The following is a 144,179-nucleotide window of genomic DNA, read 5'->3' as shown; positions in this document are numbered from 1 at the left end:
GCCATTTTGCAGTGCTACGACTCAACACTGTCAGTCACTTCTCAGCAGTGAATATGATATTCATAATTGAGTGTGCCTGATAGAGCACACTATATACTATTCACCGTGCTTATTATTATTGTTACGCATCTTTTTTTTTAACACAAAAAAGGTATCAAAATGTGCAGCTCGGCCGGGAATTGACTGCTATGACTTTTCTAAGAGTTTCGCCAAACAGTTTGCCTAAAAATCACCAAAAACCACAGCAAAACAATGAATGGGTGTGTATTGGAAGAATGTCCATGAGCTAGAGTGCGTGACATCATAGCTAGAGTGGAGAGGGAGAGAAAAATTCATTGAAAAATACATTTGTAAACTGTGCTTGAGGCCGTAAATGTCACTCACAGAAACAATTTATAGCTAGAAATGTAGGAAAATTCGTCTTCTCACTCATATTCGTCTGCTGAAGCTGTCAGCTTTAAAGTTTAGGCGTAAGACACAAAGATGTGCCATCAACACCCATCCACAGCCCCATAGACGGCCTTGTTAAAAAGACAAGAAAATTTCTGGAGGAAAGCAGAAGTAATGTTTCTTTGAATCGCTGTAACAGGTGACATTTCTTCATTTTACACACAAAATACCTATGCAGATGTTCAGGAAGAGCTCAGGATGCTAAAAGTGAAGCCAGTTCAATGATTGGAAATACGGTTTGGCCAGAAATCCTTCCTGTTCAAGGGGTACTTTCAGCGTTTTTTCTCTCTCTCTTAGCTGTGTCAAATGTCACAGGAGCAGCTGCAGTTGATTGCTCTGCTCTGATTGGTGGGCTCCACCCTCTCAAAGACACACACACACACATAGACAAGACAAAAGTCCCTTCAAAATAGGAGCCCAATAAAAAGGCAATGATGACACAGCTTGTTGTATTAATACTGAATTTGCTTAGCAGTGTCAATAATAATGTATGTGCACTCAAAATTTCTTTAGAAATTTTTCTAGTTATTATAGTCTACCCTGCTTAAAGGTTTTTGGTGGTGTGCAGGTGAGTTGAACTGTAAAATTAACAATTGTATTATCCATTATTTGCATAGAAAAGCTGAGTGCGTGCAGATAGGTCACATGAAGTAATAATAATAGTCTTCCTGTATGAGATTTGCTGATATTGTGAAACAGGAATGAAGAGAATTTATTGTTGGCAAGTTTTTCCCTCATGTTGTTAGTCATTATCTTGTTGATAACATGCAAGACTGCAAGTGACAGTCATACATGCCACTTTATTTTCCATCACCCACTTGTCAGGTAGTCATAAATTTTATGTTGCAACTGAAAACAAAACAAAACCATAGAGATGACCTTAAAACACAACGATCGAGCATGTAGAAATCCATGTACTATTTACAACAGGTCAAATTTTTAAAAGTATTTGTGTAAGGTAATCATGTTCAAAATCTTTCTAGCCCTACGGTGCCTCAGTCAAAGCAATTAGTGGCTTCCACCAAAGCAAAAGACCTGCATGCAACCTACTGTATATTAAAGTCAAGCATGGCTGTGATCATTTTACCCTGTCGTTTTAATGATACTTCCCTATAGTCTGAGCCAAGTCACTAATGATCAAACTGGAACTGTAGCTAAACGCATAAAACCACTCAACACTGCACTTAATAACTAGTTGAGTTGCTTTGGAAGCTTTATGAAACCACCCTAAACAGATACTGTCTCCATTTCGCACGTAACAACAGGACGCTAATTATTTCAGCATTGTGCTATGAAGACGGCTGCTGCATGGGTGTTCACAGTATGAGAGTTCCTTTGATGTCCCAAATATGTCCACTCTTCAGCCTCACACTCCAGACTGCTAATGATTATTTGGCTCTGGGTGGCTTCGTCATTCGTCAGTGCGCTTATAAGATAAGGCAACCACAAGACAAACACGTTTGACATAGACACCTGCCCACAACAGTGCTGCATTGCGTGTACACTCTTTGATCAATCTTTCCATAGTTAATGTTTGGATTTTTATTTTTTCTCATATGGTGATGATAATATATAATGTGAAACTGGTATCTGGGGTCAGATACATCTTACAGTGCAAATAGCACAAGCACAGTGTACAACATGTTGCAAGTTTAATCTTACAAAGTGTGGGGTGTTTCCACCTGGAAAACCAGCAGTAACACAAGGTCTCCCCTGCGCTGTGCTCTGCAATATGCTTTGTAAAGTGACACTTAAAGGATGTCTGTGAGCCTCCCTTCCTGTCAGAGCCAGCAGTCCACTTGAGACTCAAGTACCAACACACATTTTACACAACTACCCAAAATAACCTTAGCAGGCTGCTGCAGTGCATCCCTACAGTGACCAAGCAAGGAGCTGCCATTTACAGGCAAGTACACAAGATAGCAGAGGCATTACCACACTTATGAAACAAAGTTTCTTGCATGTGGTTTATTTAAATGTGTTATTTTCCCATTAGCTGCTAAAGCTTGTAATTTAAAACTTAAATTAAACTTTGTGTTTTCTCTCCGTCTAAGAGAAATTAAAGCATATTATTCTAAACTAGCTGCTGAGAATTGGTCTACTGTTGGATGACAGTGTTTTGAAGTGCTACTACAAATACATAATTACCGCTGTCAGCCTATAGAATGACTCTGTAGCACATTAGCCACTGGCAGTAATGTTGTAAAGAAATCCCTGCTTTTCAAGGGTTATTCTGAGGTTTTGTACTGTACTAGCTTCAGGCAAGTGGACTGCCGCCTTCTCAGTTTCCTGTCAGCCTCTCAATTGAATTACTCTAATGTTTTATCCCTCACTGTTCCCCGCTTGTAATGAAATTAATGCCACTTTAATTTGCATCACCCGCTTGTTACGTCTCAGGCTGCAGAATGAATGTGGCATTGTGTGACTCCAGGACACGCCGGAGAAAAACAACACTCTCGGAGAACCACAGAGTGTGTGCGTTAACTGACTTGTAAATGGATCTTATGATTTGTTTTTAGGAATGTTGAAATTGCTTTAAAAGTGTGGTCAGCCAGTTCTTTCTTGTACTTCATCTTAGCACCCATGGTTTCATCATATGTCCATTAGTTTCTAAGATGTTACCATAAACCCTCTGGAGGATTGGAAGTTCGGTTGTGCATGCTTCACTGAAGGTGTATGATATTCTCCAACTCAGTGTCAGGTGATCCAATGAATCATTCAATGCAAGAATCAATGTTACATGCTCGGTGTATTCATCCTCACAAAGGCAGCGGCTCATTGATCACTCTGCTCCTTCTCATCACTGCATCAGTCTCTCAAAGCAGAAGGGGGGGAAATATGTATTTCCAATGCAAAATGAGCAGAGCTATTACTCCACATTCTGACAACCAATCAATTCCACTACAGTGTTTTCTGTCTTCAGTTGGAGGAGGATGCCCGATAAAATGAGCAAGATAAACCAGGTATGTGAATCCGGCTGTCAAAGCTCTCCTATGGATGGACATTTTACAAACAGGAGTGAAAGTGTGTATGTGTGACAGCTGTGTATGTACACCATATGTAACTCCTGAGGCAAAACAATAATTGTGGTCTCACATGAAAAGTATGTATATATGTCAACTGTATAGCTGAACATCAATCAATGTGCCCCAATGAGCTCTAATCCCAGAATAACAGGAAACAAATCTTTGAAGTCTGCTTTGAGCATCACATCAAAAATTAATTTCTCTCCTCAAAATCAATAATTGTGTTTTTTTTTCCAACTGTATTAGTCTGTAGCACATGCACAGGAAATAACAGTCATGTTAAAAAAGGCACTGAACTGTGCAGTAAAGGTAAATGGCCAAAGCAGTTGGAGATTTGGAGTCTTCCACCTGCTACTTGTCAAATAATTCAACTGGTCAAAATTGGGGTAGTCAGGCCCCACTGATTCACACAGAGCACACACAGCACCATCTGCTTCTCTTTGTCACTCGTTCCCACAATTCCCCTGTCCACCCAGTCGTATTTCAACAGCATGGCTCTGATGACACATGTCTGTCAAAATAAATACAAATATTAAAATCCACAACTTTGATCCACATATAAGTCCACTGATCATTTAGTTAAGTTCAGTTCCGTTAATTGTGATTCTGTTGAGTCGTCTTTCTCTACACTTTTTTTTTTTTTACGTCTTATTTGCTTAAAGCCATAAAACCTAATACATATTATGCCTCGGCCTGGTACACTTTATTATTGCTGTCTGTTCAGACATTAATTTCAGTTTTCACTGATGTGCAGCTGAACTAAATTAATTGCAAAGCATGGGGGGAAACTCCTACACATTGTCTTTCTTAATGTCTAATTATGGCAGTAAAAGCCTTGCATTTCAAGTGAAATATTCACAAGATAGACAAAAGGTGTGCTTTTTATAGGATTTGGTTTACCAAGTCTTCTCTAATCCATTTCTAACCAGCAACACATAAAACCCTGCATCCAAAACTGTTCAACACCAAAAAAGAAAACACACATGATATCATATCAGAGCCTGAAAACATTTCAGTAAACAAGTGAAGCTTGTGCACTTCCATAGGTAGATAGTAGTTATAGAGGGTTACATACATGAGTCTGCACCATGCATCCTTTTAAAACATGTCACACTGCTTGATGAATGCTTCATCTATTTTAATGAATGGACAAAACTAAGGTTTGAGCCGTGTTCTCGAAGGGGAGCTTTCGGTGGCATTTGTTTGCTTAATTAAATCATGAGAGCCATCTCGAGTGTGACAGGTGAGCAAAACAGACGGTCGAGGGTTTCTTCCCCTAATCCCATGGAGACACTTGCATCCAGAAGCCTGGCACTAATGATTTCATTAACATGGCTAACAGGGCATCAGTACACCTGTTCACAGGCGTTCCAGCAGATACCTCGGTAACCTTGAGACAACGGTTCGAGGCCCCTGCCAACACTCTTTTTGTTTTATGACTGCTGTCTCAGCTCTTGTGTAGTTTTATTAAAAGCTACAGCGTATGCCTTTGAAACGCTGCTCCCACATATGTGCTGTTCTGAGTCGTAATATCTCCTTGTGTTTTGTGCCACAGTGGTCTCAGATGTATCACTGTAGGCTACACTGAGAAGGCGTCAGTGTAATGTTTGTTTAACAACTGCAAAATGTTAAATCTATCATATGCATCTTTCCTGCTGGGTCTGGATGGAAGAATAACACATAATTCTTAGTTTTTCTATTAACCTCCTAGGAATAGCAGATATGTGGTGTTTTACACACGAAAGAGAGAAATGACTTCCAAAAACCTTTGACAGCTACAGCAAAGTATTGCTCATTGAGTTAGATCTGTTTCAGAAAACACCCATCTGGCCCTCCAAGAAGACCTCAAACAAATCATTTGCATATGAAGTCTGACCCTTGTTGACTTTCTTTTTTAGTATAGTTGAAGCTCTGAATGAACCAGCTGGAGTTTCTCTGATCCTCCTGTTTTTCGCAGTGATGTCTCACATTGCTCTCCGTGACTCTGACTGTGTCTCTCTCTGGACCCCTTTTCTCACATTATCTGCATGCTTTAATGGTCTGTAACTTGTCAAGAAGGCCTATCTGTCTCCTAGCCCACTCATCTGACAGCCTCACTGGTGTTTCCCCCCCCTTTCCTGCCTCAGAATGTGATCGATAGCCCCTGAGCACCCCACCCCACTGTCTTCACAGGTGGATATCATTAAGAGACGAAAAATCAAACCAGGCAATCGTCTGCCCTCTGTATAAACTGAGTTCAAATCTGCTTTCATGAATACACACATTCACATAAAAATACAAATGTAAATTGTACAGATGTAGCTGTACGCACACACAACACTCTGAATGCTAATGTGCAATCTGGTTTTAAAAGAATAGACTAACAAGTTTGGGAAAGATACATTTTCTTTCTTGCAAACAGTTACATTAGAAAAGCAATACCACTCTCATATCTGTATTATAAATATGAAGCAATGGCCAGCAGTCAGTTAGCTAAGTACAAATAGTGGAAACAATTGAAACTAGAGAGGCCTAGTTTTACCTCAAAGTGGACAAGGTGGACAAATGTATCTGTTGTTTTTTTTCTTTTTAAAATCTAACGTTATCCAAGTCTTTAGCTCACAGTCAAAACCTCATGGAAGCTGTAGTCGTTAAATACAAAGAAAACCAACATTAGAAATTAGTATAAGTTACCGCCCCCAGTTTCAGAATGCAATAACACTGTGGTAAATATGGACACATATGTTTTTGTTATGATTATATCCCTTAGAATCAAAATCTAGTGACTTAACAGCATTGCTAACAGCCAAACATCAAGCAAGTGCAACAACACAAGCCATAGCCGCCAGCTAATATAACTTACTAGTCCAACAGCAAGAAGCCCAGGTCGGCATCAGTCTCTTCACCATTAGCTATGTCAATTAAAGCTGCTAAGCCTGGTTAAGTAACCTGCTTGCCCTGCTCCGGTTCTGGCATGACACTGGTGCTATTTCCTGTCAGCATTACCTCCACACCCGGATGGTAAAAACACTAACAGTCCCTTTGTGCACTAAGTTCACAGTCTGGGCAGCCTAGCTAACAAACTGAGCTAACATTAGCTAGCAGCAACTATAGTTCACAACAGTTTACTTTACTGTCCATCAGGAAACACTGTAAATCACGGAGAGATTAAGTGCAGCAGCCAGAGGACAACAAAGGGAAAACCAAAAAAATATGATCCACTTTCACCAAGTGAAAAATTTCGTGGTATTCGACTTAGCGTTGTTAAGTGTTACATACTTCTTGTGGGTGTCAGTGTAGCGTCAAAATGTTGTAAAATCTGCTTTAAAATGACAATATTCACAATATTACCCCCCACTAAATGAATTAATACCATCTAGGAAGAAGAAAAGTAAAACCCAGTAACATGTTTCAACAGTTCAGGAACACACTGAGTTAGCAAGGGAAGGCACATGGGGCTAGCTAAGAGAAGTGGCCACTTTTGCTTCTTTCTACTCACAGGTGAACCTGACTGAGAGTGTAAGTAAGCCAACTAGCCACAGAACAAGCGAGTAAAGGATGTCTAATTTCAACACAACCAAGAAGAATATTGGCAGCATGCCAGGAAGGACGTTCCCATGAGCTTCAGACAGGGAGCACAAAACCCAGACGTTGTGCCCTACTTTGTCCAGGTCTTATGCATAGCCCCACTGCTTGTAAAAAGAAGCTGCACTTCAGCACCAACAAACTTGTTCTGAAGATTGGTAACTGCATTATTTTTCACTGACCTTTAGATGACTGACTGAAAAAAACAGTATCATTCTCTTGGTTCTTGGTTTTCATGAAGGTTGCCATATACATGTGACCATCCTGTATGCATTTCCTTAAGATTCTCTTTTTGTTGTCTACATTTGCTGTTAAGGATTTTTTAATTTAGGTCAAGGCTGATACACAGCAGAACATCATCCTTATACCGTATGAAAACAAGTTAAATATAATCTTTAGCTCTGTAAAGTACAGTGAAATTCTCACATGTTTAAAAACTCACTGAACATCCTGGGGGAACAGTGGAACGGCAGAGGTGATATTATCAGCTCCAGGTACTGTATAACCCAGGCCTTGGTATGACTATCATGGTTTTCACAGCAGGCTCACAGAGAGACCAAACTCAACCTGGAGAGTGGATCAGATCCAAGCTGCTGTGTTTTGTGAATCCAGCTGTGTCTAAAGAGAAAGGTAAGTCAAACTCCTCAGAACAAGCACTATATTCAAGAGTGGCATGGGTCTTATGCTAGATCCTTGCTGATATGCAGTGATAACAGGTTCTCTAAATCACACACACACACACACATGCACAGACATACAGTCGCCCATGTATACACATGTACTCCCTATGCACACACACATGAGCTATCTTTCTACAGAAACACCCACATACACACTGTCAGCTGTGCGAGATCCCATAACAGAACAAACATTGTCCGGCAGACTACTTTAGAGGACAGAGAAGATATTTGCTGCCCCTAGTGAAAGCCCTATTATTTTAACGGGTTCTTGTGTTTTCTCAAACGCTAAGGTTGCAGTACAATAACGAAAGCTACAGCACTGAAGATAAGAAAAAGAGAAAGTAGATTACAAGGAGAGCTCAATGTACGTTTGTATAACCTGTGTACGGACAACTGTTACTGATGTAAGTGAGATTAACATGTTTAAATATTATGGTAAGTGTTTGCAGGGCGTGTTATGCCTTGCTACTTCACTACACTGCACGAGAAAACACATTAGCTTCCAAAGAAATTCTGTATTATGCATGTCTGTATTTTTCTAAGGCTGTAGCAAGTTTGTTACTTTGCTTAGAGCCTAAAATCTCTCATTGATTTTGATTAACTGACCCTTGTTCAAACATGGGGCCACAGAGCACTGTTGCCAATTTTAGCACAAATTTAGACCACAGAATAAGCCAGAGATATGGCTTTGACTCTGACACAGGGGGAGGTTAGGATGTCAGTATTGTCTGGAGTTATCTGGAACTGCAGGACCCTCCCCAGGCCCTCTGAGTCCAACTACATGAGCGATATATCAGGCAGGGAGGGAAGGGAGGAATGATGCAGGGAGGAGTGGTGGGGGTGTCTGCCAAGGTCCAGGTTCACTACCTCTTCTGTTTAACTTGGCCCATTGACGAGAACATCATTATCATCATGAAAACTGCAGAATGTTTTATTACTGACCATTATCACTATCTCTACTATTCCTCATTACAACGTTATCTAAAAATATGCTGTTTTGGTCAGACGTGCTGTTTTGTATCATGAACAGAATAGAGGCGGGCTTAAAGTCTTTTTCTTTGCTTCTCCCCCACATTTATTCCACATCCTGTGCCACATATTTAACACAACACGTGTGTTTTCTTCATGCAGGAGCCTTGTCATCACAATATCCATTCGTGTCCAAATCATTAAATCTCTTGTGATGTATCCCTTGATCTTTCACACTTTTTAATTTTGACCGCTCTGCCTCTTGGTTCTTGCATTCCCTTCTAATCACAGAACCCCAGTGGAAATCAGAAGAAAATTAAGCTACTAAGCACAATACATTTGAATGGTTCAGCTAAATTAGACGAAGTCCTCACTGGCCAACAGACCTTATTGATTGATAGTGAACCCTAAACCCGCCTACGAGACGCTTCATTCAAATCAAGCAATTATTTGCTGCCAGAGAGGCCGCCCCTGTAGTGTGTACATTGTAGTTAGTGGGGTCTACATTTGAGGTTGCTCATTTAGAAAACAGTGACCCCTGTCGAGTTTTACTCTCCCAGTTGGAAAGTAAATCTAGGTGGTGTCTTTCAGGATGCTAATTTATGTGTCCCCGCTGGCAGCTTAAGCCCTGCTCCCTTTTGAATTGGCAACACCACCAGCTGGTGTTTCCTCACTCTTGCTAAAAGCAACATTGTCTGAGTAGCATTGAAAGTGTTTTGCGTTTAAAAAACCTGTCCCTGAGTGTGAGCAGAATGGGTCCAGATTAAGCACTTTTCTATTCCCATGTCTTTAGAAACATAGACAGTCTATGTCACATGCAGTGTTTCAGTAGAGGGTTTACCAAACAAGGCCTTTATACTCTTGTTGCTTATCACTGAGCCATCCATCCAACTTTATTCCAGGAAGGAAAACAGAGTTCACCCAAGTGTGGAAGTACATGCATAATTTTCTTTAAGATATTTTGTGATTATGTTCCACTTTGGTGAGAAACAGGTTTGTGTGTTAATGGTTGAGCAACCCACCTTTATTTATCTGATAGTTGGGAAATACACCCTTAATGCGTATGGTAAGAGATGCCTTTTCAAGAGACATGCTCATTGGGCAATTTTTTTACTCTTTATCTGGCCATCATTTTGGTTGTGTTAGTGCATATGGCACATTTTTTTGTAACAAAGTATCTTTCTTGACAAATTTTGGAATTCAGATTTTAGTTTCTCTAATAGATCAATAGAACACTGTGAAAAATTTCCACTCTTAAATCACTGAAGACAAAAATTTCCACTTCCAAAAAACTGCTATAAAATACAAATTAATATATTTTTTTCTGCATAAATCCCTTAAACAACTCCAGACCTGCTCAAAACTAAAACAAACATTCAATTATTTTAGAATTTTAACCCTTTAAATGCCAGTTTGATTACTACAAATGGCATCTGTTGACTGTGTTGTAATAATAATAATTAGAATAATAATATATCATAACGCAGGATCATTAGAATTTTTTTACTGGTCCATGACCTTGTTTTAAGGGCTGTTGCTTTGAGTATTTTTTTCTGTAACACAGAAAAATACATTCATGATATATTTCAAACCTATGCCATTATTAGTGTTATTTATCTGAAATATATCAAATAACAATCAATAGGTCACTCTGAACTACATTTGTATATCAATGTGTCCCTGAGTTTATAAAACACCATTACCATATTACCAGATGCTATGTGATTCCTACTGTTGTCTTCACATCATGCGTACTATATCTGTAGATATAAAAAATAAATAGCTTATGACAGGTGTTGTTGAATATGAGTGTGTCAGAAATCATTGTGTTGATGCCTGCATAGTCAGACAGTCTGCATGTGCTTTGCTGTAATGCCGTTCAGTGAGCTGTGGGTACAACTTTAGACCGACTGCCACCTTTCTTCTGAGAAACACAGATAGAGATCTTGCACAGAGTCTCTTGGATTAAGCGTTACACCCAGGGACAATTTGCTTATTTTGTTTGGCGACAGTCATTTTGGAATGCTGCCACGGGGCCAATTTAAATACCAAGCAGATTCATTACTTATATAATACCCGAATAATTACATGGTCAGGTACAGGAGCACTTGAATATGCCCAAAACCTCCCTGGGGCATTGTACACAAAAGGTTTTAAATAGAAAGGTGAACAAACTTCAAAAACTTGTTCAAAAACACCAACTCAAATTTAAAGGTGTATATTAGACTGAAGTAAAAGAACAACCAAAAAAACAAAAACAGATCCAGATTACTCAGGTATGTGCACGCTGAAGTCCCATGTGTATTTACACCCTGAATGCAGCTATTACTCTCAATTTTAAAAGTAATTATGCTCTCTAACTCACGCTCTCAGAAAAGAAAATACACCAGCGTGTAAGAGCAGGATTTTTCCACCCTGAGTCATGGTTCTGAAAAGTACCAGTTACTTGTTAGAGGAAAAAAAAGACTGGCTGGAAATGCATTTAGGTCACTGAAGAAAAAAAGTTCCAACATTCCTTACCTGAGATGACCTGAGAGCCTTAACGAAAAGCTTAAAGAGGGGTAACAGTGAGTGTGCTGTTAGAAAAGTTTATTCAGTTTTCTAAAGACAGAAAGAAAGGAAATCACTTCAGGGAGGGCTCAACTGCACATGAGACCACTCACTTTTGACTTTATCTTTTTTATATGTCCTCATCTATATCTTTGTCTTGGTGATGGATACAAACAGAGACCACCATGTTAACATTACACCAAAAAAGGACATTGATCATCTTCCCCCCTTTGACATTTGTCATAACAGACCTTTATTCAGTAGTGATTATCTGATGCACCATGTGAGTGCAAAGGATAGACATTAAAGCTTCCGCAGTCTGACTTGAAATGTCGTCTCGTACTGTGTTTTGTAAACAGCTACAGTATCTAAGGGGAAATGCCATCAACCAACCAGATAACATCTTTTCTATATTGTATTATAAGTGATGATATTACACACAAAGGTATGTAACTTTTTTCAATATGAAGTAAGTAATGTCGCACCAAATTATATTACTTCAACATCAGCATCAGTTTCAAGAGGCAGACACTGAACAGAAAGCGAAATCTTAACATTCAACAAGACTCAACAGTCCAAATGTAACATGTCTGGGACATATCTGAGCTGAAAATCGTATGGAAGTGAATAGGGCAATGATCACACGACACAGTTAAAGTGCAGATACAAAGGTTGATCCAGCAGGATGTTATCAAACTGACATATGAAGATAACAACAATGAGGGAGCAAGAGAGAGCGTCAAACACTGAGGCATTGTCAAGATCCTTCTGCGTCTGGAGTATAGGGCATTTAAGTACAGAGACATCTGCATGTCTGAACAGGTACGATTCTATCTAACGTTATGCACTGTGCACTGCTATATGTCTTCACAGTCTGTAGCACACTGAGGATAAACAGATAAAACAGAGGGGATTATTTTCGTACGAGGAGTAAGGTTAAGGATTTTTCTCTCACATTTGTAGTAATTCAAGAGACTTTGTGTGTATAAAGACTTTGTTGTGAGGCAATTTATAGCTGTGATTAAAGGATTTACAGTACAAATGTTTAGGATGTCTCACTGCGTTTGGCAAATTAAAAATAAAGCAGCAGTCACCACATCCTCCACAAACACAAATATTTCCAGTCCTTTACACTGTATATACAAACTACCCACATTACACAAGGCTTTGCAGCACAGAGGTAGCAGAGGTGGACTTCACCCAAGAATATCCTTACCTTGAACCTCTGAGCTCCTGATCTTGATGGATACATGCCATGAGAGGACAGCACAGCAAAGGCGGTAGAACGTTACGCCTCAGCTGTATCAGATAAAACAAGAACACAGCACTTTGTGAACATGCCAGAGTTCTGGAACAGCAAAAACAACAACAGGCAGAGGAAAGGTAAATGCAACAACAAAGTACGCATAACCACAAAAAACCTGCTGTGACTCAACTCATGGCCAAGATAAAGAAATTACAGTACGCCATTATCAGCTTTGTGTGAGCACAGCATCTGGGAATGAGCAATTGATATAAAGTATGAACAAAATGGAATATGATTTGTTTAAGTCTGACTACTGAATGCTGTGATAAATAATATCCTAAATCATAAAGTTTAAAAATAGGATAGAATATTGTGGATGGACTGTTATCATTGCGTAGGATATTTCTGTACAACATATGAGAGGACTTAATATGAATATGTTCACTGTGTTTGTGCCAACAAAACATAAGAGTAAAAATGTCGTATCATAAAATATGACTAAAGGGTGTGTTGTTTACACTATCGACATGATACATGAGTCTATTTTCTTCCACTGAAGCTTCACTTCTGCCAGAAAACAAAAAGAACATTTTAGGAATGCTCTGTAAGACAGAAACAAAAACAAGACTCATGGTGACTCAGGTCAAAATTCATGATTTTTGGCCATGCTAGCAGTATGGCTGTATTGAGAAAATGTCAGTGGTCAGTCCATCATAGTTTGGTCCAGACTAAAATATCTTAAAATCCCCTTAATGGATTGGCCAACAATTTGGTACATTCATGGTTCCCAGACAAAAGAATGTACTGACTATATTGATTATATATCTCTTGATTGTTCTGCTTGTATCACAACTATTGGACTAATTATTGGATGAATTGCAATGCAATTTGTTATACACATTTATAATACACCAAGAATGATACCTACTGACTTTCATGATCCCCTAACTTACCCTTCTACCACATATCCAATGAAATGTTAAATATATATAATTTTTTATTTTTTTTTCCACTTTGTAATAGTTTGTAATACTGCTCAGGACCTCCATTCACTTTGTAAACTGAAGCTTTATTGGTGATTATTTGACTGCTAACATACAGGTTCTGAAAACATAGAACAAAGTCACAATTTCTGCCTTGTTTCCAGGTCTCTTATCTGGGCCACAAACTAGCCTTAGTCAGCCTTGTTTTACATATTGAAACTGTTTGCCTGTTATCAAAGGAGAAATGCTACAGTACATACAGGTTTCTAGATCCCTATCAACCGTTTTATCATGTCCTGCCCTACCCTTTTCTTTCCCAGATGCATCTCTTCATGACCCGCATCAGTCTGTAAATCTCTCACCACTGTGCAGTACAGTAGCTACCTAAAAGAATGAGGTAGGGCGGGGATGAGAGCAAGCGGAAGAATAGTTGGAAAGGGAGCTCAAAGGTCTACCAGAGTGATGACGGCTGTCCACACCTATCTAGGACAACAGCCATCATGTTTACAGGAAACCAGTTAGACTTGCTGTTCAAACTTCTGTTTTCCAAACACCTCTTCTTAACGGTCTGAAAAGGCCTGATTTCACACAGTAGATTTTTTTGAGGATGTCTCATCCTGGTATTTCTGTCCATCCATCATGCATGAACATCAAGCTTACAAAACAAACTAATGTCAAACAAAAATCACCCCCATCCCACCTGCCCTCACCTAGAATTACTGCCATACATGTTCTAACAAACAACACTGTAGCAATTTGTTAGACCAAAAAGGAATAGACTAATTTAGAAAAATACATTTATTTAATAAACACGTTAGATCATATACTCTCACAAAACATGAAATATTTATTAGATTGAAGTTTTAAGTTAACTTTTCCCACATTGCATAGGTTGAAAGCCACCACGTTAACAACTATGCTTAGCTTGCTGCACACAAATTGATTTAAAAACTACCAACAATGGTGCTCTGTATTGTTCAATGTCACAAAAAAACAAGTGAAAGGCATTTGGAAACTCAACAATAGTCGAAACCTTTTTTTCTGGTGCTAAGTGCATTGAAACCAACATACTGGTGACAAGACAACCTACTCTCTCCAAAAAAAGGAAGAGAAAAAGAGAAAGATCTAATCATTTGCACATTTTTCAGTACCCCCCATCTCTGGAATAGTGACTGTTTCTTGGAGAGAGGCTGAAGTATGAGTTCATTTCATCTAATATATATATAATATTTATAAACTGGATACAGTAGTTAAAATATTTGACTAATGTTGATTGAAACATTAAATTAATTAAAACTTTTAAATGAATTTAAACTTTTTGGAACACCAAATTTTGAACATCAAATGTTTCACTTAGTCAAACTCAAACTTCCTTATTGCACAATGTATTAAACTGAAGTTCATATTTTAAGTAAAATATTGATAATACTGTCAATTTATCTTTTTATACAGCTTTCCCTTTATCCACTACTATTTGTTATTGAGCATGTCTCTCTCAGCTTGTCATTTCTAGCAATGACTTATTAAATGATGATTTATTCTACCACTGCTCTCACTGAACGTTTAGATAAGAGCATCGGCCGAATGTCTTAAACGCAAGTTAAAAATGTAAGATGAATGCTGTTTTGTTGTCTTGTGCAGCTGAGAGCACTGCACTGACTGTTATGAGGTTAACGTGTCTTATCTGAAGGCAACATTTGCCATTTCTATTTAAAGGCTTGATTGGATCCATTTAAGCGGTTGGATTTCTGTATGAGAATGTCATGCTGAATGGTAAACAGTGGAAAAACAAATGTACCAAATGTTATGTACCGGTGCGGGTTCTACAGAAATGTTTTGAAAAAATGTGCGTGTGTGTGTATTGGCGTGTTTGCAGAGGATCCTACAGTATAGAGGGTTGAAGGCTGCAAGTGTCAACAAACAACATATTTGAAATTCCCAGGGTTAGTGAAGAATCTAACCAACCAATCCCAAACAACTGTTACGATAAAGTTCTGTGTCATATATTTTAAAATTAAGATCACATTTTTGGCTATAATTTCTATTTGTAATATGATCTACAGACTGCAACATTTCTTAAAAGAAAGATGATTGACCTAGAAACACAGGCAGTGGATTTGGAAGAGAAAACAATGACAATCTGTCACAGATTTAAGACTTATTGGTTCAGCTCACTGTATTTACTGTAGGAATTATTAGGAATTATTATCAACATTCTGTGCCAACTCAGTTAATACCCCATCAGCCTTTGTTTTAACAATGTCACTGTATTCAGACATCTTAGCAATTAATACAGTTGAACACAATGTTGCTGAAATTATGGCCAAAGCTAAAAAAAAAAAAAAAGGCTCAGTTGTATCAAACCTGAGTTAAGGTCAGTCTTTCTGGTATCAGCTATTCCCATCAAGTGCAAAAATGACAGCCACAGACTTGGAGAAATAGTGAAGATGGAGAGTAAGAAAGAGATAGAGAGTATAACACATAGTCTCTTGTACTGCCTTAAGCAATACATCTCCCTGGAGAGGTTACCGCTGACAACAAGACATAAAGGTAGAGAGAGACAGAGCAAGAGACAAGGAGAGAGGGAAGTGTGAGAAAGGCAATCACCTGCTACAGGCATCAGGCGTATGGAGATGAGAGCGTGCATGCTTAGACGTTAGACATCACTCAAATAGTCATCTTCACATAAGTGAAAAATCACTAACATCAGCTGCATACAGAATGACTGGTGCAACACCTTGTTCCAGGCGGTCACTCATGGTTATTCATAACGAGCTCTCAATGGGAAAATGAATAGAAACTTTTTCAATTTCACAGTGGAGAAAATGTTGCCTTCACATCTGTTAGAAGCAGCTGCTCATAGATTTTAGGTTCCAGAGAAATAAGTTATGGGTTAGGGGAGTGAAAAGGTTTGCTTTTTTGGGGGGCAGTTGGTTTCTTTCTGTTCATATGGCATAATTTCATGTAAATCAAAGACTATAAACATGCTAACACAGTGCACACTCTGGGGAAGCTGTCATCACCAAAAAAAACCCATCAATTTTCACTCACTGTAATTTTAGTTTAACGGTATGAACGTGTCTGTTTGCTCTGCTTTGTTTTATCTTCTGTGCTGTGTAAGAACAAATATTTTAGATTTAGTCAAACTCATTGCTATGCCAGGATTTCAAAACATAAAGAACTCATGGCAATCCCATCCCTGTTCCTTAGAAATAACATTTGTGTGTTATTAAATTGCTTTCATACATATGTTGTGGTGATAACATGACTCATGGATTGTGTTCACAGACAATGTTTATGTAACATGTTAGAGTTGAAAGGAAAGTATTGGAGAGGATGGCCTAACTCTGATTCGTAGATCGTACTTTGGTTAAGGTTAGGGAAGAATAAGGGTTTTCGTTATATGTTAATGCTGTAGTCAGTACTATCTACTAAGAAGATGAAGTGAAGTAAGAAGTGTATTGCAAGATTGCCTATTTTGGCAAAAAATAAAAATGTTGCTCTTGAACATTTTACTGTTTAGTATCAACATTTTTCCAACCTGCCTGGTATGTTAATGTGTTTATAGAAACATCATTTGGTTGACATCATGCTTCCTGAAATCACATTTGCTGTTGCAAATTTGTTGCGTCATTTCTAGGAAACAAGGCTGCCTATCTGTGTAAATATGTCTTGGTATTTATACTTGTATTCAGTATATATTTGGTTTGGATTTCAAAACCATTTGCAACACAGGGCAGTTCAGTTCACAAACGACAGACACATGTTCAAGTCTTTCATTTAAGTTACATTATACATGTACTGCCATCCAAATAGTGGTGCCATAATGCTCACCTGTTAAGCAAGGTTGTACACAAGCCAGTTTAACAAAATGATCTAATCGACTTTATTTGGAAGTAAATAATAAAACGTTGTCATACCCACATTGTTGGTAAATGTACGCCAAATACAGTAGGTCAAAGTTGAAGGTCAGTCTGTAAATGGTAATAGATGTTTGACTAGTTTTCTCTTCCAAATTGTTCTAGTAGTATTGCTTGTCCTGTCATTCTGCTGTGTAACCAGATCTCAGCACTTAATTTACCAACTGACAAATCTCTAGATCCCAAATCTACAAAAATAACATCCAAATTGTAGTAAACCACATCCATCTCAGTCTTTCTCACTAGATGGTATCTGTTTAAGCGCATGGCTATTAATCAAAATGTTTCAGTTGACTAATATGTCAAACCAGCACTACTTGTCAGCTATTCATGTAGAATACGATAAGGAAGGGTTTGCTTTTGAATGTGTCCTCATGGGTTTTGAGGTAACAGCAGCATCTAAGAAATTCCAGCAGCTGAATTGGTTTTCTTTGCACATTGTGAGTGACACTTGCAGATTGACACTGACTGACTGACTGCGCCTGTGGGAGACTACCAAAGGGTGTGAACCAGTGAGTGTAGGCGTGTGTGACTGTATCTGTCTGAGCATGCGTCTCTGTGGTGACAAAAGCACAGATGTGTGTCAGATAGAAAATGCATTCTTGTCCATCAAGGCTCTTGATTATCAATCTCTAGAAGCCTGTCACCGCCGCTGATTTTATCATATTTGATTGACATATGTGGTTTAAATGGTGCTGGATCAGAATCATTCGGAATTCATAAAATACACAGCAACATAGATAAGCAGTGGAGGGTTTGTGCAGTGTATTTTTAGTTGTTAATAGCAAAATCTGATTCTGTTCAAATCTTTCAACACATGACTCTCTCTGAAACCTTAAAATATAATTAGAAAGCGATCATCACCACTTTCTCCAATCCAACACAGTGTTCCCTCAATGGCATCAGTCTTTTTCGTTGAACTGTCATCCAGGCTCCAGCTTTTTTTGCTTCAAGCAGCTCAAGAGACAAGTACAAACATTTCAGATTGCTGAGATACACCCAGGTCTTTATTGTGGTTTGAGTTGTGATTAAAAATTTCTAGCACCTTGACATGTTTGTCCCCACAGAAGACCACAGCAGGCAAGCTCAGCTTTGTTCCCCTGCCAAATCAGTCAGGTAACTATGCGTTGGCTCACAGACATAAACAGATCCTGAACGATGCAGACAAAGATACAAACACAGACACAAGACAATCGGGCGACGCAGACACGCATTAGAGGCAAAGCGGCTCAGGCTGGTTGAGCTCGAACTCATCAATTCAGAGAATAAGAGAACAAGTTTATTAATTGACATGTTTAACAAGACAGAACTGTGGTTAAAATATGCTAAATGTATTTCAGTCACAGACACTTGGCAATCACATGCACGTGGAATTTGCGATTTAAAGCAAGTGGTTATAAAGGTCTCAAAGGAAGCAGCAATGAGGATATAACTAATCCTCCCTTAACAAACACTTGTGAACGTTAAATCTTAGTCAACAATCCCAAAAGATATAGTGTATATAAAGTGTATAGTGGCACTGCATCCATAAATAGCATTGGCAGCATGTATCGGCAGAGTAATGTGAGACCTGTCAGGTTATAATGGCCACCCTGGAACCCTGGACACCTGTATGAAAGGTGTCCTTTGAAGTATTTGACCTACAGTAGTGCTAAGGAGCTGTAAAACAAGCAGAGCGAGTTAACATGATTTGGAACGATGCAGGTTTCAAAATTATTTTCAAATGTTTCATGATAAAGAAAATGTGCTCGACATGTTTGTAAGGTCTTAAAGATACACATAATTAGTGAGTAATGCTAAATGTAATCGTAATTCATGTTTGTTCTCAAGGAAACTCCAGAGGGCCCCTTTAATGTACTTAAACTGAACAGAGCCATTACTAGTGTTATTGTGCTCTTCCTACTGTGAGAAGTAAAAATATCAAAAAAAGGCTTATAAAATGGATTTGTTTTATGCTTATATATGTTTTTTGTATGGTGTATGATATGAATTGAAATGTACAGCAAAACATGAAGTGGCCATAATTTAAATAAATAAATACATATGAAATTAAATTAAAAATATCCAATGCAAAGCCTGGTTAAATACAATGTTTTATTTTTTTTTCTTGCAGCAGCTTGTAACCTCGCAAGGTCGTCTTTGAATCGGTGCCCACAGGCACACCCACCCACACGATAACACTTGGATGGACACACACATTCACACAAAGTTACGCGTGGACACACACACCTTGCCCACAGCCAGTGCGGTCCAATTATAGGAAGAGCCCAAAGTCCAACTACATCAAAATGAGGAGGAGAGGATTAAGACCCGGGAAGGAGGGCGGGCAGGAGTGAACTGGCAAGTAAGTGGCTGACAGGCCCTTCAAGCATCATCCTGCACTGCCTGCCTGGACATGTACTGGTGCAACCTGTCGTGTGTGTGTGTGTGTGTGTGTGTGTGTGTGTGTGCGGTTGTGGCTGCCACTTGTCATAATCTGCTTCCTGTACTCTCTGCTGCCAGACCTACATATATTTGGGCTTTCTGGGTCACAAAGGTTCAGGAACGTGGCAGCTGGATGGAACCTGTCACTGTGTCAGCCACTGTAAAGACAGTCACCACTGAGCCTTGTAGATGAATGATGAGAATGTACTTATCTGGATTAAGCACTGCTACTTTGTTGCTATCAGTGTGAGCTATTTATACAATACAATACACATTTATTTGACAGGGTTTATTTTGACAGAGTTTATTTATGTGAATTGATTTATAGTGTCTGAAGTTCTAGACAGAAGGAATCTTGATTAAAAACTGGGTCCACACCCTCATGTCTGAGTTCAACCAAACCAATTTCTCAGAGAGCAAACCACATTATGTTTGCTGCATTTTAAACATGCTCACATGCATGCATGAGGAGCAAAGGCTATCGCTTTTTCCCCTTCCTCAGTCACATAATCACAAACACACACACACATGCACACTATAATTTATTTATTTATTTTTCTTACAAGCTGTGCCTGGAACAGATGGCCAGTTTCACGGGCATGTTTGTGAACTCCTGGGTTGGGTCAATCAAACCGTTTTATGAGGGGGAAAAAAAAAAAGGAGGGAGAGATGGAGGGATGAAGTGAGAGGGAGGAAGCACATAAAGGTAGAGGACAAACACAAGCAGATCAGACTGTGCTGTACTGCTGTGCACTCTTACTCTCCAAATGAGCTGTCCCTTATCAAAATCTACTAAAAAGCTAACCTAACATTTTTACAAACACTATTGCTGTGTGCAGAGTCAGACTTCAGCAACACTCTGCTTAACAAGTACACTGATTAGTTAGCCAACTCATTGTTGAATGATTATTTTAAAGCACAGTGTAGATATCTGGCAGCACTTCCAACTCAGAGGAAGATAGCCTACAGGTGAAGGTGAAACAGTGTGGCAGCAAGAAAGCGAGCAGAGTTCTTATGACTCTCTGCCATAACCAGAGAGATGAGTTGGACACATACTGCAGTGGGAAGAGTAAGCCTTGTGACTCTGGCTGACTCAAGTTGTCTCCCCACATTCCAAACACATTTCCACACATTCATAATTAAAAGCAGTAACCATTCCTCTACTGCCTTCCTCTTTAAGCAGTTAGAGGACATTTGCTTTGCTCAAACACCCTTTGGCTAGGATAACTGAAGAAGAGTTTTACCGTATAACAGAAGAACTGAATCTGAAACTTCAGGTGACAATGGCATTTGTCTGTCTTATCTATCTTATCTAAAGGCTAACACCTTTACAATGCATGAATGAGCAACTCCGTACAGAAAATAGACAAAGAGCATCATGAAAATATATATTTTTTCCTCTTTTTATTGCCTTCTACCGTGATTGTCACTTATAGTTTCCTTTCTGGTTTCTGGATATCTACCCTGCAGAATAACAATTTACCACCAAATGTTGATAAAACAGCATTTTCAAGGAAAAGATTTTGTGTGTGAGGGGGTTGTACTTTTTTTTTATTAGTTTTCTTTTTTCTTCTTCTTCTTTCTGGCAGTCAGGGAGACCGTTTAGATTAGAGTAAAACCTCAGGCAAGGATCGAACAGTGTATTCCAACATGATGGTCGACTTGTTTTATGGCAGCCCAGTGTAGATTTCACACTCCCTAATGAGAGTCCACCTTAGATTTGGCCTCTCTGATCTGGGAGACAATAGCTCGTTAGACCTAACGCTGCACACTTCACCTTGCTTCACCTTTCCCTACACTTTTAAACTTTTGAAACAGGAAGTACAATTATTGTGTTTTGTTCCATTGGACCAAGAGTCATAGGTCTTGTTTTAGACTTCAGGTGGCATGTGGGGATGAGAGAGTTGAGTGGGAGGGGTCAGGGTTGCTCTGTGTTTCTGCCCCATACCTAATATTAATGTATTGGCAGAGATTATGTGACAAAGAGTTCCCATAAAGCTGTACCTAATCATTTAATGTTAGTTATTAGTAAACACATTTGCATCCCCCCTTCTTCAAGTTTAAAGAGTGCACAAGGATAACTTACACCTGAATCAATCATATATACATACAACTCAATAATAACAATTTATAAATATAGGTGGTCTCAATATGTCTCAACCAGAGTTTACACTGTTTACACTGTGGGAGTTTCATTGTCTCAGGACAGCTGTTTGGTGAGGAATCCTTTCCAAATCTTGTCATAAACTAGTTTTCAGTGTGTCAGCACACTGTGTTTGGAAGCAGACTGAAAACGGGATGATGAGAAACAACATGTTAATTACCTCCAAGTCAGTTAGGGATAATTGCCTCTTACAGCATACATTTGTTGACCAATTAGTGGGCCAATGATTTTGCCAGCTGAATTTTTTCCATGCAGGAAAATATAAAATTCCACTTCTGTGTAAGTTGTTTTATGAATTTTATAAAGGTTGTAGTGTTCTACCACTAAATATGCTGTAGTATGTTGGCAAAATAAATACAAATAGAGTATTTACATCTATATTCAAATTGATGTTATAATGAATACAGATCAGATTTAGCCAAAAGCAATTGTGTATAAAAAAAAAAAAAAGACTGAAATCGGTATTTCAAGGTCAAATGAAGGTTTGTAGTGAAAACTGAATAAAACAATTACATTGTATGTGTACGTGCAGCAGCACATCCCTGGGATGTACTCAATACTACTTGTGTAACCTGTCAACCACTGTCCACTGGAGCATGCTGAGGAACTGCTGGTTACTAAAACAGTCCTAGAACTGAAATATTGTAAAAAACTTGCAACACCCAGTTTGTATATCTATGAGCTACCGTGAACCCTACTGAAATGAACAAAAAACTCTGGGAGTTGGCATTTGTGCATCATGGCATCTGCCAATGCGCAGTGTCAATGTTAAAAATGTGTGTATGGATATACACTCAATATTCTTCTAGGTAAAAAAAACAAAGTTAAAAACTGTACAAAAAACTATTTTGACCCCTCAGATTGTCAGTGTGAGTAGAGCTTAACCAGCAACTTAAGTACCACCTCAGTTCGCCTCTGACAATTGAAGCTCTAGGAAGCTGCCACATGGCTTGAATTACACTATTTTCTCAACTTAGCTGCATTGTCTAGGCAGTTCTCTGTAGTGTTTGGCTGTGGGTTGCCACTGTCAGTATCAGCTTGAGTGTACTGTAGACTTTCGAGCACATTGTACCTCCCAAGGTTTAGCCTATAGGGAAAACACTTGGAGAAGACAATACCCCTGAGACTGCCATGCACACAAACACTTGGCAGTGTTACAACTGTCTTGCTCCAAGGAATGAACTCTGGTAGTTCATGTGCAAGAGAAGAAAGATGGCAAAGGATCTGCAATCAGAACACTTATGAGAAACTTTGTAAGACTTTGGAGCAAACACAAAGGGAAAGAATTGACCATAACGAGGACAGGTCATGGTGATGAACACAGATCGAAATCCACAGAAAAACAAACGCTGGGAAGGTTGTAAATGGCCCTGAGGTTTTATGATCCCGGAGGGCTAAATTTGCTAAATGGAAGTTCTTGCAGCAGTACACATTGTCTGTGAAATTGCTTCCCTTGAGACGTGATGCCTGTAAATGTCACTGTCCTCGCGGGGCTCACATCTTCATGCAGCGGGAAGGACCTGCTGTTGGTTCGGGGTCAGACCTCGGAGGAGGTGACCTGTCTCTGTCCTGCATGTTCATGCCTTCCCTCTTCGACTGTGTCTCTCTTTGTCCGGTTTCTCTATCTCATATTCCTCTCCCTCTCGACTACTCTGCCTCTTACGCTGGCTCTCCCCTCCTGCTTCTCTCTTGCGCACTCTTCTCTTTTATACTTACTTCTCACTCTGCCCTTCTTTGTCCTTGTTACCATGGCTACTGCCTTCTTCGAATGAGATGGGGAGGCAGGAGGACTGATGGAAGATACAGGGGCCTATGATACTCTTGCCATTCATCATTGTCCTTCTCCCTCTCCCTCTTAAATCTTTATCTCTTTCAAGTCTTCAATTAACTGCTGCCAGAGGAAAGTCATGCTGAACAAATGCCAGATACATGCCTTCTTGCTGTCCTGTTTGTCCAGTAATTGTTTATCTCAGATCAAAGACTTAGAAGAAGTCACTGGTTTGATAATGTTGATAATTCAAGACAAACTTTTCTGGTGTCACAGACTATTTGAGAATTATTTCAAACTCTAATTGGGTTTTAAGCCTTTGTTTTCAAGATATAATGAGCATCATAACACCAGATGATCTTCTTCTGGCTAATATAGGAATATGGCAATGGGTTAATATGAGGAAACATAAGGAAGTAAGCAATGGAAGAAACCCAGAGGAACAAAGGTATAGGCTCATAAGATGCATGGGAGAGGAAGACAGGGGAACAGCAAAGGAGGAACAAGAAAGAAAAAAAGGATGTGCAAGCCTGTGATGCTGATCAAAGTCTAGGTGATACCCAGGGAGGGAAGGAAAGAAAGAAAGGAGGAGAAAACACACACACACACACACACACACACAGACAGTGTTTGTGTGTGCATAGCCACAGAAGGAGTGAGGCCTGTAAAAAGAAAGGCCAGTGATCAAAGAGGAGATGAGGCTATGGAGGAAGCAAGGGAGGAGTGGGAGGTACAATCAGAGCCACAAGGCCTTTGTGCACATTGAAACTTTATTGTTTTGTGCACTATCTTTATGTTTGTTTGTTTTTGTTTTTTTCTTTCATGATCTCTACCTCCTGTTTTGCCTGGCAGATTCACACACCCACCCCCACACACACACATAAACAAACTGTCACCACCTTTCATACCAGCTCTGCATCTGCCAGGCAGGGGAAGCACCACAGCCATAAAAGATGTGGTCACACTGCGCCTCACAGCTACACATTGTTATCATGATCATAGAAAAGCCACATTCAAAAAGCTGTCATCTGATGCCACGGGGCCTTCCTGCATTACCTCATTTGCCAGGCTCGCCTAACTAATGAACGGGCACCAGTGGAGGCCGAAACGAGGAAAGTTTAAATACACGTGGCTCCTGCACAGCAGCAGAGGAAGTTATTTACATAATGCCTCCCTGATTATCATCCCACTGCCTGCTTGCACTTTTATGTGTTGGTCTTGTGGATGAAGAGAGAAAGAAAGGAAAAAGTAACACAAGCAAGATTTCCTGTGTAGCAGTGCGATGGCTAATGAGATATTAATTTGCAACCTTGACTTTCATGGCCTTGGGATGCAGATCAAAGGAAGATGATTTGTTTTCTTGATGCGGGACGTGTGGAATGAATCTTATTTCCTTCCATTTTGGCTTAGTCTAATTTTTTCTTCCATAGGTGTATATTGTCAAAATTTGTATGGAGATCAGAGGTGTTGGCTTAAATGAATCACAGCAGTAAAGAGTATCTCCTATGCATTTGTGTTGAGCACATGCACAGAGCAGTTATGATCATATTTGACTTTAACCTTTGATATCCTACAATTTTATTTACATATTCCCATGAATAAAACAGTTCCAAATATCCCTGACTGTCTGTAATGTCTTGCCAACAAGCTAAAATAGTTCAAAGTCCAAAAAAATAGATGACATATTTCCTATCACGTTTGCTTGAAAAGTCAGCTACTTCTAATGGAGAGGGGAAAGAACTGCTTATCCAAACATAAACACACTGCTTACTGTCTTTGTACTTCTCCCCCCAACATCAAAATGTACAACATCAGCTGTTAAAGCTTCACTTTAAAATAAAATCATACATTATTTGCATTCAAGTTACAAGTGTACAGTCAACTTCCATTTCATAAAACATTTTCTGAATTTGCTGTGCAAGCATCTCTCAGGTGCTAGTGAGTGTGTGTCTTGTATACAAATGCATGCATTACACTGCATGAGTCAGAGGTTGACCTGATTGGATTTTTTTTTTTAAAAAAGGGATTGGATTGAATTGTTTACATGTCTCCATAACTTTTTTTTTAAAGAGACAGACACTATAAAAGTTCCCAATAAACATTAAAAAATATATTCTGGCACAAATAGTTCAGTAGAGTTTGGCTTGTGCCACACAAAACTGCAAAATGTTATTTCTGAAAAGCTCAGCAGAAATGTTATGGCAGGGTCTCTCAAAACAATCTCGACCTTGTTGTGAGTGATTTCATTTAGAAGTATTTTTTTTGCCAAGGTGGCCTCACCAAAGTCTGAGGAGAAAATGCATGTGATGACAATGAATTGCATGTAAAAACATAACTATGTAGACATTTGCGGAGATTTTTATATTCAGTAGCTAAACAATACTGCTATGGTAGTTCAGCAAGTAGCACTGCATTACAGCTCAGCTGTATACATTGTTTACAACCACTTTCATGTTGACAACAGCACCCCTGTTATCCATGAGCACAGTTTCCTTGTGCATTTCGAAAAATTTAGCTGGCGCGCGTAGCTTTATTGTGTTTTGTTTGAGCTGACCGTTTAACCACATTTCTAATAATTACACCATGGACTTAACCGGGTTGCAGACAAGTAATGACATGGTACACACAACGCTCTAGGTTACTTGAGTAACTGAGTTTAGAAGGGGATTCTCAGTGGATATAATTAGAGAAGGTGTTAAAATAGACACAGTAATTCACATTATCTACGTCACATGAGACGATCCATCGCCTCAAACCCCTGGTCCAAACTTGAGTCACCCAGATGACACTTCTACCCGGCAACTGAACACCTTATCACATTTGCAGACAGGCCGTAGAGAACATAACTCACAAAGGGCACTGGGGGGCCAGCCTTGGCCTAGAGGTTAGCTGGCCCCAGAATTGCTGAGCTTCTCCTTACACTCCTTATGAATGATGCATGTCTGGCTGGAGTTTGGTACAGCGTGGGGAGGGAAAGGGAGTGAGTGACAGCAGCCATAGAAGCAAATGAGCATTGATCAAGGGCACTGCAATTACACTGACCTCAGCTAGTTTCTTCTAGTGGATGCCCCCAGGAGTGGAGGAAACGGCCTCAGCCGGATGAAAAGGTCTTGAGGTGCATGTATGTTTGTGTGTTAAGCAAGGGGGGGGGATCCTGTAACTGTAAATAATTCTTCCTTTCTTAAATTAAAGTTACAGAGCGAGATTGATAGATGTTTCACTCTTAAATCATGAAAAGTCCAAAGTACAGAGAGAAGCAGAAAAGAAAGAGCCATTCTTTCTTTTATTCGTGAAAAACATACTCAGCACACATGCATGCTTTTTGTCCAATGGCGGCAACATGGTACGGTAATGCCTAAAATGGGACTGTGAGTAGGTGACAGGGATGAAGTAGGATAAGGGGGGGGGGGGGTTGGGGGGAGGGGTGAGATAAAAGGGAAGGATGGGAGGAATGCAAGAGGGAAGAGGAAAGGTGATACGGTGGGCTGGGGAGTCGACAGATTGATGGATGGCTTTGCTGCAGATGGATACTGAGCAGAAACAGAGCTGCAAAAACACACTTTAGCGCGCGCACACACACACACACGCAGGCACCTAAATGCACTCACAGGAACACACACATTAAGGGTACCATTATAAAAAGAGTCACAAATTGGTGTGTTCATACACATGTGAAAACAATCATACTGGCACATAAACAGTCAGACACTTTAATCCGAACGTGGCATTCAGGTGCAGACATTTAACCCATAACACTTCATCTCTTTCATTTCTTGACGCACACACGCACATTATTAATGTGTGTCATGCAAGTATGGGGTGGTGCACTGACTAATAACTGTAAACAAGTATCACCATGGGGCCTATCACACATCCCAGTAATGGTTATTACCATCATCGCTCTTCCTATGATTATCTAGGCCCGTCGTTACAACATCGTTCCAAGTCAAATGTAGCACTGGCATTGCAGAAATTACACAAGACCTCTCCCCATTTTGCTCATTTACATCTCAAGCACATCTGCTCACAAGGTGTCACCACTGTGTATTAAAGGTTTCAAGCTGATCTGTCAAAGACAAAAAGATTACACTTGGCTCAATGTATCTGTAACAAGCAGCAATTCACTCGACGAGACTGGTATGTTCCCATCTGTTGATGTGTTGTAGCGCACGTGGTGGCAACTGTGCAAGCTGAGTGTACAATAACCACATGGGGAGGAAGGGTTTGTGGGTTTCAAATGCCAGATAAGTCTATACTAACAAAACAAAAAGCAACTGTGAAACTCTGCATGTAGCCTAATCTATCTAATTTTGAGACTGAACAAGCATTGTCTCTGATGAAGTGACACAGTCCTTGTTTGCTTGGTGTTTGTGTGTATCTGTGTTTGGGTTAACATTTAGGATTAGAGCTCCTTTTAAATGTTACAAAAAACAATCTTTTTTAGGCCTTCAATGAATGTGTCAGTGGCTTTTCACTTTGTACTCCTTCAAATGGGAACGCTGTAGGTCAACGGGAGGAGGAAAACATGATTTATCTGTTTCCTTCTCATCCTGGCAATCAGAGACATTCTATCAGTGCTTCTTTTCAGTTTATTTTGTCCTTGGACTTGGAGGGTGCACTTTATTCCTTTTATTACTTAGAGCAATAATGCTCCTGCACAACCTGCCCCGATCAATACTTATGCTGTTTGATGATGTGCTAAGCGTAACGTGTTAGAATACACAAGCACACTGGTGAATGATCAACGTCTTACCGTTGTGTTGTAAAACATGTTCATAATTGCAACATACATCATTATAACACAGGTATAAAGCGTGGAGTTATTGACATGCTATTGAGTTCATTAATGGTAAACAATATAGAAACTGTATCTCTGCCGAGGGGTTGTTTATTTATTTTTAAGATTTAAAAATATGTATATGTTTGTTGAAGGTTGTTCTTGCCAAATTATGTGTTTGGTTGTGAATGCTTAAAGTTTGTGTAAAGTAAGAATAAAAATGTGTTCTGAGTTTGTCAGACCAAAGAAGAACGTGTCATTAACCACCCAGCAAAATTCAAATATTTAAAAATACTGACAAGTTTATGAAATTAGGTGTCATAATCGGGTAAAAATGAGCAGAATACTTCAGGACTGTGGGGTGTATAATTTCCACTGAATGTGCTGAAGCCACACCCACTCGTGGGAGCGGTCAAGCAGCAATTTTGAAGCGTCACGTGTCAGATGAGTTCAGAAAATGACATAACTGACGTTGAAACACTCAGAGCGAGATGAATTAATCTCTGTCTCTCTGCTCGGGGTGCAGGGGTATGCTCAGGGTGACCTCAGTGTGTCATCGAGCCACCCTTTAGGACCACTCAAAAAATCCTGGACTAAAAACTGGTGAAAAACTTTTTTAACCTCTAACTCTACATTTCAGTAATATGCAAACTATTTTCCAACATATATAATGTATTTTGAAAGAATTGCCTTTACACAGACTTAAAGGTATAGGGGTAAAATGTTGTTTTTAGGTTTAGATTTAGGTTACCTTACTGTTCATGAAGGCACTCAACACACACTATCTGGGTGTATAAATCCTTAAAGTATTATGTTTTAAAAAAAAAAAAAAAAAAACTCATAGAAAAATAGAGACAGACATAAACTGAGAAGTCTGCAGTTTTTTCTTTCATAAACAGTCAATATGAAGCCTGAAGCTGTCGTCATAGTTTGTTAAAAACATTTTGCTAAAACATCTTATTCTTCGTTGCAGCTTGAGACAATGTTTTTCTTTCTCAGTTACTGTTTGTTTGGTCACAGAGGCACAGATAATAAACTCATTCACTGTAAATTAATTAACAAACATAACAGTAGACTATTAGAGTGAATTATGAAAATTGCAGTGTGCAATAGCCTGTATATGGTGTGCTAATGCTGCATATATTAGTGTGATGTTCAATGTCATCCTTTGAGACATACAAACCATCAGTACAAAGCAGGGCTTTTATGTAACTGATATGCCTTAGCTTTATTAGAGTTTGTTGATACTTTCTTTTGTTGATTTAGCTTTGTTGAGATCAGCTGCAGAAATGTTATTGTGCTGAGAGGGATTCTTGCTCACGGACACTTCAGCAGAGGCCAATGCCTGCAAAAATTTGGGCTTTAACAAGGTTGTGTTTCCTCCAAGGAAGTTAGTGGAAAGCAACAGGAGACATGGAAACACAACAACAATAAGATCGACTTAATTTCATAACTATGTAAACCTACACTATTAACTCTTACTCACTGAATCACCATGCCTTTGTTCTGCCACAGAATTTAATGCAAGTCATTTGTATTTTCCTGAATACCTCTTATTTCTTGTTCCCTTCAAGGAACAGTGGACAGACGACTGCACATGGCTGATTACACTTTAGAAATTTCCACAGAGTAAACATGATGAAGGCCAGGACATGTTTAACGTTCAATAATCACTACTTCCAATACTGTGGCAAAAGACACAGTATTTGGAGATGGCACTCTTATGTTGTGTCCACACGTAAAACATGTTGGCCAACTCAGTGACTGTTTTTACTTTTCTGTTACCAGATGTTGATTTGTTGAACTGATATGGTATGTTCAGTAAAGGATGGTTATCCAAAAGTGCTGTGCTATGAAACTTTTTCACCAAGTACCCTTAGCCTTGTTGTCTCAATAAATTAAAAGCTGCCTGAAATCTGGATGTGGTGTTCTACTTCTACACATTACACTCCCCCTCCCACCATCAAACTACCCTTACTTTCCCTCCTAGAAGAAACTAAGCTTGAAACACCTGATGAAATTCTCATCTGCACTTTCTCCCTGTGCCACTACTGTATGTACACAGCCATTACGGGTTTCCCTTCTCTTTGCTTTCATCTCCTCTACAGTCATAGCAGTCTCACTTTGTAATGGATTAAAACAGCAAGTGAACCAGAAGCTACACTTACTCAAGATGATTAATAACAATGCTTTCTACTTGACATAAATACACAAGATAAAATTAATTGCTTATATGAACAAGCCCTCAAGAGGCAGAAAAACACCAAAAACCCATTACTGGACCACAGTGGCAACATGAAACACGTGGTTGATTTGTTTCTGCTTAGTGTTCGAGATGTATAAGCACATATGCATGTCTTGTGTTCGCATGTTCACGTGTACACAGATGCATAACGTACATGCAGACATAATTACTGAAGATGCATGCACCACAATGTCCAAAATGATACTTTATTAATGCTCGGCTGTTGGTTTTCCTGCATTTTTTATCTTGTTTATCCAAGGATCTATACTGTGTACTACAACTAATTCACTGTGTGACTCACCCATATATGAACATTTGATTTTAATCAAGGTTCAACCCATAAGGAAGACACTGGAGTGGCAGAGCTTTGGCAGGAGTGTATCAGCAGAGTGATAAGGTTACAAAAGCCACCCTGTGCACCTCTTTGAATATCAGCTATGTGAATATCAGCTGTCAGTCAGCTGGTAGTAAGATCAGACGCATGAGCCACTGATGATAAAACAGCGGTTGGCTGATGTAACTCCACTGTCCTACCTGAACCTAGACAATGCTCCATGTGTTTTCTATATCCATACTAAAAAGTAATAAACACTTAAAGTCATGATAAGAAACATCTGTTGGATTAACCAAAAACTCTCCCTGGATGATAAATAAGAACTCCCTTTCCATTAGGGAGGTCGACCTAAAGTATGTTCATTCTCCCCCTGCCAACTCAAGTCGTAAAACGCAGACAGAGAGACACAGAATCTTTTCTCACGACAAAGCAACTTCTGGGTTATGCAAAACTCAGTGTTTTAACATAAAATCTAATGCTTAAAACACGAATAGGACCAAAAACACCAGATATGCCCTTAATAATGAGACTGTCCTGGTTTCTGCATCTTTCAACCCAAATGCTCAACTGTTTTGACCTACTTGCTGTTAGTAAAACAGAAGTCTGACAAGGCTGGAACCTCAATAGGCCAAAGAGTACCTTTTTGGCAACCTCTACCAACCGCCTCTCACTGTACACTGTTATATCTATCCATCATATTATGCAAACGGGGATTTGAAAGCTCCTGGGCCCACCTCTTTGCCCAACAGAATATATAAGCAGGCAGTGTTCTGTCAGTCATGGCTTCAGTCACTGATCACACTGTTTATAAAGAAGAGTGTTAATAATGAACATTTTTTATGACATCTTGTTCTGACTGAAATTCCAAAGAACAGGATTAGTGATTAGTTTTTGTCTGGAAATAGATTTCCATTCCCAGTTTGCTACAGTACTTTATCTTTGTGCAAACATATGTGATTAGTGACTCCCTCTTAGTAATGCTAGCCTATCAAAACAATTCGACAGGCAGTACCTGCACAGACCAAATGATATCTGCAGACTTTTACATAGCAGCTGTTGCCTTTCACACCACCTGCAACCATTCAGAAAAGAGAAACACATGAAGTCTTTAGTCACAGTGCGTACGAGCTGCACAGAAACTCTGACTGATTTTGTAAAAGTGTGTATTTGTGCACATACATTCCATGTATGATACTGCGGTGTGAACACATGTGTGTGTGCACACTTCTTTATCTGTTTGTTTGATTGATTATCCAGCAGCATTTCAACACCTTTATACTTTACTATCTATCACTCTCTTTTCTCTACACACAAACTGTATGTACACAAGCCATATAGGGGGTGAAGGAGGCCCAGCTAGCGGCATATTAGCCACCTGTGGGCAAGCCAAGTGCTGTGTAAATACCCAGGGGAGAGAGAGGATGAGCCATGGCGCCCTGTCAGGCCTAATCTAGGAAGACACCTAATCTCCACAATCCCCTACGGAGCCTTCTCCATCACTCCCAAATGGATAGGAAAAGAACCTGAAGGAACGCCATATCACTGTAGAGAATACCAAAAAATATTCTAGGCCACAACAGACCTCAAAGGCCAGATTTAAGGATTAATTAAGAACTGCTGTCAGTGTGTGTTCCTTGGATTACATTGTGATGAGTCTCATCTTTTGAAGAGCGACATTAATCAGCCATGCTGAAGGTCTACACATTTGGCTGCAGAGAAATTTCTTTTCTTGTTCCATGAAATGATGAAATAATCGTTCGCTGTTATCACATTCTAGTGACTAAGATCAAACACTTCATACAATTCAATTCAAATTACCAGCTTCACTGACTGTACTGCGGTGAAGAGGAAATTCTATTGTATTAATAGCATATTACAATATTTCCATTATTAGTGCTCTGTACTCATTTTGGCAGCCAGATGATGATGATATAGTTTATTCTCCTGCTTATGAATGATTTTTCATGGTTAACCTTGAGGGACCTCTGATGTCATGGGTGTAATTGTATGAGAAGATAGGGAAACATGTCAGCCACATGAATTTCATAGAAATCATTTGTCACAACCAATTACTGTAAGTCTGCAACAGTGTGTCTGCAACAATATGAGTCTATGCGAGTAATATCTTATTTTTAACACAACTCATCTGAATAGTTTAAAATGGAAAATAGAGTCTGGGCATGCAGGTACTTAAAGGATCTTATCTAAATTATTTCGTTTTTTTTATTAATGAAGCCAAATGGAAAGGAGTCAGTTTTATAGTTTTAATGTTATAATGATGTTATACTATATCTGTGTGAGGTCTAATGCAGCTAGGAATGTCCTAATAACTCATTTAGAAACATTTTTGGTCGCTCTTAAGTTATGTCCATTGTACAAAAATATGTTTTATGCATTTATTATTTATTATTTATACATGTATTATTTATGTATTATTATTTATTTATTTATTTATTATTAATATTTTTATGTATTTTTTTTATTTTATGCAATAAACTAGGAACCTTTATGTTTATGCTCATGTAGCAAGCATCTCCGTTAATCACTGGACAATATTGAGCTCATATTTGCATCCACATCATAATTACACCATGATTATTAACTTCGAATTAATCAATGACATCATTTTGTATTTTAATCTAAACACTTTGTATTATTTTTATTGCAGAGATTCAGTGGGCTATATTTACAGAATATGAGATGGCTAAGATTTCCCCTGAAAATAAGAAACCTTATGTATTTTTGCTTTTTATATCTACAGATTCCACAGGTCCTACATCCACAGAGTCCGCCATGTTCTACAGTAGCCCAGACCAGATAAAGTAAACACTGGCTCTACATAAGGCTTTTTGTCTGTTCTGTATGTTTGGTGGACACCATAGTTTATCCTTATCGTTAGGAAGGAAAGATTGAGGTGAGGGGTTTGCAGTCAGCTCCAGCACTGCTAGATGGCACTAAAATCCTACACACAACTTTAAATAATGGCTCACATCTTTTTTTTCTCAATATACCTTTTCAGTCACAAGGTCATAATTTGCTTTACGTAATGTGGATGAATAGTATCCCATTAAGAACACACTGTCATTGGTGAAACGGTTTCCAGTCAATGTCTCCCCCAAAGATTAAAAATTTTGTCCTTGACTCGACTTGATATCCAAGTATTTCAGTGAGGGTCTGAGTTGGAGAAGCAGTAGGTGGTAATGTTAGAGACAATAAATAATACATTCCTCTGAATCTGACCCTTGTACAGTCACGCCTCCAACACTTAGAATCAGATATGGTCTGCAAGGACGGAAGTTTAATAATTCAATTGGCTGCTAGTGAAGGACATCTAAACACATTCATCTAGTTTGAGCTTTCTGTTGAAATGACTGGCCAGAAATACGTAGTGGAGAGCTCTGGTTTGTACTGAAATAAGCACTTTTCTGTGGAAGTGGATGTGAGCTGAACCTCCACCCTAATCCAGTTATTCACATCCAAATATTACTAATAGCACGGCTGCACTTCATATGGCACTTGAAAGGTGATTGGGGGAGGGGGGGCAACAACCAATTTGCATTTTTCGAGCATGGCTCTGGCAGGTGGAGTGCTAATGAACAATTCTATGATCCATTAATCGGGATCTCGTTTGTACATGGCCGCCATCACAAAGTGCCACTTGAGTTTGCGTGTTTGCATGGCTCCATCAGAAGGGTTAATGGAGACAATGGTGCTAATCAGTCCAAAGCAAACAGCTCTCCTACAGTTTAAATTCACCAGCAGCCATTCAAGTAGGTAATGGCCTATTGGGGTGCCTAGTTTAAATGGATCATTGTCATAACAATAGATATCATTGTGTGCAATGCTAAACATGCACAAGGAGACTAAAAGAACAGGTATTATAAGAAGTATGATGGCCCTATTATGACTCCCATAATTATTGAATAAAGTGTTGTAATGCTGTTGTGATTATAAGTGTGATCTTCCTCGGTTATCCCAAATGAAGTTATACCTTTAAATCACTCTGTGTCTTTATTATACCAAAGCAAACCAGCTCTTACCAAAGCCATCTGTTCACATAATCGGTGCATATTACCTAACCGATCCCCATCCATCATAGGTAAACCAGTCCAGCACATTATATCCCTCCTACGTTACATAATCTACAAGTACTCCTCCTTTCCTCTCTCCTCATGGGACGGCACTTTGACAGTTAGACCAAACAATGTCTATTCTCTTCCTGCTATGTAGGCCACCTTTTAACCAGTACTGAGAACTAAAATGTCAGAGAGGATTACAAGGTGAGTTTTCAATGGCACGACAGAGTAGGAGGCACGCACCTCGGTGTCTTGTTGCTAAACATAAAGGGAAAGTGCGGATGCTTGCCGGCCCAGCCTTGACCTTATTAGGTAACCTCTCGTGAAGAGCCAGATGGCAAGAAGTGAAAAAGAAGGCGACTGGTGAAAAAAAGCGGTGACTAGTGATGTGTAACAAAAGAAAGTGTTAGAAGCTCTTTGCAGATGGAAACATCTTGATCATAACAGTAAGGTCCTTCTGTAAATTAAACACAACTTCCATATAATCTAAATAAAAGTGTCATGGGAGGAAGTATCATCTATGCTGAATGTACAAGTACATTAATATTATTTTAATGATTAACCCAGGCTTTGCAGATACAGTAATTTCAAGGCTTTTACCATGATAACAGGTCATCTGTCTCATGTGTGTCCTTGACAACAACATCACATCTTATGAGGCAACCAGAGAAATAACCAACCTGTGAAGATCATTAAACCTTAGTGGACCTTTGTTATAAACCCCAAATGGGTTCATATGTTAAGTGAATAAGCACTAGAATAATTCAAAATGCTTGTAAAAATCCAGAGGAAGTCAATAAAACAGTGCTGAAAAGGTTGATTAGAACAACATGATACAAACAGCCATTAAGTCTAACAAATTAGGTTGACAATCTCAGGTTATCACTGTGATTGCACTGCAGTTATTGTGCACCGCATGCATTTCCACCTCATACAGTGAACCATACATTTATGTCAGAGTCCTAATATAAACACATGACAGGGGGTAAGCCTTAATGAGTCAACATGGAGAGCTGTTGACTGTGCAGTTCTGAATGATTTATAGTCATGGTGAAGATAATAGCCAGTTAAGTTAAAATATTACTCAAGACATGTAACATCTCCTTCTCAGTTCATCATTGTGTTGTGTTTGTCCAATTATTATTTTTTGTCTCATGTGGTCAACCTATATTTTCCTCTGTATGTTCCAATTTTCATCATCTGCAGTGCACCATTATAGGAAATACACAGTAAGCAATGAATAAATAAGTAAGGGAACTAAATTATGACATATCAGTGTCGAACAATGCAAAATGGTCGTGACACTAAAAAGAAAATGCACGATATGGATAAAGGGCACATAGTAGACAATGGGTATTCATCAAATTTCCCCATTTGGGAATTAAAAGAGCATCAATGCCCATTGTAAACAGACTAGATTTTCTGCTTCACTATCCATCCGCTGTGCTCTGTGGTAAATACTTGAATGAGGTCCCAGTGTTAGTCATGTGTCCCCTGCAACCGATACGCAGTGATATGCAAAATGGCACGGATCTACTCAGGAGACAAAAAAAAGAGACAAAGCAAATGTCAAACTGTGTTCCTCTGAACTGGGACTGGGGGTGCAGGGGTGGGGGCTTGTTGGTGTCGTGGGGAGTTTATGCTAAATGTATGTGTGTGTGTCTGTGTCTGTGCTCTGGCAAGGGCTTATGTGTGCAAGCAGATGTGTGCAAACAAACACGTTAGCGTACTTATGCGTGTGCGCATGTGTGTTTGTATATGCAATTATCAGCTTCATCAGACATCACTTTGTCTTAACTATCTTTCCCTGTCAACCAAACAATCCCCCTAAAAACACACACAACACACACACACAAGTCTCATGAGGCTTGATACTTAATGCATGGAAGAAGAGGGGTGTCTGGTGTTACTGTGGGGCCCTAAGCCGGTTAATGACGCCGGGCACCAGAAGCCCCACAGATGGCTAATCTAACCATTGTCTTCCCCACCCAGCTCCTTGGGGTGAACTCCCATCCCATTGGCCCCCCCATGCAGCCTGCTACTGTTTACTCCTATTCTAACCAATTCTAATCCTGTTTAGCAACATTCTCAGAACACTGAATGGCCTTTCCCCCCTTTACCCTCACCCCTCTCCTTTCTCTCTTCCCCCTTCTTTTGTTTTTTCAAATGATAAAACGGGATGGCTCGGTGAAGTGGGGCCACAGTTATCCTCACTTGGGTAAAAAGAAGAGATAGGGCCACTGAGGAAGGGGTGGGGGAATACAGAATGAAAGCACAAGGGAGGGTGGGAAGACCTTGGAATGTTCAGGGTTTCTTTCAAGGCGAGTTCATGCCCCAGCTAATTAACGATTATGCTTCATAGTTCTTGCATTCACTAATATGCAGAGATGATGGATATGGTGCTGACATCTTCAGCCTCCCGATGTTGCCTCCCTCTCGTTTTTCTCACGTAGTCTGTCACTCGAAGTCTGCTGTGTCAAACTGGGCCCCAGACTGGCTGAATGATATACCCAGAATGCCTTCTCCTCTATCTGGAGGGAGGTGTCTGTGTGTGAGGACAGCATTGTATGTGGCATATAAAAAGGCCTCACTTGTAAATCCGTTGCTTGTAAGTGCACATATGCATGCAACTAGATGACTCTACACACACACATGCACACGTGCACACGTGCACACACACACACACACACACACACACACACACACACACACACACACGCTGTCTGTAACCTCTACCAAAGCAGGAATGTCACAAAGCAGCCCGGGGAGGATCAGTGGATTGGGCCTGTGTGTTCATGTTGCCCTCTCTGCTAGTCTTTTCACTTTTGTTTCCATACATATCAAAGCATTTTTCAGTTCTTTTGCTTGGCCTGCTAATATGACACATTGCCGTTTATACTGATTTGAATAAGTGGATAAGGGGCACAAAGGCCCACACAGAATAGGGAATGACTTGAAACTCTTTCATCGCCCGCTGAAAAGGACATTGTTACTGTCCAACCTCACCGCCGAGTTCCAGAGGCGTTTCAACAGCGCAAGGGAGATTACAGGCGACGAATGAATCCACTTAACATGTTTTGTTTTGTATTTTTAATCTTTTCTTCTCCTCCTATTTGCTCAGCGGTGAACATATGAAAAGGAGAAATGATACACAAATGGGATTGCTGTCTATCTGTTGCGCCCAGGTATTGGCACGCCATGACTTCAAAAGCCACTGTCATGCTTTGAAGTGCGGCTTGAAGAGAGACACCTCTTTTTTTTCTTGTTGTAGTAATTGTTCACCACACTGACACTTAACACCCTGTCGAATGACAGGCTAGGATTCTGTGAGCATGACAATCGGACCAGGTCACAAAATCCTCATATCCAATGACACAGCAGAGGGTAGAACACCAAATGACACCTTACTGCGGTGATTTTAAAAGGAAACTCCCCGACCACAGGCCGGTGTAGACAGTTACTCATCAGATACTCATCCAACTTCAATCTCATCTAATATTTAAATTGGTTCGATTCACTGGCACCCAGTTGTTTCACTTTAATGCACTCATGCAGGGTCATCAGCCACCTTCTGCTATCCTGAGCTATAATTTTCCCTTTAAAAGCCTTGTGTCAAGCAGTTCAGGTAATTAAGAAAACCTACTATCTTGCTTACACTGCTGCTGTCTGTGCATGTATATTTTCCCCCCTTAAATATTCAAGATGTCCTGAGGCAGTCTTGTCATTTAAGGGTTTTCTATGTAAAGCTGGGGAAAGATCCAGTAGAGCATGACTGCTTCAGCTAATCTGTAGCCATACCTGTGACTTCTCAGCATCATCTGTAAAGATGAAAAAAAAAAAAAAGACAGATATTATGTTTCTGACCTGAAGCCAAGACAATGTAACCCTCCATCCCTCTCAACTGAAAACTCTCAAAGCATTTCTCACATTCATTCTTCTATTTCTTTGCTTCATCTTCTTTACATTTTGACCATGGGTAGCATGTGTTCAAAATTCAACCCTGCACAAAATACAACCTCTTCTCATCCCTCTCTTGCTTTTTATACTAAACCATACAACCCTAAATAGGAGAGACCGTTTCTAACACAGTCTCGTAAGAATGCTTTCGTCTACTAAATCAACTTTGGAGGCGGTCAGTGTTCGAGTTCTGTTAACCCAAGCACATTGTGAAAGAAATGTATAAATTTCTCATGGCAAATGCATTATGTTTTTTCATCCAGCAGAGGCAGAGAATTGAATTAGTGTCATAGCGACCTAATGCGCTTAAGTCCAACATTTATTGGAATGCTGAGATTCAACACTACAGATTCTGCGCAGGCTGTAAAAACAGAAAACTTGAATGATAATCCTCTGTGATTCTGACACCAATACCTTTTCACAGGCATCTGAAATGAAATATACTGATTAATGCAGGCTAGTTATTACAGTCTGGCAATATTGGGTTGTAAATTAACTTAAATCAACTTAAAATGACATCCATATGTGTTTCTGTGAACTTTTTTCATTGCAAAACAAACAAACAAACAAAAAAAAACCCTAACCCTAACCTAATGTGTTGGCTCAATGAGATTCCATTATGATATTATATAATGCTGACTCTGCACAACATTTTCATATTTCCCTATCATGCACATTTTTATATGGTATAAAATGATTTAAAAAATGCATTTAATGGAAAATGTCAGGAATATGGCAGAACAGGAGCAGTGCTGTATACACGGAGAATGAGGAAGCAGAATGGGCGCCGAAAACTGATTCAGCTTATTCTTTTGATTATCGGGTCTTCCCTACCTAGTTGACGCACTGACTCATGGTCACATTTTGAGGTTGAATACATTTAATCACTGGCAGGGTTTTGATAAAACATAAGCTTGAATTCATGTAATCAAAGTTGAGTATAAATGTACACAGCAATCCTCCCTCCTTACCTTTATGTTTCAGTAACAAAATAATCCAATAATTGACCTCACCTCCTGGTGTTTTATGTAGATGTAAAACGTATTTTCTTCTCATTATTTGAGTCTAGTGCACATTATTTACATTTAAAGACATTCTGCACATTCTGAAATTTTATGAGACCAATCAGCCATTACACAGGTATCCCATCCTTAGACCTGTAAAAGAGCAGGTCAGCAGCATCAGCAGCATGAATCTACAATGTGGTTTCCAAGCTGAGCAATAGGAAGACAGGCACAAAGAGAAGCTCTGTTCCCCCACTGATGAGCCAGCACAAACTGCCAGTCCCCTCACTGAATCATTCCCCTAGTAAATGTCCTTCACCATCGGCTTTTATGCAGCACAGCTCCCTCGCCCAGACTTCAGGCACTGTAAACGGCTAGCAGGGTCAGAGTAATTGAAATCATTAATCGTGTTTTATTCCACTTTGGGGCAAAGTAAGCTTGAATTGGAAAGAGGTAGGTAATGGCTTTGGATAATGTACCAGTCTTTGAGGGAAGCGAATGAAACAATATTGAGTTGCATAGACTATCGAGTTTCAAAGGTGGAATAGTTGTAGATCATCTACTATTATCCTGTCATAATAAAATCATTGATTTATCTTTCGGAATTAATGTCATACTGTATTTATTTATCGCAATAAATTGAATCCACAAAGACATAAAAAGACAGTGACCCTCTCACACACTTGCATACACCTTGGTATCTATTTTTATTAAAGTAAAAATGTACAGTAAAAAGAGAGTTAAAAGTTGAAAAAGAACTGGAAAGTTAAATGGTTGACACTGATCTACAGCAGTCAGGCAGAACTAACTAGAACTAGAAAAGACTAAACAGCATCTAAACCTTTCTATAGAAATGAACACAAGTAACTAAATTAATGATTTCTGGTATTATTAAATGTTTTTTCTTGGCTATGATGTTATGTCATAATGAACTTTCATCCCCCATGATCACAAGAAATCTCTTCAGGATCAACAAATCTCATCCGTTTTTAATTACATTTAACCTTCTGTCACTTCCCAGAGGCCATAGCAGTTAACTACTATCATATGTGTGTGGACCAGAGAGGGCTTAGGTTCAAAGGTGGCTGTCTAGTTGATTGCATGTCCATAGAACAGAGCACCCTGGGGTGCAAAGACAACATGTCCTGTACCCCCATGGGAGCTGAACGGCACAATGACCTCTGGCGCCATGCTCCGAGTTTGGCTATGACCTCTTGATGTTCCCCCACTGGTTTAGACAGGCCAACAATGTCAACTGATGTCTGACCTGTCTCCACCTCTCTGTGCTCGAATTTCAACATCGATAGACATGCTGGGCAAGGACTCTAAATGTGGTGGCCCGTGTGTTCCAACGAAAGCTGCTCACCATGCACAAAAAAGTTTGTTCTGTCTCTGACCATAGCACATGCTCATTAATATCTTTATCTGCCTGCCTGGCTGACTGCTGGCCCACATGAATGAAGCAAAAATATGTATGCATTTTGATACAATGTTCTAAATTCATTGAACATAATGGTAAAGACTGTAATCATTGATAGAGCAGGTTTTAATGTGTGTAAATAAAAAAAATATGTTTTAAATGTCTCCATGTTGGATGCAGTCATTCATCATTACCTGAGCCCATTACAACTTCCATCTGGGTGTAGAAGAAGCAGAAGAAGTGGCCCAACACCACCAGATTTTTGCTCCTATAACAGATTGTCCAAAAGGTGGAGGGGCACTGAAGCAGGTGTAATCTACACCTGGTGCATGTTGTATTTGTAGTACACACCAGCCAACTAAAGATAAACTAAGCAAGGCTAAACTCATGACTGTGGAGCAGCAGTATAGCAGCTTCCAGTAGGTCTGCACCTGAACTGAACCACTTTTCACCTGACCTGACAGAAAAAAAAACACAAGTTAGTTAGTCCAAATAATATTTCAATATGAAAACAATGTCCATATTTATCTATCTATGTATCCTAACATGTAAATAATGTATTGTTTAGGTTCATTTAAAAGCACTATTCGTGGAAACAATTAAATACCTCCCTCTGTAGTCTAGCCAACATGGTACAGTCTGATTTCCCTTTATTATAAAGCTGATTGGATGTTCACACTTCCTGTTTGGCAGTTTGGACCCCATGACCTGCAGGTAAAATGGACCCCATGCAAACATTTAAGTGATTAAAACTGAACAGAACCAACACACTAATGTGAATAATAGCAGTATTCATACTGAACTGACCATAAAATGACTATAGTTAGCAGGTTAGCATGCTAAACGCTAAACTATGCTTACTTCGTCTGAGGTCTTAAGGGTTCTTCCATATGTGAACAGCTAACCCATCGCTCGCTGTAACCTCCACCTGGCTGTTTATGTTTTAGATAAGGATTATTATACTGGATATTGATGGTGACTACCATTTTATGCGGTCTGGCATATTGATATTGGCATATACATGTATAATGTTTTTGTTTTTTTCTTTTTTTTAAATCTGAAAAGCTCTAGACTAAATTTGCAACCTTTTTGATGTCTACATTTACAGTGCATCTAATCTTTAATTTTATCTGAATTATGAAATGACACTTGTGAAACTCATGTTTTATAGCTTTGTGGTGAGGTTGAGTGTGTTTTGATTACTGGCTGGAGGCACAAAGAAGCTGTGGTTCTATCCTCCTGTTTCAAAGCAGGTTGATTGCCTCGGGACAGGGCAAAGCATGCCTGCATGCTGACACTGTGTGGCATGGCTGGGCAAGCTTTAAGCTCTAACTGGAAATGGAATGGGGTTGTTTGCCCTTCCATCGTGCCAGCTGGCGCACCTGTCCGTATCAGTTTATCTGGCTTGGGACAGGTTAAATTGCACACAAACTGACACACAGAGGCGTCTAACAGTAAAGATGAGAAATATGACATTTGCTTCTGGAGCTCACTTTTGAGTTGTCGAAACAGTTTGTTCATGGTTTTGTTTGTATGTTTGCCACACCTTATTCAAACATGAGTGGCTTTTGCCACAAATAGATTCACTGACAGTTAAACGTAATCAAATCAAGCTAATACACACAAGAGGTCAGGCATTAAATGGATCACAAAGCATTCTTGCTTTTCCGGTTCATGTCGCACGCACCTCCGGGTTTGCATCCAAACACAACAAATTTATGATGAGCTCAACTTCACAGACGACATTGACAGACGACTTGGCTAAAACTGTGCTGAGATATAATGCGAAAGATATCCAGATCATCACTCATCAGTGTTGAGTTGATGAGATTTGAGTTCCTGTTGTCCTTAGATATTAAAAAGCGTGTTCAACTGTAAGAGTAAGTATTTTTTGACAAGATGAAAGATGCACCCAATGCCATTTCATACAAACAATGCTAAACCAGTTGTGTTATTAAGAGAGGTTGTGTATACCATATTGACATGCATATTTTGCTAAATTGCTGACAATTCGCAAATCCATAGTAAGCAGCTTAAAAATGGCTGCAATCAGTAATGAAGGAGAACATAACTTTACACATTGGTATAATCAAAATAAATGAGACTATTAATTCACAGATACATGACGTCTTCTTAGTGGCGAATCCTTAGTCTGCAAAGTACTCACTAACTTTTAAACCTCAAACAAATTAAGTTTAACTTTCACTGATCTTAGGCGAATACAAATTCTCTTTAAAATTGTGTTTAAAAAGGCATTCCATCTCGCACAAGGTTAAATGTTTTTTTTTTGTTTTGTTTTTTATGCTTACCACTGATGAATCCCATCAGACTGTAATGAATTTCCTACAAAGTATTCCGAATAGCCTTTCTTCAGAACAGCAATTATATGACTAAACCTCTTCCGAGAGGTGTGTGAACCCATTTTGTGGCCTGATTGAAAGCTATTCATCACGGTTGGCAGTCTCCTCACTTCTGCGCCGTGCACGTACGTGTGCCACGTCTCAGTCCTCCGCAAAAAGCTTCTTACATTTCAGAACACAGCAATAACGGTCTGCGCCTGTATTTACTGTTCAAGGCAAGTTAAAGGCCTTATAGCTTTCATGTGGTAAACACTCAGAACTCGGCGAATAAATACAAACTGCACTGAGATTTTGTGGACGTGTCGATGGTGACGGTGAAAATATTTAGTTGTACCTCTCTCTTTTTGGGCATACACGCTCCACAATAAGTTGCAGTCTTCACTGTATGATGTGGTGTTGTAGAAGTACTATGTGTGAGTAAAACAACTGGAAGTTATTATTTTGTACGACGTTCAACAAGACAGCTGCGGTTACCTCGATATCAGCTTCACGATTTGTGAGACACAGCATCAGACGCATGTATGAAAACATGCTGATTTTTTATTTAATATATGTACATATACATTACTTAGATAAGCAATCATCTGAAAGAAAACATTCAGGTCAGCACACTGTGTCACATTGCATTTCTAATGGTGGGAAGAGATATACATTATTAGAGATATACAGCATGCAGTGTGTTTCCTATAGGCTACATTGATAGCACGCACACTTAATTTCCCCAGTCATGAGTTTGTGTCTGCAGGGAGGAATGCCGGAGCGAGGAGAGAATCTGTGAAGGAAGAAAAACACGATCGAGGGAGGGAATAGCGCGGCTTTGTAATAAACCTACAGTACGTCATAATTTCTCACCAGAGCTGAAATCCATTTTAGCAAACATGACCGCTCTTTGACCCTCGGAGCAGGGGGCAGATGGTGATGAAGATTAAAGCGAAGGCAACAGACGGGGGAGGGAAGCAAAGGCGTGGGGGATCAAAGCGAGGAGGCAACAAAAGAGGAGAATAGTGAGAAGTTGGCATCCCTTTTTAGAGGTTAGCTGTATTTTTTTTTTCTATATGCCATAACAAAGACGTATTACCATAATCACCACTTCTCCGCTGTCATCAAATTGATTCAATTCCCCTCCGCTGTTCTCAAAGTCCTTTGGGAGAAACATCAGTATCTCTGTGTTCAAGGTGAACCGTGTGTCTGCTCGTGTGCAGGAATGCATGTTTCGTGCGTGCATAGTATGTGTGCATGACAGCACAATCTCTTTCTCTGTGTATGTGTAAGCATGTAGAGAATGTACCCTGGCAGAGGCAAAGTCTGGCAATAATCATCAGTCCAGTGAGGTGCGTGTTTGGAGGAAGAATTGGCTCAGCCGCGGTATAACCGCAGCCACATCATCTCAGCTGCACACAGTGGCAAGTTAACAGCGAGAGAATTGAGCTTTTGACCAGAGGGTCGGCGGTTCAAACCAATTTGGAAAGTTTAAACAGGAAGGTGTACGAGATGTCTGTTTGCCTCTCAAACTCACCCTGTCATTACTATTTTTCTGCCCTTCAGAAAGGAGATGTGACCCTCTAAGTGCTAAAAGTGGAGCGATTTAGCCAGACTAGTGGCACAAAAATAATGCACATGAGTCCGCTCTTATGTGTGCACAAGATTTAATACTAGTAGGAAAAATCAATCCAATAAACAAAGTTAAAAACAGTGGCAAAAATGGTATCAGCCCTTCAGAATCAAAGTGCATATTTATGTTTTTTTGATGCTCAACTTTGTATCTAAATATTGCATCAGAGGATGCTACTGAGAATTCTTGACTGAGGGGGGGGAAAAAAATGCTGCAGTGTTTTTAATATCCTATTAATATCCTGGACATCTGCTACCTGACATAACAGATGCCCAATATGGCAGGTTAAGGATAAGTGGGTACACCAATAAAGCAAAATTCTATTAAACCAAACATTCACTTAATCAGCTGCTACATTAAACACGTTGTGAGAGAGCCCAAAGGTGGATATTTCCTTTTCATTTTCATGCAGCTACAGCAAAGGCAATTTTGTAAATATGATATATTCATAGTGGGGGGTTAGAACACGGTAAAAAAAAATTAAATCAAAGTGAAATATAAAATGTTACCCTTTGAATTGAATAATGCACCATATTAAATTTACATTTGTGCGAATGAAACCATTTTCAAAGGTGCGGGTGCTGCTTCTTTTCAGTTCAGTGGTACATGGTGTGCCAGGAGAAGTGATAGCTTTTGGGGTTGTGCTGTGCCTGTGCATGTCTTCCAACTGTCTGCTATGCCTCTCAGCTTATGCAACGGTTTTTATCACATCACACGGGACCACTGGAGCATGTGTGGTAGGAGGTGTTCTTGTATTGTTGTTGTCAAGGATGTCTAGATTTTCTCAAACCTGCCGCTAATCCTTTTTTCTGCTCCTCTCAGGGAGGGATGGTATTCATGTCAACACAGCAAAACCATCTCCTTTGAAGACACGCACACTTTTGCAGCTGGGTATAAAGACGCAAAAGTAAACATGAAGGTATGACCACACGCAATTACATCCAGACACACACACAGGTCACAGCTCAGATACAGGTGCGACCATCTGAAGGACGTGAAGAATCACAACCTGAGTAATTCAACAAAAATACTTGAGAGGAGATGAAGATTTCAAATCTCCTTTTGAGTATCATACCACACTTATTTTAAAAACTACAATCAGTGAAAATCACTGGCTTTGTAATTAAAGCACCCTCTGTAATTGCACACCACTATACTCAACAATCAAGTGTAGGATTAAGGGTAGAAGGATTAAGGGTAGAAAAGAAGAGTAGAACAAACACAACACCACTGCTGTTAAAATGCTCTTACAGTCAGTTCCTCTTCAAGTCTGACATTTTCTTTCTCTTCTATCAACACTTCCAGCATAGTACTAGATACTACTGCTTCACAAATTTGCACATTCAAATCTTATTATAGGAGCTGCCTTTATGGGTAGTTTATGGGTAGCCTTTGATGTGTGCAGCATAGCTTTTATTTCGCATTTTCCGTGTGTTTAATATGACGGCTCTAACAATCTAGAATGTAATGAGAGGTAATTGCCGCCGCTAACTATGCCTCTATCGAAAGCCTTTATTGTTCTTTATTGGACACAATTTACACCCTGATAGCACACTCTGCTAAATTAGGCTTGATGCAAATCTTTCTTAATGAGCGATATGTGAGCACTGTGTGTTTAGACTTTCTCTAATACAGCTATTAAACACAGCGCTTACTGGTGTAGCATGGGCAACAACTATCCGTGAAGCGTGATTGTCTGATTAGTTTATTTAAATCTGTGTCTAGTTTAACAGAATGATGGCTTCTGTGTTTACCAGCTGTCCTACATTTTGGCTTTCTTTGAAAAAGAGGACACATTCTACCCAAGATGCATCACGATCTGGCCTTTGTATGACCCCGTCCGCCATGATGCCACTGTCTGGCCGCGGGCGGGATCACATATCGGTCACTTTCGTCCAATCAGGATCCTGTGCTGTGCCTCGCTGGCTGCGACTGGTGATGAAACTGAGTCCGGTGACGGGATTGGGCTAGTGTCACAGAGAGCGAACACAACAAACATAACGGCAAAAAAAGAAAAGAAAAAAAAAATCCGACATAACACGACCAGTATCTTAATCTGTGAAGTCGACAATGTCCCACTTTTCATGATTCATCTGATTTTATTGGACAAAAAGCGCTTTGGATTTCCCGCTGTGTTTGCCCTACACTCAAGCAGCACTCTTTTTACCCTCCGCCTTTGTTTCGTGACAACTCTGGGCGACTCGTACTGTTTACAGGTCACTGGCAGTACTGAGAGGTGAAGCCAAGTCCGTAATGAGTTGACACTTGGTTCCACATAAAAACACCTCACTGGCCTTCGAACCCACGCAGCTGTGCAGCCAACAAGAATGTTAGCACATTATCCAACACCCCCCATTGCCTCACCTTTGTCTGCCTGCCACCTGACATTAGACTGCTTCACTTTGGCCTTGTTAAAGGTCCTTAGTGAGGTCAAGGAGTAAGACTGGACATCTGATGCTAGATGTAAACGACTATAGTTTTTGTGTGAACAAAAAATGAATTTGCCCTCTTGTTCAGATTTTTATGGGGTCATTTTGATCCTACATGGAAGTAAGTTAGGAATTAATCTCAATTTACCAATTTACAAAGTACACATATGAAGCTGGTTTTTCCAGCTGGTGGTAATTGGTACAATGGTGCCATTCACCTCTTTCCGCATCTTGATTGGCTATTTTCCTTCATTTTATTGATGCTATAGTTTCCATGATTTGGTGTGATTATGTCCTCCTCCTGCAGATCATGTTTAATTGCATATTTCCACCTACTTTAGGCTGTGTATTTGGCTGTTCTCTGATCAAAACTGCTCAATATTTTGCTCATAAAATTCACAGGAAAGAGTGGGTCAACTTCAACATATCTCTTTGGGAGGCCTGCAGAATGACATGCTTGAATACTTCACAAAACTGAACGAGGACAAAAGTAATTAGGAGGGCCAAATTTTTCCTCACATCTTAATTCAGAAGTTTAGGTTTGCTTCTGGGAGGCTACCTTGCCACACTTATTTCCGTTACCCTGTGAACACAGAACTAAGGTCTTGCAATGTGTCAAAAGTATTCAAATTACTATTGGTCATTTGTGTGTACACAATTCAAATCCCATAACCTAGAATTAATGCTTGTGATCATTTTGGAAATCATTGTCAAAGTAGACAATATGTTAATTTCCTAGGCAAAATACATGTGTTTTGATGGGGGGGAAAATGGAAATAATTCCATCTTCACTCCATTCTAAATGTGATGGAAAAATTAATGTGGCCAGGTAATGTGTTGCATTTCTGAGATTATTGAGTAAAATTGTTGTGGACAATAATGCAATGCTCTACTGGATTTTTAAGAGAGAAAACAAATAGTTTGTCATTACTGCCAAGTTTGGATGCTGATGTATTTTTTATATCATGCAGTATGTTTGCAATACGGAGATAAGGCAGAACTGGGAATGTGCTCTTTTCTATTCCATCCTCTTTTTTTTTTTTTTTTTTTTTTTTTTCTACTCAGCCCTCTTAAACTTCCTCAAACACACTGGACTATTTTCCCTCCGTAAATCAAGGACAGTGGGGAGGACGAGATGTGATTGCTTTCACACCCAGGAAGTAATCACACCAGACCTGCCACAGTTCTGATTAAGACTGATAAATATCGACAAGCAGTTAATGAGATGTCAGGCAGGAACAAGGCCCTTCTCTTCATGCCTACCGATGACACCAATGGAGAGGAAAAATGACCTCAGCTTGGCAATGTCATGATCTTTCATAAGAGCAAAGCAAAAGCTATTATATATGTTTAGTTGTACAGAATTATTATGAAACGTGCAGCTGGATTATTCACATTAAAGAAATAATGGCCAGCAGATGTTTGTTGCGGTATTATTTTTCATAATTGTGTCAGCTGAGCAGATAGTGATTTTCATTATTCTATCATTTTCATTCAGGACAATATATATATATTTTTTCCATCAGCAGGTTCAGATAGACAGCAAAATGCTCCCGCAGGCATGTCAATTAGCTCAAATGTTTCTTTCCATTATTGAGCATAGAGTCTAAAAGCAATAGCAATACCAATACAATTCAAATAGGTACAGATTTCATTTTATATAGAGAGATCATGTATGTTTATGGTTAGCATTGTTTTCCTATAAAGTAAACATGGCTGAAGCACTACATACACTGCTATAAAGGCACACAAACATACTGTAAGCCTGCTAGATATCTGCTGAACTCTGATGAGGACACAAGCTCAGCAGGGGGGCTTGAGGAAAGTACATTCATTATCTAACCAAGCATCATGTGTGCATTGCTGTATGTGTGAGCCCTAGTCCCCTGAGTAGCAGCCCCATGTCAGTGTGGTTTCATGCTAGGCCATGTGATTTATGGATTATGGTACTGGTATTATGCTCTGTTTACAGGAAATTAAGGCTCTATCTTTTTAACTGTAGTCATGAGGACATCTTATCTTTCCACAGCGGCATTTTGATGTGCTTGTTCAGTGGCCTCGCCATACCTGATGGCCGTCATACCTCTCAGATGTGATAGATTCCCACCAACTGTCCAGGTCTGACCGTGAACTCCAGGTCACCCCTTGGTCCCTGGGTGCAGTCCTGTCGAATATTGTTTCCCTGGCAGACATGCTCAACCCATCAGACAGAAAGACCATGCAGCTGCACCCAAACACCCAACAATAGGATGCTTGTTCTGGGACAGAAAAGGTCGGGTCCCCTTTTTGGGGAAGGGGGTGATGTGAGCGGGTGGTCAAATATTTCAGGGGTTTTGCAATGGGGTAATCCTTTGTGATGTTCCTTTGTATGGAAGCGATCATCTGCAGATTTGAAGAACAGTCGATGAGGTGAAAAACTCACCCTATTGAAATATTCACTTACTGTTATTAAAAGACTGACATATGTCTATTTCCAAAACTTCCTTATGTCAGGTTATATTACAGTATGCAAGGAAATGGCTAACCAAAAATGTTTTTTTTAATTAATTTATAGTTGTGACTGACTAAAAGGCCAAGACAAATAAAGGGAGAAACATGCTGCAATTGGTGTAACATAATAAATGTTTTGTTAAAGTAACAGGAATTAATCAAATGCCAAAAAACTCTGGGATATGAAAATAAGTTTAATCAGATCTGTAAGTGAGTGCATGTGGTGGAAAGACGGTGTGGGGATATTACGGAAAAAAAGAAGAGGAAAAAAAAAACATTGTGTGTGTATGTGTGATCAAAGTATGAGCTGAGCTAATCAAACAGCAAATTTAATTAGCATTGTCAGGACAAACAGTGAAATAATAACAAGAAATGTGATGGATGACACACTAAGACTGACACTTCACAGATAACAATTGGAAATGCAATTTAAGGAAATTAATGACACATTTTGAAAGTCAGTTAGTCAAACTTCTCTGACGATGTTGTTGTTTTACTTTTTAAACTTTTTTTTCATGGATGCTTTTTCAGGACTCTTAACTAAAAAGAAGGAAACAAAGGTGCAGACACACACACACACACACACACACACACAGAGGAAGTATTTGCCAATTAGCAAGTTGTGGGGTTGGAGTGGTAATTAGGCTTTCCAGTCGGCTGGTGTCTGTGTACAGCTTAGCTGAGACAGGTCCGAAGCTAAACACATCGCTATTTGTCCAGCAATTATGTCAGGTCCCCATGTCACAGTACAGACGTGACCAATTAGCTGTGCCAGGCTAAAGTGAAATAGAGGGATTATGGCAGAGGAGATGGGAGAGGATGAAAAAGTAGACACAGAACGAGTGTTTGGGGGGGGTTGTCAGTGGGGAGCTTGTAAGAGGGGGAGAATGAAGGATAGTCTTTGGGGAATGCGACAGAATAAAGGGAGATGGAGTTTGGCTTTGGAAATGAGGGTAAGGAGGGTGTAGGGAAGCAGATTTCTTTTTTTCTTCTTTCCTATTACTGTGTGATCATGTTTTGCATTGATCTTTGTCCTGACTGACATGCGGCTAAGACATGCTAATTTATAACGATATTTATGCTCATGAAACCTCACTGACCGAGTAGGGATAAGAAATTGATGTTTATTGATGTCCCAATAATTCTCCCTCGCATTATATGACATATTTTGATGAAACAGACCTGCATTCAATCAATATTCTCCAGCTTGGAGTAATGTGACACTATCTCAGCAGCCGTAGGAAAGCATACAGTGGTCTGGTTCATCTTGGCATTGGACCATATTTACTTCAAACTGACAGATTACACTACATATCGAGCAATGAAGGAGCAACCACTGCCTGGATTAAATCAACTCAAAACCTATGATATGGTCCCCTGTCTATCTCGGGATAGGTACATCAGTGGTGGTTAACTTTATATATTTACATGTGGTGCCATAATAGATCAATACAAACTCCAGTCTCCAATACCAAACGGTGATAGAAGATGCAGATTATACAACATGTCCATGAAATGTTGTCCAGTGTTGTCCAATGGAATGGACAACACAATGGAAAACAAAAAAACTGTAAAAGTTGTGAAGATCTGAGATTAAATTTATTCTGCCTGCTGCAACACAGAAAGAACCCACATAATCCTCTGTTGAAAGTTCTCCAAGCGCATCAGGAGGGAGCGTTCGAAAATATCTGCTCTACCCAGACACTGAGACCACCCGATCTAAGACTCTGTGTTTAATTGGACAGGGAAAGTGAGAATAGGGGAGCCTGGGGACAAGGCGAGGGGTGGATGAGGTAGAATCTATGATCTGAGCATCTTTCCCTTTTTTACTAGAAAACAAGACTGGCTCAGTGCCTGCAGAGATGAGTGGAGCTCATAAAAATTATTGGGCTTGAAAGAAAGCACGGGTAGCTTCAGTGTTGCATGGTATTGACATAGCCTTGCTGTGGATTGCAAACTTTATGATTTAATTGTGACAAGTCTTGCAAACTTGTGAGGCTGAGACACAAATCTCTCTCAGGTTGTGACGGTAACTTTTGAGAAATTATATCTGATTTGGAATTATTCTGCAGCATTTCGATATTCTCCTGGACATACATGTGCAATTTAGCTTGGGCTTTTCACAGGTAAATTAGGTAAACTCATTTAGAACAGTGGTCTTTAAATCATTGTAACAACCTCAATAGTGGCAAGGAACTTAGCAACTAAAGGAACTTTAAAAACACATGAACTCTAGGTAAGGATCAATATCCATTTATCAGGCGCCTGTAGCTATAAAGATGAAAGAAAGCAATTGAAAAATGTATTAGTTTTTTTACGGACAGTGTTTCTTTAAATGTCCTTAGACAAAACCTGCCTGAACCTGTCAGAAATGCAAAACATCAAATCAGAGATCTTTGGATGAAAAATGAACAATGCGCATTACACGTACACTAAGCACATTAACAGAAACATGTACCGTTAAATCTGGGAGGTGTGGTATGTTTATCTGAAGCAGATATTTATCTGGATTAGACTTTGGTGCCACTTTATCAACAAGAAATGTTGTTGTGATAACTGCTGAAAAACTACATGGAGTTCTGGCAGTGATTATAGGAGCGAGAGATGGCCATAAATGATTAGTAGTGAAATTGAATGTGTTTGTCTTGGGCAATTACGTGACTGAGGAACATGTGTGTGATTATGTGTTGGCACCGTATCTCATGGTAGAACAATTTAGTCCACATGGATTCAAAACACAACATAAAGACTCAGTCAGGAGATCCGGTCACATTTCTTAAATAATTTAATTGCAAAAAGGGTCTTTTTAAAAATATTTCTACAAGAATGCATCATCATTTTTTAGTAATTTTTTTTTGTGTATGTCTGCACCATTAAATACATCTTAATGCTTTTCAAAGAGGAATTAACAATTGCATTTCTCAGCACTATTCCATCCCCCCCTCCCAGTTCACTACACATGTACAGTACTCTCTGAAATACTTTCTTGGATGAAGAGGGGGTTTTCAAAAGTGACCAAAAGACAGATATGGAGTGAGCTTGTTAGAAGACAGGAGAAAAAACAGTACTGTATATATTTATTTAAAACAGACAACTGAAGAAAAGAAAGTTAGTAAATGGTAAGGGTTTTTTGGGGGAGGGGTGGGTGTGCTTGTTTGATGAACTGCAGAGGATGAAAAATAGGGAAAGAAAGGTGGAAGGAATGTTGGGATAGTCTGAATTCTATTGGCACACATAGAGATAACCACATCTGACAAAGCCTAAACTCTGCTGATCAAAGTGTAGTCTGTGTATAAAATGGCAATCCTTTTTATTTCACACACTCTCTCTCACACACACGCAAACACAACAGTCCATCTTAATTTCAGCAACGTGCAGTCAGAAGGATGAGCAAAACAAGAGAGTGACTTTTTTTCTTCCTCTGTCAGTGTTGAATATTTTAACACTCCCATGAATGTGTGAAAAATCCACTTAAAGATTAATTGTTTGCAGTTGATGTGGTGGCAGTTTAATCATTTTAAGATGCTCAACGGTGCCAGTTGAGCCCATCACTCACGCCTGGTTGACTTTGGTGAACACAGTTTCAGACCCCAGTGCACCATGTGTACCTCATCAATAGTTCATGCGAGCTCCAAAGCGCTGCCATTTTTCATGAGTGGGCACGTCTGCCATCTGATTGTGTTTAGCTCCAATATGCCCCCCTTCTCTTTTTTTCATGCTCATCATCTCTGTCTCTTTTGGTGTCACATGCAACTTTGCAACAGTGGGGCTTAGCTGATTGAATTGAGCTAGAAAGAGGGATTAATATTGTAGATTCCTGGGAGACGTGGGGTAAAACTGAGCTTCTGATTGCATTAATTCTGCTCTTCTGCCATCTCGTAGACTCTCGCTGTTTTCCAACCACAATGTTGAATTGCTTTGTAGACAAACAAAATAATTCTGTAGAATACTATCAATGAAGCATTTGCACTTTCAGTACAGTCTTATCTTGAAAACAAATCATGCTGGCGCTTCTGATTTTCAGCCATTGCGTCTGAAATCTGAGCTGATGCTTTGATGAAAAAAAGAAACAAAGAATAAAAGACTTGTTTCCTGTATAGACTGAGTACACAACAGTAAAATTACTGCTTGGTTGTGTACTACAACTGTTGGTGGTTAGTATGTCCTTTACGGAGTGTACTAGCAGTAGTGAAAACGTCTATATGTGCAATAGAATGAAACAATCTAAAACAGGAAACACATTGTTGTTTTGCATAACATCCTCCATGACTTTTGAAAGGACTTAAAGAAAGGCTGACAAAAGTAATATGGCAAGACACACTGCATGGCCACTAACGTCACACTATCATTACACACCTAACTAATAATATTCACATATTGCATCGATCAGCTCCAACCCAAACAGTATGGAGACTGTCTGGAAGATCACCCCAGTGATGCAGCCCCATCCCTTCATCCACCCCTCTGTGAGAAGTGCAAATAGCATGGTCTCCGTGATGCAGCTGCTATCATTTAGGATGAGGGGGCCTGCAGATTTTGGCTGTCTGCGTGCCAGGGCTGTTGATCCTGCACTGTACTAATCATGCAGCAGCCTGAGCTGAGACAGGATGATTGCAGGCCAGACAGGAAATGAAGAGAGATAATGATAGGTCAGCCCGCCGTATGTCTGCCCTCTCTGCAATGCTCATATTCTTGCAATGCCAGATTGGCTTCTGTATTAATCGAACTGACAGATGAGGACCAATAGGTTTCTGTTCAGACAGCTCTGGTCTGATGAGCATCCTCTTGGAAACTACAGGTCTAGTGATGGAGCACTGCCTCTGAGGCGACTAAAATGATTGGCAGGAAGGAATCATCATGCATCATCTCTGGACCTTCCCCCTAATGACTCCTTAACAGTCATAAATAAGACAAATTAGGAGGATCCCATAGTTGGAGGTGATGATAAATAAGTAAAAAAAAATGTTTGCAGGAGGTTTTGAGTTGAAAACAATGTGCCTGGGAGACGTTTAGTAACAGCTCAGTGCTTCACAAATGCTCTTTATGTTGAGAATGAGAAGATTGGGGAAGCTTAATATCCAGTTCAGGTAGCACACACAATCTTAGACACACCTACACAGACACTCACACAACAATGGACGGAGAGGGCATTGTTCATCTTCTTCTCTACCTCCTGACTTTCCCCCTTGTTCTCTCTTCTTGCTTTGCTTTCTGTTAATTTCACTCTGAATCAAACATTTCACAACAGCACTTCCATTTTGTCAAAACACCATTTTTCTTGTTATTTATCGTATTTTTGTTACAAAACATGTACAGGCTGTTTAGAACAACAACAAAAATACAATATCCAATTTTATATGCAATTTCTTTTGTTTAATAATCATCAATTCATTAGGTGAATCCTCTTGGAGTTTCTATTCCTTCTGATTGTTCCAAGTCCACTGTTCCAAATGGCCTGAAGTCCATCTGGGTGTTGGTGGAGGGGGTGGGGGTACAAATAAATACATAGGGCAGGATGTTGAAATTAAAACAAGAATTTTGATTATTTCTAAATCCAGATAATAGTAATTAGAAAGTAAGGTGTCCGTCATGGTTTCACTCAGTATATATATATATATATCCTAAGTTCATTTTTTTTGGATTCAATAAAAAAGAATGTTTAACAGTTGTCCACAGAATATAGCGTAATTGTTTCAGATATATTTGCTCCTTGTCACGGTTCAGTTCATGCGTTAATTCTCCACGGTGGCAAATAGCGGAAGCTGTATTGTACAGTATACTTGTGTGCAACTCGACACGCTCGCACATCCAAGCACACTTAATCACACATACACGCACACATGCGCACGCACACGCATACAAAAACGCACACAAAAGGCCAAGTGGTCTTTCTATAGTGTTGCCACAGTCCTTGTCGCCCCTTCATCACATAAAGCGTCCAGTGGGGGTACTTAGGTTTGACCGGCCATTTTTGAAACCACAAATCTCCCAAAAAATGTGTAAGAAAGCCAAAAAAAGAAGAGAAAAAAATGGTGTGTGGACAAACAAAAATAAAACATTTTTTTATGTGTAAAAACACAGTTGATGAGCAGGTGATCCCAAGCTGTGGAACAATCCTGAGTCACTTCGGGTCAGGGCGAAGAGGTCATCTGGTGACCTACTGAAGACAGCAGCCAAAACAAATGTCCAAAAATGTGGCTACCCTCCTTTGACCTTCATGACCTCTGTCATCCTCTTGACCTTTAACCTCATTTTTCCTCTTCCACCACCTCACCCTTCTCCAGCAAGTGCCCTTTTAGATAACACACCTTCAATATGAAGATGGAGAACGACACATACGTGCACAGTAAAACAACTTCTATCAGGGAAAGAACTGCCCTCTATCTCCTGTGGGTCCTCTGTTTTTTTGTTTTTTTTTTTGCTTTTGCTTTTTTTTTGGTGAACATTTGTTCACTTTGTTCACTTTTTAACACCTGGGTGTCCATTCTTTACAAAGTTTTACGTCCATCGAAGCTGGGTTGAGAGGTCAAGGGGAGGGATTCTTGCGTGAGGATCAGAGTGTGACGTTTCAGTTACAGGGCTAATGCCAACCTCACTAAAACACACATGCATGCAAACGTCAACCCACACCAGAGCTGGTGAGGCACGCATGGGATATAAAGGGGTTAACTCCTCTTCCTCTTTCAAAAACACACTCATTTTGATTGGATGGAAAAAGAAACAATGAAGAATAACAAAAAAAATCAGGAACAGGAAATGGAAGTGGTAGTGAAATAATGAAAAAATAATAATAGTCAGAGGCACTGCAAGCCAGTTTCATAGCGTCTAATTGGCAGAGATGGGTCAGGCAGCTAGGGTTTTCCAATGGCTCTCTCTGGCACAGTTCCTCCCCTGTTTTCCTGTCTGGCTGTCCTTCGACTGCATCGGTCTGTGTGTCCTGTCGCTCACACCTGGACAGGAAGTGTTTGGTTCATCTGTAGTCTCATGTCCTGAATGCTACCAAGAATCTTCTTCTGATGGCCAGCCAACGTTACCCCTATCCGCAGCAAGTCCCTGTGGAGTGAGAAGAAAGGAGAAGAAAATAAGAACAGGTGGCTCAGTCATAAAAAAAGAACAGAAGCAGACAAACACCACATGTCCAAAGTTGAAGTGCAGATTTCACTTTTCAACCACAAGTAAACACACACTCTACCAGGTGGGAACACAAACAGGCAGGCACCTTGGCAATCACCCATAAAATGGCTGACAGAGGGTATGTCAACAAAATGGGGACACTCATCCAGCTAAAGGGAGTGCTGGTCTGGATGCGACATTCTTCTGTTGTCCGGCAGGTGAGCAACAAGAGGGGAGTTAAAGGACCGTAATGTGATAGTTAATGATTAAAGAGCAAACTAAGCTTCTGTTCGGCAGCTGGCAGACTTCGCAGAGTCCACACCAGTCTGCAACTTAGCGCTAGAAAAAAAGATTGTAACCTACTTGACGGAATACTCAGTTGGGAGCTTGTCAGTCATATTTAGAATCAGTCTGTGTCTCAGTAAATCAGCTTTAACTTGCTCACCATTGCACAACATTCCTCTGAGCTTGAAGAAATATAATAAAAACCGCACAGAAAATTAAAGTGGAAAGTGTAAATTACTCTTTTAGCCAAGAGATCACACAGATTACTGTGTGATCTTTGGAGTAAGTAGAGGGCCTTAACCTCAGGTGAAGGGTGCAGTGGGAAAATCCGAAAATGTTGACATACAGCTGACATTACTACACCCTTAAAAAGGCCTGAGAGAGCGCACCTGGTTTGGCCGTCATTAGTCAGACGCCATAATTTAATCATCATGGCCATGTTGATTTAACACTGTACAATAATATCACGAGAACCTCTATTTTCCGCTCGCTTGTTTGATTTCCCCAGTTGATAGCTGAGGAGAGAGCAAACGCCGTCTGCGGCAGCGATTAGCTGACTGTTGGGCTTCTGCCACAGTCTGCGTCCTCTCCGTTCAGTCACACACACACACACACAGAGACATACACAAATACTGGATAATCTAATATTACACGCAGACCCCATGCACTCTGCTTGTCTCAATGACTTTGTGGCCCCATCCATTGTAGTACAAACGTGTGCACCTAAACCCACACATGAAACAAACAAACACACACACACACATACAGTACGTGAATGTGCACGCACACCCAAATCCAAACCGCACATCCATCCTCTCCAAAGCCAGATAAGGGTGAATGACCGCAATTTTACACAAATAAATGGTATTTTTTTTTTGTTTTGTTTTTTTTCATATTTTGCCATCCCCATCAGTGCAGCGATGGAGGATGAAATGATAATAAATGGGCACCATTAGAGGAATTACTGGCCATTAAGGGCAACAGAGAGCCACAGTACACCACACCTGTCAGCCTGGCCAAATTGAAACAAATTACCCCCACCTTCATTGCCTATTATACGGATAATGAGGATAATTTATTTATCATTATAATCCTAATTCATTTATTTGATCATCAGTGGTCTCCAATTTCCATGACTTCTATTACATCATTTCCTGTTTGTAAACGCGGCAGAAGGTGGGTGAGTTGTCAAGGTCAACTGGATTTCGTAGTTACGGAAACAGCTACAAGTGCTTGTTGAAAAATTGTACAACACTGTTAAATTATGGATCTGTTGACTGCAAGATGTTAGGTCGCATCTGAAGCAGGTGATTGTTTCTCTTCCCCTTCCTGATTACATACTTGTTCTCATTCTACAGCAAAGCCATTCTGATTGGTCAATTGCATACCAACATATGTGTACATAAATACTGCAACATAAAAGGCATGATACTGTATCACAAATGTATGGCTGCTAAATGTGCTTCTATTATCCTTTACATTATTCATTTTATGTCTGAGTCTACTCCGAGCTCCTTCCCCACATCTTAACATGTTTAATTTAGCCATGAGACTATTTTTATTCCCTTCAAGGTCAATCTGTATAACATCAATTTGACTCTCAAACTCAGCCCAGTCAATCACTTTAGGCCTGATTAGCCGAATCCACTCTCTCTCTCCACTCACTCTGCTGTCATCTGGGCCACCAGGTCAAAGGAAGCAAATCCGGCATTGACGAAGTTGTCACGGTAGCGGCTCATCTTGATGGCGTCCAGCCAGTCCCCCACAGTGGTGAAAGTGGTATAGTCTGGCACACAGCGGTCAAGCAAGGGCTGGGATACCCTACATTGGGGAGGGGGAGGGAGTTGGGACACAGAGAAAGAGAGAGAGAGAGATAGAGAGAGAGAGGGTTAAGGTCGTCACTCTACTGCCTCTATCGGCCAACCTTACCCCTAAATGCCCCCCGCTGAGTGCCACCTCTCCATCTCTCCACTTCCTCTCCCTCTCTCCTCCCCTCTCCTCTCCTCTCCTCCACATGTAAGGAGTTGTGTGCAGGGGGGGTAGGGGGCAAGGGGGGCTGGGTTTGAGGGGGGGGCATTTTTATGACTGTGGAGAGACTGGCTGGAGGCTTGGGTGGTGGATGCTGGCGCTGCAGCTGGTGAGGCAAGTTGGTGTGTGTTCACAGAGCAGATGTCAAATCTGGTCTTAGGTCATGACTACCCACATTGTAATTTGTAAGGAAATAGATCAGATTCATGTGAAGAAACCATAATCATTTGCTATCATCACCAAAACATGTGTCATAGTATCCAAGTGGGTACTTTTATCAAGAAAGCATTCATCTGGCAGCATCTATGATGCAAGTATGTAGTTACGTGAGCCCTCATGAAACCTTGAAAATATCTGGGTAGCCCCTACCCTTTTTCTTATTGCAATGAAATGTCGCCGGGTTGCATATGGACTGACAAAACATGAAATCTGAGTGGTTGTACCGTGATGCATTTTCAAACCATCTACAAATGTGGTTTAAATCTGATTTGGAAGTATTGGATTTCATGCTGGACAGCTCAAATCAGATTTGGGTTGCATGTAGAAAAAGTAGTCGAATATAAGCCCTATTCTTCACAATACATTATTGTTGGATTTAGAGTTCATTGTGTCAGGATGTGTTTGAGGTGAAAGTACTTGATGACTGTGAAGAAATATCTGTAGAATGTAAACACAGATGTTGTTCATATGTCTGTGGTTGCATGGCAGGACTGACTCATGAACCTGCAGACAATGACGATACATGGAGTGCTTGATAGTGCGTCTATAATTATAAATAATGCTGCATTTAGCTGTGTAATAGTTTCAGTGTGTGTCTATTCCTGTGTTTGAGTGTGTTTTACATGTTCCTGCACACCTGTTGACAGCCCAAAAGACCTTTCTACAGAAGAAAGTGTGTGCTGATCAATGCTGTAGATAGAGAGGCCACCTTGGGAGTTTTAATAAAACTGTGCTACAACTGAGAGCGAAGTGGAGCGGATGAACAAGAGAGGAGATGGAGGTGGAGGGGGAGATAGGGAGGTGCAGGGAGGTGAAGGAGGAGAAACAGTTGAGGGAGCAGGCAAACTGAAAGAGCACCACTGTCTCTCCTGCTCTCTGCTCTGTTGATCCCTGTCATCCTTTTTGATGGCATTAGATTCGTTAACAATTAAAAGAGGAATGGAGAGAGAAAGAGGGAGAAAAGAAAAAAGGCATGGAGGGAGAGTTAATAACAGTGATACAGAGGCTCCATTGAGTGGTGTAGATGGAGTGATTTTTAATAAGGCCTGTGCTTCAGAGCCCGAGGCCTCAGGCCGTCGTTAACGCTAGACTCTGGCTTCTCTTAATGGAGTATTGTTAGTTCCCAATCTCTAAAGTTAGCTTCAAAAGGGTCCAGACTGTTTCTGGCCACATGTGAGCCACAAGCAGAAACACAGCAGGAAAGCAGAGTAATATTGCATGCTAGCTAGTGAGACAGTCACAGGCAAAGCTGGATGTCAATGTTTGAGACTGTTTCTCAAAGGTTTGTCTTGTTAAACTATTTTGCACTTTTAAGAAGTTTAGACAATGGATGTTTCATTTCCCAAGTGTGAATTCCTGCATGTACAACAAAGACCTAACAGTGGAAAGTTAAACACAGAAATGACTCACGGCACTGGTGCCGGAAGTCTAACCAAGCCTAACCAAAGCTCAATTACTTATTCCACTTGGCATGACTGCATATTTCATTGCACTTGTAAAGTACACATAACACAACACAACCAAAGGACTTTCATGCCAGACAGTCACTCTTCAATGCCAAACAGGACAACGGTATCATCTCTCAATTCTCCCTTGTTAGGTTTGTCGGCAGGAGGCCACCTCTCCGCTGGCCCGTTTAAAATCTCGTTAGTTGCTAATTAAAAGGCGCTCCCATCTCTTTTTTGCATCGCCTTAATCGAGCTAATTAACCGCAAGCTTAATCTTCTAAGAACGTCACTCCAGTGGCCAACCGAGACCCTGGTTAGCCCCATGAGCCCAAACCAGGATTGTCTGCAACCCTCCCTCAAGACAGAAAGACCCTGATGCAGGGATGGATAGGTAGGTCATCCCCCTCTCTATCGTTCCAACTCTGCCACCTTCTATCCTCCAAATTCTTTCCAAGAAACAGGTTGCAGAGAGAGGTAGTGCAGCTAAATGTAGATGTGACATCATTGATTGAACTCCCAGTTGACACGGGGGGTTGCTTTAAGGTCTGTATCGAGCTATGGTAATTTGGATTTACATAATGGCGCAGGCTGCATTTGTGAGAACTAAAGAGTTGTATGGGAAGAAATGTTCACTTTGTACGAGAGATTGTTACAGCTGAGTCAGAGTGACTCACATACACCATATCAACTTGGATAAGGAATATTTGCACAAAGGAAATCGTTATCGTGGTTGCTCTGGCTCAGGTGCAAATGAAATGGCTCGGCCAGTTCTCTCACGGTTGAAAAGTCAAGTGATTCCATTCAATAAACTAATAACTTGTTACTTTAATCTATCACAAGCCCAGCAGGTCGCTGTCTACATATGACTTGAGAAAAACTGATTTCTTGAAAGCGATCAGCACTAATTTCCATAATAATTTGACCATAATTAGACATTATTGCCCTTTATGAAAATCACTTATCCTCATAAAACTTGACAGGGACCTCCAAGGCAACTGAGAGAAACAGTATCACAATTTCTATAATTGCCAGCTCTGCTGAACATACACAAGATACAGCATTTGCTTTTAAACTTTGCTTGACAGGGCTTTCATACTGATTCTAAACTTAATGTCACCAACGTACTTTTCATATCATAATATTACAGCTTACCCAGTGGACTGTGTGCTGTTGGTGACCACCTTGAGGCTGGCAGCATTGCGGATAAGCTTATCCAGCGTGGCCACAATCTGGGTGAATTTGGGTCGCAGGTTTCTCTCTTTCACCCAGCAGTCCAACATGAGCTGGTGCAATGCTGTGGGGCAGTCCATGGGTGGGGGCAGTCGATAGTCTTGCTCCACAGCATTTATCACCTGAAGAGAGATGACAGAGAAATCACAATCAGTTCTAATCACGGAGTATGGTGTAGAGGGAGGACGGACAACACAAAGTGAGAGATGGGTCGATAAAAAGAGAAAGTGAGTGAGGGAGGATAGAATACGATGAATGTGGGAAATGATAGAAGAGTCAGGGATAAACAGGGAAAAGGCTGTAGATGGGTATGCAGAGTGAGAATGGCTTTTGGACAGTGATAGCAAAAGTGGTTTTACATATCTAGATTTACATCTTCTACTGCAATATTTCAGCAGAATACCATTTCTTTTTTTTATACATATGTCACATTAAGTATGCATATATCACATTATGGGGAAAAAAAAAAAAAAAAAAACTCTTCAGCTTACATCTTGATTGCTCATGTCCCAGTACGGCCGCTCTCCATACGACATCACTTCCCACATGACAATGCCGTAGCTCCACACATCACTGGCTGAGGTGAACTTCCTGTACGCAATCGCCTCGGGAGCTGTCCAACGAATGGGGATTTTCCCACCCTGTGGATATGCGAATGAGTAGGTGAGCATGAAATACTGGGGGGGGATGGAGCACAAACACAGAATCACACACATACAAGAGGAAGAGAGAGGGTAAGAAAAACACAATCTAAGGGAAATGTTGATGCACAACACATGGGTGCATGCTGTAGAACCCAAACACCACATACACACAAGGTTAGTAACACAGTTACAGAAAATGATACGTACAAACACATGAAGCATGTGTTTGTAATATTTAATGTGCTCCAAACTGTATGGTTCAACATCAATATATTACGATCATAGAATCAATTCAACATAACTACCAAATAAATTACACTGTAGGCCAGGTGATTGGCATCACATGCCTGTAGTAAAAACACTTTCCAGTTAGCTTTCTGTCACCAAGATCACTTTCAACCAACCATCCCACTGACAACAGGCCCAGAGCACACAAACTAATCTTTTGTATACAGGCTAGAGGAAGCTGCCTATCTCTATACGAGAGCTACTACTCATGTTCATTCAAAGAGCAACATGTCTAGGTGACATGTAACATAGCCACAAAAGTGTTCATAGTTCTTCCTTTCAGAGGTATTTGTGTGACTCCTACATGTCAAAAAATCTGTGACACACATTAATTCAGCTGTAATGTATTTATCTTAGCCCATTGTTCTTATTTTTTCCCAGCTGCACATTGAGAAAAAGGAAAAAAAAAACTACCCAAAATACCCATGATGGTCATGTCATGAGGGAGCAGACTTGACACAGATCTATTTTCCGAATACACTCATGCTTGACAATTTTGTGGATTAAATTGTAAAGGGGGCCAAAGTAACATACAGTGATGTATTGATGTTAAAACATGACATGTAGCACCTTTAAACATAGATTTCAAACGTGAACACACTTAGACGAACACATACACACGTTTGTATATTGTGACTCACCAGGGAGCTGGTGTAGGTGGGGTCTGTGGGGTCATCCTCGAGGAAACGAGATAGGCCGAAGTCAGACACCTTACACACCAGATTACTGTTGACTAAGATGTTACGGGCAGCCAAATCTCTGTGCACGTAGTTCATGTCTGATAGATACTTCATCCCTGCTGCGATACCACGCAGCATGCCAACCAGCTGGATCACTGTGAACTGTCCGTCATTGAGCTGGCAAAGGAAAACACAGAATGACAAGGATAAATTTGATTGTAGATCAAGGTTGCATTTCCAAAGGAATACGTTTATCTCATTTTTACTCTATTTGTCCTACCTATATTTGCTTTTTTAGTACCTGAATATTTAATTTACCATCACTTCACACTGTAATGCCTTTCTCTTTTCTACCTATCCATTCTCCATTCCCCCCTTCTCTATATCTCCTTGTATCATTCCCCTTTCTCTGGCAGACAATGTCTGATGTGACTTTGAGGCAGTGATTCATTCGAGACTGAGCTCTTTGTAAATGTCACCAATTGCCTGAATGCAGCATTTGTCAGATATTCATTGCGGGCTCTGCAACAGAGCTTAAGAAGACCTTTTATGGCCCCAAAGAAAGTTAGATAACTAAAAGCAAGATCAAGCAGATTGCAAAGGGTTTATTTGCTAGATAGTGTTGCATTATTGATAAAATCACAAACATGTTTTAGTAGTTAATATTATAGCTTTTTTTGTGTGTAATGTGATTGTGTTTCTTTTCTCACCCTTAGGAAAGAGTCCAAGGCTCCATTCTCCATGAACTCTGTAACAATCATCACTGGCCGACTCTTGGTGACCACACCTTCCAGGCGGATAATGTTGGGGTGGTCGAACTGACCCATGATGGAAGCCTCAGACAGGAAGTCTCGCCTCTGGCGGTCAGTGTAGCCCACCTTGAGAGTCTTGATGGCTACGATGATCTCCCGACGCCCAGGCAGCTTGAGGCGACCGCGGCACACCTCCCCAAACTCTCCTGTGAGAGCCCAGGTGAGACAGCCAGAAACAGCAAAGGGAGAGAGAGAGAAAAGAGGGAGGGGAGAGAGGAATGACGGAAGAGTGGAGGAGAGTGGGGGAAAAGAGGGGAGAGGGGACAGTTAACTGGTTAGAACCAAGGAGCCAGGGAAGGCTAGCAGGAGGGGTGGGACAGGGGGAACTGCAAGAGAAGCCAGGACTCTAGGCCAGTGTCAAAGGATGGTGGTGATAGGGGGGAGCATACATTGACTTTGTGCTGTTAAACTGTGGATTAAATGGAAACAGCATGGTGAGTGTGAGGCATGATGATGGAATGTGGGAAGACGAAGAGTTGAGAAAAACACATATTGAAATAAAAACAAAAGGTAAAGTATGGTGACAGGATGAGAGGAATTGAGGGGGACAGAGAAGGAAGAGGGGGTAAGGACTGGGGCGGGTGCTAGACTTTGGAGTGGCTGGAGAAGTGAGCACAGGAGGAGGAAATAGGGGGAGACAGAAGCTTGGGGGTTCTTGGCGTTCTGGACGCATTATGTTTAGAGTCTATACCAAGCGTGTGCAAGAATGCATGACAAATTAGGCAATGAGAGCGATGTGTGTCAACATGGGTGCAAAGGTGATTAGGGAGGAGGGAGTCGGGGAGAGAGCCCAGGGGATGGAGGAATTGGGGTGGGGGTGGATTGAGGAAGGGGAAGGGGAAGAGGAGAGGAGGGGGACAGGGAAGACAGGGGTTGAGGGTTCGTCACTTTAAAGGCGAATGCTGGGAAGCGACGGGTTTCAAGTAGTAGCCTCAGCAGTAGAAGAGGTGTTGTAGTAGTAGCAGTAGTAATGGTAGTAGCAGAAGCAGTAGTAGGGACTCCCATCTCTGCCATCACAACGTCCTCCATTTTGGCTCAGATACAATGCTAAGAAAATCAACCTCACTTGGAACAGTCCTGTAGCTTTTGAGCAGAGATATTACTATCAAATATATCAAATACATAAAATATTTTGCTATCTACAACATCAAATGTTGGGGAGGGTTTCTAAAGGAGGGGACATAACCACATAGCAGAAAATGTGTGAGTGCCGGGAACAGGGGTCAAATATAGTGATCTACTCGATAAAGAGGTTCTCAAGACACTGAAAAGTGGGCAGGGTCAGAGTCAGCCAATCCTGGACCAGAAACATTTTCATATCTTACAGCCCATCCAGGCAAGAGTAATATTTCAGGGGAATGCAGAAGACAAGTATAAGCCATGCTCCTTGGTAAGAGGAATTGCTTTGTACAACCCAACACATTCCCCAGGCTAATAAAACATTTTATGTAAGATAGCCACAACCCATTTGATAACTGTATGTCACCTAATAATGACTTTGTATGAAATTACTCCATTATTCCCTGAAGAACTCAAATACAGATGGCTGCTGAAATTCAAAACTTGGAAAAAGGTGAACTTCACATCACAATGTGTCTATCTAGATAGGAAGTAAATGTGAGGCCAACGAGTGTGCCAAAAACAATAGGGCTGTAATTAATACCAGAAGAGATAAGAGTAAAATCACGTATATGCGCTTGCATAAGATAAAAATTTCCCCTAGAGAAATAAATCCTGCCTGTATGGGGCTGCATTGTCCAAATTCTGCTCCCATTAGATTAAAAGGAGATATTTTTAATCAATTAGAAATTACTGCTGTTTCATGCAAATTTAAACTAAATAAACGTCCTTACACAGCATCTCTCTTGTTCCAGGATTGGGATCTGTTTTTAGGAAACGAGTAGAATAATATACTACCATACAAAATGTATACAGCTACTCTAAATGCACATGGCATGGTAAACAATGTAAGGGTGCTATGACTGTGAGTCACGTTAACTTAAGAGGACATCGTAGCTAGTAATGCTTAAAACACAGGAGAGTGCTTAAGACATCTGTAATACTGAAAAGGAGTTCCTAAGAGGTGACGAGTGGGAGGGGAGGGAGCAAGGAGAGGGCTAGCGATGAATTGAGTGAAAGTACCGCTTGGTGTGAAGTCCTCTAACGGTATGGCCTGGAGGTGACTAGCAGTCTTCCCCCTGTAGCTCAGGAGCTTTGGTGGGTTACCTGCGCCGATGACCTCCTCGATCTTCACGCAGGAGACGTCGATCTCCTTGGCAAACTCGCGCACCGCCTCATTGGGGTCCTCATAGGTGAAGGGGTCAATGTAGACCTTCATTCCCGGCGTTACTATTGGGGATTCAGTAGCAAGAACAGGAAAGTGAATCTACACAGTCAAACAAAATTTTAATTTATACCATGTAAAGTTCTGAAACGATTATATATCAACCAAGTATCAAAGCAAGACTTTCCTAATACTATTATTTCATTAGATGATCATGCCAAGTTGTGTTATGTAAAGACAGCTGTTGGAAATGCACAGTCATAGCTAAATTGAAGCATAGGAATACTGCTGTTGGAATGTAAATAATGCAAAAAGGAGGGGCATCTCAGCAAAGAGACTTACTGTACTGCTGCAGTTTCTCTGTGTATTCCGACTCTGAACCGTTTCTCTGCTTTCTGTTGAGAAAGATGAAAACACAAACTGAGTCACATGGATGCCACACAGCATGGTGCAAATACTGGAAAGGAACAAAGGCACAAGGAGAAAATGGATCCCTAATAATGTCTGCAGAGATGTAGCCACACTACGGCGTGGCTTGGTGAAGATGTTTTGTCTTTTTGCATTGGAAGCAAAGGATACACTGTAGATAAAGATGGGATCAGTGTCTGGCGGAAAAATGATTCATAGTTGGCGACTGTAACGCAAGTCTAAACAAAAGGATATCATAGCATTGTCTGAAGCAGCAAGTGAAAGCCATTCACTGTTGGTATACCCAAAATGAGCAGTCAAGACAAAAGCAGACTCAACTAGCAAGCTCAGCTGTCTCGCCTTCCTCGCCCTACAGAGTTCACACTGTTCATTTCAATTCAATCTGTCTCTTATTTTCTTCTTATGGACTCTCGCTCTCTTGCTGTCATTCTTTTCTTTCTTATCCATTTCTCTTCTGTCTTTTTCTTCTTTACCCATGTGTCTCAGTTTCTGTATCCACATCTTCCTGCATGTGTCCCTTTTGCACCAGAGTAGGGGGGGGGGGACACAAAGACGATGACAGAGCGAGGGGGCTGGGTTGTTGAAATTACATGTTAATGTGCTTCCTTTGTTGTCTAACCAGTAACCAGGGCAATAATACCCGATGGTGATTTGCATCTTATTTCAAATTCTAATTTGGTTCTGGAATATGCCAAAGCTCTGTGTTTTGTATTATTACTATTTTCTCCTTCTTCTTCTGTGGCAGTCAGAGCAGCGGCTAAGCCAAGACCCTGAGAGAGACACAATGTAGCGGTGTGAAAATAGAAGAGAACGAAGAGGCAGGAGGGAGAGGGAGAGGTGGGGGAGCCAGGGAGATTATTATTCAGTCTAGCGTGACCGATGCCCACGCTTGTCAGCCGCTGCCTGAACTGGCTTGTGGACGGAACCCAGTGGGCGCCAGTCAGTGGTGGGTGCCAACCTTTCACACATATACACACACGCGCACTGCATTTGCTGCTTGACAAATGAGTGGTATAAGGATAAACGAGTGTGGTTAGACCCAGCTGATGCAGTGTCAGATTTTTTGAAAGGTCTGAGCAGACGCTTGCATCTTCCTAGTCAATTGGGCCCAGCGGACAGGGGCGCATCTGGGCTCTTTGTGGTCGGGCAACTGCACAGTTGATTCTGAGTGTTAGGCCATGAGGGCAGGCCTATCAGGTCCTACAGCTGCTCCACCATGCTGTGTCCAGTGAGCAAAGTAGCATTTTGGCCAAAGCTGTTTACTACTTTCAGATTCAGAAGGCTAATCTGGCATTCAGTGGCCTCACAGGTGGCATAGCAATCCACCGAGACTGTTCTGGGGTGGTTTGGAGGACATGCAAACAAAGTTGACATTTGAAGCAATCTATTTTTTTTTTTCCAACTTGAAGGAAAAATATTTTCCACAAATGCTTCTGCAAGCAAGTTCTCACTGTTTGAACATATTCTGTTGGCCGAACAAAAAGAAATACATCAGTGTAGAAGCATTTTGCCACACTTTTTTTTTACCACTGTTCGCTGTGGCTTTTTGAGAGGCTGATAGAGAATGTATGTTCTGACCTGAGGCAGACAATAGCGATGACCACAACTGCAATGATGAAGACCAAGGTGGCTGTGGCTGATCCCACGATGAGTGGCAGTTGCTCCTGCCATGACTTTGGAGGGTCAGCTTTATGGGTTAAGGAGAGAAAGTAATTACTAGGAGAACTTGTCACAAACATACATCCTCTCTAGTTGCAATGCATTTGTATAACTGAAGACTGTGCCGCTTTGTGTGCTCTGCCTCAGCTTAATATGTCTCTCACACCTACTTCAGAATTGTATGCTCACATCTGTAAAACCCTGCACTTGTGTTCTTTAGGCTGTATTAAGCAAACAGAAAACCTGGAACTAATAAATGTGTTTATGAAGACTGTAAAATAGACAATTCAGTTATTTGACTTTGTCTTCTTCATGACAAATATGATGTAGAGCAAGAGTGAGGCCGACACCTTGACTGATTGCTAAGAAATGGTTCTGACCAAATTCTAATTTAATTTTTCTACAAGGATTTCAGTTCTTTTTGCATGAAAAATAGGCACAGTAGCTTCTATCTCTATAAGCTTCTGAGCCTCCATTATGTTCCTAAGCTTATGCACAGCACCATTATAGAGGTATTGCTTCTAAGCCACAAATATCTCTGTATATTCCTTGGGAATGAAGTAGGTATGGGAGTAACGTACTTTGCAGGTTCGTGCTGAAGTCGGCTGGACTGCTGTAACGACCATAACCGGCCACTGTTCGGGCACGGACTTGAACCACATAAGGCGTTCCAGCCTTAAGACCTTCAATGCGTGCGTTGCTCCGTTGAGCAGTCATGGTATGGGCAATGGCCTCACCCTGATCCTGTAGAAACAAAGACAGTCAGTGATGAAACAATACCAAGTAGCAGCCTGCTCTGCTGTCCCATTCATCATCATCCCCTCTCTGATGCTCTACCCTCCCTGACATGACTGACCAATCTAACCATGCAGACACATGAAAAAAATATGGAGACGAGTGAAAGAGAGACTACAGAGACAGATTGTAGTCAATGAGTTAATACAACGGGAGAAGGACAAGACAACAAATAAGTTCCTTTGTTCTCTCCCTGAGACAAATCCAGTCACAGCTGTCTGTGCCCCTAGAAAATACAGAAACTTTCTAATGCATGGATTGAGAGAGGATAGGGGATAAAATGGGGGCAAGAGGGAGAGATGGAATTAGGGGTACAGAAAAGGGCAGAGCATAATAGAAATACTGGAAAGGATTTGTTGGAAAGAAAGAGAAAAAGGAAGGAGCGATAGAGGAATGTAAAGAGGGGACTAAGTAGGGGAGGATGATCACACAAACTAAGATTGGAAATGGTGTCTTGCCTCACTACAACCATGTGTTTATCAGAAGAGGCATTGTTTTCCACATTTACAGAAACACAGATGAAACAGAGACCATGCAAGTCAATGAAATTGGATTGAATTAGAGGCGTTGACTTACATTGCTGCTTACCTTCTCATGGTACTTAATCTCATAATCCAGAATGATTCCGTTGGGTTTCTCTGGAGGCAGCCAGGACAGGCTCATGGTGCTCGCTGTGGCCGCCATCAGGTGAACTGTGGGCACTGCAGATGGAGCTGCACAAGGCAAAACAAATAAAGGAAAATCCGCTTTATTTATCGTTTTCTGTATTATGTCTTTTCAAGTTCTATACCCTTTGTGTGTTCACAGAAGCCCAAATACAAAGTCTTAGGCTGCGGGCTTTGTGAAAAGCTTTGGCCAATAGTTAGTATTCAGAACCATTCCTCGCTAATGCTCAAATTCTCCCAGAGGACTCTGGGAGGGAGAGGGGATGTCTAATTCTCCTGTGACAAGAGAATCAGACTGCAAAACTGATGGATAACACTCCCTCTGCAATACACCAACTGTAGGCAAGCTTAGGAACAAGCATTTACACACCCAGATGTGGTCACACTTTTGACCACGTGCTTGCTGAACTACTGCACTTTTGCTCCATACTTTAAAGGATGCCATGTTTTTCTTAGTTTATAGCGTTCTTTGTTGTAGTCATAAGAAATCACATGCATACTGCGCATACATCTTCTGTTACACAAGCCTAGACTACACCATTTATATAATGAGCACAAAAAATAGACATATGCATTGGTTCACACTCAGAGAAGAGCATACAACACACTGGCACTCCACCCACCTGAGCTTTTCATGCTTTGTTCACATCTGTCTATTAATGGCCAAGTGCTGTCTGTCTCCCTGTCTCTCTTTCCTCTTTTCTAAGTTCAGGCTTGTTCTGTACCTCTGACTCACTCCCTCCTCCCAGTCTACTCCATTGCTTTTGTTTCTCCAGTGGTTGTGGCTCTTCAAAAATAAAGTTCTTCACTTTTTTCCAATAATCAACACAATCACCTTCTTCAATTTCCTTGCCCTCTCCAGTTCTTCACTTTTCATCTTCCTTTTCACCACTGCAGACCTCCATCTCTGCTCTGTCTCGGTCTCTCTCCCTTCCTTCAAGCTTTTTAATCCCCCGTTTTTAGTTCTTTGATCCTCCCCCTTCCATTTCCTTTCTCCCTCTGCTGCCTGTGTTTCTGGCCAGACATCCCTCTGTTTCTCTCTCTCTTCCTTTGCGCCCCAAACCCTTCCCTGCCTATTTTCCTCCCATGTCGGCCCTAACCACCCAGGCCCTCCACGTCTCTCTTTCTCCCCCAGAAGACAATACTTCCTAGACAGATCCCCTGGTTACTCTAGCCAGGGGATTAGGGGCCCTCCTCTGGGAGAAGACGTCGCAGTAACCATGGAGGTGGCCTCTGGGGCTTATCACCGCCTTAGTATTTATTTTGGTTCTTAAAAGGTGAATGCATATGCAGGGATGGTCTTGGGACTACACCAGTGGATAATCTGATCACAGTTGATGCTCTCTTGCCCCCTCCTTTTTCCTTCACCTCTCTCTCTCTCTGAACCCAACTGACCCCAAGCACCCAAGGATAGTGGTCCATGTCAGGCCAGTGCTGGACCCTTCATAAAACAATGAGGCCTTCACTTGGGGCCCACTTTGGATGCTAGAACCACAAACAGAAGGCATTCCTAAAGCTTTTTAGGAGCAGCAACACAAGGTTAGAGGTGAGGAGGACAAGGCCATGGAGAGAAGAGAGAGATGATGGAGAAAGGAGCAAGGGATAATCCCTGGTGTTGTCTAAGCTTGCAGAGATAGCAAATTTAACATAGCGACTAAACACATCCAACACAGAACCTAAGAGCCCTGGGAGAACGTCAACAAAGAGACCAAATCACAGGGACAGAAGTATAGAATAAACTCAACAGCACTATTTTTATTGAGGCCATTTAAGGTAAGCAACTAAACTTACTAAATTTCATCAGTATATATTGAAAATATGATCTATCCACTAGCTATCCACTTACCACATACCTGCCCATTTTAATACAAAATCATTAACCCTGACATTTAATTAAGATCCTATAAGTGTTATAAAGAACCACGTGCAATAGCTTGTAATTACTTCCTTAAGTTATTCTGTATGCATCAGCTGGGTTTCAGTCTTAAAATACCCATAAAATATCAACTCGGCACTGATTGCTACATTGGCCTAGTTACTGATGCTGTGGGCTGGAGGAGCAGTGGGTTTTAAGCAGTGGGCAGCTAGAATACTGTGGGTTCAACACTTTGAATACACACTGCCTCGCTATTGCTATTTGCGGCGGTGTTGGTACAGAGCATGTTGTGGGTGTGTGAAAAAGGTCCCTTTCTAAGCTCATTCAGAAGAATGTCTCCCTTCTCAAACTCTGTTCAAAGGGAAAATATGTAACATACTCCTACATGCATACAAGAAATCGATCTACACTTCATAAGCGCAGAACTTCTTCTCTGGCATTCTTTTATATCTTTTTTTTTTTTCCAATCTTTGAAAGTTGGCAGTGCCTACAAGTTCAATATTGATCTTTGACAGGCTCAACTGCACCTACCAGCCTGATTTGTGGTGATGTTCACTGTAGAGAACTGAGGTGTATAGGGGCTCTTGTTGGAAACCCCATTGACAGCCTGGATCTCGAAGCTGTACTGTGTATGGGCTTGTAGGTTACGGACGGCCACACGGCGCTGCATCAGGCCAAGGTGGCGCGGCGAGATGTCAACATTGTCGTCACACCGTGAGCACATTCCCCGCTCAGGCAAGCACTTCTTACAGATGACGTTGTAGAAGATATCCTCACGGCCACCTAAGTCACGTGGATCGCTCCATTCCAGAACGAGTGAGGTTTCATTCACAATGGAGATGACGCTGCGTGGTGCAGAAGGAACAGCTGCGAAAAAGAGGCAAAGCATGGATGAAATGAGGAAAATAGGTTTGGAATGAGAATGAATTTAATCTCCATGCACAATAGGTGTAAAGAAATTTGCCTTGGTGACAGTACAGAGACATACTGACAATAGACAGAGATTTATATTGCAAAACACAGTTTACATATCATTATACACACACACATTCATTATTCCATAGCTGCTATCAACACAATTCATGACCCAAGAAATGTCCTTGTGCTGTTGTATTAGTACATTTTTCATGCATTAACAAGAATTTTTTTTTCTTCCACATAACAAGAAACTGTTCTAGCAGTTCTTCAGAAAAAAAGAGGACAGGAGTTCAAATTTGAATTGCATGCTCATTTCCACTATGCGTCTGTATGTGTGTGTAAAATGCTGGGGGGGGTGGCGGCGCCGAATGAGACAAACTATTGGCAGAGCCTTGGCAATTCTTATCCAATTACCGGAGCCTTATCTCTCACTGCACTGTGGGAGAATCAGCCCCCTACCCCAGCAACAGAAAAAAAGGATATTCTCTCTTCAGTAGTCAATAAATTAGCTCATATGTGTGTGTTTGCTGTTAACGAAAGCACTGCTACTAGAAAAATTCCTTCACCGTCTGTTTGTAAAGGGGTGTCAGCATGGAGAACAGATAGACTCCACAAAGAGGTGGGGGAGGAGGTTTGAAGATAACGTTGGGAAAGCAAGCAGACTTGTTTTCCATCCACGTGGTATGGTGGGAACGTACTTTTCGGGGCTTTAATCAACCACCGAGGACACCATTCAAAAATGGAAGTTTGGGAGAACATTTACATGTAACCACACAGAAGTTGTTGTTTTCAAAAAGATTGCAATAACAGTATTTCACATTTTCACTGTGACTTTCAAACATACTGATTCAATACAGTCAGCTGAAAGCAGTCTTTACTTACTGGTACACGCAGAGTCTGGAGAATCGGTGTCTGAGCGATAGTAACCGTTTCGACAGGAGCAAACACTGGATGCACCTGAGCTGGCACGGCTGTTGGCTGGACAGGGCTGGCATAAGCCATCTCCCTGTTTGGACTTGAAGGTGCCAGGGCTGCAAGCTGATGGCAAAAAAGAGAAACAAAGTGTGAATAACAACTTAACTGATGGATTTTACATAATAATTTATAGTAAAACTTTTTTTTTGCAGTGTCACATTTTCCAAATGGGCAGTCAGCCACTCTTATTCTGGAATGGAAATACCAAATTTTATTAATCCCTACCTTTAGTATGCAAGGCATTCACAACAGGATGTAATGTCTTAACTACAGTGGATAGTTTTGGTCGGATGCCTGCTTTAGAAATACTGTTCCAGCTCACTGGTAAAAAATATCTTATTTGATGTGTTTAGTATGTGTTTGTGTATGTTCAAGTGTGCATGTGCACATGATTTGTTGTCCCCCAAACCCCACATGTTCCGCTTCTCCTCACAGTAAACTGAGTTAGAGAGGGAGAACACATACCCGCGCTCACACAAAGAGACTGTCAACCCAAATTACATATACTATCCTCAGAGCCAAAATGCTGGCAGGATGCTTTCATCTGAATTAAGTCTTTTATGAAATACATACAGTATAAACATACACACATGCACAGAACACACAAAGAGGCACACCAAATACATGCTGATGTATGCACAAACATGGATCTGTGCACCACTGCACAAAGATACATTTCAGTACACACACACACCATCATGGCCTCAAGTGACTTCAATGTACTCATGTTAACATAGTATATCTGCATCCTCCTGTCTGTAAGATTACTCTCTGTGCAGACCTACACAAATCTACCTTCAGCATAGTTTTATCTAAACTAGTTCTTGAACAATGAAGCCTAGTTAATCAGATGGAAACACAACTAGCCTTTGTAAATTTCCTATCTCCATTTATAGCAGCTGTTTGGATGTTTATAACTCAGGTGATAAGTTGCAGACATACACGGAGACACTGACAGCGGCACTGTGATCCTGAACACTTTGGCAGGCTCCATATCTTTGATAAACTGTCTCGTTAAAAGATGAATGAGTTTGCCGCAGTGCTTAATAAAAAAAAGACGAGAGCAGGTAAGACAGGCAAAGTTTACAGGGGCCAGTTGATTAGCTGACCCACTAGTGCGTAAGCTCGTCAATGTCAAGGACACACTGCTATGTTTGTCCCTCTGAATGATAATTATTACCATAGCTCCTATGTTTGTTTTACGCTCCCTGTTGAAAACAACCAAGGTTGGAGGTCAGATCTACAGCAGACCGCTTCCTGCTCCTGCTGTTTTCTTTTTTTCTTTTCTTTTTTTTTAAAGTTCAATATTAGCACAAAACCACCAGTTGGCTGCAGCGTGTACATTAGCACTAAGTGTATTTGTTCTTCCACCATTAATCAGAGTCATTCACACTACTGACTCACAGGAAGTACTGCTTGATAAACAGATAATAAATGACCTCGAGCTTTAACGGGTGGAAGAAAAGCTTCTTTGACCTGGTATCGTTACCTGTGCAGGTTCATTTGAGTTCACTCAACATAAAGTAAACTACAAGTAATTTCTCAACTCGGAAGGGATGGGTGTTGGTTCTTTAACATGTTACATGTTAACGAAGAATGTTGATGGAGTAGTCCCGTTAAAATAAGATTTCTTTTCTTTCTTTTTTTTCAGGAAAAGGCTGAAAATGCTGATCAATCACTTCCAGTGATTAAAGGGGTCATCCTCTTCTTTTCATCCATTTTCCCCTTAGAGAACCCACTAAAGAATGAGGAAGAAAGAGAGACAAGGGGGCTAGAGAAAAAGGGAGGGAGAGGTGGAAGAGGTGGAGACATAGAAAATGCTAATCCTGCAGGCACCTCAACCCCCCTCCCCTGTGTCTTATCCTCTCATGCAGAACATAGAGCTTAAGGAACTGATTAGAATGTATGCTGAAATTGGAAAGTGTGGAGCATGAAGAAAAAGAATATTGGGGGTGAAAAAATGTGCGGCAAAAGAGTGGAAAGGCAAAAAAAAAAAAAGGGCTCGTCGATTAATATTAATGCAGACATCCTTACTGTAACACTGGTGGGGTAGTAATGAGAGCAACAGCCTTCAGATTACTAAGGAATGGGAGAAGGATAGGTGAAGACTACAGAGAAAAGGAGCTGGAGGAGATACTGCATGTTGAGGAGGACAGAAGAGCAGAGAAAGGAAGAGTCATGGCAAATAGATGATGAGGGATGAGTATGGACTAATATAGCGGGACAGGAAAGAAAAGGAGAGTGGACCTGAGGAGAGGTGGTGTGAGAAGAGAAGAAGAGAAGGAGATTTATCCCTTGTGGTTTCAAGTAAAGCTTGATTAGAGAACATTTTATCAGGGTCCAGTTGCCAGGGTTTTAACCTTGAGCTGCCAAGTACAAACAAATGAGTTTTTAACCACACACACCATAGTTTAGATTTACTATGCTCTCTCTCTCTCACACACACACACACATACACAAACATACACACTCTCGTTCTAAAGGTGAGCGCAGGTGAGGATCTTCCCAAAGCTGCCAGCGTTAAGTATCCACCCACTCCCCTGATCACCAGTATCGGTGCTGAACAAAAGGTCTTCTCAGCCTCATCTCTCTCTGCTACGCGAAGTAGAAAGAACCCTCTAAACCCAGTCAGGCAAGAACGACACGCAAACCACACATAAACTGTTCATGCACAGACACCTCAAACACAGCCACACTGATCAATAACCCAGCCAACTCCCTTCTCTCTCCGTCATTCTGCTGTCTCCGTTTGACCTACGTATCCTACACCTAATTTTACGCCCCCGTACCCTTCAACAAAAACACATTTTCCATTTATCCTTCCCTCTCCTCCTGCTGTCACCTGCACTCCATTTTAACGGAGACCTCGCTGTTTAAATTCAGCTTGCTCTCAACCTTTGTGAACCCGTCATGTTTTCCATCAGACCTGAAACCATCATAGAGCCTTCCAGCTCTCAGAATCAGACAGACTCCCCTGCATTTCCATTTATTTAGTAGCCAGCTGCCAGGCAAAGCTGAGGTCACAGGAGTGAACAGCAGCCTGCTGATAGTGTCATCGAGTGTGTATTATTCTACCTTGTAGTCATTGGATTAATGTGTCAAAGAATACAAGGCAAATAAATGCCTCATAATAATGTGCAGCTGGACAATCTAGTGATGAAGGCTGTAACCTGTAGTTGAAACAATACCAATTAGTTCTCTCCAACAATCAGTGCGTGTCCACATGTATCCAGATGAAGCATCCTTCAGCAAGACTTTGACCCCTTACTACCTTAAATCATTGTAATTTATTCAGCATAGAACCGTAGGGTACTCTGTGCCTAAAATGCAACTTTTCTCAGCAGTAATAATGTGATACATTATTGATCGCCATAGGGATCCCCCCTCAACCCCACCATCATCTTCCAGGAAGATAGGACTGTGGAATAAGCTATAAAATAGCACACAGCTCTGTAGATTTGTAAATATCAGTGACTTGAACTCTTGGTCAGTTCTGCAGTTAACACACAGCTTGAAGCTTGTGTACCATATTGAAGAATGTCTCTACCTCTAATCCTCTAATACCTCTAATTCACCATTCCAAACACTGAGTAATGAAATCCTGGACTGACCCAAAACATCTGTTGTGAAAACACTCACCTTGACATTGAGTATCCTTTATGGCTGGTTCAAAACCAGCCGAGCAGGTACAGGCTCCAACAGGAACCATCCACTCGCCATCTCCGTTGCAATAAAGCTTCAGTGGCACAGACACCTCCAGGGCATTAGGGACACAAGTTCCCGGCGCAATTACCAAGGACGTTGCCTCGGCCCCAGTTGCTGTCTCTGGGAAAACGGCAAAGTTGGCGATGGTGGTGGAGCACTTTTTGTAAAAAACCCTAACTGAGATCAGTGACATGCATGCACCAAGGTCCTGAAATGCCAAGTAGAACCCGGCTTTGGACAATGGCCCGAAACTTCGGACTTTTGTGTTTACACGTCCAGACTCAAGCATGGAAAAGCTCTCATCTGGGGCAATAGTGTCCACCTTCACATAAGGGTTCTCCATCCAGAAAGGACTGGTAGCTGTGGCCGAGTCTGAGTCAGACTCATAGTAGAAGAGATTGAAGGTCTCTTTGCAGGAACCGGGGATGTTAGGAATGCTGTTGCAATCTCGCACTGTGAATTTCATCTCTACATATACACGCAGCACATCCTTTCGTGGAATGAAGTCACTGCGTAGCCAGTTATTCTGGTTGAGCTCACGTACATTGCAGACTTGGTACGTCCGGATGGGGTTCATGGCATCATCATAGCCACTCACCTCTTCCCACTGAAAGACAGGTAGAAAAGAAACAAACAGGTTAGAGGCTGTAAATGTTTGTTGATATCTTTGACAGATACTCAGTTTGACAAATGCTAAGTCACTGTGTCTGTGTGATTTCAGGAACATACATTCACTTTGCAAACCAAGGAAAAAGGGCAGAGGTTAGTACTGAGAAAGAAAGAAGCAACAGGTATTTTTTGTTCCTTTTTTGGTATTTTCAATTCCATTTCCCCGTCTTTGCCATGCTTCATGTTTCATCTCTGGTTAGTGTAGCGAAAAGCCGAGGACAAGGACTGCAAATTCATCACAATTACAGCAACCTGTCACCTCCTCACCACAGAGCCACCACAGAATGTTTACCTCATATCTGTTTGGAAGTAGCAGCCACATTGCTTCACAACCAATTACGTTTCAATTACAGAGCAATGATCGCAACGTCCTCTAATAAAGAGAGGGAAAAACGTGCCGGTTAACCTTCATGCTTTTCTGTTTTTACACTCCTCTACATCTTTCAATGCTACTACAGTACCCAGGGGGTGAATTACTCTGGATAAAATGGGATTAAATTTTCTAAACTTTGATTACCAGCTTCATTAAATGAGCGCAAGCAAACTAGACTGTAAAAGCTTTGCTGTGAGACCCTGTAATCTAATGCATTTTTCAATCTCAAATGAGGACACCACGATTAAATCATTTCACTTCAAATAGCGATTCCTGTGTGTATAATATATCTTTGTGTGCGCAAGTGTGTGCTGAGGGATCTGCTCCCTTTTCCTATCAGACAAACAGTGCTTTTTTTGTTGCTATAAGCCAAGGCCTGGTAAGTTTATTTGCATAGCACCTTTCGAATACAAAGGGAATTGTTTTGCATAAGGCATGGTAATGCATTAAATGATTAGTCAATGAAAAGACAATGAGGGAAATTAACAGAACAAAATCAAACTAGACAAAAGAATAAAAGTCCAAACTACTTTGTGTAGCTGGCACTGGACTTGTTACCTAAATCCATGAGATTAAACCTGTGACCTTCTGATTACATGATGGTCTTTTACATCACTCAGCCCCCCTGCCACTTTAAATGCCAAGACACATCTATAATAAAATTAAATGTCTATGGTTGCACCCTCGGGACCAAAGTTTCCTGCGGAACATTTGGCTGTCTCTAAACTCTGGCATAAAGGCACCAATTTGTTCTCCAGAGTCAGTTGTTTCCATCTGAGCTCTGAGCATCTTAATTAAGGCTGTGATATGGATGTGGTGGAGACAAGGCTATTCATCCAAGACCCTGGAGGCCATGAGAGAGAGAGGGAGAATGGGCGTAGCTCAACCGTGGCATTAAAACGATGGCCCGACAAGAGCAAGAGAGAAGGAAGCGACCGAAGGGAATCGATAATCACCAGCCAGGTCAATGAGATGGCTAAAAGCATGAAGTGTCAATGGGTATTTAGTTTAGTGTAATAAATCACCCACTGCGAAAGAGCAATACAGCCAAGTATTTGTGGGTGTGTGTACATGCTGTTGTGTGTTTGTTTAAAAGGGCTTATGTGTGTGTGTGTGTCTGCCAAAGTGTGTCTTTGCTTTGTATGTTTGTTTGTTCGTATGTATGTGTAGGTGTGTGTCTGTTTTTAGTATGCGTGCTTAGAGAGAGGTCATCCCCCCGAGATGTGCACTAGTGGTCAAACATCCTGAGTGACTGCTTAAAAAGCCTGAATGAATTAAGTAGGTCGTGTGAAAAAGGGTGAAGTTTCTGGGCATCGATTTCCAACAAGATGAATCGTTATGCAAGATTTGCGATCCACTCCATTTTCTCTTTGTCCTTTCCAATCAAAGCTTTAAATTTCACTTTCAGATAACAATGAACAATGCCTCTCTGATGCACTAACCCTATCACCCACCTTGAAGGTACAAAGCCCATGCTGGAAAATATATTTCGCAATATTATGGAAAAAAACATGAATCTTTTGAAGAAAGAGCAGATATGAATAGAGGAATGAGGAAGCAGGTTGTGCTGCAGGAGTTCTTTAAGATTTTGATTCTATGTTTCATTCTTCAAACTTAGATGAATTCAAAGTGAAGATTAGCAACCTTGATGTTGACTTACATAAACTAGTATTATTAGTTTTAAGCATTAGCTGAAATGCTTTAGTTCCAACAAGTTCAATGCTAGCGATTAGTGTGCTTTTATTCTCCTGTTTGTTGTGCATGAATGAGCTCTTTGAGGCTAATTTTAAGGACATTGTAGCTTGTTCATAACATGTCTTTTCATGCTGGGGGTCTGTGAAACAGACAGTGATACACTAACAATAGTCATTATCTTCACAAGCTGACTAACTAGGTATATTGTTATCAGCGCATGGTTATGGAAAACCCTGTGGGTGTCATTCCCGGTCTGAAGAGAGCCCTGCTATAAAGTGGAATTCCCCTTCTATCACCCATCTGTTTTGTAAGATAAATGATAAGGTATATGGACAAACACAACACAATACCAGGGCACATAAGGAAAAAGACAAATGCAGCTCGAGAGGTGCTGGCTTGCACACACTCATACTCACTCACACCTGAATGTATAATGTACAAGTGCTACAGGCTATACAGACAGATGCATAGAGTGAGACGTACCAAAGTGCAGAAAGAGAGGTGAAAGAATGCGAAAGAATACGTGGCGCCTACATCAATAATTGAATGTGGTATTGCAGATACACATCCACAAATGGCTTTCACACTTAGCTTTTACACCAAGAGGGGTGGCATTAATAGTAGCACCTATTTGCTGGCTTTCTCAACACTGTCACAAATAGAAACAGCTTATGTTCCCTCTTTGTAGCTTCATGTCTGCTGCTTTATCTGTATGTGTTGTGCAACGCAAAACAAGACAGAGATGCTGTGACTCAGACTTGGCTGGACAGCGCTCCTAGGAGAGAGTGCGTAGTCTGTTTGTTGGGTTTATTTCTAAGATTTTTTTCTTAGAAATTGATTTTTTTTTTGTCTCTCATAGGCTGTCTCTCTCTCTCTCTCTTTCTGTGTGTGTGTGGGCACTGCTCTGGATTTTACTTAATCTCAGTCTCACTGCTCTACCCTTCCCTCCCAGCTTCTCTCAGTATGTTGTTTTGTTTGTCTTCTCAGCCACTGTATCGGTTCCTCTTAAAAACTCATTACCCATAACAAAAACAGGCTGCGAAGACCTCAAAAGCATAGAAATAAATACACATACATTGTGCATAAAGACACAAACCAAGACAGCAGAGAGAATAGTTTTTTTTTTTTAATGTAGGGAAAAATAAAAGGAGGGAAAACATTAAGGGCGGGAAGATAACTGAGGGACAGCGACCATTTGTGGCAAATTCTGCTACAAAACAAAAATAAACAAAGAAGGCAATGGAGAAACTCATCTCCAGTCTTTCGGTTGGTGATCTGGGAAATCTGGGGTGCAGAAGGCTCTCCTGCTGTATGTATATCTCTTGAAAAGGAGCATCTGTTTGCTTGGAAAAGAAAAGGGAGGCGCTTTTTTAATGCCTACACTGTTCTGCATCGGGCCGGTGGGAGCATCGTTGCTGAATTGTAGCTTAATGAGGGGAAGGGAGGGTAAAAGGAGGCAAAGGAAGATGGACAGATAGGAGGAGGTAGAGAAAGGAGGGCACCAAAGGCTGTGTGGGGGTTTGTCCCACTGATTGTTGCAGCCGAGTTGGCTAGTGTCTCTGGCTTCATTAGTGCTTAGTTACTTGGAAGTAAAGGAAGGGGAGAATATGGAGGGTGGGTGGCTTCCAAACAGCTGGGGTGGAATCACCCTGCAAAAGTCCTGGGCTAAAAACAAAATATAAAAAATGGGGGCCCACCTTTCAAAACACAAGGGCCAAGTCAGAGGGCCACACAAAGGCAAGGGGAGGAGTACTGGGGTTCTTTGAAGTATAGCTGAGGAGGGGTCAAGACTCTTTTTGCTCCTCTTTAGGCCATTGTGAAGACCACATGGGAAAGCAAGATGAGGCTGTCACTGGCACTTTGTGTGTGGTAGATTTGGATGCCTGGGCGTGCAATGGGTCAACGGCAAGAAATATTTTAGTGTTTAAAAGGTTAGTTCATGAGGAAGCTGGCGTTTTTTTACGTTTTAAGCTCACTGAGGCAAGGGTAGGGTAACATCTGTGACTGGGCGGGTCGGTGAAATTGGATTGCAGTGTATCTTTTTCTGCTCACTAAAAAGCGCATCCTGTTAAATGCTAAAACATATTCTGTCGAGTGATATGCTGATGAATGTGTAGACCGTTTAACTTTCAAGAGGCATGGAGACACACCATAAAAAGGACAAATCACAATTATCTCTTCTCGTTGTCTCCAAAATAAAGTATTTCCTTTACACAAGCACACATATTGCGCAGTAAACTCACCCCGGTTTCAGGGTGTGCAGTCCAGGCTAATTCTGTCGTGGCCCATTTCGTGTCCATCAGCGTCTCTGTGAAAGGAGGCAGAAAGAAAACAACCAGGTCAGTCAAAGAGGAACAGGGTGATAGAGGAGTTTATCAGAAACTTTCAATAGTTTTACAACAACGTCATAAAACTCGTTCCAGAGAAGAGATAAAATGCCGTAACCGAAGTTGTTCTCAGATAACGAGGTGAATAACTGAATGACAGAAAAAGCGCGGGCTTAGTCCGATATTAGATTACATTTGACAGTGGTGTATGCCCGTGTGTGACAAGAACAGCAAGAGACAGCGGGAGAGTGAGAAAGAGATCTAGGTGGGTGATCTGTGAGGTATTGTGTGACATTTTATTGCAACTCCTTGTCTGGCTAATTAGTCTCAATTAGACGTTTGCTTTTATACAGCGGAAAGGAAACAACAGTGAGTCTCACTGAGAAAAGGTTCCGCTTCCCACAGGGCGCTGCGAGACACACACACACATGCAGTAAGTAAGAGGTTGTAAAACTCAACAAGATATATAACCCAACAGAAGGCTTGAATGAAGAGGGGGGTTATAAAGTTAGGTGTCACAAAAGAGAGGCTCTTGAGCAGAACAGGGGTCAATACACTTCAACTGGAATCACTTTCTGTCAATACTTCCAAGTTTCAACCTTGGTTTATGCCTGTCTCATGCACGCATGCGTCATATACACTATACACACAAACACACAAAATGGAGTCTCCTGCAAATCCCTTCTCTTCTCTCCACTTTCCAATCTCTTGTTTCTACTGGCAAAGATGCTGTGAGAGCTGGGTAGGAAGACTATAAATGTCGAATCTTTTACTACCTGGCGCTCAAGGCGCAGTATGCAGCCACCGTTATTATCTCAACCGCTGTGCTGTTCTACAAGATAGTAAAAGATGATGAAACGGCACTGCCAGAAAGTGAGCTTGCACTGTCCCTGGTCATAGAGAGTAGTGTGAGATGTTCCAGTTTCCCTGTCTTAGTTGCAGGTGACGAACTTGAAGATGTCTCTCAGCCCACTTTGCTACTCTGCCACCATTTCTGAGGTTTCCTTTGCCCGTCTCCCTCTTTCATCTTTGAGGGGGAAAAAAATGCCTGGTAAGCTGACAGGAAGCAGGTCTTGGGAGCAAAATAAAAGAGTAAACTCCTAGAATTTTCCATTCCATCTTTCCAAATACCTGCTGCCACCACTGCTACATTCAGGGGCACCAGTGATGACAAACTCAAACTGCCTTGAACTCAAAGACTCCTTGTGAATTATGTCTAGCTCTGTTGAGATGACATGGTCCTGTAACTGGGAATTTCCATTGAATTTTTACCCACTCATGCTTTGAGTGACAGTGTCTCTGACATGTGTATGCGCCTATTACACCGGCGAGAAAACATGACTTCCAAAAGGGTTCCTACCAAAAAGAGATATCCCCCCAAAAAAAACAGATTTCAAATGTAGCTTTGGGTTGTTGGCCTCAGGCAGAATGGTCTGAAAGTTTCAATGACAGCCAGTTCACGTAGTGAGTACTGTCTTTCAGGGAGTGGCTCAGGGAGCTGAAGTGAATATCATGTGCTCAGCATCAGGGTCAAACCCAGCTTTCATCCTTTGTCACCAACACTCCTTTCCCCTTTTCTCCTGTCAGTCTCCAGTATTCTCTCTGTGCTCATAGTGGAAATGCTTCAAAACAAATCACGGATACAGTCTGCATTTGCCGAGAGCTCTTTTTTGTAACCAGATGCAATGAGCCACATTTGTCACTTAAACAAATAAGGGCCTACTAGTGTTTTCATCTCAGGAACTGTGTCAGTGCATATTAGCTGCGGGACTTCCCCTGACTCATACCGTGACAGTGTGTGATTTGGGACCTGTTACCTACAGCTACACAGATAGGTAAGCCGGTGTGTGGTGGAAATGATACACCTCCGCTGCTTGGTGTTTATTGTTATGACTGGGACCGTGTGTATGGTACGGTGGCTTGTCATTACAGCTGACCTTGCTGAAAATGACAACACGTTGAAACACAATGACAGACTGGGCGAGTCAAGGAGGGGAGAGGAGGGGGACGCATACATACACAGCTGTGTAGTCTGACTCAGTGGTTTCGACAGTAGGTGATCCAGGAGTGCATGTGCAGCAGTAAGCCTTTCCTTCTCGCTGCATCTGCATTGTTTAACCTCTGCTTGCTTGCTTGTGTGTGTGTGTGTATGAATGAATGTATGTATGTGTATTTGTGTGGGAAGGTAATTGTGTGCATGTGTGTATTTGGTGCAAAGCCCTGCATTGTGCCCAAAGTGGAGCACCAATCCTGAGTCAATGGGCCAGAGCAAAAGCACTGAATGACCCCGACCTAACCCGGGCCGCTCCCTCTCTGTCAGTGTGTGTGTGCATGTGTTTATGTATATGTGGTTGGCTGATATGCTCATTTGTCTCTGCACACCATGCTTATATGTGTGTGAATAACACACCAGGCACATTGCACATTGCAATATTCATGACCGTACAGCAAAGTCAGACACCTGCACAAAAAGTGCACGCATACACACAAGGAACAAAACAAAGCAGGAAATAAAATGCTATATATCCACACACAAAGCAAACGTTTTCATGCAGAAAAGCACCAAACTTGTGCTTTATGGATGAAGATGGAGGCCGAGTACAACAGATTAAAGAGAGAAAGGTATTTTTTTTAAAGCAACAACCTTTGAAAGCTTCTAAGACCATGCTGGCAGCTTGCCTAATGGGCCTGGTTGAAAGAGAAAGAAAAGTAAAATAGGCGGAAAAGAAAACCAGAAGGACAAGTTGAGGGAGAAACAACTACTGTGTGTCTATAAGACCCTCCCTTATACGCAGAAAGTGCTCTTGTTTGCCTTTTAGCTCCACATTTCACCCTATTTGAATATCCTGGAAGTTTAAAATGAAAGACGGAAAGGTTGTACGCTTAGAGGGGGAGGGGGCGCAAACAAAGGGCATCAAGCTAATTCACAGCCATAAAACAGTCAGAAAGCAAAAGTCAGGCGTGCAGATGTGGGAGGTTGCATTGGATCAGGATACACAAACCTGTTTAATCCATCTTCCTCGCACGCATTCTCACTTTTTTTCTCGTTCATTTTCATTCTCTTTCTCATCATCCCCGTGAAATGACGGATCTAATTCCCCATTGTTTTCTCCATCTCTTTCTCTTCATCCACCCCCTTTTTTTTATCATACATTTTCTCTAACTACTTTCTCTTTCTCTCTTCCCTCCCCTGGGATGTAAAAAGGTCTGACCTCTTTTTTCGCTCTTTCTCTACCCTCCTCCTTTCCTGCCAATCCCTATATCTATACTTGTATTTTCACGCTGAGCTGTGATGGATGTGACGTGCGGTGTACGGGGGAATGTTTTTTAACCTCCTACCGCTTACGAAGGCTATTCAATTAGCGAGTCACTGTTTGAATGACTTCGGGATCGCTTTAGTAAAGTGTTATTTATGATAGAGGTCAAATGCACCTGGGATTTGCACAAACAGGGGGGGTAAAATGGCAGTGACATTTGTTTTTTCTGCTAACTCTGATCGTGTGAGAAAATTTGCAGAAATACAAACAGGCTTGGATAGATCATATGCAGGCAAATACATGCGTTCAGACACGCACGCACACACACACACACACACACACGCAAAGCCAACCCCTACACTCTAATCCCGTAATGACAGGGCAGGCCTAATAACAGGGGAGGGCATTGAAGCATTCGTCCCTATGGCCGCGTCACACACACACACACACACACACGCACACAAATACACACAGCGCCCAGAGTTACAAGCCTCTTAAAATATTTCTTTGTTCAAACAAGCAGAGTTCTTAAAAGAAAGAAAAAAAGAGGAGGACAGAAAGAGGAAAGGAGAAGAAAGGCTATTATTGAGAGAGAGGAATGCGTAGTCGTTTCACAGGGCTAAGTCCCCAGGACGCGAGGAGCAGACAGGTGAGGGATTTCAGCTTGGATCTCGCCGCGACTACTTTGAGCTTTAAGCGAGCTCGTCTTTGTTAAGCGTGACCCCATCGGATGACAACTGAAAGATAACTGAAACGAACCCCTGTGAGGGGCGAAAAGATATGTGTCTCGACAACCTTGGAGATATGGGCGTTCCGTTGAGTTTGAAATGCTTTTTGTTGACGCGTCAGCTTCCTGTTAGCTTGATTTCCTGCTATGAGTGCAAACAAAATGGCTTCTTCTTCCTATGTTTGCATTAGGCGCTGTATTATTGAAAGACGATGACAGCAGGACTTTATTGTTAACCAAAAAAGTAATCATCAAAAAAAAACGACTAATGACTCCTTCCCTGAAATCCTCCCCTTCAGGCTTCTCTACTAGTTAATTATCTTCTCCCCACCTCTTCTTTCCGAGTTGCTTTTGTTGTGTTCTTCAACAGTCAAACAGACCAAGCACATGGCAACCTGGCATGGGGGGTAGCCACTCCATTAAAATACTATGCTGTCTGGTTGCCAAACACTTGAGCCTCTGTTTAGCCACAGAAACAGTGAAATGTGTCAACACCGAGAGCGAGGACCCCACGCTCAACTTATTAGCGCTATTAGCCTGATTGCTTTGTGCGCTATCTTTGTTGGCTTCGGCTTTTGTAGTCCAAAGTGAAGCAGAGAAAGAGGAAGAGAGATTCGGGAGAAGAGAGCAGGAGAGGGGAGAGATGCTATTCAAATTCAAATTGTCCAAGCAGCCTTTTTGCCTTTGTGCGGGGGCCAGAGTGCGATGATTAGGAGAAGTCCCCTCCATTTTATGGCGAGACCTCCCCTTCAGTACCCACACACACACACACACACTCACAGTCACGGTAATTGGTTGCTGCGACATGGACAGGCCAAGGAGGTGATTCCTCTGTGGAATTCCTCAACGGACTCGCCTCCAATGACAAACCAACCCCCCCCCCCCCCCCCCGACCCTATCCGCTTCCCATGAGCACACACACATACTTCACCCTGCTACATCTCACTGTCAGTCATCTCACAATGGCTGTCACACAAGAGGTTGGTCCTGTGTGTGTGTGTGTGTGTGTGTGCTAACAGGGTTACACTGTGGATGCCTTGGAAATAAGCTCTCTTTCTACCTTTCTGTCTCTCCTTGTCTCCTAATTTTTTCTTCCCCTCTCACTCAGTCTAACTTTTGTATCATCTCTCCCCATGGGAAGGGAAGGGAAGTATAATGAACATAAGTCTTTGCCCCCTGCATTTGCCACTGGGCCCCTGCCCTCAATTATTTTCCCCTCGTCAAGAGATACCTTGGGGCTGAATACTATTTAAGGTTGTAACAGCATGCTATTTTCTTTTTTTTTTTTTTTTTTTTTTTCCGCCTGTCTGCGTTCTTGGCCCATCTTGTCTGCAGAGGCAATTTCTGACAAGGAGCTCTTATCCGATGACACTGGGACTTGTGATAAATAAACAGGAAAAAACACAACCATGTTCTTTTCTGTCAGAGGCTTTTGAAGGGGGCAGAGCAAAGCAGTCGAAATGCGGGGGAAAAAAAAAAGAAGCAAGTGCTTTGATCGCAGAAAGGAGGACATTATGAGCTTGTGCAGCTGCTTTTTGAATTACATATACTGTATGTGCCTGTGTTTGTGTGAGCGATTGTGTCTGTGGCAACCCAGGAGTGTGTTGCCTTTTTTCAAGGGCTCATGAAGTCTAGTCTAGTTCCTGTTCTGCCGATGGAATGGGCCTCTTTGTCTTTAAACCCCCCCCCCCCCTTTTTTTTTTTCTTTCTCTCCCCTTACACCCCCCCCCATCCCACAACTTCTTATCCCCTTCTCTCACTAACTCTCATAATTACAAAGCACAGAGGATCTGACGAACAGGTAGCCCTGAGGGCAGCTGTCTACAAAACCAGGTGTGCCTCTACGTGTGTGTGTGTATGTGTGTGTGAATACATGTGCGTCAGCATGTGTGTGTTTGAATGTCTGCGTACGTGTGCATGTTCAGCCTTCTGTAGCCATCGTCTTGCTATGATGAGTATGAATAATGTTGCGTGTGCCTGGCTGAGTCACCGATGTATGCTTGAATCTTAAGTAGTTGAAACTGGAGCGTCTGCTTTGTTGACTTTGTTGACTCTGTGTCTTGTTGATTTGTCACTGTGGCTGTGTACCTCTTAGGATTAGTCACTCAAATGTTGGCCACTTAGGAAATGAAAGTTACTTCATTGTTTCACACGCTCTGTCACAACAGATACCTATTTTTTTTTCTATCTGACTTTAATGGAAATCCTTAAAACCGAACTCCTTTTCCCTGCTGTCTTATTATGAGTGTGTGTGTGTGGGTTTATGTGCGTGCAAATGTCTGTCTGTGTGTGTGTGTGTGAATGTGCACATTCTCTCCCTTCTATTCTCCAACTTCCTAGTTAACCACCCTAGCCCTCACCCTGTCCGAGACCCAGCATTCACAGCTGTCTGCATTGTCCCATGGGTTCATTGAATGGCTCTGTGTCGGTTGCTATTGAATAAGTCACAGCCCCTTCATCAACAGTACTGACAACATAACACATACACACACCAACACACACTTTCACAGTTGGTGGTGAGCCATTAGCACATTTGTTTTATTGGCTACTTGCTCTCTGACACAAGCACTTTCGAATACCTTCAAAATCCAATTCTGTGAAGGTTCAATGGGAATCTTCAATAGTGTGAGTGTCTGCATTACCTCAGGGGTGTCATCTTTACTCTCATTAGCGTACCTTCATCTAATCAGCATTTTTTCTTTCTTGTGCCGTTGTTCTGTTGTACATTAAAATACTGATGTAACCGTAGCACAGTAGATTTCCGAAGACATGCGGTTTAACTTACAGCTGACTGACGTGTTTTCAGCTGAATGCTTAAGCAAGCTTTGAACCTGCAACCTTTTAGTTACCGCTTCATTTCCCACACTGTGAGAGCTGCACTTAACATTTTGCTCTCCGAAGGGAATCTGCAAGCTTTTGTTCGTCCGTCCATAACATTCCACATTTATCTTTATGTCTTTCTCTGCCACGTTACGTAACCTGTACACATCTTCACGTGCGTGAGCTGTTTTAAAAAAAAAAACTGCTGATGCTGACTATGGTGACTTAATAATAGAGTTCCAAGACCTAAGCACCTTTGCTTGTTTTTTTTAACAATCATGCCTCTCTGCGTGACGTGGATTTTACTGGGTTTCTTTCCCTTACTGAAATATTCCTCTGAAGGAGTCATCCCAGACCCTGCTGATTTACAACACTTGTCATATGAGATCTAATTAAGGCTGCTGGTGCTTTAACTCAGCTCTAACTGGAACCCAAGCATGGGGCCACATATTTAATCCTGACATCATCTGAAATGGAAATATTACTCTAACAGGAAATGAGGATATTGTCACTGTGAAGTACCGCTTCCCCTTTTTACTTTTTTTTTGATGAGTTGTAAAAGGTCGTGAAATAAGTCTTAAAATAGAAAAAAAAAAAAAAAAGGTTAGTGTCACCATTTACATTTTATTTTGGAAAAGCATGTTCCTCATTTGCAAATGATTATGTTAAGTGCATCAGGTCTGCCTGTGTTTAACCACCACCAGGAAACGGGCAAAGAACCAGATTTCTGTCAAGACACGCAATGTTTACTTCACCTAACATGGAAACTATTGCTTCAACCTTTACCATAAATGAAGCGATTTTTCAATTACGACCGTTCCTGGAAATTCTCCACACCTCTCTCTCTATATATTTTACAACATTTCATAATTCAGTCTGAGGCTTCTTTTTTTTTTTCTCCAATAAAATCTGCATGCTGACAGTAAACACAGTTTAAGCGTAGCACTCTAGTCATGAATTAGACACCTGAATACACACGTAGGGTGACTCTATGTGCCTTTGCGTGAGACGCCTAGATGCCATCATCTGATTTCCTGGGAATGACTAAGCCAACTAAAAAATGCAAACAAACAGGCATGGAGCACGTTCACCTCTGCCCAGAGGATCTGCATATGGAAATATGGATGTCCTTGTCAAGTTTTGTGGGTATTTGTGCGTGTGTGTTTGTATCAGTCACACTGTGGAAGGTAGAAAGACAGAGTAATTTGGGTGTTTATTTGTGTGTATGATAGGAGTGTGCATGTGTGGCACTACAGCTGTTGATTTCATTCCATTTCACCTCACACTCTCTGGGGGGAGGCCAGCAATACCTGGAATATGATTCATATTTAAAACACAATCCACTGTAACTGCAACCTCAGCAAGCTCTGATTGATTTACAACTCTGCCACGTAGATTAAAGGCAAACAAACGCACCACACATGAACATACAGACATTTAACTAGTGCATCTTCAACGGCGATGAAAATACTTGTTTGACACATACCAAAATAACAAGCGCACAATGCGCCCTTTGACATCAGCGCCACGATTACCTAGCCTTCAAGCACACCTATTTATATACTTAAGCTGTAAAAGTTGCACTCTGTCTTTGATTCAGGCAATATCTTTCTTTGTGTGTGGCGGTTCAAAGCCTTGCTCGAGGGCACTGCTGTAGAAGGAGGGGAAAGAACAGCAGACTGTTTTGCAGACATGTTACTTTATATACCAAAAAGGACGTTATTTATCAAAAAAAAAAAAAAATTCTCTTAACTTGTTTAGAATTTGTTGTTTTTTTTTACTTTAATGCAACCAGCGTTAAGCAAGAGCTCAGCCAGCATGATGGAAAATATTCTTTCAGATCCTCTAAAACAGTTACATCTCTTTATCTATCCTTAGGTTCCATGTACTTTGGCATGTACTTAAAGCTTGTTACTGATGTTCAACAATTGCCTCATTATATGTTCAACTACAAAGAGAGAGGCGTAATTGGAGGTGGTGGAGTAATTTACTCAGTGAGATAAAGCAGTGCCAATAATCTCTGGTTTGCAGCTTTGTCTCACCAAACCTGCAGACAAACAACGCTCGCGACGCTTTTAACGATCATGTGAGGTAACGCGAACAGATATGAAGTGAGAATGAGATGAAGTCATTCCTACTCATTTAAATGTTGGGATCTTTAAAAGATGCAGACATGGATATCCATGACACAGTCTGTACAAAAATATCAATTATCTACTATCTATCTAGCAATCTTTATTTATTATTTCAAGGAAGACAGCATCCAGCATTACGTATGTCTGTTTGTGTGTGTCTGTCTGTGAGCAGAAATTCACCTGGCGCCTCTGCTTCTCTGAGGGATTTTGGGGTATTAGTGGTGCAGGCTAACATTGTGACAGGTGAGTGTCAGGACTCGCTAACCCCATCCAAATCACATTTAGCATATCAAGTCTGCCAGTTGGGGGTTTTGGCAGCCAACAATCTGCCCAAATTCTGTGTGTCCTTTCATGAGAGCAAAGATTTATTGTGAGAGTGGCTTTGTGGTTACAGTGGCCACGCTGCAACTAAGTCCAATGTTAAAATGTAGTCGAGAAGGAAAAAGAACCTCTATTTGCTCAGCGATTGTAAATCAGTCTGGATGACAGCATCTAACAAAACTGTTGTGAAATTAAAATGTTGGGACATCGACATCAGACACAACAAGTAATAAATGAGGACTGACTCGTGTGAGAACAATAAAAGAATCTGTGCCAACAGTCTCCTGCATTTTCAAAGCATTACTTCCGAGCCTGATATAGCCACAGCACAAAGGAAATAACGATTGAATATGGTTTTATTCGTAAAGATAAGCAAGGGAAGAGGCGAGTGGAGAGGAGAGAGAGAGAGAAATTCCCAGCTTTGGGTGTGGCTGTTTAAGATAAAAAAAATAAAAAAAGGCATTCAGTGCACACTCATTCATACCGCTCGTAAGACTTCAGCAAAAGAAAAAAAAAAAGAGAGTGAAAAAGAGGAAGAGTAGGAGTCAAGGAAAAAACAGGGGGAGGGAAGGGGCAGCGAGAGATGGGAGTGCAAAAAGAGAAGAGATACTCAAAAAGAAAGCGATGGGAATGAAAGGCAAGGGGGGGGGGGCTGTAAGGTAACAAAGGGGGGGACAGAGCAGGAGGGAGGAGTGAACATAGACGAGAGAAAAAGGAGGGAGAGGAGAGGATGGAGAGCTGGTACACGCTCTCTTGTATTCCCAACAGCCTCTGCGTTTCTTTCATTGCCACTGTGTTTTTGGCATGCTGACATGTAGCGGCCTTCAGAGACTGTGTGTGAATGTGTGTGCATCCACATCCACAGCATGTTTGTGTGTGTGTGTGTGTGTGTGTGTGTGTGTGTGTGTGTGTGTGTGTGTGCCTGAAGTGTCTGTGTTTAACATGCAGTCTGATGGGAACTGTTTTTGCTCATTGCCTTACTGCAGCCCAGGGAGCCATCGTCTACTTCCCTGCTGTCTTTTTTTTTTTTTTCTCTCTCTGCTCTTCTCCTCTCTAGTCCTTTTCTCCCTCCTCTCCTGCCTTCCTCTGCCCCTGTGCCAACCAGGGCATCCATTCACAACAGCTCGATAGCTCTGGCAACAGACTGCACGGAAGATAGCAAACACAGATTCCTGGACCAAATATATGAAAATGTGATAGCAGCAACTTGTCCTTGGGGAGCTATGTGTGAATTTCAATGGAAACATTTCACTGGTGCTGAAAACTGTTTGTGTGTGCGCACACACACACACATTCACCTGTGTGAATGAATGAGTATTTGCTTGTATGGGTGGAAGCTGGTGATTATCCGAGTGTCTCAGAGGCACTGGAAGCATAAACATGCACGCACATACACATACGCAGTCTTTTGTTCAATAGGAGCTAGTCTATTGTGCTGCCTGTGCAGTCGGATTGTGTGTGAGCAGTTACCTCGCAGCTCTAATAGCAGGTTTCAGGCAATTTTGTGTGTCAGCATTGGCTGACTCAACAAACAGAGCTCAATCACATGGGAACACAAACCCGTACTGTACACTTACATAATGCTAATGCATACACATTATGCATAATACATTATTTAAACAATAATAACACTAAAACACATACAAATAGAAAATGAGACATGTTATTAAGACTCATACCCACACACACACACACACACATGCATGCACACAAATCCTGTTTGTTCACTGGGGGTGTAGCCTAGAAAGAGCTGGAACCGGGCATTGAATAAAAGCCGTGGCTTTTTGAATGGCTGAGCACCACAAGAAAAGGGCTTAGCACCCAGCTTTGCCATTCTGTTTCAATAGCCACTCAGTCTCTCACACAAACACATGCCCTCTCTCTCTCTCCCTCTCTCTCCCTCTTCCATTGTTTCTCTTAATGCAGTCTCTCCTAATACAGTCATCTGCCAACATATCAGATCACCTTACAATGCACATCCAGTGCAGCATGTAATGGCCGTATGAAGCTAATTAAAGATGGCTACTTCCTGTTACAGCCGGAACAGCTGGCCGTGCGTCTGCAGTGAGGGGCAAAGCCCCAATGCGGTATGCATTTTCCGCGTGCCAGTGGCTTCCAATTACTTTAAAACAGTTTAAAAAATACTGTGGTGGCAGAGACCAAAAGTCTTTGAGGTTTGCTTGTTTCTGTTCTGCTTCTCCTCGGAAACTTTCACAGACAGAATAAACAAAAAACAGACCGAAAATAGGAGCCGGGGACTACCCTATTAGTGTGGACTTCCGCTAGGCATTCTAAAAGCCGTCTTTTGGCTCATCGAGCAAACCGCTGATGATTTATGAAGATGTTTCAGGGTAATTATCAAGTCAATTATCACCGCCAGTCATGTTAATTTCCCAGGTATGCCCTCGTTTACCTATGAGAAAGAAGAAGAAAAAAAAAAAGAAGGGCGGGAGAGGAGAAAGGGAGGAAAAAATGGCAGATGGGGAATTTTAGTAGATGAGTAATTATACTCTACCCCACCACCAGACATACACATCATCACACCCCCACTCTCCTGTCCTCTCTTTTCAAAAAGGAAGGATAAGGGGTACCAGGTGATGTGTAAAGCCTGCGGGCAGACTGGTGTTTCTCACACTAGCTCGTTAAGCAGACAGGGAACTTGTTGCAGTTTACCTGCTTGCCCAGTCATTACCCATTCAGGTCAAAGACAGGGAGAACAAAAGGGAGGTTAGGGCAGTTAAAGTCAGGAATGCAACCTGTCGGGTCAGGGCTTTGTAGGCCTGTATGACTGACACTCTCACACATGCACACACCCTGTCTGCTAGAGCCAGGTAGCGCTAGGTAAATCCTTAAAGACAAAGATCACATAAAAGCACGGATCTCTCTACATTCCCTTTCCTACAGAAAAAGCTAGGGAGTGCCGCTTTATGTAAAACAATTAAAATTCTAATAATGTAGCATGCAACATTGCAGGAATCGGAACAATGGCCCCGATGTACTCACACACACCAGATGCTGTTTAAGTTAAAACACTGTACAAAGTAAACCGGGCAGGTCGGCTGATTTTGTGCTTTCTCTTTCCCATAAATCCCTCCTTCCTTTTCTCATTTGTTTATCTTTTGTCTCCACATTTATGACCAAGTTCTTGCTTCATTCCCATTCTTCTCTATCTTTTTTTTTTCCTCTTAGGTGTGTGTTCGTTGGCTATAACTAACAAGCTTTGGAGTGACGGAGTTCAAGTTTCCATCCTGCGAAATCTTGGCAGCATTTCTCTCTTGCATGAGATAGCTGGATACAACCTCATTGCTGTCAGCCTTTTTTTCATTCTTTGCACTGCGAACAACACTTAATGGTCTATGATGACAAACAGCTGCGGATTGATTACTGAAAAAGGTTTATATATTTATTTTGGGGACCAGGCTTTTATTTCATTTCTGAAGCGGGTGGTGGCAGATAAATGTGTTTATTTGTTATTTGGCATCATTAACTTAGAGTAAGAGGTGCAGAGGAGAGATCATTATTATTTATGGCTATTTTGTTTTTCAATGCCACATACCCACAAATGGCTGCGTGAGATTAATCACGTTGATCTGTTTTGGAGTGGAGGCGCTCTCTCACACTATCTGTGTGTCTCTCTCTCTCTCGACCTCCCCTCGCCTCGCTTCCACAAAGATCCTCGTCGGACCCGCATTCTTAATCGCCACTGAGTTAATTAATCTCATACTTGGCTGCTGTAATAACTTGACTTGTTAGACCTCCTCTGTGCAAATGGACTTCGTCTCTTTAGCAGCTAAAAGCACCAGTAATGAACTAGCCAAGAGACAGGCATAGAGAGAAAGCATTAGGAGCGTCCAGAAAAACCTTAAAACATGTCCCTGTCAGTGCTATTATATGCTTGACCTTACACGTACCTTAAATTTACATCTTAATCATTACACCTGCATCCCTGCAAAGTGGCTTTTTGTAAGCGTAGCAGCATAGAACAAGATCCAGTTTCTGCAAGATGATATGTGGAAAGGCAAACATCAGCTACAGCAGTATGACAACAGATGCAACTAAATCTTTGTGTGACTCTGGAGGTACGACGCAATTTAAAAGAAACAAATAAGAGCTGAGGAAAGGGAGAACAAGCTTCTGGTTTTTATAGTTACTGGTTGTTGTATTATCTCAATAAATCATTACCATGTTTATCTTAAGGCATTAGTATAACTACCACAATAAACAAAATGACTGCTGTAAAGACTGACAACATCTAACCCCCAAAATAAACTTCACATTTTGTACCACACAGAATCCAGTAACCTGGCTTCATAACTTTACAGTACACAATGGGATTAACTTTATGACACCAAACAATAACCACATTTATACTGCAAACAATACACAACTTTATTCTACTGTAATTCCTCGATTTCAGCGACATGATCTCAATACAATGAAGGGTTTTTGGTTTGTTTTTATGTTTAGTCTTAAAAACAAATAAAGGGAGTGGAGGGTGGGAGTAGCAGCACTTACTTTTTATGGGAAACTTGGTAGTAGTTTTGAGAAGCACATTTTATTCTTTATATATCACATTTATATAAAACCGAGAGTGGAGGAAAAGAGGGCATACACTGAAGATGACAATGAAGGCAAGTTACAGCCACAGCATTATCCGGTCAATCGCACGGTCAGGGATTGATGAGATCCCACACCTTATTATATATTAATGTATTTAACCTATGGAGGAACCACTCAGTAGACAGTCACGGCACAGAAGTCAGGCTCTAGGCAATTAACAGAAATTGACGGATGGACAGACAGACATCCAAGGCTGCTGGGGTCCATATGGCAGGGGGCTTTCAGAGGCCCATTTCAATTAAAGACCTCTGTGCATTGGCATGACACATAGAGGGCCCCTGACAGCAACAACAGAGAAAGATGGAATAAACCATACAGCAGTACTTGTACACTTGCAAAGAAGCAGACACACTGGCAAGAACACATGTCCCAAAATGCAATGACTTTGCACAAACCCACACACAGCACATGGGCACAGACACACTGAGCTATCTTCCTCTAACACATACACAAAGAGAAATCCAGCCTGTCATTGTCCAAGTAAGGTGTAAATAACTGTACCATGATCACAGAACCACAGCTCTTTGCTCAAGGACCCTCACACACACCAGCAAGTCTGCTAAACCTAAACCAGCTGACGGGCCTAGAGTTAATGCCTCAACTCCTCTTTCATATGAAGGTGTCCTGTTGTCCTTAAAGCACCTAAACAGCAACATAAATCTAAGAAAAAGAAGCTGGTCGTACATCAGGACAAGGGAGAAGGAGAGAGACACTATCTAAACAAGAAATGAGGTAGGCTGAAGTTTGATCCTCTGGCTGAATGATGTGGATGACAAATGAGATCAGGGAGGGAACAGGGGGCTCTGGGTTAAATATATTTTCTCTTCATGCTTGTTTTTTTCCACAGAAGATACATAGCAAAGATATTTTTCACTGTGTCATCTATTTATCTCTCCATTCCTCTTTCTTTCTCTGGGGATGTGTAGGAATATGGGCTACCCTGGCTAATGTATTATTCACCCTTCATTGATGTGTAACTAAAGCTGGCAGTTTGGAGGGAGGAGGGTGTCACCAATTACCCCCATACTACCACGACCTGCACATACACTCGCGCACTGTAGCTCTAGCCACAAGGCCGCCAGGCACCCATTGATTTATGTGCTAACCAACAGTGCATGTCTGCACACATACATACATATGTACACACAGACTCACACACACATTTTACTGTATCTAAAACATGGATTTCCATCTTTAATGGATGTGCATCTGTGTGCGTATGTGTATGTGCAGGGACACAGAAGGTCATTTGGGAATTTCAACAGGACCACAGAAGTATGATAGAGATGCTACATTATCATCAGCAAACACAAGCAGCTGTGTGTGCATACGTTAGGATTCAGGCGTGTCAAACTTCCTAGAAAACCAAATGAAGGACAATAAATTCAAATGATTTTCATATAAACAGAAGGGGGAAAAGGTCAGTTTAGGGGACATTCAGTAGGGACATTCATTACTCAGTATATAAATTAACCTTTGCTGTTTTGACAGTTCTGAAATAATGTGATCAGGATAATATCACACCCAGAAAGGCTGATGGGACAAATTGTGCCACAGTGAAAAAGAGAAGGGACAAGGGTGATGGAAGCTATTGTGAAGGGAGCTACAGTCAAAATCAGAATCAGTTTTACTAGACAAGTATGTGGCACATTCACAGAATTTAACTCTGGTTATAAGTTGTCAATTAGAGCAATTTACAGGGAGACAGAAATTGACAGAAATATGGGTGAAAATAAACACGGAACCATAAGTGGGTCAAAAAATAGGCATATATCATTAAATATAGAAAACGGCAATGACAAACAACATTCCATATAAAATATGCAATCAGAGAATCTCTTTGCCTTATGAAACACAAATGGACATGTATGTGTAGATTCCTGTAAACACAAATAGGAGGACTTTTGTTTTGCACCAGAATTGGCCAAGAGGCGCAATGGTTAACTTTTTTGAAACTCACTCAGAAGTTTCCCCCACCTACCCACCTGCCTCACTGTGATCCTTATAACACAGCCTCTGGCGAACTTAGCTAGTTAAAAAATAACAATCCCAATGTTTATGCCTAAGCTCACCCATTAGCACAAATGTTCAGCTGGGTTCAGTTCTGTTGTGGCCTGTGGCAATACAATCTGAAGGGAATAAACAACAACAAGGTGCAAGTTTGTTTTTCTCCCCAAATGGAGACATGGGAAATGAGATGCACCAAAAATATCAGTATGTTTCCATCCAGCTCATATGTGTTCCATCTACCTTCAACACATGCACAAACACACAAGCCAGGCCTCTTGGTGGTCCAAGGGAGCTAGGTGGGGTTGGTAATTCTCCAACCACAGGGTGTGGATCAGCACTGACCTGATTAGTCATCGGCCCTGACCCTGAACCAGCCAAAGTGCTTAGAATACAAATGAATCCCCAGGGCTGCTAGCCAGTAAATCTGACTCTGGACCAGTGTTTATGGGATTCAGACCGCACCAAACAAGGCCACAGCGGATGGGCTTACTGACCCTGAACAGTGACTTCATTTAAAGGCAGGGAAAAGGCTTTTGGGCAGGGTGTTTGCAGGATTGATTGGTAGCTACAGTAATTATAAGTTTGGGGTTATAATTTTGGTGTCTACTGCCAGACTTTATTCAGAAAGGTGTTATGAAGTCAGAAGTACACTTCTATTGTTTTTCCTAATTGCAACAAGCCCTTGTTTAAGTGAGGATACACATATCAATAAAAGATGGCAGAGTTAAATCTGCAAAGCCCTTGCTGCTCTGGGAAAGTGTTAATATTTCACAAATGTGAAGCCCTCCCGTTCTCTTCCTTCAGGTTCTCTTCCATTTCTAATGACTGTTGAGCCTCAACACGTCCGGGCTGCACTATTCTTGGGTTAATGAACAGGTGAGGAATTACTAAAACAGACGGAGATGGAAATTGATTTTTTTTAAGTGTTGCCTCATTATCCCATGTGGGACACTTTATAGAGTACCAAAGAAACACAACACCAGACAATGTGGGATGTGTAATGTCAAGGTCATATGGGTGTTATGGTTCTGTGTGTGTGCATTGACAGAATGGGGGTCGTTGGTCTAGATTGAGATTGTATGGATTGTGTGGAAGCGGGGCCATTAGTGAGGGACTAATTAGGGGAGACCAAGTGGTCTCCAGTACCGGTCGAAGCCAAGATTCATAAATAAGTAAGTGCAGGGCAGCTTGGTCGCTTAATTAACAAAGCGTGAAAAAGGGGCGTGAATCCCAAGAGGCACAAACCCAATCTGGTTGTAAAGATGGGCTATCGGCAGCAATCCTGTCTATCTTGGTGGCATTGATTGATGGCAAGCCAAATTGAATCTCTAATCATCACCAACCTTTTATATCTGCACCCCTGGGAATTTTCAGAGGCCAAAAGTGGCACAGGGGGTAATGCCTTTGTATCCCGTTCCTGACACTAGTGGCGTAAACATTGTAACCCCCACAACCTGTCTTCCCTGCTCACTTGACCGTCCCCATCTGGCCAGGGGTTATCTGACCCCTGTGTGTGTTCTCGCTCACACTTTCATGTCTCTGCCAATTGTTTTCACACTCTAAGCTGTTTGGCTGAGGTATTTAAAACCCAGACACCTCACACGACTTCCACTTAGACACCCTCTGCCACCTAAAGAAACATATTACATTACAGCCCTCTGAGGCACTCGTGCCTTTCTTTTTTTGTAGCTGTTCCTCATGCGCTAATCTTTTTCATTGTCCAAGCTGACAGGCAAGGAACATGTTTTGTGAAAAAAGCCAAGGGCGACAGTGACACGTTGAAAGAAAAGTGCATGTCAGACCTGTCATGTAAAGAAACAATTTTGGTCAGTCAGTAGAAGGGGGGAGATGTCATGCATTTGCCATGCCTTTTAACTGCAGGCTTTGCTCTCTCCCTACACAATAGAGGAAGTCATCTTGACAAGACCTTATCAAGTAGTAGGCAACAACAAAGGGTCTCCAAGCAGTAAATAGCATCTGTCTCCCAGGTCCTTACTGTCACCATTAGGATTTTGATATCACCAGGACGTGAGATAACAGGGAAAGGAAAAATAATACTGCAATTAGGACCTACTGTAACTGTGATAAGCTGCAGTCACAGAAGAGGGAACTGAAGAGGGGCAGAGGGCAGAACGATGTACAAAAAGGATGGGATGAAAGAAGAAAGGACGAGAATGACAGTTAAAGAGAGGTGGCGGAGAGATCATAGGCTGAGACCAGGGCTGGGAAAGGGACAAGGCCAAAGAGCGACAGGGAAGTGAGGAAAGCGAAGGTAAACAGAATATAAAAGGAGGCTTTGTCTGCTCAATGCCCACCTTTTTTTGGTGGAAAGCCTTGAACCTTTTGGTTTTTCCTCTTTGGCAGGCCAGAGCGCCAAGCTGTCTGGCTGGCACAATACGTATAGTTGGTGGTACCTGATTAACTAGTGCTAAATCACCACTGCAGTTATACAACCTCAGACTTCCTCTAACCAAATGGCAATAAAATATATAAGTCCATATAAATCTGTGACCATTGCGATGCTTTGCTCCTGTTGACTGACAGTTAACAGTCAGCAGATAATAAAACCATATTTCTCACTACCAGTTAAGTTTGCAATGATAGCTGAGATATGTGTTTACTTACTTGCTCCCTCTGCCTTTTGTCCATCTGTAAATATTTCATTCCATCTGCCATTGACTCACCCATTCTGACACTATCGGAGATTGCCTCTTGAAATTGTCACACAATGTTTCCATTGATCGTCACTTGCTTGCTTGTCAGATTCATTAAAAACTGCTGGCAGATTCTTTCCAGACTTCATCAAAGCCTAGACCTTTCATCTGGGACCACTGTGAGAATGTATGAGCAAGATAGAGAGACTGAGGATAAAAGATAGTGAAAGGTGGAAAGCAATGGAACAATCCTGTATCTGGGAGGAAGCTGCATGGTGTGAAAGTGGAGACTTGGATGATGGGTTGGTGGAAAGCTTCCAAGTCAGGAGATTACAGTTTCTCTGCTCAGATGGATCTCACAGTCTCCAAACCTACTGCTGCTCTGTTCCTCGGCTTCTCACACTCCTTCCTCCTATGCTTCCGCCTCCTACCTGCCCGAGCCTCCACTGCTTTCCCCATCCTCAACATAATTGACCTTGGCTTCCAGTAACCTCTCTCCAACCTCTGTCCTGCATAGTTGCTTCTCTCAACACCTTTTGAAATGAAGTGGCTGCCCAATAAATAGGACCAAGTGGCTTTTGATGAAATGAAAACCCTCTCTTCTTGCCTCCCCTCTCACTTACTCTGCATGGCCTCCCACACACATGCATCTCCAACTTTGAGGGGCTTTAATAACTGATAACCTTTCTGACTTTGACTCGGTAGGTGAGGGAGAGGAGCATAGCGAGAGTTGGACCCACCATACACATCGCTCACCTAGCCAAGCTAGAGCCTCGAACGCCAGAATACGGCAGGGCAGTTTATACCTCATGGCAAAGAGGGAGCATCCCTGGAAGTGAATGAGCTTTCACCTGGCTGAAATCCACCACCTGCTATGTCCAGCCTTCCTGTGATGTTGGAATTCACAGTGCTAACATGCTAGTTTCACAGAGGTAAAAGGAAGGTCAGATACCATGTACAAACTCTGAAGGCGTCTTGCCTCCTTGATCATTTTTTAATCTCTTCTCTCTCTTTCATTTCACACACATGCATACACACTGCTACACCATCCAAATACTATATTTCTGAGGAACCAAAGCGGATAAGAAACGAGAAGCCTTTGAACTGCTTGGATGTTTCATGCCCCTTCTTCTCCTCTCCATCTCTGAGCTCCCCTGCTGCTCTGTTGGGACGGGGAGAAAGGGGCTGATCGATGGGGTCTGACAGCAATGAAATGAAGGGAACCAGCTGATTGATTCATTAGCAGAGAAGTGAGTGGCTGTAGATGTTGGTTCTGACCCTAAGAAACGTGTGGGTGAAGATTTTGCTGGGGCTTGTGTGCATGTGTATTGGGCATAGGTAATGTGTGCATGCGTGTGTATGTCCGTGTGATTAAGCAACTGTCACCATTCATGTGTGTTAAATGTGTTTGTGTGTGTGTGTGCGTGCGTGAGAGGTCAGAAGGGTTTTCCATAGGGTGTGAGAGGGGAAAGGGAAGCCGTTTATGGCCTGACTTGGCACAGTGGGAGGGGGTCAGCCTATATTGTACTGTGCTTTCATCTGGCTCATTGCAATTAGTCTTTCACAGCACACATTGTCAAATCCCTGTTAAAATCACAGCTTAACAGCCCACCGTGATACACAGGCATACAAACACTAAATATGTGTTTGAAATTGCCTAATCTACACATGAATTGCTGTTTTTATACACAGTTGAGTTTGCAGTGAACTAAATGTAAAGTGTTTAAGCATGGATGGATATTATGTGGACACAATAAAAGAGTCACTTCTGAAATAAAACTTAAATTAATATACTATGCCAGTTGCAGTAGATTACTATTTAAACAAATAAAATCTGTTGGAGAACAGCAGCTCTGTGAACTGAAGTTGATGGCAAACCCACAGGGTGGCCTCCCTTCTTTTCCTTTGTCTGCTGCTGAAAACACACATCACACACACACACACACCACTTTATGCCATCAACAGTCCTACCAAATGGTCAGGTGTTAGGGCCATCTGACTAACAAAAGACCAAACGCAACACATTTGCTAGATTGCCCCCATGAAATGCTTGCCTTAATAATAGCCAGTTAGACATTTTGACCTTATCTCCATTGCCCTCTAAATATTGCACTCACTTAGACATTAAAGTCACCGTGTCACTGAAACGAAATTTCAACTTGAGCTGAGGTTAAATAAATGCTCCCCACAGCTGGCAGTCTATCTAGGAGGCCGCAGCATGGAACCATGGGGATTATGTAAATATCGTGACAAAAGGTCACGTGTGATTGGTGCTGTTGCCACTGAAATGTTTTGTAGTCACTGTGTGTGAGCTGTGCAGTAGACAGTGTCTTTAAGATGTTTAGAGTAAATTTGGTGCACTGTTGATAAGGGACCAGGGGTCTGGTTATACCTGCTGCTATTCTCAAGAAGACAAAAAGGGAAAAGGGAGAAATATTTAATAGATGTGTCCTCTTGCCTTCGGGGCTTTTGAAGTGTAGATGAAGTGCAGGTGGTGAGTGTTTTTGACATCAAGGATGAGTAGTGGGGGCAGACTGAGGTTTAACAGTGGCTTACTGCAACACTGCATTCAATGAGACCCCTTACCAAGTAAAATATACACTGTTCAAACACACGCACATACTGTTCTTACACAAGCTTAATTACAATGGACATTTGAGCACATCACACCAGTCGTGACTTCAGCTTTTTCCTCGAAGCTGTTCCTATCATCACAGAGTACACGCTTAGTTTGAAAATTAGCAAAGGCTGTTTTCCTGCACTTGAAGGGAACAAAGCCTGGAGCTAGCCCCTCAAAAAGTCCCACCATCAACCACCCAGCTATGGTTAAACTCAACAAAGAAATTCCCCCATCTGTCTTTTCTTCTTAGAGTTAACAAGACCGGCAAAGGCTGAAACCAGGTGATGTGGCCTTTCTCCCCCCGCAAGGCACACTGTTTTACAACAGCGTCCACTCTCCAGACAGATGTAACTTGCTATTTTTTAAAGACAAAATATCAAAGATCTCTTTCTGCTCCATTGGCAAAATTTGTTACAAGAGTCTGTAGCTCGTAAAGAAATGGTGGGAGGAGGCCCTGAGGTGGATCAAACTACTGCTAGGGGAAGTCTACTCCCCCAAACTCCACCCTGCGTTCCTTCAAATATCCCTGCCTCCTCGGTGCTCGCCAAGTGACGACCGCCCTAATGGCTGTCGCATGTCCATACAGGCTCTTAGTCATTCCTCATAAGTGTTCCAGGTCCTACATATAAATAGTACAACTGTCCTGATGTGCAGCCTGGCCACTATGACAAAAAGAAGTTGAGCGCACATCTCTGACCCGGTCTCCAACTGTGCTTTCGATCTGGTCAGTGTTTATGTGTGTCAGCGAACCATAGAAAGTTGCACACTGTTTCAGTGTATTTTTATCCGCCACTGGAAAAGGATAACCCCTGGAGCTTGATTGTGTTAGGAAAGCTATTGTTGAGCGGAACAAGACAAGCCTTGGTGAGTAAGCCCCCTCCAAATTCATCCGAGCAGACCCCCCTCATGACCTCTAGATAGGGGTCACAGGACGTGGGTTGAGAGCACAGCAGGTCCTAACTCACTTCTAATCTGGACATTTTGACACATGGTAATTTCAGCTACACTTTATGGACATCCGGTGCCGACAGGACCTATAAAACATCAGCTCTGATGGCCATTAATATTATGTCAGACATTTCATCAGTATTTTGAAAGCAATTAATATAGTTCAGTAAGGACCAAAAAGGGGGGACATCCCTGTCTGAGTGAGCTGAGCAACATGAAATACTCATCATACATCCACACATGCTATAAAACTTTTATATGCTGGACTTTCCTGTCACAAATATGACCATACAAGGGGCTGTTGAATTATTCTTTTTTTGTCTTTTACCTTGTGCAGGAAAAACAATTATAAGAGAAACTGTGTATATGGAGGCATGAATAGTCAAAAACCTTCAAGTTTCAGCTGAACCTTAGATCTTACTAATGACAAGGACTAATACAGAGGGTGGTGGTCTCCATCTCTCTGTGATGCCATTGCATGACTTTATTTTTAATTCAGTCAGGAGTAGGCATACTGTGACATACTGTACTCCCAGCAATCCACACACAAACACTCCCCAACCCTTGTAACCTCCCAATCACACATACACACACACACACACATGCACACTCTAACCCCCCTCGATGCACCACACATCTTGCTCTCTCTGTGAGTGCACAATCTCTCCCCTCACTCTTTCTCTCACTGTGTCTCTGTGTCTCTCCCTTGTTCTGCTCGGCTGACTACAGACACCAGCAGTGTGTCTGTGCAGTGGGCAGGCCCAGACACATTTGCCCTCCTCTGCTTGCTCTCGACAGTGGGTGTCAAAGACCTGCCATCCCACAAGGCCCCTCTGTCGGATGCCAGGATGGACTGCATGCACAAACCCCATATATATATATATATACACAAAAAGAGCCATACAGACAAGCTGTGTACACACACAGAGAGAGCTTTGGAAATTGTCCAGAAAATAGCTGACATACTACTCACTACGGCTTGTTTCATGGACACAAACATTTAACACAAACGCAGTTACAACAATAATATTAAGAAGGACAGGACCCGTTTTTGCACTTCGCACAGCTATTAGTGTGTCCAAGTGACACTTCACAGTGTCATATACATGTCTGAATTAAACTATGTTGAGCACTCGTCGTGTGAAGTTGTTGCTCTTATGTACACACAGCCTTTGACATTTATATGAAAATATATCACCTGAAAATGATGGCAGGATTAATTTATGTGTGGAGGTCACTGTAAAGTACAAAACACATTGTATTACTGTAATTGTAATGTGCTTACACTCATATTTCTCTAACAGTATAATTTTACTGCTGGTTTTATTTTTCTGCCTTTGTTGAGCCTGTTCTGTAAGCTCCCATAGCCAAACTAGAAACTGCCCTTTATGCCGCTAAGCCCTAAACAAATACAGTAGAACGGACATGACTTGACAACATCCCTGGTGTCATATTTTGTCTCATCGTCAATAAAGACTCCATAGTTCAGTGCTACAGAATCAAAGCCCAGTTGACAACACCCCTATTTTCATCCCTGCTGCCTTATTTTCACCAGTCATCCTGCTCTGTCCACTTCCTGGTGTGTGAAGGCCCCAGCAGGCCTGACACGGCTGTTGCTTGCCTACATGTGAAATTCCAGCTCGGTGAATCTTTCCACGCCGCCATATGAGCCATGAACCATCAGTCGGTGCACATGAGCGCTCCCGCAGGCCCGTTGCATCTGTAAAGTCTGTCAGCTCTGCTGCTCTCTGGGTCTCTGATCCATATCCACCCCAACCACCACCTCTCTGCCCCCCCCCCCTCCCGTCCCCCATAACGTCCCAAACCAACTCCCAACATGTCGTCATCCACTCCCCCGTCTTCCTGAGCGCCTTACGCCAATCTGAACCTAAGTCACTGTACATCTGTTCAACATGGCTGCTGTCTTGCATGTGACCTACGAGAGGGTGGGTTCTCTATCGAGGTCAGTATATCAGGACACTGCTGAGGGTGATGGACTGACACTGTTGTTTACCCTCTTTGTCATTTATATATATTATGCTCTTTGAAACAAGCGCATGTGTGTGAATGTTGACATTGACCTGCATTGCTTTGCTAATTTGTTGCTCTGAAGCAAATATTAAGAATTCAAATACAGTTTGAAAATGTAATGAACATGATATGATAGATGTAAATTGAGTTTATTAATACTAACAATAGTAATGATAATAATAATGATAACTCCAATAATATGAATATTTCATTAAACCATTTTATATGCATATTATATATTTTTGAATATAATATATACTGCATTATTAGTATATTATTGTTGGTCAAAGACAGAAAACCTATGCACAGTGCGGATTCATGCTTATTGCACAACAGGCGAAGTCATCCTTCAACCAGCCAGCCAATTGATTCAGGACGCGTTGATAAATATCCTTATGAATTGGTAATTGCTTCTAGCAGGCAGACAGCTAGGCAGTCTCCCGCATCCAACCTGATTCCGCGGTTTTAAAGGGCTGAGCGCCGCCGCTTCGCTCGATCAATAAGACCGCATCTTTGAACACAGTTCTAAGCGACTATCTGTAGATGAAAAAACAAAAATGCGAATCTGTTTTTTGTTTTCTAAGCCTACTTTTGTAGATAGATAGATAGATAGATAGATAGATAGATAGATAGATAGATAGATAGATAGATAGATAGAATCACTGATACAGTCACTTTACCGTTTTGCTGACCTCCACATTTCCCTCGGGAATGATTCATTAGTAGAACTGCTGGAATGACTTTGCTTTTATTTTGCAAATTCACTTTCACGCCTCTTCAGTGCGCTTCCACTCGGGCCCTGAATGGTCTGACTGATAGCCCCCATAGAACTACTAATAGTTCCCTTTGTCACTTCAATTGTGTCCCTAAATACATTTGTTCTGTAGAGGAGCTCCTGGAGTAAAGTTTAACATAAGAGTTTCACAGTGCGTCTCGCTCAGGCCACACACACTTAAAGACACACACACACACGCACACCTACACACACACACACACTGATGCTGCGCCCTTAAATAAAGCCTGGTGTATGTGAGGCCTTCGGAGAGCAAGTGTGCCGGACAAAATGGCCTCATTACGCCTTTTGTCGTTTATGTTAATCGAGTTTTAACAAAATGCAGCGCTCCAATACATATAAAAGGACCACATTTGATTTTGCTCTTTTTTTATTAATATTAATGGAAACAAATATCAAGGAAGCCGCCACATGGGCTGGGTTTTTTTTTAAGTCGTTAGGGATTAAAAGAGTTGAGTATTTACCAATATTCCCTTAAATTTGCGTAAAATCGTCTAAACTTAAGCTTGCGTTGCGCATGTTTTATATTTCTGGGTATAAAGTTTAGACATATTTTTCACTTGTGGCGTAAAATTGCCTCTGTGCTCGATATCCTAGCATGTAATGAAACACATTTATTCAAATTATTTCTTCCTTTTAAGTTAACATGAACTTTTTTCGTGTTGTCCCCCCTGACCATCTCGAACTGGAAATAATCATTTGCGCACCCATTTCCCTCACCTTCTTTCATTCGCCACTGCGTTACCGTCTGATAATATGCAGCCTAATAATAAAAATAATGATGATGACGTGGGGACCTCCTGTGCTAAAGAAAGACCAGGGGAGAATAAATCATAGGAGAGAGTTGGGTGAGAAAATGTGCCAACTGCAAACAGGCACAGGGAAGCTCCTGTGGAGGTGTGAGCTCACCCACGTAAAAAAACATAAACATGCGCGCTTCAAAGGATCTGGTGCTGCGTAATCACTCCACGAAATATACCGCCGTAAATAGACGAAAAAACACATGGAGCGTGAGTGGGGAGCCCTAAGCTGCGACCATGAATGCTGATGTTTTGTCATTACAAACACACGCAAAACTTTTCTCACTGAACATTTGTCCGTTTAATAGTGGCACCCGCGCTAAGTTTGTCTATCTGAAACTCGTTTTAACAAGTTATATATCATCTTTCAGCATCATTTAAACTATAACTGCTATTTGCATTAAGTCAATTAATTCAGTAAACCGGCTTCGAAGTGGATGTAGGCTGCTGCTGTTCGGTCTGGCCTGATGGTGCCTATATGTTCATGAATTTTTCATCCCTCCATCACAAGTAATTTACACCGAGGAGTAACCACACCGCCTGTGCGCCACAGAGGACTGTCATCGACGCAATTTGTCTCCTCAGCAGCTCTAAGTTCAACAGTCAAGGCCTTTCCTAGACCCACTGAGGCCACTGAATATTCTGAACTCGACAGCGATGCAAAGATCAGCTTCTCGTTTTGACTAAAAACTTTCTAAGGAAGACAGAAATCAACTAGAGTGGAATTAAGAGGCCGTGATCTTTACAAAATCAACCCATTAAATACATTTGAATATCCAACCAGTAAAAAACGCCGCCAGAATCCATTAAATTAAAAAAAGATGAGTCATAAAACAACCATTATAGAAGAAATGTCTAATGCGCAAAACAACTGGTCTCTCTTTTCTGGGCCTCATTTGTGCCACGTAAAACCAATCAGTTAGTGTAACAGTAATTAAATAATTAAAAGCAAACAGCATTTACAAGATTGAAGACTTTGGGTTTCACTATTACGTGTCAATTTAAGGAGCGGATGTGAACAAGAGATGATACAAAGAAAAGAGAGAGAGAGTGTGTGTGGGGGGAAAAAGAGAAAAGAAAACATGAATTCATTAAGAGCCTCTCCCCGGGCTGTGTGACCCCGGGACCCGGAGAGACGCACAGTGGGACCGGAGAAACTTCCCCATCAGGCCGCTTGTTTCTCCCTAAATCGCCATAAACCCAGATATCCCAGAAAAAAAGGTCCCAGCAGCGGCCATAAATCACCCGGCTGTATTAAAAGCTTTGGTAAGCCCCCAGCCAGGTCAGTCGGGTACAATTTATGGCATCACTTATGTAGGGAATAGATTGTTCAAACGAAATACATCAACTTCAAACCTGTGCGCAGCCAACTCGCTAACATTGTCAAGAAAACACCAAGCTCTCTTTTATCTGTCTTTACCTTTCTCTCTCTAATTTATCCCCCTTTTCTCTCTTACTCTCTCTCTCTCTCTCTCTGTCTCCTTTCTCTCTCTCTCTCTGTGCATCTACCTCTGGAGCCCCCGACTTCTGCACAACAAGAATCCACTCATCCATTCAAGTCATGTGTTTTAAGTCACTGGTTTCCAACTGGGGTCCGATGACCTACAGGGGTCACTGCAAAGGGTCCAGGGTCGGAACTCTGGCAAAATAAAGTACTACAATTTCAAAATAATTCTACACAGGAGAAAGTGATATCAGGAAAACTGTAATGTAAGCTACCCATCGGTAATTAATCCAGTACATTATTCAGCAACTGCAAAAGTTTGATCGGTGCTTCTCTTATATATTTGAGGGAATAACTCGCATGTGTAATGAGAGTCTTATCAAAATCTTATCAGATAAGCTTTACACTATCTTCCCTTGTGCTACTCTGTTTATTCTTTACGGTTGGTGTTGGTGGGATGAAGCAGCAGTGTGAAAAGCAAAATGTATTCAGAATGGTGAATTCATGAAGAGTTCAGGCGCATTGTGATCTTTTCCCTGCACCGACTGTAACAGGCCTGCGGATGTTTTCTCAAATTAGGGTCAAGACACTGAAAAGTGAGTTGTGACTTAAATGAAACGCACGCATTGTGGTGTCGTGACAGGTTGCAAGTCTTTATTTTTTTAAATGATTTCGTTTTAACACGACCTTACGTTGGAGTGAAGTTTACTTTCAGAGTTTTCTACTTTTCTTGTCTGTATCTAATCCGCTGTATGAAGCTGATGTTTCTATTTTATTTCAAATCACTGAGAAAATTGTGAAACAAAGTTCATTTGAAAATAAAAAAGTCACGATAGGCGTCTTTCATTAAAAAAATAAATAAATAAATCTCTTCATACATGCTGCGGACAGGTCGAGAAACAAGCTGAGGGAGAGAAAGGCGTTCACTGAGCCAGTGGCCCACTGTCCTACTTTCATACTGGCACCAGAAGCCAACCGGGAGCCTCGCCTGGGCTTCAGCATACATAGTTCAAGCTTTAGGCCCCTTTCAACCTTATTTCCACTATTCCTGATTCCTATTCCCCTTCAAACGGAGCACAGTGAGACGTTTTCAAAAAATGTATGAAATGAATAACAGAAGACTGAGGCACTACCTCACTAAGCAGAATAAAAAGACACTGATTTTACGCACGGCAAACATCAACACAGCCCAAACAGATGGCTTTGTTACTAGAAGCAACTGTTATACAACATAACTGTAAATAATAAATCGATGAGAAGAATTATTTAACAATAGTAAAACTTAAACTAACAGATAGATCATTTATTTCATTTTGGGGTTCAGAACATTTGTGGATAAATTAGGGGGGAAACAATCATTTTATAGATTTTCCAAATCAACTGAGTTTTATTAAAACAGATTATTATTGTTTTTTTTTGTTTTTTTATGAGTGTATACTTTGGGCCCAAACTGATAGTCCACATGTCAAAAGGCCACACACTCACACAGCCCTAAAATACACGCAGCCGACCTGGGGGAAAGTGTCTGTGGAAGGAGGGGGGGGTGCTAGGAGCCGTGACTCCCCGATGAGATACAGTGTGGCGCTAATTTCTTGAAAGCGACGACGAAAGCACCAACAGCCGGCAATAGCTGATCTAACAAAAAAGGAATACACATCTAACAATTGAAATGGATGAGCTTTCGTTGACGCGCATAACAATCGTGTACTCACAACAGAACCGGCCACAGCGCTTGGCTGCGTAAAGCCAGTAATGCCATTAGGGATTCCTAAAAAGAAGCCAGATGGCCACTTTGAAAATGAAACATTAGGTTTAAATTCGGGGGGTGACAGATAATGAAGAATTTGGGTATACGGGAGCCTCACCCGCTGCGGCGCCCAGCCTCTGAGAGGCAATGGGTGCTGGCTCACTTGGTATTGAGGGAGAATAAGCTTTTAGGCATCGCAACAACAACAACAACAACTGAAGATGGGATTTCTTACCTTCAACGGCGGACACCACGGGCAGCAAGAGGCTGCATAAAAGCAGAAAGTAATCCATTGTCATAAAGCAGTCAGGTCGGACATGTAAATAGACCCGCGAGAGAGATGAGGGAGTACAATCCGACGCTCCACGCACACAGTCCCGTTCCAGTCCCTGTCCCAGTCCCAGCTGTGTCAAACCTCCAGGAACAGAGTTACCCCCATTCACAAAAAACACGTAAAGGTGAGTGTTGGGAGGAAATAACACCCTCTGCGTAAAATGTGTGAATATAGCAGCTGCTCTCCCGTTTCAGTGATCTCCAACGTGCCTTATTAAACCAGAGAAAAGGCAACGGGGCGCACAAGTCTATCCAGTCCCTTCCCCTCGCATTGAGCGAATCAGCTGAAAACAGGTAGTCCAGTTCGTGGTCACCATCCGGAGAATATTTCCAGCAATACTTAGGTGAGAGTCAGTGAAAGCAAAAAAGAAAAAAAAAAGAAAAGGAAAAGAGTATTAGAGCCTCCTCGGTGCGATCCAAAGACTTTCTCTGTAGTCAGAGGAGCAGAGGCAGAGATAGCCGCACTTGTGTCAAAACCATGGTGTTATAGTCCCAGCTAGGCATGTGCACGCTCACATGCGTCCACGATCAAGTGGGTATTCCTCTAAAGAAACAGCCGCGCGATTTACAGATATTTATTCCCTGAGCGAATTTATCAGCTTTGGCTGCTGAGTTGAACCGTCTGCTTCGCTCGGCGTGTGCACTGGAATGAAGCACCAAGACTGTGGAGGAATAACGGGTGAGAGAGAGAGAGAGAGAGAGAGAGAGAGCGAGCAGGGGGCACCAGGAGGAGGAGGGGTTACGGTTAAAGCAGCTGCATTGAAAAATGTCTACCTTGACAATCATTTAGTCTCATATTTATTGACAGAGATAAAATCATTGTCAGTTTCAAACATGGGTTCGCACTTCTTCCCACAGCAGTCTTTGTTTCTCGCATATCGGCACAAGAGAGGCACGGGTCCAAAGCGAACCATGTTCTCTTCCACATGCTTCACTGAAAACATTTCTGAGCCAGATCTATTAAAAAAAAAATAGTGTTTTTTGGAAAATTGCGAGAAACATTTTAAAATCTATTTTTGCATTTTCGGATATTCGTCAGCTTTTAATGTGATGGCGTGTTTACCGAGTTCGGGCATTTCTTTCTATTTTATCAGTCTCTCATTTACAGCGTGTCACTCTGCCTTTCCTTCCCTGGGACCCCATGCACAGTCATGGACGCACAGCGCCTCCCTGCGGGTCGCTCTGTTTCGATGCAAAGAAGAAACGGGAGTTTCTGCTGGGCTTTTTTCTGCTTTGATTAACATTTTTTTGTCTAACTGTGTGACTTCAAACTATTAAAACATATCCAAAAAGTTCCGATGGACGCTGGACAACCTTTACCCATCCGAGTTTAAAAGCACCTCGCCTGTTTTGAGATTTTCTGTGAGTATGAAAGTGACATCAGCTCATCCAAATGCGTTTATATTCTAGACCTCGTTTTAAAAAAGGTATGGATGAATAAAATATGCAATTGAAAACCATAGCTTGTTATATTCCATACATTTTTCCATTCATTTCTTCGCGGCATTTGAGTTTTCAGTTTAATTTAAAGTTCCAACAAAGCTGAAGAACTTTCCTGGACGCGACGCTTTTACTTGAGCGGAACATAAAAAGTGCACAGTTGTCCAAATCGCTCGTTTGTGATTCTAATACAGTGAGACTTTTAACCCAGTCGGTCAGTGGAGCAGTGCTTTTTTCCCCCCCTGCAGGATTATAAACCCGCAATTTACTTTTCCTCTTCGTTGGATATGTTGAAGAAAGGGGCATCAGTCACGACCAGCCTTTTACAGCCTCCCTCCTCAATCTGCCTGCCTTTATTTTATTGTATCGCTGAGTGCTTCAGTAGATTATCAAAACAGCAGTAAACAAAGTTCAAGTTAAGAGTCCAAGTTAGTTTTTTTTTAATAATTATTATTATTATTATTTACAGAAAAAAAAAAAAAAACTTCTACTTTACATTTTAAGTTTCAGGGAGTCATCATAGAGCCTTAAACGAACACAAATATCCATTTGCTCCTTGAAATAAAATCCTGTGATCTGTGGGGGAATTACAAGACTGCTGACAAAACAAAACAAAAACCCTCCAAGCACACAGGTTATAGCCATCAGGGGTTATTCCAGTAATATTGACACTACTCTAATGCTGAGTAATATTGTGTCCAATTTGTTTTGTTTAATTTAGTAATAACTGATGCATTTAATTAAGTCAGACATATATAACCGAGCCAGAGATGACAGGCACAGTTCTATAAGAGGCTGAACTTGGCATGGTCAGCATTAACACCAGGCTGCTAAATAGCATAAGTCGATTACATTATTAATTATGTTGAATATTGATGTGTTCTCTGCTTTATTTGAAATGAGAAAGAAGTGGAGAGATTTGGAGGATTTTTTGTCAGGCTACTCTCAACTTTAACTCTATGCAAAGAATAACAACTGTGTTCACAGAATGGAATTTGTCACCTTTTATGCAGGTATATAAAGAAATATTTTAGTTGTGTTATGGGGAAGCTAGACCTGTGAAATGTCCAAGTGAAGCCAAATGAGTGGTCTGTTAACATGGAAGTTAAAAGGTGATTGGATGCTATTTCCTGAGGGGTGCAAGTAGACAGTTGTAACTATGTGCTCTGTAGTGTGTCTCTCAGTTTTATGTGTCAGTGTTGCCACTGTCACAGAGTCGGCTGCTAATAAATCGTTAAAGATAATAAATAAAAGATACGTGTGTGCCAGTTGGCATATTTGTGTAACTTATAGTCACGATTCTAGTCAAAGTTGTAATCACCAAAATTCTCACATTCATCACTTGAGATTTTTCAGAATGATTTTAATTTCTTTTTGTGCCTCTATGTGAAACAGAAAAGTCTACTTGCATTAGGAAGAAATAGTGCCAGTATTTTTGTACAGTGGACACCAGTGCATTGTTGTTCCCCTGGTGATTCAAGTTTTTAAAGATATAATGCAACCCCCCATAGAGATTTTATTGTCAAAATAGTGCAATGAAAGAAACATAGAAATTGTACTTTTAAAGTGTTGTTGATGTTGCGATTCTGCTTTCAGAGTTTTAGGATTTAATTAGCAGAAATGTTCCAACAGTGGTAGAACCACTCTGAATCTCCCTTAGAGGAAAAATATGAAGAAAGGGTTGGTCTTTTGGATGTGAGTGAAAAACTCTTCAAAGTTTCCCAGCTTGGTGTTACAGGCCAACTTGTCAGAGTGATGTTTTCACTTTGTGCTGCCTTGTGTCTGAAGACAACTTTATGTTTTGCATGAAATGATGAAATTGTGTTTTAAAAGGACTTCGGAGATGATAAGAAAACATTGTTAAGCGTTGAACCAATGATCCACACTGTTCTTATTATGAATAGTGATCCAAAATACTAAATTAAAATAAAATAAAATAAATATATAATGAAACAAATATCTCAGCTAGAGTTATAAACATTGGATATGCTTATTATTGCTATTTGATGACATAGCAGCTCAGCAGTTGGGATAACACTAATGGAAATTGTTCTAATTTTAACTGCAGTATCAATGTATCAGCGTCAGTTATTTGATGTTGCTGCTACAGTTATATTGCGGCACAATTGTACACAATTACTGTCATTTTAATAACGGTACTGCTTCATTAACAAGGCTGTTGATGCTACACACAGGATTATTGCTATAAAAATACAATAAAAAAATCTGAAATAAACTTTTCATTTGTTTGTTTTCTGTGGTTAAGGACAGATCAATTTTATAATAACATTAATTATGAAAAATAAAATGCCTTTTATTGTTTTCATTTGAATTTCTTTGATGAATAATTTTCACTTTTAAGCATAAAGAAACTAGAGCAGTGAAGAAAAAGGCAGTAATAGTTCCCTCAAAGTATTTTGGAGAGTGGGTCACACTGCCACAAAATTTGTCAGATTCTCATATGAATTCTGGTACACCTCACAACGACATAGTCAGTTTGAAAGGAAAATCATTTCGTAAGTGAAGCGACGTGGGTAAGAGGATCTGTGGCGGCTTCAAAGAAGACTGTCTCGTTTGTTGCCAAAACCACTGAAGCCCTAGTTCTCCTGCCTGGTCGCCATTAAAGGGCAACCAGAAGCGCACTGAGTTCACGACTGCCACCTCTATCACGTCTATATGCTTATAACTGCTCTTAAAAGAAAATGAGGTATAAAGACTTTAGAGCAACTTTGCTAAGAAAAGAAAACATGAATTTAACAGATTTCTGTCGGGAGTCTGTTACACCTTTGAAGGTTCCTTCTAGAAGATCAGAAAGCGAATCTCTTGGTCTATGATAAACAAAAGATTACCAGGGGTAAGACTCTGAGAATTCCTGAACCCCCAACTGTTTGCCAATGTAAAAAATAAGTGCGTCAAACCATAAATATGGGCTTGGTATAAACCAACACACTAGGGGGGAAACTTTTTCCAATGAATGGAACGTCCACATTAATAAATCAACGGTTGTGTACTTTATAGGAATTTGGTTTTCACAAAACTTATGGAGCAGGTTTATTTTTCTGCGTTTTATAGTGTTTGACGGTTGGGAGTTTTTTTCTGTCTATGAATGGCAGCAGTAAAATGGCATATACAGACTCACTGTTATAGAATGACTGTAATGGGTCAAGATTGATGATGAAAACACCAACACACACACACACACAGATAGCTTATTTCTGGATACATTTTACTGATATTTTTTTCTTGGAGGTTTACCGTAACCAGTACCCATAACCAAAACACGCCTGACCCTAACCATTACCCTTACCTTTACCCTATAATCTAACCCCGAAGAGGACAAGAGGATATTACAGCTGTGCCTGAATGCAACTGCTCTGAAACCAAATTGTAGATACCAATTTTGTCCTGAAGCAGTGGCTGATCCGGAGTCCACAATTTGTTCCAAATGCGACTTAGAACAAACACATATACACACATACTGTACACAGACAAGGGGAAATTGTCCACTAAGTGTTCGTGAGAAGCACCTGGCACACATTAGAAAGTCAATAACTAAAGTGGCAGACATTTTACTGCCATATGGAAATTTCAAAAGCTTACACCTACTGCGCCCTCGCCAGACCTTCGCTAACCTCATCCATCCTTCCTCCCACTCATCTCATGCCAGGATATCGGTGTCCCTACTTTCTCTCTTAAAACGCACACACACACACACACACACGCAAACATAGTCCCAAAAGTTTTCTGACACATACTAAACTTCTCTAACCTTTCCTCCCTCACAAATCACATGCCCGGACGCAAACACAAACACACACAATCACCCCCTCTAGCATGCATAAAACTCTGGCAGACTTCACACAGAGACACACTCACACACACACTCACACACACACACACCCTGTAGCTCTGGGTATGGTCTAATAGCAGCACTAATGTGATGTGAGTGTGAGGGGATCGCTTTACTCTGGCAATATTAAGGGAATGGTGAGCCGTTGGTATGTCAGAGTGTCTTTTGACATGTGTGTGTGCACTTGTGTGTGTGTGTGTGTGTGAGAGAGTGAGTGCACAGGCAAAGAGTACTGGTAGTGCTGGTGGAGGAGGAATTGGTGGTGGGTGGCTCTGGAGAATCTCACAAAGGCTCAAAGCTGGAATCCAGGCAAAGAGGAGGTGCATGTGCATGTGTGTGAGTGTGAGTGTGTGTGTGTGTGTGTGGGAGAGAAGAAGGCTGTTTACAAGAGTTTTCAGGGTGGGGAGGGGTGGGGGTTTAATCCTAAAGGCCTTCACCACTGACCGTGCACTTAACACAGGATCACAAATGCAGCCCCAACTGAACCCCCTCAAGACCACCATCATCCACCCTCCTCTGGGGCACTAGCGCAAACACACCCAACACAACATCTAGTGTCTCGCTTCCAGCTAAGGCCCTGTCGCTGTAAATCAGCACCTACTTGCCAACCCCCCCCCCACCACACTCCTCTTCCCTTACCACCTCCAACACCCCAACTTCTGCCACAACCAGCTACTGTCTGTCTCTGGTGAGTATCTATCACCTTTCAGCACCCCCTCTACCTAACAGAAAAAAGATATACTTCACTGTCTCAGCTGACTGCAGATTTATGACTCAACCTCCCATCACCCCGACCCCGCTGTCTTTGTGCAGACTGACAGACAGACAGGCAGGCATTTAGGCAGACAGGCAGTCATAGATAGATGCAGTCATACCCCGCATGAGGATCCTTGTGTCATGCAGGCACACACATGTATTGCTGACAAACAGCCCAAGTATGGAAATTATACGGTGCGTGGACAAAAAGTGAGAGAAATAACCAATGACAGGATATTACGTCCACATATTACGTAAACGTGAGAGAAACAGACAGTTTCAGGTATTGAGGCTGAGTTGGTGGCACAAGGATTACATTTACTTCCAGCTCTGGGCACTGAGATTGGGTTTCTGACTTTGGTGTAAGATTGTAACTGTGAATGAAGATCCACAAAAATCGCCTTATCTACTGACTTGAATGAGCATGTCCAATTTGTCACATGTTGTTGCCATGACATTTATGCCCATATTCATAATCTGGGTAAGTCCGTCTACATTTGAAAAGTAGCTTGGATAACAAATTTTCCTCTATACTTTATCATAACATCAATCAATCTCTTTTTCTCTCTCTATTTTTCCAAAGCCTAAAAAAACTGAACTTAGTCTTAATTTATATCATTTGGAACATGTGAAAAACTCAAAAACGGCTACTCAAAAATGTATTTTGCTTACAACTACTTCGCTTGAATGTTTGACCTTCACTGTTCAGAATGATGTATGTGCCGAGTTTGACAATCGAAGGTTGTTTTCACATTCATCCGTTGCTGTGGAGATCAACGTCTTTTCAAAATGGGTTTTAATTTAAAAGCATTTGCTAGAAGTTATATACAAAAACAAACATACATCAGTCCATGCACCTCTTTCTCAAACCTCAACGTCTCAGACATGTTTTTCTCTGCCTGTTCTTTTCCCACCATGCCTCTGTTCACTGTGTTACAGTATTTTGTCTGGCCTGAGTGGCGAGGGAGGTCAAGGCAGGTGCACGTAGCCAGCAGAAACACTACTGTACTACTGTATGCTTCAGAGCTTTTCCCATTAACACAATGGAAAAACTGTGTATGCCATGTGTTGCTACGATCATTGCTATTGTAAATGCATGGCCTCCCCGAAGTGCAACCTGCTCCCTGTCTCGTTCCGAGGTACACTTGCCTGTACATTCCAGATTTATATGCTGTCTCCTTACATCCATGGCTGAGCTTGAAATATCTCAAGCTTAACTCGTGCCAACAAAATCGCTTTAGATTCATAAATATTCTGGACGTTTCTATCGTGGCGGTAGATTTCTTTCACGTTGGACAAAGGAAAGAACACTCAATTTACTTTAATAACTAAATGTTTTGAAGAAAATAAACCCATGACAAATTCCCAAGGACAAAGTCCAGACAGAGAGGGAAAAAGGAGACTCATGCAGGAATCCTCTGACATCGGCTAATATCAAAGGTCCAGGATGAATAATCACCGGTGCTGGTCCAATAACAGAATGATTGATTGGCCCAGAGCACCACACTGTCTGAGATAACATTGTTCAAAGTGTCCAAACACAATGTCAACAGAGTGCCTCCCTTGTGGGCGCCGTTCTTCCCTTCTTACCCAGAAACCCACTGTTGGCCCTTGACCTTTCAGCATGTCCAGCTGCAAAATGTAATCTTCCATGCAGCTCTGTGATCCCGAGGGTTGCCAACAGTGGCAAATGGTGGCAGATGTTCTCTACTGTAGGTTATTGGAGGTCACTATAAACATCCCTCAAAAACAAGCCAGGAAATAAACTTATTAAAAAGGCCTGGAGGAATTTTCAGAATGTATGATAGTGTAGCTATTGCTTTCCTCGTATCTCATACAAAAGACTTCAGGCCATTGACAGAAGCCGAGGTCAATAGCTTTGGTGTCTACTTTTTATGAGCATCAAATCACAACAAATTGTCTCTGTCTAGTTACTGTCAGTCAGGTGAAAAGGGATTTTATTCCCCCCTCAGTGTCCAGCTCTGCTCTGGCTTTCCCAGAGGTAGTTAGTCATGACAAAGTTTCTAACCACAAAAGCACATGGTTTCAGTTTAGTCCTCGCTACCATTCAACATGGCTCCCATCCGGTCCCTCTTTCTCTCTCCGCACCACTCATATACAACATACCATGACACGAAAGCTTCGTAATGGGAAGCAGAGCCTTAACCACCACCACCGCCCCTAAATCTGGACAACCATTAGGAAATGTCATCCCCATCTTAGGGTAAATGCTTGTAATATTTCTAATGACTCTACCTTTATGTGTAAGAGGGCTCTGCTGAATTATTTGAAATCCAAATAAGTGTGTCTAAATTAGAGTAGATTATTTTTGAGAGATGATACTGGTCCAGGGTGTCAGCTGGTTAATTGGTTAGCTGGTCTTTGCTTGGCCCACTGGCTGTTGGGCATGTGGTAAGCGAGCAGACACTTGGCAAGATGTTGCAAGACTGTAGTCATTTAGTGTGTATGTCTGCGAGTGTGTTTATGTGTAAGCCAAGCCCTTATTACCTCAGTGTGGGTGACTGTGAGGTGGTCTGTGTATGTGTGTGTGCGTGCTAAATCCTTATTACCGTAGTGTATGCGTAATGTAACCAAAGTACTTATTAGCCTGGCATGGCAGTGTGTGTGTGTGTGTGCATGTGTTTGTCTCTATTAGCTCCTTCAACCATACCAGATACTCCCTGAGCACTAGTTAGCATTTAAAATAACAAAAGCAAGCAGGACCCTGCCCAGGCTGCCACAAACATTACGAAAAAGCATAATTCACCCCATTACAGGTTAGTAATTGTCAGGACACTCATATAGACACAAGGTGTTTTAAAACTAGGAAATCATATGTCGCACATTTTAGTTTAACCACCCAAACAGAAATATTCTATAATTGTTATATTCATTATATTATTACAATTTTCGTTTCAATGTTGGGATATGGATTGTCAAATGTTGGATAGTTACAGAAACTGTCAGACACACTCCCCCAGTCCAACATCAGAAATGGTTTCCAAAGCAGCAATTCAACAAGCAGTTCTGATAAAGCATACTCGCAGCTTTACTTTGGATTACAGACTTCATTATGAAAAGTTTTCACTGGAGCTGCATGCTGCCAAAGAAATAGTCCCCAGGGAAACAGCTGAAATCTTCTTCTGTGGATTATCCAGAGTAACCAGGTAACTGTTTAGGGAAAAGAAGATGTAAAATGTAATTTAATACTGTGAGTCCCACAACAAAACTATATTGATCTCCAATATATTAATATGGATGTACTGTGTTGTGTACTATTCTCAGCTACATTAGAAACATGGTGGTTCAACAGGGCAGATTCTGTGAAAAAGGACCCACAGGATCTCATTCTAAAGCAACAAAAAACATAACAATTGTTATTTTTCAGGTGATGACACTCGAGTGAAAAGAGTTATGCACATTATATTCTATTTCTGTCATATTCTCTAAATAGAGCCCCATAAATCTTACACGTTAGACCTTTGAAGCCTGTATGCAATAGTAAAATAATGAAGTAAGTACACAAAATGGAAGAGTTGGCAGAAGTGATTAATAAAACATCTGAACAGAAAACTATTCTCGGGCCCAACTACAAACAGCAGCAGTTAAAATTCCATGTCTGTGCCCAGTTCCATGTTCATATGACTGCACTGTCTTTAATGCATTTTATTCTGCTTTTGCCTAGATATTGCCTAGATGAGCATCCAAACACATAAAAGTCTAGCCGACGATGAAACAAACACTCACAACCATCCTGCAGTTTCACAGTTGTCTTGGCCTCCACTAGACTCGAGGCAGACAAAGCAGAGAAATATTATTGCTTTGCCTCGGGGCTCTGACTTGTCCGTGCACTTACACATGATTACATCATCAATATTTGGGGCAACAAGTGAAACCAGTGCTGCCAGACGGCAACCCATATTATTTCACCTACTTATGAGTCACAACAAGCTATAGAGACAGGTAGACAATTTCACACGTAGTCAGTATTGTATTTTGTCTGGTATCGGAGGAAGCAGCCACTATAACCAATAATCATGGACTGAATGTAGATGACTTTCAGTAAACCGGTGTTTGTCACTCATGTTGATTCAGCTTTTTTCAGCTTGAATTTGCTTACACTGCATCTAAAATGTAATTTTAATTAGTCTATCCATTTTGTCCTTCTTGTAAAATTACTTCTGTTTTACTATTACTTCTTGTAAAATTACTTCTGTGTTTAAGCCTATACTATCCTGTCCAAAATGCTCCACAAAATCCAAGCTAAAAGCTTGAATGACGACTGCTGCAGCTGGTCTCGTGGGTTTAAATATGAGGTTTGGAATAATAGTATAGCATGTTGCTCTCTCACTTTCTCTACTCATGCATGCTGTGACAACCGACTGGCGGACCAAGAGAAAGGCAAGATCCCTGGCAGAGAAGGTAATTTAGTAAAGCGGATATGTAATTCAAGAACGTGCACCCATACACAGACAAGCCTGCACAGTATGCACATGGCAGTAGGGATGAATGCATGCAGTTGTGGAGGCATACACACACACACACACACACAAACACATGACTGTACCCAACAAGCATTTGACAGACAGCAACACGCAGGAGGTGGCCAAGTTCAACCACTTTCCATTCCCCAATGACATTTACATGACGCACAGGTTGAGACTCTGTGAAAACATTAAAGCGGCTTTGGAAAGTGTTTGGAGCTGATATCATAATGGTATTTAGTTTATGGTTTTACAAAGCAATGCATGCAGCACAAACAAAACCAAAAAAAAAACAAAAACACATCAATAACTTTGGTGCTATATTTACATGTGCAGTCTCTCATATGAAGATTTATTCAACGTTAAATTGTTGGCTAAGTGTGCGCTTACATACATGCACAGACACATAGACGAGTTATGAATGCGCAGAATTTTTTTTTCCCCCTCTTATGCAGCCCCACCCATCTTTATGGCACACACACACACAAGGAAACAGTTGCTCTGCCAATGCCTACCCACACACCAACCCATAACCACCAGTCAGCCGCCTTATGCCTGTCGCTGATACAAACAGACAACACGAAATGCTCTGCCAAGAAGCAATCAGTCAGAAAGAGTGCCTCAGTGATTTGTTATGAGCAGGTGCTGTGAAGAAAACTGACAGGCAATGTTTTATCATCATTTACTGCCGGTAAATTGATAGTAGACATAATGAAACTATAAAAATGTCTGCAGCACCAGCCAGGACAAGGTGCTCTGTGGTTGCATATGTGTACGTACATGTGTGCGCGTGGTGTGCATGTGTCGGAAGAGATCCATTGCTTAGCAATTCACAAAACTTCCACATTACTTACATCATGGTCCCATTGTTTTCTTAGCTGATAAGGAAGTACTTGAGCTGTTTGCAAACCGTCAATAAAGGGGAGAAGACAATAGAACTATTCAAAAGCCGGAGAGAAGGAGAACGGTGTAATAAGAAGGAGAGAGGGAAACAGAGCATGGCTGTGTGTGTGTGTGTGTGTGTGTGTGTGTGTGTGTGTGTGTGTGCGGTTTGTGGGGACAGAAAATGGGTGCCGTTCAAATAAACAAACTTCAACAAAGTGGCTAATTTTCAGCATTGTTGCATTATATCATGTCGCCCTGCTGCAAGTCATCATAGGGTGTTTAGTGACTTTGCCCAGTGCTCACTATATAACTCTACCCCTCCCACACACACACACACACACATAGGTCTGTCACCCATGGCGATGTGAGTGATCTCTGTATGGACGCTGCTGAGCAGCTCAAGGGGCATCTGGTCTTTTTCCCCTCTCAGTCGCTGAAATGTAAACACCCCAGTTGCCTGGATTTGCCAAATGAGCACCTGGTATTTCAAAGTGGCCTCCTGGCTGTGACTTTCTTTTTTTTTTTTCCGAGTTAGGGTGGGAGGCAAGGCTGTTCTGCATTATGTAGACATACACACAAGCATGGTTGCACGCACACTCACTGTTGTTCACCACAAATGTATAGTCAGAGTGGAGACACAGTATGAGACAGGCCAGCAGGCCCACACACACACACACACACACACACACACACACACACACACATTGACACAAGTAGTTTAACTAAAAAAAAAAAATGCATGCTTAGGTACACGCGCAATATGCAGTCACACACACACACCACACGTTCGGTCATTCCCTCACCTGGCCTTGTGTTTAGTCTATACCAAGTGTAATGGTATACGGTAGGATTACTACAACCCTCTGAGGTGCTGCAATACAGCGGTGTGGTGTGTGTCAAGACTGTCTGTCCTCGTCCCTGCAGGCTGCTGCGACTTGTCATCCAAGCAGTTAGCCACAGGGAGCTAAGCCAGACCCCAAACCTTCACACTGTTAATCTGAGAAAAAATAATTGGGGTCATCACACAAGTACATCCATTGAAAAAATAAAAAAAAATAGGGAGAAAAAAAAATGAATAGATGGAAAAAAAGTTTTCTTGTAACATGGTTAAAGAAAAGATGAAGAATTTTTCGTCCAATTTAAGTTTTTCTCACTAAGAGTGTCAAATCAGATGACTGCTCACTGGAGGATGAGGTTTCCAAACATTCACAAAAGTAAAGTGGGTAAAACCACATTAAATCCAATCCTTTATTTTCTTGGCTAATTTACTGTATAAAAACTAACTAAAATGCTCAGAAAAAAAAGATGTACCAAATACAATTTGGAACATATAGGGCTTCATCTGGATTTAACAATGAACAAATAGAAAGTTGGAATTACTACCGATTAGCTGACAAGCTTGGATGGATTCATATGATGATCATTCTATGCATGTTAATGTCCACAACAACACAATACAAAGTAATCCTAATGAGAAGAACACATTTGTTCAGTTTTGTTGGCAACACTATCTTGAAGATCATCAGTCCTCGTTAATTTTTATTATTTTTGAGAATTAATCTGTTTTTTCATAACCGCTTGTGGTGGTTCACGTCTCCTTTTGCCATTTTTACTGAAAAAACATATTAACATATATTCACAGTTAGATTCCCCCCCGCTGTTATAATATTTCCTAACAAGCCTATTAAAGCCTCTGCTGCCTTTTTATACAGTCTTTTTTTTAAATACCAAAAGGGGAGACTCAGTTCCCAGCACCATGAAGGAGGATACCATCCTCTGTGGTGTAATTGCTCATTATGTTGTTTATGGTGAGACTTGCCAAGCTGACTCTTGGCCAGATTTCTATTTAGATAAAAATAGCATGTCTGAAAAAAAAATATTGTTCTCTTTCTTTTCGCCAAAGTGAAAAAGACTACTGCAAATGAGAATGAATATAACAGGCATAGTGCAGTATAAGAAAACAAGTGAAAAGTAATGATATCATGTTACACACCCACAATGCCTCACAATGTAATCATTCTTATGACAAAACTGCAGCCTGCCACAAAGAATACTGTCTATACACAGACAACATCTCCATTTGGCCTGGGGAGCCTATATTCATCTCCCCCCTAACCTCTTCCTAAAATGGAAAATGTTGTCTTGTTGCTTTTGGGGCTGATTCACATTCACATGATAACAGACTATGTCATGTCACTGCATGCCTTGACATTGACAGTGTACGGCCAACACTGGCTGTCTGTCATCGGTGCACGCTGACACATCCTGGCCTACACCCACTAAGACCTGAATGAGGCACTGAGGTTAGAAAGCAAGTTGTCTCATTTTCTGACACATTCCATGGCAATTAATCACCAGTCTGGAAGATGAGCGAGCATTTAAATTGTGTTTATTATTTATGCGTGAATGCATATGTGGTGACTCGTTTGCGTTTACCTAACTGAAAGAAATATGGGCTTGAGCGGGTGTGTGAAACACTGTTTTGTGGGGCAAATGTTTGTTGTGTGAGATCATAGATGAAAGTATTTTTTTTTTCTTTTTGTGTGTGTATATGTGTGTGTACATTCTTGTATGTGGGTCTGGATGTATGTGAGTATTCTGACACGTCTCGCTGAACAAATCAGGCACACTTCTCTCATGCTTTCAGGAAACTTTTCACGAGGGACTGTGATACTCTCCTCTACCCACTCCAGCACCAAAGTGGTGTTCTGCCTTTGTAGCAAATCTCTGTTTTTCTCAACTGGCTGCTTCCACTAGGGAAACAGAACACATTCTACAGACAAGCATGAGAAACACCCTAACAAAACAGGCTACAAACAGTAAGCATGGATACAGAAATGCTGATAATGTCAGTATTTCTTTTTTCATGTCTTTTCCCCTGTCTCCATCGGAGAAAAAAACTATGGTATCTGTCATTGTTTGTCATTTTGTCTTGGGTATGTTCAGCTGTTTTGTGTGAATGTTTAGAAGTTTCCCATGGGTGCTGATGGGGAAAACAGATCTTGGCAATATTTTACTTCGATGCCCCAAGGTTGCAGGACCTTCAGTCTTTCTGCCTCCTTAGCAATGGCCCACCTTTGCCTTTCATTACCTACTTTTGTCTTCCTTTTCTTCTCCTTTTGCCCTTCCTTTTACTTTCATCAAAACTTCAGCAAAACAGGAGCTCTGTGGTCTCCTCCTATGCGCTGGGGGCAAAGGTGCTCTAGATTAAAAAGAACTTTGCAAATTGAATTCACACTTGATGAAACAAACAGATTTGCATGTGTCTATCCGCCTGAGACGGGGTGGCCAGCTTCAGGCAACGAACTGTCCCACCTCTGAACAGTGTAACGCGCTCAACTAATTAATGGGCTGTTATTGGAGAAATGTGTCACAGAGTTTGAGGTGAGGCAATGTAGAGCGATGCGACCCCAGTCCAATAAAGGTCGAGGTCCTTGCTAATAGGATGGAACCAGGTCATTTCTTAAGCCAAAGTTTCCAACCCACGTTTGTGGTGCTCTGTCTTAAGTTTTGTATCAGTCTAGCTCATTCACATGTCAAAAAGCAAAGATTGATTCTAACCCTGTTCGTCTTTTTTGTCAAATGGCTTACATTGTCATTTCTTTGTATTATGTTGGCAATATGTAAAATATTCAAACTGCTTTGAAGCCATATTGTGGTGACAGCTGCGCATTCGAGTTGACAGCTGAGTCTATTACCCCCTTCTTTTTTTCATCAAAGGATGCGTTTCCTCACATTACATCAATGTAGAAATGACACTGATGTGTGGCAATACTTCTATACTAGAATTCTGTGTGTTCTTGGGTTCATTTATGTAATGCATTTTTTTCATTTGTTGCCCTTTGGTCCCAACTGGTGGTATTATTTTATGATGTACCGTGAGCTATTTCTGTAATGGCTCAGGGCCACACACCGCTACAGCAAGGCCTTCACTCTGTGTTTTGTTGGCCTTTATGGTAGCCTCCCTGCTGGTTGCCAACAGAGGTCAGTGGGGAGATCGGTTGGGCATCGGCAACCACAGATAAACCTTCCTCTCTCCCTGGGCATGATGGGATGGCTCATGGGAGCACTGTGGGCAGACAGGCTGACGCGTTTCCTCCCCTTCTCTGTCCCTTCAGCTATTTACCAGATGGAGGTCCCATCCAAGCAGGAATTTCACACCCTATTGACAATGTAGCTTCTGTCAGCTGCCGCTCCAGCACCCATTACCACGGGCTCATCCTTTCTTCTGTCCCTTCCGTGTTTCCCTCTGTCTCTCTCTCTGCCTTAGTTTAATCCTTCAAGGGTGTTCTGCCTTGTAGGTTGTTAAAAGAAAAGGCAGGATCCGGGCTTAAACCCAAGGGTCAATGGTTGGTCAGGGATGTGTGGCTAGGGTGTGGCTTTGTTTTTAAGGTGCTCTGTTAGTTTAGCTGGGGAAGGAAGTTGAGTGTCAGGGTGCTGAAAACAGACAAATTGATAAGTCACATGACCTTACGGAAAGGAAATAAACTTTTTCAGTTCTCAATAGGCTTCAGGATGATGTACGTGTGAATAATGCCATGGAAAACATTTGGACAGCTTGTTTATCGGCCACTTGTCAAAGGGTTTTTTTTTCTTAACACTGACTTTCCAATCCAAGTCCAGACTGCAATTTATCCTGTAAGGTTATTTACAGCAGTTACCTACCATTCTCATGAAGGTGTTAACCACTCTGTGTCGCCTCCCTCTTTACCAGGGTATTTGGGCTTCTAAATATCCCTAAAAATGTTTGTACAATCCCTTTTTTTTCCCCAACAAATTTCCCAGGCAGCTTTTGGACCTGAGGTACAAAATGGTCAACCATTTGCTTAGTTCCACTCAAAATCAGCCATAACACATAAGGGAAATCTCCAGAGATGCGGGGCAAAGCGATATACCTTCTCTGTGGATACAGCTGGGGGTGCAGATGGAGTTGCATATGATGAATCACAAATGCAGAAATGAAAATGTCACAATGAAAAGGTAATAGGTTTATGATAAGTGCCACAGCCTGAATAATAAACCCCATAACTCCAATAAGTCCTACATAATGAGTTCAGTATCAGTTCTTCATACCATTCTATCTCCAAGAAGGGTTTGCTGCTGGAGTATGATAGATAAGTGGGTGGAGCATCTTAGGGGATGAAAACAAAGAAGGCCCAACTCGTGTGACAGGGACAGAGTGAATGCCCCCTCACAGTAGGCAGCAGTGGACTTAGACCATATGACATGTTACTTTGATAATGTGTTAAAGTTTCTTGTAGTCGAACTAGAGAGAAAAGTTCAAACCCCAGTTGATGTTTTACCTCCACACAAGTGGCCAATCCTGACTAGAAGTGGTGTAAATGTGAGATTCATGGACAGTTTGAGTAGATCCATGACGTAGACTCTCATTTGTAATCAAAACTCTCGACAAACAGCTTTACCTTGCAAATCTCAGTCATTTTACTTTGAGTGGCAGGTTCATTTGAAGAAATAATAATAATAATTTAAAAAAGGTAAAATTATTGTTGTATTGTTTTTTACAGTCAACTTTGATAGCAGTGCCAATTAAATATCATTAATGTAAATGTTCAGTAGGACTGTTTTTTCTTCCTACACATATGACCTGTTTTCTATAAAGGGCATTGAGAGGAAGCTGGTTGTGTTTGTAAAGGTAATTCAAAACATGCCATACTTAAATAATCCCACCTACATGATTGTTATTCTAAAGGAGGACAACCTGGATTCCCCAGACTAAGACTGTCATAAAATGTCTCTCATCACACAAGTGTTCCTTCCTGAAAGGGAAAGGTCACATCCTCTCCTACAATGAGACGTGTGCTACGAGCAAGGGGAGTGTTGCTTTCTCCTCCCTGAGTGTTTATGTGTTGGTGTAAACACAAAGATGAAGATTAAAGGTAGACCGTACATGTTTATTTTAAATTTCACCTAGCAATCCATGGTATGTGGCATGATCTATAGCAGTGTCAAAGTAAGCTTAATTCAAGATGTGTGTTTTTTGGTTTGTAATGGAAATATTACAAAGTTTCCAACAACAAATCAGATGTGTAGAAATAATCTGGCTTGTAAAAAAAAATACAAGGAGAACCTTTCACCACTGCCCAGGCTGTCTACACTTGAATGATGATAAATACATAGCTGAAAGTTGTGTGTGAAATCATACACATATTAATATTTGATAGCAAACAGTGGATTATTTCATTTCTAAAGCAGTATAAAGTATAAAATTAAACCCTTACACAAAACAAATCATAGTCAATGTATGTATAAACATATACATAATATACACATTTAGAGAATTTGCACTGTACAAGTAATATAATACAAATCATAAAACGATGCAAACTTCCTTTTTCATAGTACAATTAGTTTCATTCTTGTGTTGCTGATTTGAAGTCACGTTGCTTTGTTCTTCTGGCCATTGTCTCATTGTGGGACATAAGTTGTTTCAAAAGAATGAATGCATATATCCCTAGCTACTGTAAGTCAGGTTAAAAACATTGACATGGGAATAAAAAGATCTTGTATCAGAATATGTTCAGACAGCAGTATCTTCTGCTAGTCCCCTTGCTTGAGAAAAAGTCAAACGTAAAACATTCATATGGTATGCTACTTGAAGCTTGACTAAGACCATATTGCCATGGAAACAGAATATTTTTTGGTCCCATAGAAGATCTTCTTTTTTTTTTTTCTTTCTTTTTTCAGGAGAGACAGTTTGAACAGACGCTCTCATAATGGCAAGCTCATCTCCGTCGCTCACTGCTCACATGATGCCCGAGAGAAAGGGTTCTGGTAGAGGTGCATTAAGTTTACCTTAAACGTGATTAAAGAAGGGGTCGGGGATGGCAGCAACTAAATGAGATGGAATGAAATTGGTGGAGGGGGAAAGAGTTAATTAGCTTAATAAGATTGGGGAGACGGGGAGTGGTTGGAGCAAGGAAGGTGACGAGCGGGTGCTATGCTGGTGTTTTGGAGGGAGGGGGTGACTGTGCCGCTGCGTGTCTCTGGAACATGCCAGAGGTACAATAGGGGTGCTAATCTGGCAAATTGAATGGTGCTCACAGGGATGGGTGTGGGTACAGGAGTGGCACTTGGGCTTCCATCCCTGGAATGAGAAAAACAAATTAAATTTTTGTAGGTTCAGAATAGCCCCCTCCCTTTCACCCCACACTCGTTTCCTTGATTGAATTTGTGCCTTGTGCACAAGACTGGGTATAATTTTATGAGGAAGAGAGGGCTGTTAAGATAAAATTATGTCAGACATTTTGTAAGATGTGTTTACACCCACACCTTACAGAAATCCTCTTTGTATAAGGCAAGAGTGCAAGCCAGTTATTCCCCTGTCTATATAATTTACAACAAATATGCTGTTCTCGCTTCAAAATTCAGTTTGCAAAGTTTGCATTTCAGATTAGAATGACTTAATTACTATTATTAAAAACAACAGAGGCATGGTGACACGTTATTTCATGGTGAAATAAGTAAAAATGAAAATACAGAATTATCAACCATGATCAATGGATGCAATTAAGTTAGAACTTTTGCAGCAGCATTTTTGTCATCCCTGTGGCTTTGATGCAGTAAAATGTAGTTAATTCAAGATGTGCTCCAGCAGCCATAAAAGCCCAATCTGCAACTTTGAGCATCCCCACTCTGCCTTTTAATATTAATCAATACTTATCAACCATCCCAAACTTGCATCTATTAAGACAGCTTGTCATTTCTTGTTTAAAGGCCGGATCAGCTCTCTTATGAGGCACCTGTTTGATAAAAATCACTATTTCCCTGGAGAGATGTCTTCTCTGGCAAATCTGACAGTTAAAAAAAAACAGAAAGCCTCATCTTTGCCCGTGGCCAGTGTCAAATTAGTTTTAATTATCCGCTTGTTGTCAAAATTGGACATATTTTGTCCTCCACATCATTGGCAATAAAATGAAGGGGTTGAAAGAAGAATTCAATCCACTGGCTTAATTGTGGGGTCCTTGATGGATGAGGGTCCATTCAATTGGGTAGATAATGAATGAGAAAGGAGATACAAGAGCTGTTGCTGAGCAGTAAGGAGGACAGATTACCTCTGTGCCCTGAAGAAAGCTTTGATTTGTGGGATTTGTTTGTCAGTTTGACTGCCAAGAAGAGATGAGGTGATGATTTTTTTTTCAGCTGGGTATATGCATGGTGTGAGATATGAACTGTTGGCAGTGACATAATGTCTGAACAGACCAGATTTTAAACTTCTAGAGAAAAGTCCCAACAGCAGGAGCAATCCTCCAAGAACATAAAGATATCACTTGGTTTTACAACATGGTTTGCTGCTGACAAGTTCAGCATTGGGATACTTTTCCTCTTTGCTGGCTGTGATATATGTCATGTACAGCTTTGTTTCAAGATTCATGGTTGTGTGAAACATGTCAGTCATACTGTATTTCTCTCCTGAATCTGCAGATATTGCAGGAGATTGTACACCCATCAATAGATAGACTTTGGCCCATCAGACCAAGGGGAAAGAAAGACAAAGAATCGGTACATATAAAATAACATGTGAGGCTTCACATTTACATGGGTAGATGAGGGATCCAGATACTGAGAGTTCCTCTTCATCCAGCATTGATGCGTAGTCATATAAGTAAAGTCTTTCATACAGTCAAGTGGGTGTTTGAAAGATTTTTCAGGTCAGAGAGAGGTCTGATGAAAATGTGGTTTATGTCTGACTGAATCACGATGTCATCTATCTTTGACAAAACCGCTATATGGAGTTGCCAGTGGCTACCGCACAAACAGATGATTGGATCTCATGTCTTATGGCAGACTTCATGATCGCAGTCCTTCATATTAGCTTCACTCTGTCTTTATGTCTCTCATTCTCTCTCCTTCCAGTGACTCTACAATATGTTGCCCTAGAAAAATGCAAATAAATAATGTATTGCATGATTAAATTACAAATTTCCATTGTAAATGCATTGATGCAAATGTGTAAAGTAACTTGCTGGCAAAGAATTAAAAAAGGGGCTCATTTGATTATGTAAAGAAGTGCTCTCAGGAGTCAAGAATACGAAGTTGGCAATGACCTGTTATTGGAAGGGTGAACCTGGCTTATTATCCTGTGAGTTTAAACTCATAACATGTTGATGGAGCCATTTTGGAAGAAGCAGTATGACATACAAGATGGGTTGTCTTCCATATATCCTTTACACATTAGTTAGACATTACAACAGACATGTTATCACTAGGTTTGATCTGTCTTTCATATGTTTTTATTCTAACCATCTTTTGGCTCAGGCCACTGTTTCACTTATGCACTCTCATCAGCGGCAGCTTCTTTGTCTTGTAATGTGGGCTGGTCTACATCCCAGCAAAACATACATATAATCTGGGGTTTCCTCTAGCACTGGATTCTTTTCACTGCCGTACCATGTTGAAAATAAACAGCATTCGCTGCCATTACGCGGCTGTCAGTAAAATGCACATTTATCCCCTTAAATAAACCACAGACAATAAGACAGGGTGTCAATCAGATGGGGAGTAAGATGCCAACAGGGTGGGGGAGATGAAGGAACGTGAATTGAAATTTCTCCAATTGAAAAACTTTGGATTTAAATGTCTGAGTGGAGGCTCAGTGTGGATCTGTCATTGAAATGCAAACCGTTTTACTTGCAATGCTGTATACTAAGGGAAGAAAATTAACATAAATTTTGATTTTCAACACACAAAACCGGTGCCGGCTTTTCAGCCAATATGCCAGGAGTTGAAATGCATTTATTCAGCATGCAGTCATTCATTATTCATGTTTATATGTGTGCACCTCATAATTGCTTTATTCAGAGTCATGTCTTGTTTCGGCATGGGGCCTTTTGATAGCTTACAGACTAACTACTTGAAATGTGGCCGCTTTAGATGTAATGAGTGTCTAACGGACACCTGCACTCAGTCTGTTGGGAAGACCAGCCATCCAAAAACAGCTTGGCCACTATCCCTTTGAAAATGAATCACACAGGACGTCCTGGTGGCCAAGTGGCTCACACTTCCTGCCTCATCTGTCACCTCAGGTTTTAGGGCTCACTCTCTATTACACCAGTCTGGTTCACAGCACAATGCTGTGCCATATTGTAAAACCTCTAACCCCTGACCATCTGTGCCTTTTTCTCACCACAAGGCCAGACATACCAGACACATTTTGTATATGGTTAAAATATTTGCAAGTGACAAGAGGTGTGGTATTTCCTTGTACCGCTGCTGCTATTCTTCCTTTACCCATACTGTATAAAGTGACCTGGTTCACATGTAATTAAAGAGAAAAATTGGCCCAAGCTTCAGTGAGGTAGAGGATTATTCCACTCGATCCCCTTGTGTTCTTTGATTCATTCGTTTTTTTTTTCTGGATGACTACATTCCTTTAATATGATGAATGGAAATGCAACAGGCCAGTAATTTCAGTCTCCAGCTATAGTCATTTTATTATTTCTTGGGGCTTAAAGAAATGTTGCTGAATTTTTTTTGGAACAAAACCACTTCAAAGTCACACCAGACCTCAGGGCTATCGAGAGTAAGAACAAACAGTCTCTAGAATTGAGTTGATACATAGCATCCATTGAATTGAATCCTTGACAAAATTCAGACCAACATTCACATGGAGAAGAGAGAAAACACATCATGGTTATTACTTCCCATTTATGTTCACTTTGCATTTCAAAGGCACAGCCTCTCCTACTTGTCACACCCAAGTTAACAGTTTAATCCTGACACGGATGAAGTACACAGCCCTCCTTTGTGAGTCGACCGCTAACCGTCCAATGGCTGGATGGTAGGGAAGTGATGAAATCAGCAGGAAGGGATGTGGAAGGAAGGCATGGAGGGGGAGATGATCTAAGGGTAACTTTATCTGCCAGAAGTCACACCGAGTGATTGCCATCAATGAGACAAGGAGATTAGCGAGTGGGTGTTTGGGTGGGTGGACAAGGAGGATAAAGTAAAGCATGAGAGACTGCTGGAGGTGTGTGTGGGTATGTCTTCAGTGAAAGGTGGCAGTTACAACCAATGTGTCTGATCCCACTATACTTAACCTTAATGCATTTTTCATAAACTAACCTCATTATTATCAATCCATCACTTTCAACCCCCGGGATTCCAAAAGTGATTTCCTTTCATCTAAAGCAAGATAAATGTTAACTACTGATAAAGTATGAAATACACCAGTGATAAGTCATTTGTAAGATAGTGCCTGCTCCTACACAAGTGTACATCATCATCTTATCTCACTGCAATGATGTTTCTCTCCCTTGTTAAATTCTTTACTACTTACTGATGATTAAAACCAATTAATGGTTGCCATTAAGACACATGGGTCTGTAGGAGGTTGCCTATGTCTGCAAAGATCTGTGTGCCACCCACAATTTGTGACCACTATACATTTTAAACGATTTGCATTCAGTAATGTTTTGGAGAATGTAGTTTAATTTAAAGCTCCTGAAAACTTCTTGATTAAATAAACAGCAATTAAAGTTAAAATTAGTTTAACAGTCAAAAGTCAGCCTCTTTATCATCATATTTGACTGACAGTGGCCTGGCAATGTACGCAAAAAGCCCCCCACAAGTGTCATCACATCTTGTTTCAAATGTTGTTAAACTCTGATTGGTTTACCGATGTCGTATTTTTAAAGTGAGCCCTGACCATTCCAAACCAGTGAGAAAAACAAGGACAAAAACACATACCTAGAAATCTGTCATATGAACAAAACAAAACTGTTTAAATTTTATGTAGCCCCTATTGCATATAAGATACAGAATCTATTTATTGTTATAATAATAATAATAATAATAATAATAATAATAATAATAATAATAATAATAATAATATCTTTATAATAATCTATCTATTACTTTTTAAATGCCTGGACCTCAGCTCTACCATGCCAGAGATGCAAGGCAAGTGCAATTACCAACACTGAAAATATGATGACTTTTAACTGAATATACAACAAACTGTCTACTAACCTTGACTTGCATAACATTACCACAGGATATGAAAAGTGTCCCCTCTAACTGCTGATACATCAACACAACAACAATTTGCTTTATCTGTCACATCTTGGATGGTGTCGAGTCAAACCCCAAACACCAGCAATAATGACAGAACATTCAGTTTTATGTTATTAAAATGAAATTCAATCTTGCTTTGGCAGATATTGACTTTTTGTCAAGATCACAGAGGTCTGCAGAAGGGCAAACAAGTTGGTCTTGATGGTAGAGACGGTGTGGTCAGACTTTGTCAAGTTCTGCTCACCTAAAAAAGGAACACATGTTGCTATACAAATGTTTAAAGCAAGACTTTCTTTTGTCCATACGTCTGTAGGCTTGACGATAAGGAGGACTGTTTACATGGGGTAAAATAAAATGCAGTAACCTGATAATATGAACATGCTGGGCTACCAATATATTTGATTGCAGTTTAAATCTGATGTTACCAGTCAAATGACTGCCAGTGGAAAGGATGTTTCTCCTTTTCAGTTTTGAATGAAACCTGAATATTTATAGGTAGACAGCATGCAGTACTGTGCAGGAGTTAAACCATAATGTTTGAATCTTATCAAAATTCATCAGACCTGCAAACTCCAAATTCATAAGCTCATTCCATATGCTTTTGAATGTCTGTGCAAAGTCTCTGTAGAGGCTGGATGAATGAGCAGGAAAGATATTATTATTTCAAAAGGAGACATCAGGAAATCAAACCATGTGGCAGGTTGTGTGAGTGAAGAGAGGAAGTGAGAGTGACTGTGTATGTGTGTGTGCGTGTCTGTCAAGTTCCTTTTTTTTTTCCTTTCTTACATGCACATGTCTATCTGCATGTGCTTGAATGTGTGCATGTACGCAGGTGTGTGTCCTCCATGTGTGTGCCACCATATGAAATGGGAGAGAAGGAACGAAACAAAAACAGGAGATTGAGAAGTTGATCAAAGTAGAAAAGGGAAAGAAATTCATGTATGCGTATTGACACACTTGCGAGAGTCCTTGTGTGATTTTGCGCGCATGTGTGCCAGTCTTTGAAGTCAGAAGAAAAGAGACTTGTATTTCCGTGCCTATACTTTATTCAGCAGGACACACACATCCACAGGCCTAAACATATCCATAATGAACTGTGACTACACTCTTGTGGGCAGAGAGAGGGAGGAGTTTCATTTATTCCTTTATTTTACAAAGCACACACATGCACAGCAAAGCACAAACCAGTGTGCATTGTTTATGGAGGAAGACAACAGCTTGACCATTACTGGCATACCCTTGTGACTGAATTCATCATGCTGGTGCCCCTAAACTCTGGCCTCTGTGGAAGTGGACTTGATCTTTTAACCTCTCCCCTGTGACCTCCTCATAGTCACATGGTTAGCTAAGCTGTGACCCTTTGCGACCTCGTTGGTTAAAGGGGAGGCAGCTGTGTTGGGGAGGTCAGGCGGAGCTACTGCTAATAACACTTTACGCACCTTTAACACTTGGAGCTGCTGGGTGAAGCAAAGCATGCTTAATCACTCCTGATGTGGATAGACCCACCAGAAATAAGTTTCTTTGTGGATGTCCATGCAGATATACACATTGAAAAGCAGTTATGGAGACAAGTTTTAACTTTATTCATGTTTATCCAAAGCCATTAGCAATTATTCAAAATTGAATTACATTATACGTTTTACTTTGCTTCATTAAACCTTTGAATCACTTCATCCCGGTCCTAACACAATGAATTAAAGCATTCATTTTTATTTACAAAATAAAATGACCTAATCTGGTCTTGGCAACAATAATGGACCTCACAGTTCTCTGTCTGGGTGAACACATATACTGTGCATGTTTATGCAAACACATAGCGCATGCGGTTTAAAATTTTCTTCAAAAATAGCAATATTAGTAATAACTACCCGCCTCCGTAGTGCATGTGTGGTCTAGGTGTTGACTTGGTCTGCATTGCTTTCATTTTTCCTTGACTTTACTGCCCCAGGTCATGGTCTTAAATTGCCCTTGACTAAGTAGAGTTTTTGTGCTATGTATATATAATATACAGCAAAAGATTTGTTTAAGAGATTTGAAAAAAACATTTGACTGCAAACTTAATTGTGCTAATTTAAATGCATCAATTAAACAAGAAACAAGGATGATCATGGTAATACTGTAATCTATGAGACACGTAGTTTGTCACCGACGCTGCTGTAAGATGGTTGGGATGCCTTTGTTTAATTTTTGTCTCAAGCTTTTGACCCTATCTTGGACATCCCATTCATCCCAACACATACTGTACATTTTTCTCAGCTCAGTTTTGTTGTGTAAGCAGTCTAACACTCAGTTAGACTGTGGGGCCCTGACCTAATGTGGTCTTGGCAACAATAATCGACCACACAGTTCACAGCGTGAACAAGTAGTCCAGGGCGAACACATATGCTGTGCATGTTTATGCGAACACATAGCGCATACGGTAACTTTCTGTAAGTTGGTTTTGTCTATAAACATATACAGACATACTCAGACACTCATAAACTTATTACTGCGCTCAAAGTCTGCCAATTTTTTAACTCTACATTGAGGAGTGAACCCAAACAAAGTCAAAACACAGAGTGTTTCAAGAAGTGAACCTGACATTTATTGAATCAAATTGAAATAAAAATAGTGAAATATGAGCCAAACCTCCGTAACCTTCTCTTGGCTTTCTCACTACGATTTGAGCTGTTCGAGAGTATTCAGTTTTCCACAGACATCTCTCCACTGCCACACATACATACACACACTAAAACTGATATGCTCTACCACAATGTGCCGCTCTGTACAAATTGTTACATATTGCCAAAGTTACTAGATACAGCAGAAGAGGATTTCACAGAGCACTTATAGAAAATCCTTACTTATTTCCCATAATCCACCATAGACCTGATGTTAAAGGGTCTCCGTAGTATTTTCCCTCAGGGCAAGTTCACTTTGCACCCAGAATAAGTTCAAGCTGGGACTATATGGAGGTTTTTCCTCTTGAGAGGGCCTATTTTCACCTGTGTCCAATAAGGACAGTCTATTCTTTATAGAGTAAAGAACTGTTTGTTTCAACTTATTAGCTTGACTTGGCAGGACTTAAAAACACCCGGATCCCGCAATGCAGACGAGCCCTAGTGGCACAAAATCAGCACCATGGCTGGTTTCTTTCAAAAGAGTAATACGGTGTGATATTGGGGTCACTGCCACCGGCTGTCTACTTCAACCCTATGTTCAGAAAAACATGACTGTTTTCATTTCACTGTGTACATTTTCTGCGCTATGTAATTACCCCTGTCATCTCTATCGTGCAGCCACTGCAGCCGAGCCAACACAAATGTACAACAGCGACCTGGAATTGGGCAAAAAAAGAAATATCTTGGCTCATAAAATCCTGCTAGGAGGAGTTTCAGTTTGCTTTCTTTCGTTCAAAGTGTATGCTGCAGAGAAAAAAGAAAAAAAAAAAACTGTGGATTGCCCCAAGGGTTTAATTCTCTCTCTGTGCTGTCAGTGGAAGGGATGGGTGGATGGCCCGGGGAATGCCGCACAAATAAAATGCTTGTTTACGCAGCTTGGATGCAAATGATAGACTGAGGTCACAAACTTGTGTGTTTCTGAGACAAAAGGCGTCTTATATGCATCTATGCTTTGTTGATGAGATTGGAAGCTTTACCCTGAGATACATCATTACTCCCTAAGGGGTGTGTTTGATCTGGCCCCTCCTCGCCTTGGTCTGATGTGCGGCGCTCTGTTATGGTAGCATCTTCTTTGCTTTGCTGCGTGTAGTTACAAATTCTGAGTATGAAAGTTCAAACATGTAGCCCCCAAGGAGGACGGCTGAATCTACAACAGAGCAGAAAGAGAGGGCGCCCCACTGCGATTTCTCCTGCTTTTCTGAAAACTGGGGAAGATGAGCGTGGAAGGGAGGACGAGTGAGAGAGAGGAATGTCTGAGTAGTTGATCATCTTCCCATCTTCATAACAGCTGTGCAGCAGAACGGGCCTGAGTGTTCAAGTGTGTGAGCAAGTCTGTGTCTGTGTTGTTCATCTCATGTCAAACACAAGGAGAATGTAGCCTGTAATAATTGAAAAAGAAGAAAAGAATGTGGATTGATCTCACAGGACGCAATTTAAAAGCTAAGGTTAGCTGGTAGATTTTCTTTTCAATTGCATGCACACTTGCTCACATACACATAGGATGCCACTCTGCTCTACATTGGGTGGGGGAAAATACACAAAAGCAATTCATAACAACTGAGGCAGGCAGAACAAGGTTAACTCGTTTAACGGTTTAACGGAAAGTCCGCTTCAGTCCTCCATGATCACTGCACAGCTTAAGACTAGACATCGCAAACAGACTGGAGCTACATGCCAAGTGCATCAGTTTGAAAAGGTGGAGAGATGACGAGAGACAGGGACAGGCTTGAAGCAGACGGACAGAGAGGGAGGCCAGACCTCTGTGTCAAGTACATCAATTGTAGGATGTAGAGAAATGATGAGAGACAGCCAGAGTGAGGGATGGATGGAGAAAGAGACAGGCAACAATGTAAAGACAAAGCAAGAGGAAACAGAGAGGAAGAATGTCCTAGAGAGAGAACAGGCCTCTGTGTCAGAAGTGTCAACAGCAGGAAGTGCAGGCAGAGAAGGATCCAGTGGTAGGCAAATGTGGGCACATGTGTAAGAAGATGGATGTCACTCCCTGATAGCTTATTGCATGTTTCTTCGCTTTTAACTTTGTTATTTCTCAAACTCAAAAAGGAGAGCAAAGAGTAAATTGATTTTTCCTGCAGAAAGATGTGGGCGCATGGCTCCAAGATAAGTTCCTGTCCTTTAATAGATTAAAGTGATTGTGATCTTAAAATGACAGCCAGTTAAACCTTCATGAGCTGCATCGTGTCAACCTGAGTGATATATAAGAATATCTAGGAAGGGATAATGAGCAATGTTCTAAAAGCACTTGACAGGAAAACAAAATACTCAGCAAACTGAGACTAAACTGAACGAATGTTTGCATGGCACTTAGAGTGATTCTGTTACTGAATCTTTCGTTTGCGTGGGACATGCCATTGTTGGCTGCGTGCAGATGATGAAGGGGTGGGGGTTGGGGGGGGGGGGGTAAAAGAAATGGGTAAGGAAGAGAGAAATGGGGGAGGGGAGGGGGGTGTCCCAGTCCCCTGGAGAGTCTGGCCAGGCATTAATCTTCTCCCTTTGACAGCTCCCTGAAAGTTTCTCAAGAAGGGCCATTTCCTTGAGCTATTATAATGCTTCACTCAAGCACAACCCCTATGCTGAGTGTTTGGGAGAAGGAGGGAGGACCGGATGGATAGAAGGGGAGGAAGAGTGGAGAGGTTTGTAGGACCTCAGGAGCAGAATATAAGGGATCATTTAGTGGCTCTAGCAGCAATCACTCACATAGGGACAAGACAATTATGGAAACTATTGGTTGTTGTGGAGTCACACTTTTGAAGCACTTCTTATGAAATGAACAAGGCTTACTTAACCATATTCAAATAAAAAAGGAAATAAAGTATAAGCTATAAAAAAACGCAACTAAATTAAGCAATATATGGCCCTCCTGTAACGATCACAGTATAATTTTGAACGATTTTATAGCTATATGCTTCAGAATTTTATGTTTCTTGGCTGACAATCCAACACCGCTCTTCACTGATTTCTTCTCACAAAGCGTATGAGCTTATAATTACGCCAGGGAGGGAATTTTTCCAAAATCTTTGAACCAAACTTCACTTATAACAGTCAACAGTAAGGCAATATCCAAAACAGCATACTTCCACCTTAAAATCAAATCCAGGACTTGACATGTCTTACTAATCTGATGCACTGCTTTTGAGGTTGTTCCTTGTCCCCACTGAGAAATAGCTAAGTCAAAACTCAGCAGCCGCAGTATTCGCACAAATTCTGGAATTTATTATTCCGATGTTAGTCTGTCATTACGGACTTTGTGCTAATCCGCATATTGATTATGAAATAATTTCTTTCCCCCCACTTAAAAAGCTTTCTGTGGCCTTGCACTGCGAAACCAAACTGTTTACTTCCTATGAAACATATGGTCCCATCACAGGAATATTTGCTGTTTCCCATGTTGGGGAAGACAACATATTGAGGTAAATTGTTTCCCTACCAGCAGCGCTTAAGATGTTTTTGGATCAAGGAACACTTTGGAATCCTGATGTTATCAAATCAGACAGTCTTTCTTTGTGTCCCCAGCTCATTGTTGATGTTTTAAAAAACAAACTGTGAACTGTGTTTAGTTTAAAAACATTAATATTGAGCCAAGAGGACATTTTTGGAATTTAGCACTGTGATAAATTGGCCTGAGTTTGGTAATTTATAGTGCCACTGGGTGCTAGAATTAGGGAGTGTGTCTTTAAGTGGAGAGAGAAAAACAAATTCATTTAGCAAAGTTCATAGTTGATTCTTAGAGGCTACAGCCAGTAACAGGGAAACAGATAGTCTTTAAGCAGAAGACAGTCAGACTGGACAGACAGTAACATTAATCTTCTGATCTAATGCCATGGAAGCATATTTTCCAAGATGCTGAACTATTCTTTGAGTATAAAGGCCTTTGTTGTGACTTTTCATGTTCAGAAAGAGTACAGAAACATGTTCCTTTTTGTTTAAATAATCCCACACTGATTCACAAAGACCTGCTTGGCTAATATGCATAAACCTGTGTGCTTCTATGCAAACATCAGAATAATGGTGGTTTCTCCTTTTCGCTCCCTTCCACCTGAGAGCTGTCACACCCACTAACACCTACTAATCTGTAAATCTCCTCATCTCTTGCTCTGTCACTCTGTTTTTCTAACACATGTAGAGTGACATGGACACTCTATCATGACTGTCAGTTTCCACCTGTATGTGAGGTCTTGTTGCGTGATGCCGTCATTATGCACTGTGAATCTCTGTATGCTGTCAATATGTCTCTGCCCTGATGCTACCAAAACATATACCTGATTCCAGTTCGCCACGCACACACACACACACATGCACACACACCTACACAAATTGTGCTTCTCACAATTCAGTCAGGATTGGCACTGCTGGCAGTGACGGCTGTCACAGATTGTCCTTCAGGTATGGACAACTCTGGTGTGATTACCCAACTCCAACTTCATCCATGATTAAAATTCACCACAGCTCGAATGGGGTCAGGGCCACTGACTGGGCTGGGTAGCTTCGAAATCAGACAACAAATTAGTTTCTTGACCTCCCACCCCCAGTTCAAGGACAGCAGTCTAGCCTCCTCTGGAAAACCAGCCGTGGTGATGGTAATAACTTGACAAAGCAGAGTAGACAGAATGTAGGACGACAAGAAGGTACAAGGTGTGGCAAAAGAAAACACTTTCCATACATGACTACATGAAGATAAGAGATGGAGATGGAAAAATAAATACAGAGTGAGCAAGAGATGTAGAGAACTTAAATGAGAAAGGAAGAGCGAGAGGGGAACGGAAGTTGGGGGCAAAGTTAGGTTACAGAGACAGAAAGGACAGGAGAAATGCAGTTAATGTGACAATGTTACGAGTTCCTGTAATTGCTTGGTAAGTTTGTGCCAGTGACTGTTTCCTCTTGCCAAATGCTCCTAAAAAGCAGACAGGGCATATTGTCAGCATAATCAAACTAGGGAATGCGGGAAAGTGTGATGAATCACCTTGGAACAGGTGAAAATTAGATACTGTGTTGAATTACGATGCAAGGGGGCACTAAAATATTCAGACGCTGACAGCATAGCAGTTTAAATGGTCTCTTAAAACTTTCAGGATGGTGCTGAATTAAAGTTTGTTTATTATGTTTTAGCCAAAAATACTAGACTGCACACAAAAATCACTTTATTAATGTCAGTTTCCTATCTTTCTAGAATCTATCTGAATCTTGATGCTGGGTTAGCCCCTTCTTGTATCTTGATTCTTGTATCTACC

The 144,179-nt window shown here is 41.2% G+C and overlaps 1 protein-coding gene across 11 annotated transcripts; it reads right to left on the bottom strand.

Annotated features, from left to right (window-relative positions):
• Positions 1 to 53,306: 53,306 nt before the first annotated feature.
• On the bottom strand, positions 53,307 to 113,497 carry ephb3b (eph receptor B3b). 11 transcript variants are annotated; one of them, XM_019253966.2, is made up of 16 exons: positions 112,728 to 113,497; positions 83,482 to 83,546; positions 78,436 to 79,108; positions 74,704 to 74,859; positions 73,435 to 73,770; positions 70,939 to 71,075; positions 70,149 to 70,311; positions 69,487 to 69,595; positions 67,822 to 67,874; positions 67,338 to 67,556; positions 65,094 to 65,341; positions 64,345 to 64,560; positions 63,263 to 63,448; positions 62,694 to 62,893; positions 59,512 to 59,667; positions 53,307 to 57,501 (listed from the first exon to the last, which is right to left on the bottom strand). In XM_019253966.2, exons 1-16 carry the CDS (start codon positions 112,789 to 112,791, stop codon positions 57,393 to 57,395), a joined length of 3,090 nt encoding a protein of 1,029 aa, XP_019109511.1. In that variant the 5' UTR covers positions 112,792 to 113,497; the 3' UTR covers positions 53,307 to 57,392. The 11 variants fall into 11 exon arrangements, with proteins under 11 accessions (XP_019109511.1, XP_019109513.1, XP_019109514.1 ...); XM_019253968.2 differs by having other exon boundaries at positions 63,263 to 63,412; XM_019253969.2 differs by having other exon boundaries at positions 67,422 to 67,556.
• Positions 113,498 to 144,179: the final 30,682 nt, after the last annotated feature.

This window comes from Larimichthys crocea, chromosome XVII (assembly GCF_000972845.2).
Source record: "Larimichthys crocea isolate SSNF chromosome XVII, L_crocea_2.0, whole genome shotgun sequence".
Lineage (NCBI taxonomy): Eukaryota > Metazoa > Chordata > Actinopteri > Sciaenidae > Larimichthys > Larimichthys crocea.
This window is presented reverse-complemented; position numbering and strand designations above follow the sequence as displayed.

Coding starts and splice junctions, on each gene's coding strand:
- ephb3b (XM_019253966.2), bottom strand. CDS start 112,791: ATGACAATGGATTACTTTCTGCTTTTATGCAGCCTCTTGCTGCCCGTG. Junction 83,547..112,727: donor CGTGGTGTCCGCCGTTGAAG/GTAAGAAATCCC, acceptor CTCCTTTCACAG/AGACGCTGATGGACACGAAA. Junction 67,875..69,486: donor ATCGCTATTGTCTGCCTCAG/GTCAGAACATAC, acceptor CTTTCTCAACAG/AAAGCAGAGAAACGGTTCAG.